General features: G+C 40.4%; 1 protein-coding gene across 7 annotated transcripts; it reads right to left on the bottom strand.

Annotated features, from left to right (window-relative positions):
• Positions 1-78,763: 78,763 nt before the first annotated feature.
• On the bottom strand, positions 78,764-136,424 carry pbx3b (pre-B-cell leukemia homeobox 3b). 7 transcript variants are annotated; one of them, XM_085180225.1, is made up of 11 exons: positions 134,788-136,424; positions 134,113-134,192; positions 90,929-91,170; positions 89,825-90,015; positions 88,684-88,819; positions 87,828-87,857; positions 84,007-84,172; positions 83,341-83,418; positions 82,790-82,902; positions 81,795-81,884; positions 78,764-80,200 (listed from the first exon to the last, which is right to left on the bottom strand). In XM_085180225.1, exons 1-11 carry the CDS (start codon positions 135,033-135,035, stop codon positions 80,108-80,110), a joined length of 1,467 nt encoding a protein of 488 aa, XP_085036351.1. In that variant the 5' UTR covers positions 135,036-136,424; the 3' UTR covers positions 78,764-80,107. The 7 variants fall into 7 exon arrangements, with proteins under 7 accessions (XP_085036351.1, XP_085036352.1, XP_085036353.1 ...); XM_085180226.1 differs by having other exon boundaries at positions 134,113-134,186; positions 134,788-136,416; XM_085180227.1 differs by lacking the exon at positions 87,828-87,857 and having other exon boundaries at positions 134,788-136,422.
• Positions 136,425-144,179: the final 7,755 nt, after the last annotated feature.

Raw genomic sequence — 144,179 nt, 5'->3', positions numbered from 1 at the left:
ATACAGACCAGACTAGTTTTAGGTACTTCCCCGGGTAATTCATTCAAGTAAATTAGTAGATATTCTCGGCTCAGTACAGCAGTGTTATACATCCTAATAGAAGTAAGTAAGCAGCATAAAAACACATCTTTTTTGTCTCTTTTTAAAGGAATTATTAAAAGTTGTATTTTTGCCAGTGATTTGAATTCTTTTTTTAAAAACCCCACATCATCTATTTTATTCTACATTTAAAAATATATATATATGAAAGCAGGTTGAAATATAACCTCCAGCCTGTATAGATTAACCTGTTAATTATCAATCATTCCACGGCCACACAAGAATTCCCCTAACTAACATTTTTGCCTATCCATCTTATCATCCAAAGTAATACTTAAGAGTACGACTCTGGCAGGGACTCATAAATAAAGGTTACCTATTTACATATTCAGTTTATCATGGATATTGCATACTCTGTACATAAAAATTCAAATGCAGTGTTTATGAAATATGATCATGCAGCAAATGTGAGAAGACACAGAGCACAGCCCATTCATACACAGCGAGGATTTAGTGCAAGTGATTAATAAAGAATGAAAGAGACATTAGAACCGAGGAAATTAAGTCTTGCTCAAAAGACCTAGTCACAGAATATATTCAAAGTAAACTTCTGTTGAAAGTATATATATATATATATATATATATATATATATATATATATCTTTAAAAGCTCAGACTAAAATTGTTATTTGACAGCCTTTACATCAGAGCCTCAGAAGGATTTATATGAAGCCGGTGACATATTCTAACTTGTCTGTGTCAGAAGAAAATAAAGCCATTTGTAAAAAAGAACAAAAACAAAAAGACTGTAAATTTGTGCCTGTGTGGTCTCCTTCTCTACAGTAAAATTGAAATCTTCTCTAATAAAATTGATTGGATTTCTATGTAGTTAAACATTCGAGTACAATATGTGTGTATCCAAAATAAAGAGAAAAAATCCTTTAACTGCTGAAGGACTGAATCCATGCACTCAACTACTCAAACTATAAAGCAAAAAGCTGTTTGGTTTGTACTTAAAGCGACTGTGAGAGAGGAGTAATGGCATAAAGGAGCAAATACTGTGCAGCAAGTGTCTCATCTCTTCTCATGAACTAGTTAACCTGAAAGAATACGATCTACAAATGTGTTTCAGCAAAAGCAAATTACCTGGGTTTTGTGGAGGGGAACTAATCTCTCCAAGCATGACACTGGACAGGAAAGGCCTCTTACTGTTATTATGATGTGTCGGCTTGTGTTAGATGGAGGGCCTTGATGGCCGCATCAGGAAGGAGCATCGAAGCCCCTCTACCATGACAGCGCTCTGATGGATGTACGGGTGGTGGAGGGGCAGGGAAGATGGAGGTTAGAATCCTAGAGATGAGCAGGAGAAGGAGGGTGATAGAGGTGCAGTGGGGGTTAGATACAATAGTAAATACCTACAAATGCAGCACATTAGCAGTAGTTGCAGATCCAGAGAGGACATTAGCATGCGCGATGAAGCTTTCTGTGGGACAGGCCATCTCCAAAACAAAATAAAGGTCCCGTGTGGTGAATTTTCAAAGCCTATTTCTTGTGACCTGCGATGATTTGTTCCCTATATGGCGCAGACCGATGATAACAGCCAATTTAAAAGCAATTTAGCAAATCAGAATATCTGTATGTCAAAGTTTGACACATTTTTCAGTACTCTATAAAGTGGATTCTTGGCATTAAAAGATGCAAAAACAAAAATTTTGTATTGAATTGAAATGATTTTGAGAAAAAAAAATGCTCTTACCATGTTAGTTAGCAGCTTAAATTGCTATCCTGTGAGATCCATGCACCTCTAAAACTTTTCGCAAGCTAAAAAAAGCAGCTAATCTTTACTGTAGCTCCCTTATTTGGCTTGAGAAATGAGTGTTTTTTTAACCCATAAAGGAACAAACCTTCATATTATCATGTTTTATTACAACTGAGGCTTCTCCCATAGCAGCATCACAAGACACTACCTGCAAAAACTACAACTGTGCATCATTAATCTGCTTATTTTTTTGCCACAACATTCAGTAGTAGCTTTGTTGTCATATGCTGGTGCAGTAGAAGCACACTAGACAGGTACTTGTTGGTGTATCACAATGTTGTATTCCCCCCCTTCATCTGAGAGTGCTCACAGCTGGGGGTATCTTGCACACAGTATCCATACTAAAATATTAATAGCCAGTTTTCTACCATGTCAGCAGCTTGTAATTTGATTTCTGGTTAAGAAATGCAGTTTTGGGTGGCAGATCTCCCAGTAAACACTGGTCCCTAAGTTCCACCTCGACTTGCTCCTTTTGGGTCCCAGGAGACGGTGGCTTGGGGGAAGACATGGTGCTTCTCCTTGGCCTGGTAAAGACTGGAGGTGCCAAGACACAGCGGGACAGGTGTTCTGAGCTGCACACAGGGGAGTCTCACCAGGCTGCAGTGCCTGGCCTACATCCATCTTTGTACCTGGGGAGATAAATGGAAAAACGTGACCCAAACAGTCCAACATCACAGCCATGGCAGGGACGTGTTCTAACAATTGGGAGTTGGGAGGGTTTCCCATATCATTACTAAAAATGAGGCACACGCTGCAATTAATTCCGTGCCTAAATAAATGTCTGCTGCTCGCAGCATACCTCGCCGTGGCAACAGAAATAGATTAATAGTCCAGAATATAAAGAATAATCTTATTTGGCGCTACGAAATATAAAATGGTCTTCAATGCTTGGCTCATTTCTTGATCAACATTTTTTGTCATCTTGCAAACCCTACTTTTTTTCCAGCCTTTATTGTATAAAATGGTGTGATCTTTCCACTGCCCTTTGTCTTGGAAGAAAAATTAAATCTCATTTGCATTACCACGTCTAAATGTCAGCCACCGATATTTTGTTAGACATTAGTAAAGCTGGCAGCGAGAGGCGCTGGATAATTGCACTCAGCCTAGCAGAGGGATTTACATAATTTCAGATAGCAATTAAAGAATCCTTGGGAATTTTCTTCCTGGCCTCTCTCTCTCTCCAGCTCACTTCTACAACAGTACAAAAGAAGCATTCGTTTACATTAAGCTCCATGCTCCTTGCTGTTCATTTGCATGAAATTAAAGGTTTTCATGATCTTGAACAGCGGGGTAACATTTAAAATGCTGTTTTAAAGCCTTCACCTTGGAATAATGAAACGCTTCTATTTTTTCTCTTTTTTTCTTTTTTTTTTTAGTAGGCAGTGGGAGTTCATTGACTGCCTGTCCACAGCAAAACTTTCTCATTTCCCATTCAGTCATACAATATAGCTCGGTAATGCTTTAATTAATTAAAAATACAACTTTTTGCTCTTTTTCCAAGGTCCCTCTTTCTCTTTAATCTAAACTTGCCATCATCCTGCTCATCTCCCGCAAAGGCCTGTTAATGAGACAAAATTCAGATTCCAAATTTCTTGCTATACACTCAATAACAACTAAACATATACTGCAATCTGGCTTGTGCCTCTTTTTTGCAGAATAAATTGATGCGTGGACTTTTGCCAGTGCTGCAAAGATAAACGTCTCATGTACAGTATCTTTAATTAGGTCCCTATGGGTCCCTGTGTTATCTGCCATGCTGATTAGAATGAACATTAACTTGCTTTAGCCCTGAGTCTGATAACATGCAACTGCGTGTGGTGACAGGAGCGCAAAATCCAATCGGACGTCATTTCGTAGACAGCACATTCGACCACTGTTCTTGAACATATGATATTTTTCTCTATATGTGACTTCCGTGTTAAAAGTCAAAGCCAGATTGCTTTAAATCCTCCACAAATTAATGGCGTAGCCCGGATGACATATTTGATATGATTATAGATCATCAGGACTTGTTAAATTGCACTCTCCCCTCTTGGGAGGTCTGCAGCTCAGCAGTCCAGTGTGCATACTTTTCTTAGCAACACTGAGTTTGCCGGCTCTTACTTTTGTGTTGAATCTAAATATTATCCAATGAAACGGAAACGCATCCATGATAATCTAAAAGAAAGGAAGGGGGAGAAATAAAATCTTGAAGAATAGTAGTGCTTTGTTAAGACAAAAAAGCTTTGTCACAGAGCTTAGAAATAAATACAAAGCCTCATCAGAACAATACCCTTCACACTTCTTCCTTGATTCCCCTTCCATCCTTAAAGGCATCACAGAACATTTTCACACTAGTCGTCCCACCGCTGTGAAATAAATTGTGACAGTAACTCAATATGAAGTGAAATAGCTGAGAAAGCCTTGAGTTCACTTGCGCTGACAGTGCTGTTTAATTCCATCTTGTGCCAGCCTGACATTTCTGCTGCCACTAAATATTAAACATGTGTACCAGTTTCATTTGCATCTGGTAATGAGGTGGGAGACAGCGCCCAACTGGTCAAGCCTCTCTCTCGTGGTAGTGCGTTTCTGCTACCTCCAACACAGCCACACGGGCAAGGGTAAACCAAAAGAAATATTTAGAGGAGAAGGGGGCTGAGGCAGAGTGAAACAGGAAAAAAAACCCCGAAAGAGTGGGTGAGGATGGCGAGATAGTGAAGGATAGAGCACCCTTGTGTGTGTATCTGTGTGTGTGCATGTGTGTGTGCTCTCTAGAATTCAGAAAACCAGTCTGAAATGACCCTAGCTCTCAAGCAGTGTCTGCTTTGGCTGACATTTCTCCCTGAATCTTTTAAGATGCATTCCTTGCTGCAAAATGCATTAGTGGAGAGAGGAGAAACAGAGGCACAAGAGAAGAGGGTTAAATGTGATTGCTCTAAATGTCATCACATCTTCATAATGCAATATATATTCATGATCTGGCAGTCCAGGAGGGAAAACATCACAGTTGTGCTCTGTAATTCAAGTGTTTTACCCCAATTTTGATTCACGATGCAATTCTGGCCAGACGTTTCAAACCAGGACATGCATCAGTTTTTAGGCATTATACATTTGGTTGGACTAGTGTCATCTCAGGTGGATGCTGTGTGATGTCGGTGTTATTGAAAAGGCACTAGAATGCTGACAAAATAAGCAGGCTAGGTCTAACCTTACCCATACAGCAGTTCCTTTATCTTAGACAGCGGGAGGGCTGAAGTTGGAGCAAAAGGAGAAAAGTATCCCAGGTACCCCTGACTTTAATCATTATAAGGAATGTTTCCTTTTCACTATTGTTAAAGGAGCAGCCTTCTCTTAGCACAGAGGCTTAGCATGTTTAGCTAAGTGTTTTGATTCCATCTATCTCGCTGGCTAGCTAGCTCGCTTGCTATCAAGCTATGCTAAAAATAAACCATAATAATTGACTGCAACTTAAATAACAGCACTAATTAAAGTAGTCACATCAGTGTTGGTTTTTGTGGATATTTTTTAATTCATTTGGATACCAGGCCTCTGCTCCAACTGTTCATAAAGTGTCATCTTGTCTCTTTTCTTTATAGATTTCTCTGCTGCTGTATTTGCTTTTCATTGCATCTACTTTGAAACTGTTGCACATGTTTCCTGTACTTTAGTGATAAACTTTGTGAACATACTTTCAGCTTCACAGATTTCTATTGAGTTGGTGTAAAAATAATACACAGTTATTGCCATAAAACCCTGTGAGCTTCATGTGGCTTTAGCATTAAATTAGAATTGTAAATATGGGGACATTGATAAAGAACACGTTTCACTTCCCCTACCTGTGTAACATGTTAGCTTGTTTTAGGCAGGTTGTGTCTATTGTTTACAGTCTTTATTTTATTGTGTCAAATCTTACCATACTTATTAATAGCAACATGTCATATAGAGATATTGCTTTCACGACCATATGTGGCAGTTTAGAATTTTCATTTTTATCACATTGCATTGAAGGAGAAGATAATGCACCACATTTGCCCAAGTCAGATTCACTAGTTACTTTTAATTATTTGTACTGTTACCTTGTTTTTATAAAACAAGTACTAAATATGAAGCAATTCAATGCTACACAAATATATATCCTAAAATAATTTAGAATATCCATCCTTGAAGTTCAACAACAATTGCAGAAGATATCACCTGCCATACAATAAGTACATGCATGGAGTATTTTTTCACTACTTTGTGATAGGTTAAACTCACAGAAAGGAATCTGCTCTTTTACTTTGATAATAAGTAAGCCCAGATAATTGCTCTGGGCTGTGGATAAAATGATGTAAGCATTATGGTTGCTTCACTTTGAGTTCTATTTGAGACTATTTTCAGAGCTTTTATAACAACACCAGTCCTTTAAGTTGACACAGAGTACTGCTGAACCATTTTTGCTTTCAGAGGTGTAAAACCTCAATGCAGAGGTTTCTTCAATTTAGGATTAAAGTAATTTGAAAAACAAAACAAAACACACATGCAGTTTATTGCATGTAATGTAAATGTAAATTTGTCTGTGTTATTGTGTAAATAGTTATGCTATTGTGTACTTCACACACACGGAGAGATGCCAAACTGCCCTTCATTGTTTTTGTAACAATGACAGTAAAGAGCTATTCTATTCTATTCTATTCTTATTTAGCCATGTTCACAGGAAACACACTTACATTTTTAAATGTGCAGAGCATTAGAATTTTGTATTTCAGCTCCATGTAGCAAAAATTAGTATAATAAGTAGAGGTACAAAATAAAATCCAATGAGAAGACAAAATATGCATAAATACTAATAATGCCTGTACACAATTTAAGTAAATTGGTTGCTTTTCACCACAACAAATAACACCAAACTGCAAAATTAGAATTTTTTTTGTCTCTTTTATATTTATTTGGTCTGCTAAATAGATTTATTTTAATTTCCTTTACATGATACAGATTCTGTACTGAGCTGCTCAGTGTTTAGGACAGAAAAGCAAGGTTTTCTGATGCAGTCGAAATGAAAGCGCAGTATTCCCTTTCCTCTGTCAGTGTCACACACTGACACCGACCCGCCACAACCAGTTTGAAAAGAAATCAACACCAGTATGAAGAAACTTTACACACTGTATGATTTCTAATGCATGGTTTTACCTTTTTATTTGTTGCTAGTGTGGGAAAGCGATGTATTCCTGTCATTGCCCTGTTCAGCATACCGCTGTGCAACAGTTAAAGTTTAGATACATTGTACCTCTATGTGTGCTTGTGTTGCTTTCATAGTATGTATCAGATATGTCCCAAGAAATCAAACTTTGATCAAAACCAAAGCTGACTGTCAGTGAGAAACAGGGAAATATCAAAGAGCTTACAGTAGAAAGGTAGAGGCGCTTGACGTTGGATGTGTGTGTATGTGTGTGTGTGGTTATGGGGGCTTCCCACTTCTTGTTAATTTTCTTCCGTTAAGCGCATTCAGCATTCAGTCATGGAGATCTGTGTCCACTCCCAGGCCTCCGGTGGGACTGCGTGTCCTGAGGTTTACTGTTGCTAGCTTGTCATGTCCACGTCAACAGCACTTATCGCCTTCTGTCTGAGCGCTGAGATATTTCCCAGGCATTTAGCTGCCTGTTTGTCTTCTCTTGATTTCCCCTCCAAATCTGTCACATATAGTCTTCACCTGACACCTCACAGAGTGTTCTTCTCTCAAACACTGTCAAAACAGGGAGATCCAACAGAGAGAGATAGCAGCAGGGAACCACAGATTGCCAAATGTTATACACTGATGAGGTACTGCAAATAATGACCTGTGTAGGCAAAACGGTCTGGGATCGTTTACTTCATCAACACACCGACTGCTATCCAAATAAGAAAAAATGAACAGTTTGTGTTCACAGTTTTGGTTTTACAGTTCTTCTGGGCTCTGAAATATCAAGTGCTTCTTTATGCACATTGTCCTCTGCATCAATACCACCGAGCCCAGAGTTTTCACATCACTAAGACTTTCTCTGTCCCTTTATTTCTTGGAGTAAAATCATTGGCATAAAAACAATGCACTTCACAATGAAGGCCTGGCTCGGAATCAAACACTTCTCTTTGGTGCATTTTTCTTTCCTTGCCTTTCTTCCCTGGCGAAAATCCTTCTATTATTTCAATAAGCTCTCGGTTTTTAATACATTATTGATCTTAAGGTTGAACTACAGGCCATTGCATTACCAGGATTGTAAAGCCTATCATGACATGACACTCATGTACTTGTGAAAAATTATACCAATTATGAAATCAACCAACAACTAACCCAAAAAGCAATCAATTGTCACATTTGAAAGCATTTTGTCCCACAATGGTATTGGCTTTGAGGTTACACAAAAAGAGTGGGCGGTGGATGTTTAATGACTTCCAAATAGTGGTTTCTCCTTTTTTTCCAACTCTCATTACTCTCCTCTCTGAGATGCTTTTGCTCCGAAGCAAGCTTATGTTTGATTCTCTATGTTGAGCAACTGTGTGCCAATAAGACAATAGTATTTGCCATTGATTTGCCTTTATGAGCACTAAAGGCTCAACACTAGCATGTGCACTTAAAAGCCTACATTAGGGCGATGAATTATGATTAGTATACTGCATACCAGTGCATTAGGAAAGGATATATTCATTTTAATTCTGCAAATGCCACAAAGCTAGCCGAGAAAAGCCATTTCTAGAGACTCTAAAGTGGTGGGGGCCAGCCGCTGAGTGTTGGTGGGTCAAGTGCGAGCCGTGTCTTTGACAGCGGCTGCCTGCCCGTGTTTCCATATCGCAACATTCAATCATGCGGTACCCTCATGCAGAAACCTTTAACTCAATGCTCATAAATGCAGGGGAGCAAAGCTTCCTGTCTGGCCCTGCGTCAGCAAACTGTGTGCTTATAGGGTATTTGCTGCGGTCAGTGGGTAAATCTTATTACTTTGTTTTTGTGCTTTTATCTTTAAAAGATAGTGTTTTTAACCACTAATAAAAGGCACATAGTAAGAAGAATCTGCTGACCAGCGCTGCTCATTGAGAAGTAGATGGGGGTATGACGAACTACAATTAAAGTCACCTTTATTGTTTCAAATCCAAGTCATCGGGCTGACATCTAAATGACATTTTAATGAAAATTTTAGACAGGTTATTTTGAATAGTTTCCTAAAAGATGCAGAAGGTTGAGCAGTGGAGAATTGCAAGTGTCTTTTGGGGTAGAGGGGGGCGGGGGTGGGTGCTTGGGTGGCTTGACGGCCGTACAAAATCTGAGCCAAATAAATGAAGTGGAGATGGTAATACAGTGTGTTATAGCAGAGAGTGACAAGCCCGTTCCTCCCATGAAGCAGCTGAGCTGGCATTAAACAGACAAGACATCCCGTTCAGTCAGTTATCAGCCCAGGAATAATGAAGGAACAGGCCGGCAGACCAGGACGAGTCACCCCAGTCAGCCAAGTGAAGAATTTAATTTCGTGCAGGTTCCTCTGCAGCCAAGCATTTCCCCATCGGAGGTCCACTGGTGCTTGGGTGAGCACGGACAACTCAGTGCACCCGACTCTGTGTCTCTCCGGAGTTGACAGAGATGTGTGGTGATGGATTTTAGAGTGACTGTGGGAATAGGGTGGACTTAAGTTTGGGTATGGCTGTTAAAGAGAGGAGAGAGCGATGACAAGCTAACTTCAGAGAAAAGTAAGAAAGCGATCACTCGTGTTCCTCATTTTCCAGAGCATGGGTGCATTATTAAATCAAAGACAGTGAAATGTGAAATGGGTCCTGTGTGACCTAAAGATACTTGGTAGGAAATAATATTGTCTGTACTTAATGTTGCTCCTACTTCACTGGCCACAGACACAGCCAGCAGCCACTTTGAACACGAGATTTAAATACTAGGACCATAATTGTGAAAATGTAAACATTAGAGTATTTTTTTTTAGCATTTATGTGGTTTGTACGCTTTTGTGTTCACATGAATCCATGTAGTTTCCAAATGATTTCTTCTCCACCACTGTCAGATTTCCATTTATGTGTTCATATACAAGTCTGTCTCTGCTGAGCTAACAAATCATACTGAAAAAATGCCTACTATGAAAGAGTTTACATAGCTGCATTTGGAGGGTATGATGGCTGTTATGTAGCTACATACAACGGAAGCCCATTTCCGCCACTAAAAAAAAAAGTATCCATAACTCGAAAATTCGAGTTATCTTTCTCGAAATTTCAACTTATTAACTCGAAATTTCGAGTTAGCTCTGCCAGTCTATGTGAATGACAGGATATGGCGCAGAGGAATGTGCACTCAAAACAGGATCGCAACAAATTGGGGCTTTCAAGAGTATGTTTGCTGATAGTAACGTCATGTGATTCAGCTAATAACACAAGGATTTCATCATTTGTGAAGCCACGCTGAAAGTACTCTTCAATTTGTGCATTCATGACTGGCTTGAATACTCGTAGCTTAGCTGTAGCGTTTGTAGCTGAGGGCTTCAGCTTCCGGGTAACAAGGAAATGACGTCATTCACCTAGATTACTGATTGCAGTTACTTTTCTCAAATTTTAGTTAATAAGTCAAAAATTTTAGTTACTTTTCTTGAAATTTCGAGTTAATAAGTCAAAATTTTGAGAAAATAACTCGAAATTTTGAGTTATGGATAATTTTGTTTTTCAGTGGCGGAAACGGGCTTCCATAACATACCAATACAGCAGGGTAGGTTGTTTTAGAAAACTCCTTGTCATACAGTTAATTCTAGCTTAACTCAGTATAAAGAATGGGTAATGGAGTCAACCCAAAACTCCCTGATTTGCACAAGTCCCTTTTGTTTAACTTGCGGCTGTGGTTTTAATGACTTCAGTGTGGCGGAAGTAAAAACAACAAAAAGGAGAATTTCCAAAACAACAACATTTTTGCATTCATTAATTTAATAAAACTGTATTTTAAAATTGGCAAACTATGAGTTGGAATATTTGGTGTATGCTCAGATATTTTCCTTTTTAAGCAGTTGTGAAAACTAAGTGGAAACACATTAGTTACTGAATGCAAACTGCAAACAAATACAAAAACCACCTATCATGAGTGGGGTATACGTTATGTTCTTAAGACATTATTATCTTTTCAAGCTCTAGACGCACATCTAGTCATGAATGCATTGTCCACGGTAGTTGTTACTTCTTTGCAATGTGTTACTTACATGTCTTTAGCACTCACATGATTTGGCAGCAGCGAAATGCCAAGAAAATTGCCAGGACATTTTGACAGAGAAATGTATCAGCTGTTGGATTAGAGCACAAGTTAAAGCATTTTAACCCGAAAAACGTGACAACATAACATGAATGGCTTTTATACAGTCTGATTTATTGTGCATATAATATACAAAAGCTTTCTTACTTGATAATTTCATTCAAAGGCTCCTTTCTTTGATTGAGATGTTGCCGCAATTGTTGTTTTTCTCATATTGAGGAATTGAAACATTTGCACGGGTTTTTATATTTCTCAGTCTAGCAGTCAAAATGAAGAGAATTTAGCACCGAATCCTCCTTTAATGCATTTGCAGTAGTGTATTTTTCCTATGTTTGATCATGTGGGCTTTCCGTCTTTCTGATGTCAGAGAAAATATCTCCGCAGACAACAGCAGAATCTTTCATAAATGATCCCATAATCTGGGATCGTGCTTGGCTTTAGAAGAAGACTATGACTAACATTATCACCTCTTTCATACATTCAATATTTCATCACACTGTGTAGATAAGGGAATTGTTCTGGCAAATATTGATCCTATCAGAGAAAAATATCACAGGATTAAGGAAGTTATTCAGATTTGTTCTATTAGTAGTTATTAGACTTCTTTTTTTATACTTGCAAAGCAGTCACATAACTTCAAAGGGCCTTCTGTGCTGTGAATCTCTCGCTGCCAGGTTCAAGTCACAGCCAAGGATTTGTGCTGTGTTTACACAGTACGTGTATTTTTAAATATTTAGTTAACCCTCTATGGCATGAATTTTAGTTTTTCAGAGAAAGAAATGTTTCACCCTACTTTATGGGGGGTGGGGGCTTCTTCTTTATATATGAATTAATAAATTAGCGCCCCCCCCCCCCCTCCTTACCTCAATGGAACAATGCGCAATAAGGGTACTACAATGTCACAGTTTTTTGTATATACTCATTTTGTAAATTTATGAGAAAAACAACTAATTCATTCAAAATTTTCATTTTTATTTTAACAAACATCAAAGTGATTTTCATGTAAGTGTTTCATGCTGCTACATAACTGGTAAATGCACTTTCTATAGCGCTTTTCTACTTGAGCACTCAAAGTTTTTCCACAACATGTCTCATCCATGCCTCACCCACACACACACATTCATACAAGCACCTTTTCTATATGTAAGTGCTTCTTTTCTGACATTCACACAGGCATTCACACTCTGATGAATGCACTGGGAGCAACTAGGGTTCAGTATCTTGCCCAAGGTTACTTTGGGATACAGCCTGGAGCAGCTAGGGATCGAACCACCAACCTTTCAATCATGATTTATATGAAATGTATTAATTACCTTCTTATATTTGTGACAAATCACAAATAACTAAGTGTTTTATGTGTGTCTGTACCTGTGCTGATGCACGGGTAATGTTTGTATGTGTCTGAATGTGTCTAACTACTCTGTGTGGAACTTTATGACTTTTTGAATACAATTATATCCTGGTACCTTACATCTCTCCTCATAAAGTCTTCTCTCCACAAAGCCCCCCCCCCCCCCCCCCCCCCCACACACACACACACATCATCATCATCATCATCATCATTATCATTTGAATGCGCACAGCGCACATTATTGCTTATCCACACACATCACATATCTACAGCCCTTAACTGAGCCCTGGTCTTCTAACTGTTCCTCAGACCAGATTCTGGGATCCTCTCTTACTTCCTGTCACTCTCATCCAGTTCACTGCCTTTACTACCTTATGACTCTAACTGGCCAATCAAATCCTTTCCTCCCATAAAATGCTAATTTTAGTGAATGATTTGATTGCTTACAATTCCATCACTCAGTGCTCTCAAAAAGTGATCCCAATCCCTGCTCCAGCACACCTGACTCAAATGACCAACTCGGTATTATGTGCTGCAACTGGCTGATAACAGATCGATCATTTGAATCAGGTTTTTTGGAGGGGGAAAGCATCTAAAATCTTAAAACATGCAGTCCTAAGGACCAGAATTTAGAACCACTGCTTGCCACGTAGCACCACGATCTAACTGCACAATGTTGCGCTGAGGCAACAAACCAAGAAGGGCTGTTTTAGTAAACAAATTCATTCTGAATTTTTCTTTAAACAAACAAATTATATAAATAATTCTTCAGATTTTCTTGAACATGCACATTTTTTTTTAAATATTCTTTTTTCAATTTAAATGGGCACAAATATAATATTAGTATTAGCTGTAGCTAGCACTGCATCTTATGCAGATTTGGCACCAGATAGGATTGCACCACCCCCAGGTCAAAGGTCAAACCCTCTGCTGCTCATTATTTAACCGAACACTGAGGTGTTTTGGGTTACAAAATAAGTAAATAAATGAAAAAATCTAATTACGGTACAGTGTAATCACCAAAAATATGGTTTGTCGTAGAGGGTTACATTTCTCAGGCTTATTAGTCTAGTCTTCTGTATGTTTCTTTTGCAGGTGAAAGGCTGACTCCACACCAACAGTGACCACTCATTTGGAAGCAAACCAAGCGCCCGTGGCAGTAAAGACCTGCCCAGGGTTCAGCTTCTTAAAGCGGAAATAATTGCAGAGGTGCACGCTCCATTAAAAGCAACTATTTAATACAATAATCATTCAATTAAAAATCCCTTGTAGCAGCTGCCATAGTTGATTTGGATCAAAGGAACATGTTATTTGTGTTATGAGGCAAACTGGTAGAACAAGGGCCACAAAACAGTTTTTCTTCACTGAGATTTATAAATGTAACCGCACGCCAGCTGAATGACTGTTTGCATTAATCCTTAGGTACAGCTATTTTTTTTTTTTTCCTACGTGAACTGATGATAACTGATCGTCTTATATCTGACGCAAGTAAATGACAGTTTCTGAAATAAAATATCTTGGTGGAGGAGAAGAAGAGTGGGTCTGGAGGCAGAAGATCTTTCAATTATAGAAAACATTTTTTTGGATTTTGTGTTTTTATTACCACACCTTTCATCTGAATGTATTAGCTTTTTGACGGGAGTCAACACACACACTTTTCTCCCATAGTGTGTGTTCAGTCCTCTATCCTTATCCTTGCCTTTTTCTTTTTTCCCCTTCTTTCATAGTTGCTTGTAGCAAATGATCTGACTGTGGCTCTGGAGGTAGAGCTGGTTGGTTTTCCAAGGCTGGGAGAAGGATGCTTCTTTAGTGATTCGGCCCCTGATGCATCCGTTGGTGACGTGTGAATGAGTAAGTGTGTAAATGTTCAACAAAGGGCTTGTGTGAATGTGTTTGGGGTGGATGAAGCCTTTTGAGTGCTCAGTTAGAGTAGTTTGTTTTATAACATGGCCACCCTTCCATGACCCTCTTTCTTCCAGAGGTTTTTTTTTCCTGTTAAAAGGGAGTTTTTCCTTCCCACTCTTGCCCAGTACTTCCTCATAGGATCATCTGATTGTTGTGTCTCTGCCTTCAGTAAATGTTTGGTTAAACACAGTCATCTCTTTAACTCTCCAGGAACATGTCAGCAAATAATTAGCAATGCATGTTACTGTACATTTGCAAGAGCCGGTATTTGTTTTCAGATTTCTGCTCCAGTGTTATCTGCGAATAATGCAGTGTTTTATTTTGGGGTTACAATTTAAATTGTGGCATGGCTATAAATTATTTTGAATGGTTAAACGCGCACACAAAAAAAAAGTTTGAGAAACAAAAGGTCCTATTTTGTGGTTACTAGCCAAATGGCCTTCTAAATTGGAAACATAAGACATTACCCTGCTGGTTTGCATGCAAGCCCATTCTTCATTATGGAGAGATGGCTTTGTGTTTTTATCTTGTTGGGTGCCTTTCGAGCAAAGGAGCACATTACGTTGAGCCTTTGTTTTATTGTGTTCAGCAAATTAATAAATGGGAAGCACAGTGGGAAAAATAGATATGAAAATGTGTACTTTGCATTATTGAAAAGCCCATCCACTAAAGGTTACCAGCAGCTATTGTTGTACAATCTGTGAAATGTAATTAGAGTGTGTGTGTGTGAGAGAGAGCAGCACAGATAAAGCTGCCTCTGCCATTATGGACTCCCTCATAACATTTTGCTTCCCTCTGAAACTTATTCTCTCTGAACTAATTTTGCATGACATGTTGCATTTCTGCTTCAGCTATCATGAGGTTACCTGTGAATTAAACCGGGTGTGTAACACAGCGACTTTTCAGATCACGCAAACACCTTACATTTGCTTTGATTTATTCATTCAAACAAGACAAGAGTCGCACCATTACTTAAATGACTTACCGTTACAGTTGCTGGTGTGCCGTGTGTAATGAAATTAGATGGATAAGCAGTGTTAGAATTGGATTGATTGATTTATTAATAGGATTGATTTTGGAACAATGGATGATTGGAACATTTCAATAGCAGAAACAATTTTAACGTAGATTTCACTTCATAATACAAATCCTAAGAGCGAATTCACTGACACTGCATCTTGTTTCAGGAGGCAGCACGATCGGTATGAAATATATTTAGTAAAGCTCACCTGCAGCATCATCATTAATGCTATTTGCATGTTTCTACTTTGTGCTGAACAGCAGCTGTATTACTATTACAACATCCAGACAACTTCAATATAGGAAGAGAGAAAATACCAATCAACGAAGAAGGGCTGCACGCACTAAACGCTGGGCCACATGAGGTCACGTGCCAATTAGCAGAATATCTATAGACTGACTTCCTATGCTTGTTAGTGTTATTTTAGTTTAGTTTTTCTAGCTATGTTTCATCTTTAAAAAATAATCACTGACAGTACATCCATGTATGTATGTATGGACAGGTTTAAGCAAAAGTCTTTTTCCCTTTTTATCTACCACTCATCAGTATGTATACAGGACTAGCAGACTAGAAACTGAGGGACATTTTTAGCTCTCATGCGTGATGGAAACACTGATTCCTGGAAAATGTAGTTACTGGCAGCGATAGTTTGAACAAACTTCAGTGATTTTATGGTTAGGTTTTGGCACTCCAGAGTAAGCCAGTATGTAATCAAGCTACACATCATATAGTCACACATGTTAAGTAAGGAGATAGAAAAACAAACACATGCAGTTGTTTTAGAAAATCAGTAATGTACAAACATCATTTCTAATCAGGATTTCCCAATGGCAGCTGGACGTGTTGTTTTCCTTGATAATATTGTTGCTTTCAATTATTAAAGTACTTTTTTTCCCCCAAGATCTTTTTTTAAACAGCTGATAAGTACTGCAAAGGAATATTCAGTAAAAACAAACTACTCATGATTTTGGTCTAATTTTTTAATATTTTTGTTGTATTGTGAGAACCATATTTGCAAATCTAAAAACATATTTTTGGTTTGCTGCTTCTCATTTTAAATAATTAACCCAGTCGCTGTTGCATCTTTTAAAATTGCACCTTTACTAAACATTTAAATTAGCTTAGCGTCAAACATTTTGCAATCCTACGTGTTGGTTTTGAAAGGTCACGTGAAATGTCTATCACGTAACGACCCGACAAATTTCTTTTCCGTGCTTCTTGTTCTCAGATAAGCCAGCTCTTCTTTTAATGGCGCCTCTCCACGAAAAGAGTGATAATAGAAGCCAACCAGGCCAAAAGTTGAGCAAAAAAGGAGAAATGATTAAGGAACCTTATTAAAAGCAACCTTGTAGATTCAGACGCGTGATGGAGAGCACATTATGAGGCCTGATCCTTTTCAAATGACACCACGGTTTCCCGAACACGCCGAAAAACCTGATTAGGGTGACAAGCACTGAGTGATACTGCAAACCTGTTAATAACATGAAAATTAGAAGGGGCTCATGCAAAGAAAGGAGATTAATTTAGCTGGAGTCCATCTTGTGCAAATTGCGAAGTTGTGAATATGTTTTCAGATAATGAGCCTTCCTACTTGTCAGCTCACTTGTCATTTTCTGTAATTAATGTTAAGGAAGACTCCTTCCTGATGGTTCATATTACTCATGTACCAGGAAAATTTCTCCCCAGAAATAATTTACATTTATTATCATCAGTCTGTTTGTGTGGTTTATTTCACAGTGGAGTAATTTATTGCAGCACCATTTCGCTTGCCTTGATTAGTCACTCGTCAGACTGAGATGTAATTTTTTTTCTTCATATGTCTGCTTCATGGAAATTGAAAGTGTTTTTAGCTCAGCATGGTACCTTCACAGCTCTACCTTTTACTCCTTAGTCTGTTTTTTTGTCTATGTGTTTATTTCTTCTTTGTAAAGCTTGCTCCTGCTTTTTTTCCCCAATGACATATATGTAAAAAAACACCCACTCTCCATTATACGTAAAATCCCAAATATAAAATGCATAAATAGCTTTCATGTTAAACTCTATTAAACACCGTTGCTGCGATTTGCTGGGTGGAAATTCTTGACAGAGAATCCAGATATGGATCTGAATGCACTGAGAAAACTGACAGAAGTTATATCTGTGTTTACATTTGCAAATATTTAAATTTATCATCCAACATCTGCATACAGTGCTGCGAATAATGAAATTACACATTTGATTTCTTTACACAGTGAAGTTTATTCCCGTGAGTCTCCACAGATACCAGCTGAAGAGATTTACCCCTCTGTGGTGTGACCATAACTCAAAGAAATATTCATTTAAGACAGATATTTAAATCAGCCTTGCTTAGCTGCTAAGCTTTGCTTTTCTTTGTGCCAGTAAATTTATAAGCCCACTTCTTAAATGTATTATTCAACCAAGCATGTAAATAATGCATGCCTGCTTCCACAGTAAATTAACCCTTTACCTTACCGGGGATACAGGAGTCATTGTTTTGAAAGGCAATTATGTCATTTAATTAATGTTGTAATTAATACTGTAATTAGCTTAAACACCCTGCAACTGGGTGCCACTACTAAGCTGTCTTAATTAAATAGATTGAATGGTTTCATATCTTTTTACACTGTCACAGTGCAGGGTGCGGTGAAATATGCCATCGTGTTTGCACGTTTCAACTATTTAAGACAAACAAGGTTCACGTCACATGAATGTGTCTACTGGAAAAGGGAGGCGAGGTTACGAGCTACTTTTGGACAATCATTTTTTTTGTTAAACTACCACTGTAAATCCGTATGGTCACAATTTGATATTCTATCACAGTGGGAGTCACTGTCTACTAAAATTATGAAACAAAATAAATCCAATTCCCATTTCAGCTTTCAAACTAAAGGTAAGGGAGCTGTGCAAGCCTGTGTTTTATTGCTGCGGTACGGCGGCAAGAGCAAGCAGACAGCTAATCCGCTAGTAGAGAGTTTTTATCCTCGCCCAACCTGACAGTGATAGAAAGTGTTTTCCCCAAACTAGAAAAATAGTTTAGAGAGGATGAAATAGCAAAGAGGTCAGTGAATACTGAAGTATTTCCAGTCCATTCGACTCTGCTGGCTGCCGGTCCGCCTTTGTATTCCTGGGCTGTGAGCATCCGTACAGCTCATCTATTGTGCATGTATATGTCAGGATCACTTTTGAAGCCAGACGCCTTAGCACTAGCAGGAAGCAATAAGGAGGAACTCCCTGCTTGTAAAATTAATTCCCCTTAGTATGTCAGCGTGTGGCTCAGGACCCTGGGAGTTAGTGGGGAAATATAAGCTGCTTTAATGTGCAAGATTTCTACTTCTGTGTGGGTCGTTTGCAATATAATCTCTCCACATGTAAATAATGCATTAAAAAAACTCAAAAAGCATAAACAACTGCAAACGTCTCAAGTGAATTTGTTTGCGGCGTCATATGTGCATTAGATGAACGCTCTGGCTTTCTTTTTGTTTGCAAGTGATTTTATCAATGTCATTAGACCACTCATTGAACTAAGTGAGGAATCCATCAAAAGCTGACAGGAAGCTGTAGACTAATGGCTGTTAGGCTGTAATATTCTTTAATATGATTTTTATTTGCCTTAATTTCATCTTCTTTTACACAAGTCCCAAACTGGTAGAGAGCTGCTGAACACCTGAGCACAGAGCTTATTCCTACAGAGCTCTGCTTGCTATACGGACTGGAATGAACAGAAGAAGAAAAAACCCACTCTTGGTAAACTGGAGTAAGAGGCACACTGTGTCACTATTGCATTTCACTGCAGGGACACGTGAAACAAATTAGGACGAGTATATATTATGTCTGTGGTGACATGCGGGACGGCAATTTGTGCACATGCACCCCGGTTTTGTCTGTTCATACTCCCCTGCGTTTGTGGCCACCTTCATCATACACTCCAACACTCCAAATTAAAAATAGCTCAGCGGGTTTCAATTTTGTGCTGACACAAACCTCATTTTACACCTCCTTTCAGTAGTTTCCCCTGTTCTTACACTTCATATCCTCCGAAACAATCAACCGCTGCCCTGAAATTGCCTGAAACATAACAAAACAAATGAAATGGAAATTAATTTTTTGCAACAGGATTATCTACCCGTGTGACTATTATCTTTTTCCCTGCTGTTTATCTGGAGCAAAAGGAGGGAATAATTTTACAATTAATGGCAGAGAATTCAAAACCCTACTGTAATCATTGTGTGACACATCTCCAAGAAATAGCCCTTCATATTGCCTTAACCTGGGCTTCAATAATCTTGACCCCGGGTATTAATGGATGAGTTAATGGCCTGCAGAAATCCTTTAATTTATGCCAGGGTGAATTAAGAACAAGTAATGGATTCTGCTTTTCAAAATGTCCAGACACGGCATTTCCGTTCAGCCTATCTGAGAAATCAAATTATCATATTATCTCTTTGAATGGGTCTTCTGAACCCATATTTCACAATATCTGATGGAAATAGCTTTGACATTCATTACACGACTCTTGCTTTATCGTAGCTGGCTAGTACATGCTATGACAAAAGCGGATAATGATTTTCCAGCTTTCTATGAAGACAACGGACAGTGAGGAAAATAGATCTGAAACGACAAATCAAACTTTCACTGTCTTAGTGTAAATACAAATGTAATTATAGAAGTGTAAATTGGTTTGACTCTCTGGAGAGAGGCCACCACCCTTTACCCCTTTCTTCACAATCAATTCGACGAATGTGTCACACTTCTTAGAAAGAATATCTTAATAACTTGGAGTCTTCAGATCTCTTGCTTCACGTTTGTTTCAAAAAACTGCAAGTCGGGTAAAGATAAAAAATTAAACTCACTCTTCTATGTTTTAGCTTTGATAACAGATGATTACAGACAGCTGCATTCACGCTTTTCTATATGTAAAGAAGAATTAATAAACAGCGTTACAGTCATTTCCAATAATGCCTTACATGTAAATACTACTGTGAATTATCCTGCTACTCTGTTTTTATGCGCCGTGAGTTTGTTCAGTTTCAGCTGCCTTTAGTTTGCCTTTTAGTCCCAAACCAACTACAGAAAAACACCCAACTGCGACGTGGCAACACTGAGTTTGTCAGAAGTTAGATTTACAGTACAACAAAGTGTCATAAACTCAACAACTGTATCCAACACTGAGAGTTCAATAGTTTTAGATGTTAAAAACACATAAATTGCAATGTGAAATAAAGACGCAGCAGAATTGCATTCTTAGAGGAAAAAGAGCTAATTTAGCCAACTTTTATCTATTTGAGTGTTTGCAATGCCTGTCAGTCTTTCTGCATATATAGAATTTACACCTTGTTCATATCCAGTGTTTTTAAAGCCATCCATCCATTCTCTCCCTCTCATTTTTCAGGGTCACGCAGCCTATCGCACGATCTGATATCGCCGTGTTTGTGTTGTTCCCAGATCATCATCCTAAATGTTGTTCCAGGATCAACATTGCAAGTGACCAATCAGAATGTTGTGACGTCATACTTTTGCGACTTCGGGGAAAACCGCTGTAAAACAAAAAACTGTACTTAAGCTGCGAGAAACCGCCTCTGTCCACCGATCAACGGACCCTGACCCTAACCCTTTAATAAACGGTAAGCAGAATTGATATTGTCCTTGCAACATTGGAATTTCATAAATGCAGGAATGGCTTGGAGCGCAAAAGAATAACGTCACAACAATGCGATTGGTCACTTGCAATGTTAAACCTGGAACAACATTTTCATGATGATCTGGGAACAACAACAACACGACGATATCAGATCATCCCAGCCTATCCCAGCTGTCTTAGGGCAAGAGGCCGGGTACACCCTGGACAGGTCTTCAGTCTGTTGCAGGGTTAACACACAGCTTGTTGTGAGTGTGTTTTAAAGAAAATCAAAAAAATCTGTCCTGAATACTGCAAATCTGCAACATTTCAGTTTTACATGTAGACACTCAATGACAATAGAACTCCGTAATCTAATGTGATCATTGCAGCAGTTGGGTTTTTTAAATGCTTTGTTCTCGGTGTAAACATAGATGGACAAAGTTGTGACCTTTCAATGCCGTCTAAAACTACAGAAAAAACACCCAACAAATGCCAAAAGCAAAACATGTCTTTATGCTGCGTCAACCAGAATTAAGCATGGCTATTACCTTTACCTTTGTCACTTTGCAGCGGTGCAGTAGGATTTATTACAGCATTGCTATAATGGATCGCATTAATGAAGTGATAGCTCAGTGTACATTTATATGCTTTAACTTTTACAGGCAGAGAAGTACATCCTCTCACATCTCCTCCATTACAGCCCAGCCTGTTGTGCCCTGTGGATTGAGGATACTCTTGGGGACCGGGACTGCATTTTTATTGGATGATGTCATGCATGTGTCAAAAATTTGACATGAGGCGAAACACTGTCGCTGGGAGTCGTCCTGCAGTGATGAAGTCATCCATACACCGGGGTGAGACACGTATCGCTTGACTCCTCAGGTCGTACGGCAATCCTGCAGGTGAACCCGAGCCTCCTCGACCCCCCAGACCCGCCGCACGTACACACACGTACCAAAATCACACATACTCTCCTGTCAAACGGCAACAAAACACTGGCAGTTATTTGGGGTTTGTTTGTAATCTTTTCGGGCGCTTTGTCAGGCAGGCGCGGTGATATTAGTGTGAGTGCACAAAAGCCCCCAAGTGGTGTCACGCACAATTAATGTCCCCAGGTAGCAACTCCATTAGTCTTATGAACTCAAGTCGCAGTGGGGAATGCTAATGGTGGAGGTGCCGTAGGGCATTAGGGAAGGAGTGCAGCCAAAGCTACCACTTTACCTTCATTTTGACCAGTGTGCACCTCCGTCTCACTTTAGAGCCCTGCAAACAGCACCCCCACCCTCAACAGTTTAGTGAGACACACTGTCAAGTAGCAAGCAGCCTCTGTAGAGTCCACAGGCATGTATGCCACTCACTCACCCAGCTGCTCTTTTTCTGACGATCATTTATATGTCCCAGGCATCTTATCCGAACGCCTCCAATTACATAACAGCGCCCTGCGTTGTGTCACTCCCGTGGACCCTTTGAAAGTCCATATTTTCAGTTTTATGTGAAAACATCCCTACGTGGTTAATCATTGTCAGCTTTCATAAATGTTGACTTCCATCTCAGCAGCCTCAAATCCCACACGGTCACATGACCTCATCCACTACAGATCCCCAGCCTGACCTTGCTGGTGTAGAAGCATGGAGCGGTTCATTTGATCTAACAGGCCTACAGCTGAGCTAAACCCAGCGGTGAGGCCTGCCTGCCTGCTCCCCCTGCTCCATGCCCACTCTAGCATGGATGTATTTAGGAAGCCTGGTAGCTACCTTTACATCACAGCTCAATAGCATCATGTTGCCTGCGAACCTACATGTCAATTCCATGTCACACAGTCCGCGGAGCGAAAAAAGAGGTAGACGTGGTCTGTGATAAAGAGCAAACTGACAGAAAGCAGTGAAATAGAGAGAGAAATGCTAGTAATTTTGGCAGAATGAACCCATGTTGCCAGTCGCTGCAAACAGCGAAACTACACTCTGAGCCTATTTGCAGCCTTTATTACATTATCAATTACAAATTATAAATGTACTCCACACGGTCTGGTTCTCTATGCCTTACTCTATCATGTTGTGCTATCATCACTCAATCTGAGGCCCACACGGGAAGGCCGGGGGGAGCTCTCAGGATCGTAGGTGCCCTCTCGCTGTGGTTCTGGAATGCAGAGCCTGTTTTATTGCTTCTGGCAGTAATTGCACTTACATTTGACGGTCTTTTGTTGAGATAAACCCCACCGCTGGCTCTCTGTTAGCCCCTGCTCCGAGCCAATAGAGTCACAATGCTTTTAAAAATGTGACAACTTACCAACCTTTTACCTTCTTTGTGTATAGTGTGAGGTTAATGGTTTGCTGAAGTGTTTTTTTTTTCTTTAATATATAAGGCAACGGTTAAACGCTTGTATTTTTACTCAATGCAACAGCATCTAACTGTCTGCTGCAGTCGTTTACTGGAAGGATCAGAAAGTGTCCGCAGCTGTTTGAAGTCCGTATCTTTGATTGTATATCCTTCCTAAGAATGAGCCGAGCAAGTGTTCATATTGATTTGCACATTAAATATATTAGTAATAAAACAACATCCTGCTGCAAACCAATTGTAAAATCAATAGTAATTGGAACCAAAATATTATGAGTTCTAGGTCTGCAGTCTTATTGTCTCTGTAACTGACCAGTGAAATCCTGTATGTTTGCACACTAAATGTGATAAATATTGATAACAATGTCAAATGAATGTATGGCTGTAATTCTGAGAGCCTAAATATAAATTGAATAAACTCTGGAATGATTGCATATGATGGAAAAACAGGAGGGTTTCAAAGCAAGGCAGAGCTGAAGTTGAACAGAAGCTGCTATTGATCTGCAAAAAATGAGAACGCTCGAAAGGGACACACTGATTGAAAATCCTATGATATCACACTTTATATGAATCTGTGCCAAACAATGTAAACATCAGTGAGCATTATATTGTACAGTTTTGTTATTGGGTTCCAAGCCTAGCTCTAATTTGACTTATTTTGTATTGGCGAGTGATGATATCTAAAGATAAGTTTTCCAAATATAATAACTTGTTCACATCCCCCCCAGTGAGCAAACAGTGCTAATAAGCAAGTAATAAGCTTCCCTTTAGACAGGCAAAAACTTTTTGAGTATATGAGGCACAACCCAGAAAAAAGTGTAACACTTAACTGGCGTTTCTAATTTTCAGTTTGTATGCAAAACTAAGTTGCTTTATGTCTTCAGCATCTGGTTTCTGTCCAGTGGTCACCTACAATTACAATAATGTAGTTTAATGTATAAACTACAGTTTAATGTAACGAGGCAAACAGCAGCATAGTGCCCCTTAAACAGATTGTTTTGCCCACTTTTTTGTGTGTAATCAGACAAAATAGAACTTTATTTTCTTTAACAGTGCTGATAGTTGGATTTGGGACAAGCTAACTGTTTCTCATTTCTGTGCTATGCTAGCATAGATAGTTGCTGGTAGAAGCTTCATATTAAGTTTTTACATCATTATTTGATGCAGATATTTCCCAAAGATAAAAATATTTGCTTAATTTTAAGATAGAACTTAAATAGAACTTAGCTGTTGATTTAATGATCGATCTGTCATCCTATGGCCATGAGCCATCAAGTAGCATAAATGAGCTTCCTCCAGAGGGCGTCTGGGTTCTCCCTGAGATATGGGTGGGGAGTTCAATGGTTGAGGTAGCTTTAGCATTTAAGATGCCTCCTCTGTGTCTCCTAAGTACGGATGCCAAGAGTACCCATCTTACCTAGGAGTGGGATCTCAACATACCAGGAATTTAGTAGTCTGCACCAATAACAGTAGAGATACATGATGCTGGATAAGCAACTTGACGCCATAGGAGCTAAAAAAAAAAAATCTTACCTTGGAGTAGGATGAGGAGTTCCACCAGCTTAAAAATGCCTCCCAGTGATTCTACTGTAGGTATGAATTCCAACCAAACCAATAGTTACGATGTTTTTTTAAAACCAAAATTCAGAAAACGTATTTATTTTTTTATTTTATTTTTTATTACTACCAAAAAGGCAGTAAGAGATTACTTTGGATTGCTATCCTGAAACACGTTACGTTAGTTGGCATTGCTGTTGTGAAATCAGATATGTTTCATAGGCTAAAATATTTGCAATGGCTAATAATAAATAAATGCTTAAGCTAATGTGCTATAACTAATGTTATACCTCATAGTAAATCTGTAAGATAATCAGCAACCCTTCTAACATCCTGTCAACAGAATATAATGCTAATATTTTAAATAAATGGTCACAAGACAGTAATTTAAAAGACCTTTTTAATAAATAATTTATGTTTAAAGTACATGGGTTCATCTTTTTTTTTTTCTTATTCTGTGGTATCAAATTGGGTATCCAGAATCATGTAATCCTGTTGGTATTGATACTGACTGTTAACGTGTTGGTATCGTGGCATTTGTAAGTAAGATGTTTTGGGTTACTACTGCTGGGTGGAGACCCTGGGAGATACCCAGAATACGCTGGAGAGATTATATTTTTTGGTTGGTTGGGACTGCCTGTTGCACCAGAATAGCTAGGAGGTTCCTGGGAGAGGGAGGTCTGGTATGCTTAGCCTGTGACCCGGACCTGGATAAGCAGCACAAACAGATATACAGATTGATGGACAGATCTTAAAATGAATGTATATTGTGTGCATGATGAGACTGCAGTCCATAGTCCCCACCTTTCTTGGATTTCTGTGAAAAACCGTAACAACTGCAGATCTATTGTAATATTGTTTCTTGTTAGGACCAATCTAAAGATACAGAAAGAAAGAACAAAGAATTAATTTTAAAGTTTTAAGTAACTTTTTTGTCCTTTATTTATTTCATGTGAGTGCATAGAGAAATAGGTTTCTTTACCTTTAAGATGTAAACAGAGGTACACATTTGTGGAAAGGAACTGAGACACTGCTCCTTTTATAGTCTGGCTTTCCTCTGGTGTGGGATCCCATTGAGCAGGAAAACAAAGCATGAGGTGTGTCTTATTCTCCACAGAGTGCCTCGGGGCCAAGGAGTGAGCTTGCTGCCATCCTGGAGGCTTTCAGTGCTTTATAACAGCATACACAAAGGACTAGCTTCCCACAGCCCAGTCATTAACAAGTGGGCAACGGTGAAGGCAAAGCCGGAGAGGGGATTTCCACTGTCCTGCCACCACACCTGCTTCCACATTCACAGAGTCAGGCTGGTCCAGCATGAAGGATGACTTGTAGTCCGGTGAACTCCAGGGAAAGCAAGCCAGCCCTCTTGTCTTGTTTGTTTGATAATTCAAGAGTTTCTGACAACAGTCCATAGCTCAGAACAGCAAAAACGGCTTAATTCTGCAGCTTTGTCGCTATGACTCCCATCAGAAAATTTAAACAAGAAATATTGATGCCTACAAAATAATTAATATGTAGTTTAGATTTAGTGCCATTGCTCATGTTAGTTTTGTCTAAATATCAGATTTTTTTTTTACCTCAGGATTCAATACAAATATTTCAAAGGGGAGTAATCCAACATCCATATACAATATTATACTATAAAAAGATCTAAAAAATAATAATAACAATAACAAAACATTAATTTTAAAGTGATGTGTTGATGTGATGTGTCTGTTATGTGTATTTATTAAAAGATTTAAACCCACATGCTGGTAAGAAGTAAAAGTGAGTTTCAATGAAACCCACCAGAAAATAATCCCATTAAGGAAAATACAATAAGTGAATAAAAAAAAAAAAGAGCATAACCAAAAGTTAGAGAACTGCACAGAAATGAAAGGAGATAAGCAGAGTAAGAGGAAAAACTACAGTCGGGTGAATAGAGGCTGGGAACAAAGATAAACTAACAACTAAAGCAGGAGAGACAAAACTATAAATACACAGAAAACTAGCTGGAAAACAGGACATTGGTGGGAAACCAGCGAGGGACAAGCAAAAAGGGAGGACACAAAGACACACAAGATTAGTAAGTTCAGAATAAAACAGCAAGTAACCAAAAAGAGGAATCGCGGATATAAAACACAAAACAATCGAGAAACAGCGAAGAAGCAAAGTGGACACTGGCAAAAACCTAACACTAAAGAACACAAAGGAGGAAATACACAGGAACCGCAAATACAACCCAGAAAATCAAATATCTGTTACAAAAACAATGCATTACCTTTAATAGACATCCCACTGTAACTAGGATTTCTATGCTTTTCAACAAAGGAATGATGTTGATGAAACTCACACGTCCCCAATTAGTATTCACCTACCAGTAAGTTAAGTCCCAAAACAAAGCAGGTAATATTTACATTCTGTCGCTGACATAACATATATATTTCTTATTTTATATATATTATAAAATATATATATTTTTATATATATTTCTTATTCTTATTAAGCCTCACCATATGTCTTTGTTTGCTAGGAAGAACAATTATGTATTGTCTTATCTGGATGTTACCAGGGAAGGGTTACCAGTTCTGCATTTTTACAACACACTGGGTCAGACGAATAGCCTGATTTTCCAACTGTTATTGTTGCTTTCACACATTCAGCAGGGCTTTGGCTCTGCACTGTATTCTGTCTCCGTCTCTCGCTGCATAGCTAAAATGGATTCAAGAGATCCAGGCGATGACAGATGAGAGAAAACATTTAATTTCGACCACCCTGGATCAAAGACTGAACCTGCTAATTACTAAGTATGAAGTGTCAGTGGTAGCAGGCACACCCTGGACCAAACTAAATTTTGATGGATGTCAGTTGGGACTCGACTTCAAGTGAAAGTGGATATGTGACATTTACTTACAGAGGCTGCTTGGTGACAAGTCACAGTGTTATGTAAATAGCACACCTGTCCTGTCGTTGATGTGCCCGGCTTATGGAAAAATCTGTCCTTTAGGATAGAAATATTGTATAAGCATAGCATTTTGTACCATCTGTGAGAATATTTCACAAGGGGCTGCGTGAAGATGACAGATTGGGAAATGGGCTAAAGCCGATATTTCATTTGAAAAACAAAAATACAAAGACACAGTACTGTAGATAGCATCAGTGTGGTCCTTTAAACCTTATCAATGAGCAGAATTAAAAATTTCTATTAATTGTTGCCACTTAATTTTTGAATAAAAGTGCTTTAATTTCACCGAAATGGGAGGCATGAGTCTTAAAACGCTGTGGCGATAATTAATCTAAGCACTAAATACTTACAACTAATCAAAAAGACACAGCTACACTGGGAAAAGGATAATAAACAACCATCCAAACACAAAAAAATACATTCTGATCCTCAATCTGCTTCTCATCATTTTTCATCTCTTGGTAAGTCAAGTGAATATAAAGGAGTATACTTTTCTTTTTTCCTTTATTTTAACTGTTGTCAAGAAACATATTGCCAGCACTACTCAATCTTCAGCATTCTCTCACTTAATCAGCCACCGCAGTACCACTTGTGATTAACGCATAATGACCTGCGACCTCTGTGGCGGCGCTCAATTTTACCCATGCTCCGTATAGCTGTAATAACATCTACTAGCGATCTGCTAAGGTATTAAAAAAGACAAATGCTGTCATTGTCCATCATTGTCGCCCTTTGAAACTCAAGCGCAATGGCTAACTTTTACAGGTTCATCCTGTCTTTGAGGAATATTGAAATAGGGGGGGAAAAAAGTGGCACGACAAGATAAATCACAAGACCATCAATTTCATCACAGGTCCCTTCACAGGAAGGCCAGTCAGAGACATTTCACTTGGTAATATTGTGCAATACTCTACAGCGCTGACACAGGAGATCAGGAAAAACAAGAATGGGCTTTTTTCCCCCCACTTTTCCAACCAGTGAAGCTGTATTGGCTTTACTCCATAAACAATGAGGTCTCGTTCCTGTAATGGCTGTTAGGTGCCCTGCTTGTGTCTCTCTAATTACTTTGGTTTCATCAGGTCCTACAGAAATCTGGTGCGGTGGAAAATCCATACTCGATAACAATGAAAAATTCATATTGTTGTTCCCCCCCCCCCCCCCCACATCCCTCTCTGTCTCTCTTTCTCTCCCTCCACCCTCCTCTCACTCACTCCTATCCTGCTCTCTCTTATTCTGTGATATATTTAAATGTTAATAACCATTCATTCCTGACACCCTATCTACCAAGCCCCAAGTTTAACAGGAAATCTATTTAATCTGAAGAATCTCATTACATGATCATGGCAGCAGCTAAAGCCCTGACTATTGTCGATAGATGGGAGGTAGGAGGGGGAGAGAGAGAGAGAGAGAGAAAAGAAGGGCTCGCAGCGAAAGAAGATGGTGCAAAGAGAGAGAAAAAATGAATTCAGGAGTGGATATTTAATTTAATCATTGTGCATGAAGCAACATAAAGGAGCCATAAAGGGTCTTGCTTCTTCCTTCATTTGAGAAGATCATGATTAAATGTTTTCTATTGTGCTGTACATCTGAAAGGTTTAATCATTCCCAGAGCCAAAGAGGAAGAGGGGGAGAGAAAAAAGTAAAGAAGTAAAAACATCACACCCCTTGGTGCGTTTGACAGTACTCTAAATATGAACTTCTTTTAAGGCCATTAAAAGATTATCACTGATTTAAACTGCCTGTTCAGAGCATTAGGCACAGAGAGTTCTCCAAAGCCCTTAGAAAACCATTCTCCGAGCTTCTATTATCTCATCCACCCAACACTATTTAATTTCATTTCCATGAATATGCAATGAATTTAATTTTGAACACTATTTTCATCTGCTCCTGTAATCACAAAAAATGCCAGTGTAATTAGTTTCTAATTACTTGGTGTAATTGTTGTAGTAATCATTTTAATTACCCAAATGCACAGACATTAGATGCTAAAAGGAAAATAATCTGCTTGTACCTCCTACTGTGTCTCTCATTCTCCCGAGTTTGATATCTAGATTTTGACATGGGCTGCTTCACAGTCAAAGGCAGAGGCAATAGAGGGGCTGTGGATGTTTTATAGCACTTGATAGGGGGATCGTGTAGCCTACTGTATAGGAGGGATTGTGGAAGAGAGCGAGAGGGAGAGACAGAAGCAGACAGACGGGACCAGACTTACATTGTAGCATCTCTGCAATCTGCTCTGTGGAAATTTGCATGCCCCGAAAAGCCATTAAGTTAAAATATACAGTTATTGTACCTTTCTGGGACCGGCGCCATACAAATGCTTATTGCATGTGCTTATAGCTCAGTCTACCAGATGGTAAATCATGAAATTTTATGAAATTATTGCACCAGTGAGGTGTTTTGAAAAGGAGCAGCTGTGAGGGAGATGGGACATTATAAACACTCACAGGTGTTCTGTCTTTCCCCACCGCCAGCCACAACATAAAAAATTAAATTATAAACAAACCAGCAAATGTTGTAATCTCCTTCACAGATACACTACTTACAAGAGAAATTGCCTAAACTAAGGAAAGAATTTAATTTTAATTTGCATAAAATATTTATTGTGGCTAAGAAATTTCATAACGAGACCTGCTCGTATGCCAAGTTTGGAAATTGCCGAAATGTACATTCCGCTAGCATCTCAGTGCCACGGATGAAGATCCATTAGGGAAGGCTCTAATGGGCACTTCACCCAAGCACATATGGGCAAGTACACCTAATAAGAGGGAGCTGGTCAGTGCCAAACACCACAGCAAGCTTGTGTTTCTCATTAAGATTTTATTCCTTCCTTAGTATTTAATTAGCCAGTCTAGCACAGGGAGCAAGCGAGATAGCTTCACATCCACTATGGTGGCACCTAGTCTCCAAGATGTAAACTGGAGGTCTCCTGCTCCCCAGCTTACAAGAAGTATATTACACGAGTACTTGTTGCTTGGAATGGAGTCAGACTCTCTGCAGAAGCACTGCAGCTCCGAGGTGCAGGCTTGGCTTTGTTCAAGTCAGCTCATCGCTTGCATGCAGAGGCATCATCGCTTAGCGCTCAAGTGGGAGTTGGGTCAATTGCTATGCTGACATACTCATCAAGGCATGACCTTAATAAACCAGAAATTATCACAGCACAAAACTGGCAAGGCTGGCAAAACCTTTATTGTATGACACATTTGAGCAAAGTCATTTTATATTAAAGTTATTGTGATGTTTTTTATTGTATGTTGAAAGAATGGCAAGCTATAGCTTCACATGAGATAACCTGTTGAGTTTTGTAGCTTCATAAATACTATTCCAGCATAAGACCACTATTATTCTTACATATAAACTTTCCACTGAAATGTCAGAGTACTTATTTAATCGTTATTTGGCTAATTATTATTAATGGCAGTCATCCTCAACTGTGCTTAGAGAAGCATCTTGTCATGTGTTGTACTTTTGGGTTATTTCTCCATTGTTTACCCAATAAATATTGTATTTATTGTGTATGACAGGGCCTGTAACACATTTAAATGAGATGCATGCGTATTCTGTCTCTGAAAAGAGGCTGGTGCCTAGACACGGACTTGTGCTGCAAGGGTAGCTGGGATAGTCATGCATATTCAAATCTACTGCTGGACATGGCTGCCCTAAATAGGCGAAGAGCGTGCAACACTCAAGGGTGGTTTGTTTTCCATGTGTTCTTTTTTCTCCCCTTCTTCTTTCAAGCACCTCCAGCACATACTGATCAAGGCCCTTCTAGGCATTTATCTCACATTAGCTGTAGGCACTTCATGTCCCTGGTACCCATCAACATCACAGCTGAATGGAGCAGTGCATGAAAATCAAAGTCATCTATCTTTTATAAACAAATATTAATACATTATTCTTATATGAACCGATACACCCTGAATTGATGGGAACATCACCCAAATATTCAATGTCCTCCTCCCCTCACTGTCACCCACGGAGAATTTATCACAGACATCAGACTACTTGTGCCAAGAGTCAGCTCTCAGTTATTCTCAGTCGTATTGAAACCGAGATCTATCTATCTATCTATCTATCTATCTATCTATCTATCTATCTATCTATCTATCTATCTATCTATCTATCTATCTATCTATCTATCTATCTATCTATCTATCTATCTATCTATCTATCTATCTATCTATCTATCTATCTATCTATCTAAATTAAATCAAGGGACAAAAAAACAAAACGAAGCAGAGATTAAGGTTTAACTGAGTCTAGCATCAAATTATTACTTCAGACAAATCCAAACCAACCAAACCGGAATGACTGCTAATTTAATTGCAGTCACATAATTTTAGACAATAAACAAGGACACAATTATTTTTCTAAATAAACAACTGGGAATGATGTATAGAATAAAAGAGTGTGCAGCTGATCCTTTAGGAGGAGAAAAGCACAATGTGGCATTTTGTTTATGAGGCTTTAAAACAGAGCGGCTTTTCAGCCGACCAAACAAAGCCTCTCACCAGGAGAATCTCATTATGATTCGTAATGACAAATTCACCCTTTGCAATTATTTGCTGCCATTTCAAAGCTCTATCTTGTAGGAAGAGGATTCGGTTTGTGCATGGTTGGCCATAAACCTGGTGAGGTAATGCACAAGGCAGGGTAGTGATATACCTTCTCAGAGCAATACTGCTGACAAATAAAAGGTCTTATGCAGGAAGTCTTTAATGTTTTCTCACTGTACATATTTTGAAGTGCTGCACAGATTATTTAAGCTCCTATGTGCTGCAAGTGTTTAGTAAGATGATACAAAACGTTTTCTTACATCCATGCACGTCCAGACATACACACAAAAATCACCATTACATATAGAACAAGGCAATGGCAATGCAGAGCGTGGTAATCAAATGTGCTTGCAAATTACCTCAAACTCATCAACAAGAGCTTTTAATGAAATAACATCCTTAAATGAACAGAGGGAGAGAATGAAAAGTGAGCAATGGCTTTTCAGGGTAGTTTGAATTTTTAATTGCCTGTCGGGAGAATATTAGATAAAGCTTGATTAGAAATAAATTGAAAATCTCTGCTGAATGCATCTGCGATAGACACACTGAAGGAGACAGGCAAAGAGGGACAGCCATTAAAAAGCCTTGGAAGACTTTGGAAGTTGATTGATTTACTTAGTATTAGTGCCCCCACCCTGCCGTGCCCCTCCCCACAGAAGATTTTAATAACCAGCATGCAAACACACATGCACACAATTACTGTATATTTGTTTTACATGACATTTTACCATTTTACAGTAACGTAAAAATTCAATTCGGGAAAGACGTCAAGTATCAACAGTACATTTTCCATGCATGTAGTTGTAACCTGATCATTTTGACAGAAATCAGATTTTCCCTTATCCTCTGGGGATTTCAATATGTTTCATTTATTTCTCATTTTAGGACTGTAGCAGTTTAATTTGTGCCTAATTTTCTAAGTGGAAGAAAATGAATGGACGGATGGTTGGATGGATATATTTTTGATAATGATAATATTGATTAGTAGTTTCACAGTCAGGCCCAGCATACAACACAAATACAGATATCTACTAATTTGTGGTAAGAAAACGTACTAAAATATTAGTATTTCACTCACCAAAACTGGACGACGGATTGTTTGTATGGGCTGTTAGTACAAGTACCCGTGCTGTGAGTTATTTTATTACCACATTAAAAATGCTTCAAAAGATGAGTTGGCATTTAGCAGATGTGTTGATTGTTAAAAAGGGGTAAATTAGCTAAAGACCAAACCTTTCATTTAATTTTCATTTAGTTATGTTTGTTTCTGCTGACTTTTGGAACCAGCCTTTGGTGGCCACAGTATCCCACAGCAAAATCTGGAGTTTGTTAACAGCTGATATATCAAAGTGCAATGACCAATAAATAAAAACCAAGCTTACATTAAAAATACACACTATCATGAAAATGTGTATTATACTGGTGTATTTGTTCTGACATTATTAAAAACTGGAAAAAAAATATCTAAGCAATTTTTTTTACTGATAAAAATGTCTTATTTCAGACTTTTTTCTAGCTTCTCAACTTAAATAGCATTATAATATATGAATTGTCTAATTTGACTGACAGCCTTTTGCAACTAAGTAAAAATGAAATATAGCTATACCAGCAGCTCCCTGAAACATTTTGTCTTCTTGTAGCATAGAGAAGATAATAACATGGCAATAACAAGTTATTTTCACTTAATTACCAAAGTTAAATCCAAACAAATATTTTTGCATCACCCATCGTTATAGCTAATATTACACTTGAGTTTATGTAACTGTGTAGTAAAGGGTCAGAAATTGTGAGTAACAGAAATATGAGCCAAAACACATTAGTAACAGCAAAGTCATATTTTGGTAAAAATGTGTTTACATGTTAGCAATAAAAATGCTAACATCTGTGCATTTGAATTTCCATGCGTTGACTTGTGGTAGTAACCTCGTAATAATAAAGTAATGCTAGTTGATGTTTTAACATATTATAATTAACTTCTGCCTTATTATAATGCTGGACACACCATTAGTCTTTGTTTGAAGGTAACAGTATAAATATTCTGTCGGGTGGGTGCTTGGTTACAAAATGCAAAACTACTGTTTGCTATGTACTTTCATATTAATAACCTATTAAATCAAAATCCAAGAAGTGTGACGATTACATGGAGACATGTGCGGTAGTTTATGTAAACTTACATTTCTGTACTACATTTCACAGTAATATTTGCTACAATTTAAAACCTACGACTAGAAGGAATGTCTGTATTTCCTAAAATGTTGCAAACATGACTATAATACAGGTTTTATGACTATTTTATGTTGCACCACACTGAAGCTATACAGGATAACTTTAAATCGTAGTTCACAAAAGATTTGATGTGCAATTACAAGATGCTGTGGCTCTGATCACATCATAAGACCTCTGATTAAGACTTGCCACAACACACAATGTCACAAACTTGAAGTCATGTCAAACTGGTTTCTAAAACATTTTAGTTTCATGACGAGTTCGCTGTACTTAAACAGTCACCAGATCTCAGTCCAACAGAGCATCTCAGTCCAATGAGAAACTTGCATCATGGAAGTGCAGCCAATAAATCTGCACCAACTGTGTGAGGGTGTCTTGTCAATATGGATCAAAATGTTTCCAACAACTTGTTGAATCCCTGCTGTGAAGGATTAAGGTGGTTCTTAAGGCAAAATGAGCCGCCCCCGCCCCTAGAGACACAAATCCCCTTTGGGGTTGCACCAGGAAGGGCATTCAGTATAAACCTCTGCCATATCAAACGTGCAGCGCTACCTGTTGGAGCACCTCTTTTGGCAAGGGAGTAGCTGAAAGTAGCTTTGATTAAACAAACGCACTGGCATCCTGATATTGAGGCAGGCAAAAAGCCTGAAATCTAAAATGTTGCACAATCAAATATTTTTAGTTTGTTTGTTTCTTTTTCAATTACTTTGGTAGATGCAAAAATGCATGTTAATATATAGGGTACATCTCAAGTATTAGTTGTAGTATAAAAACCCAGCACACTAAGTTATTAAGAACCTTCTATAGTGATTTTGCACATGAGCTCATTACATTAGTTGAATTTCAAATAGCTGGAAAGTGCTCAGTCTGTTATAGATACGCAAATAAAAGCTAATTTTTTAATGAGTCATTGGCAATGGTTAGGGATTTCAATCTGCGTTGTAGACTATAAAATAAGGGTGTATGGTTAATATAAAACACCAGGTCTTGGGTAAAATATTGCTCTGAGGTTTATTGCTCAAACTCCTTCTAAGGTAATTTTTCTAATGATTATTTTCAATAAAAGACCAGCAGTGCAGGAGACCATCTATATGAAATAACTACTTCCAGATAACAGAGGCCATCACAGTGACAGGCGGGTCAAGAGGTCGGCAGACTGCAGAGCATGTGCAGTGGGCTGTGTGAAATAAAGGACACAAGGGACAGTGAGATCGGCTCATCTGAGCAGCTTCAAAATATAGGCTGTTCTTTACTCGCAGCAGAAGGAACAGAATAAACAAACACAAGGAGGAAAAGGTACCTACACACTGACAACACAGCACTGACACTGAAGCATCGAGAAAATACTTATCATTATATTACTGCGGTGTTCATTTTTTCAAACTTAGCTAAGAACGTGCAGGGGAAGGCACTGGTTTCAGAGCCAATAATCCTGAAGGAAGTCCACTGAAAGTAGGGAAAGGTTTCATGTGTTTGGATCACTCCAGGTACACTGTTTATTGCTTGTTTTCCATCTATATTGAATTCTCCCTGCTTCCAGACAGCCGGGAAAAAAATAAATAATTGCCTACTTATTTAATCCTAAACATCACAGCAGCTGCATGAACAGAGATCATACCAAGCATTGTGGGGTATGTGTGGAGGGGGGTAAAAAAAAAGAGATCTATTGTTGAAATGTGTCTGTGTTGTTTCATATATCATTGATTAGACAAAATAAAAAAGCCATAACATTGGGTCAGGAGAACACAGGGCATGGGTGCTGACTTTCTATCACAGCAGACACATATTGACTGGTGCTCTGAAAGTAGTCACTCACTCATCAGTGTGAGGCAGGCTGATTGAGTTGCCAGCAGCCACTAAATGAGGCCTCCATCCACTGCGGGTCGAAATGAACTGCAATCTTTTCAGACCTTGTTGCAGCCAAGAGACCAAGTGAGTGTGCGAGGAAGAAAGCAAGAAAGAAAGAGAGAGAGAGCTTTAAAACCCAGGAGGATTTCAAATAAGTTTACAGACACAGAAAAACGAGACAGGGGAGAGGAGAACACCGTGAAAACAAACCAAGCAGACTTCCAGATGCTCCGAGTGCATTATTTCAGCCATATTGTGCTCTCTTCGTAATCTGATAAATTACATCATCCTCGCATCAAACCGTACAAGAACTAAAGGCTTCAATAGGTCAATATAAAAGTAGCTAAGCGCACATATTTACATTTCTTCTCCACATCCTCAGCCACATCTTTAACTTGAACTCTCTTGGCACTGCAAAGACGGAAAGCATGCAGTTAATTATGGCTAATGAAAGCTTGTTTGAGCAGAAGAGGAGGGTGTACATTAGGGGAGAGAGAGTCAAGCGGCTTGAACCAGAGGGTTCCACGCACAATTTGTTTGAACCTGGGTCCTCCTCACTCTCTGCATGCTAATTTACCTTGGGGCTGCACCGCCTGTTTTTAAATATCGTTAATTGACTTAAGAGCTCATCAGCGTGCTTCGTCTTCATTAGGTTAATGAAAAGGCCCAGTGTTTATTTTTCGTAACAGATTGTGGCAATGACATAATCTAATCGGTTACTTCCACTTCCTGAAGGATTGAGTCCTTCTGATGTGAGCTGCTGGAGTCGTTCAGATGTTCTGTGTTTGTGGATGTCTGTCTCTGACAAAGTAGAGAGGGGGGAGGAATTAGTACAAACACATTTAGCCCTTGGCATGAATCTATGTTGCCCTTCTCTAATCGACAGTGTGAACTAACAAGAACGTAATGATAGTTTTGATGTGTGGGTTGTCAGCTGTGGCTGGGTGAAAAAGAGGGGACGGCCTCGGAAAATGGGGACGATTTCAGATTTGTCTCTGTAATCCTAATGGGTTGAAATAAATCAGCCATCCTGGAATGTCCATAACCCATGCCATGAAGCAAAGGGTCCTTGTAAGATTCTGAACAAGAAAAGGGAAGTATTTCCTGCACTTGTGGGCCGTGTACTGCATGTATTTTGGGTTTATATCTGTATAGTGTGGTAGAGCTTAGATGATTAGTGAATTAGCTGATCCCTGGAATATTATTTGGCAGTAATTTCCAATAGTTACCCTTGTTTTCAATGGCCAGCACTTCCAGTTGTGTCACTGAAATATACGACAAAGTACTGGGGATTGAGTCTACAGATTTAGCGTATGGTAACAGCTACCACACGTGGTCGGGAAAAGTTAATAGTTATTGCAAACAAAATCATCTCTTGAGAAGAAAGGGAGCTTTAGCTTCCCACATTGAGATCACTCGCACAGTAAACAAATAAAGCAGCACATAACTGCTTTAGTTCTGGAGATTAGACGACCACTAGAGCTTAGTGACAAGGTAGAAAATGTATCAGTTTTAAACATGCAGGTTAAATAAAATTTTATCTTGGATAAATATTAGGACAAAAATTAAAGATCTATAGATTTAGATGCACTGTGGCAATGTAACGTTTGACCTTTGACTCTGGCCAATGTAAACATGCATACAGAAGCCATGAAAGCGCGCAAAAGGCATATAAGTCTCTCTAAGCTGTTGTAACACTTAGGCAAAGTGTGCTGAGCTTCCTCCTGAGGACAGTAACATTTGAGGCCATCTCTCGTAGTGTGGCCAATAAAGACTGACATAGTAGTAAAATAAATCATTCGCCCAGCCCCCCGGACCCTGCTATTCCTTACGCCCCTCCCTTACTGTCTGGGCCATGTGGCCATCAGAGAGCAGCAAAAGCTCATCAGTGAGAACTTGAGAATCCTCCCAGGAGCTGTTCTGGGGTCAGCTCGGCCTCTCCACATCATAAACAGCTCCTGTCGCAGTGAGGTTCATCACTAACTGTTTCCCCCAGACTCTTTTGCTCAAAGTCCATCCTTGTACTCCCTTTCCATAACACCCGATCACAGACGTTTCCAATAAATCATTGGACCCCTCCTCTCGCCTCTTGTCTAGAAACCCCTGTCTGTCCCCGACTTGGCCCGAGATGATGCGTTCTGCTGAAGTCACTTAAATAAAAAGATCGCAGAGGGAGACATAATGTGTTAAAGTAATAAGATGGTCGTGGGTAGGTCACGGCCCCTTTCCCTGCTCCAGTGCTCCTGTGGAGGCTCTTTGAGTTAATGGGCTGTGGTCAGTGCACTGGTGAGCCATAAAGGCTGCCCTCTGAAGCTACAACCCGATTCAGAACAGGGGTTCCTCCAAAAGCCACTAACTGGCCCATCTAGATAACAGCACACCTAGCACTATTTCCACAGTGCATCTGACACTACCAGGACCTGTAAATCTCTCGTATTTATCGTCTCCTCTTGTACCTCTCATTGCTGACTGCCATACTTACACAACTGTCCTTCAGCGTCTGCTATTAGCTGGATTTCACTGTGTGATGATGAAACACGGCTGTCTTTGGCAGCCTCGTTTAAACTTTTTTTTTTTTACTGATTGGACTTGAATCTGATCCATGCAACATATCCTTTCCATTTAAATCTTACACGGTGAATAAAATAGCCATGTTCGATAATTAATAACATTGCAAGTATTAAGACCGGAAAGCTATAACAGATTATCTTATTGCATTTCAGCAGCAGGTTATTTTTGTGATGGCTAGTGTGACTTCAGTCGGGTGTGCAGGCTTGCTGAATGGAGGGAGTGACCGTTAATGAATGTAGCTTAGGGGATTAATGAGAAGAAGCAGGGGATGTGTCATGGAGGAGTGTTCTGGCATCGAGGCGACGACACTGCAGCCCCCGTCCTCGTCTCTACTTACAGTGATTACATGTGAGCTCCTGTCATGTGGTATAAGTGGTTTTATGAAATTGTATTAAATGCCATTGTTTATGCCTCACTTTTCACTTGCTCATTGGTCTTCCTCTGTTTTCTTGTTGCCTGCCTTTAGCACACTTCATTTGAGTCTCACTTTAGGTTTCATCACTAAAGTGTTGCATGCTAAGTCAAATTACCTTTTTTTGTCAGATATGTGGAACCTCACATTTTTTTAAACCACTGAATCGTTTTCCTTTTGACATCTTAGTTTTCCGTGTGTGTGGTTCTCTATCAGTAACAACAACAGGGAATAACGATCTTCTGTAACTAAGTGTAATCTACAACAATTCCTTACTGTATTTTAAAAAAAATAACTATGGGATTATGCAGTTTTATGGTATGTTAGTATCAGGTGTTTGTACTATAGGCAAAATATACTGTACTACAAAGTGAGTGATGATCACAAACATAGAGTGTACTGGCAGCAGAGTGGCTGATTTTACAAAGCAATGTAAAACTATACTATGAGAAAAATATGAAGAGGTTAAACACAATACAGACTGAAAGCAACCCAGCTGCTGCAGACAGAGCAGTGTGTGTGTGTGAGGAAAGCACTTTAGTGTTAAAAGCCTATATGAATATGTGTGCGTTAAAGTTTTTGGTCAGTAACACCAGAAAATAGCTACTATATTAATAAAGTTAGGCTATTTCAGGGAAGTCAAATAAATTTTACATGGTGGGTTACACACAGCAAACTTTAATCTGAGTGGGTCAAACCTGTGAAACTCACCTTCCCATCAGTGTGAAGAAGTTTGACTAAAAGGTCATAAAATAAGAAAAAGACGTCTTTCCAACAGTATTTCTTAGTTTTCTGCATAAAGAACCCCCCCCCCCATGTCTGTTAATTTACAGTTCTTTTCAATTGTTTTAGTAACAAGAATTTTCCTGTTTGTGTGGGGGGGCTCTTTATGACCAGGAGGCGCTGTGAAACTTTTAAAGATTTCTGCCCTCACGGTTTTCCAAAGCTGTCCAATGGACCGGATTGTAGTGTTAGTCAGGCCGATTCTGGCCCCTGGGCCTTATGCTTGTTACCCCTGGCCTATTTGAAGCCAGGAATCAAAGAAAACATGCCAGCTATGTGAGTTGACAAACAGTTAATGCAAATACATCATTAAGATCAGACGGTTTAAAAAAAAAACTTGCTATCAACACACTAATGTTCACAGGATCTTACAGGAATTGTGATGCTATTTTCAAGAGAACCTCCTCTGCACCAGATTAGCTGCACCATAAATTACGAAGGCAGTCAACTCTGGTAAGACATGAACCAACTCTGCAGTATAGAAAACCCAGGGTTAACCTTGCGGTATGATGAAATCTTGCTTCGTACTACAGGCATGTGGTATCTGTGTTTGTGACTTGCACCTCTACAGTTCAAAGATGTTGCTAACCAAGATTGCTAGCCTTGGCTGATAACATGCTTTTCCACATATGGTCTAACATGGTGTTAAAATGCTAACACTGAGGCCTCAAGAGATCTTAAAACCAGTGGGCAACACCACTGTAGCTAGGTCCATGCCTTTCATATACAGTCTATGGTCCTCACCACAAACTCAATTTCTTGTCTCTTTTAAACCATGATACAACATTTCTTTCTTTAAATTTCCCATACTCTATGAACTATAAGCTCTGGGTGATACACCTGTATTCTGCATTTCAACAGCTAGAAAAAAAGCTACCCAGCTTTCATTGATCACTACAGGACATGGTAGTCATTATAGCCTATTTCTAGATAAGCCTTAACAACTTAAATAAACTAAATAAACATTAACTTGGCTAAATAAAAACTGGAAACCATTCTTGCAAGTCGATATTATATTGTACAAATGTACAGAAGGCTTCTGGCATTTTTTTTTACCCTTAAAGTCATCAGTATTTACAATATTCAGCTGAATTAATAAATAACAGTGCATTAATATGCACTATTCTTTCATAGTCTTTCCCTCTCCAGCTAAAATGTTGCTTTTGAGTAAGCAGAAGACAAAATCACAGCAAAGACATCATTAACATTCACCTGATTGCCACAGGCACTATTTAATGCTATTGCTGCTGGAGCCAAGGGCTAACCACACCACATTGGAAGTTATGTGATAATATTTTGACCAAATAAAAATGTTAATGCCCGGCATAAAATTAGTTGTTATGCCTAGTTATAGTGCCAAATATGATTGTGTGAAACAATTTAATAACTGATATTTATGAAATTTTATCTAACAGAGAGCTAACATAGCAAATACCCTGCAAACCCTTGAATTTAATCAAAAATGTTCCTTGTCTACTTAACTTGAACATTTTTCTCTCAGTCGCTCCTCCTGTGTAACACAGAGACACATACAGAGAGACGGTGAGAGCAGCACACTAGATATACTGACTGCCTCCCCCCAGCATGGCTATAATAACCTCCTGGTGCTGGAGCAGACTCTCTGAGAGATATCCTTGAGCCTCACCTCCATCTCTCTAACAGGTCACGCCGAGATCCAGGAGATAGTGAGCTATAGTTAAGGTCCAGATCTGCTATCTAGACTTGAATGATGGAAGAAACCATGTGGCGACATGTTTATTGTCACCCAGATGGTCCACAATGCAGTGGCTTGGAGAGCCACATCCGTCCCTAATATAATTCATGGGGTGGCACCATTGTGGGGTGACTGATAAGGCCTTCACTTTGCCCTGCACTGGTCACTTGTCTCAAGGAGACTCCAAAGAAACTTCACTCTGTACAAATGGTGGCCAAAATATCTAATCCCACCAAGGGTTGCACTTTAGAGCTAAAACTTGTAGTGAGGTTACAGTGCTGAGAAAGGCCATTTATAATAGGGGAATTCTCTCTTTACTGTTTCACTAGTAGAAAATTCTTATTTAGAGGGTAAAAAAAGAAGAAGCAACTTCTTGTGAGAAAACTGCAGAAGATGTTGGATTTAGTGCAGACTTTACAGCAGTTATGGATGTCTACATAATGATATACAGGCATTTTTTTTTTGCCATAGCATAAAAAAACAAATACCTTCAACTTGTGTAATTTTCCTCCTTGGCATTAAGCTGAGAAAATGTTATTCTTATAAATGAGCACATTGGGGTGAGCTTGGTGACATTTTGATAGCTAAGAGCACCATCAGACCTCATTTCGGCAGAGGAGGTTAAATGGAACCAAATGCACAGTTGTCCCAGAAGAGAGCAAACTGGTCACTGATGAGTAAGATCAGAGGAGATCAGTCGGCGCTGTGTTGACTCTCCAAATCTGTTTCCCATCAAACCATTGTGGTTCACATTCTCCAGAGGAATTTTGCCTGACAAGGCAAATTTGTATAACTGCATGAAGATATTTAGAAATCTGTTCACCATTATCATAGCCGGTTATCATCCTCTGACGCTATTCATATGTTATTTCACATTGTTTATCCTCACAGATCTATGTCTCTGCCAAAATGAAAGTCTGCGGTGCTAAATGTTTAGCCCAACTATCAGTGCAATATAGATGTTTGGATTTGGAAAATATAAAACAGGTTTTCCAGCCTTTTACTGGGACAAATATTTGCTGCAGACAGCATAGATAACAATAGTAACAATAATATGTCATATTCACGCTTATCTTTTTTTAACATATAATCATGACTGGCCATTATATAAATAAGGTGAATGTGAATGTGACAGATTTAATATAGATATCCTCCAGTTTAATAGACCCAAGCAAATTTAGATCAAGTAGAGCCTCAGGAATAGCCTCCTTGAATTTGAACCACCTCATTGTCATCACAAATAATTTATCTAATAAATATTTATATCCTACTTGTCTTTTATACCCCTTTAAGCCTCCTCATATCACCTTTTGATTGTTTTCAAGCTATGGCTGCGTTAACAAAGTGCACCGAGCAGGAAATCAGAAACACCTGTATGATGCAACGCCATGCAATGTACTAGTTCTGCAATGAATTTCTCAATATTTTAATTGCTTGCCACGTCTATTGTGCAGTCTCCGGCTACACGTTACAATGAAAGCTGTTTCTGAGAGCATCTCTTCTTCCTTTGAACAGCAGGATGTGGTGCACCTGTGCCTTCTGAGGTCAGCACAGGTCAAGAGTGATCTTAACTCCCTTAACTTTAAAATTTTATTTCATGAAATATATGTGTGTGTGAGTGTGTGCATGCTCTGTTGATTTATACTGTTGTTTTCCATTGGCTGCTATTGAAATTTAACACCGGAAGCTAACAATTTCAATTTTGGGGGTTGTTTGATTTTTAGATATAGCTATAGAATAATCATATGAACAAATAAAATGTTTTCTCCAAAACTCACTGTTCGCAAACAAAAGGAAATGCTGCATTCATTTGCTCTGCAGAGAGCAAAAGACAATATAAATGCATCAAAGCCTGTTTTCATGCACTAAAAATTCAAAAGGCATCCATAAGTGGACTTTCAGTCTACACCAGCAGCCAGGGCTTATTTTTCAGCAAGACCAATAGTTGGAGTTCTGCCTATCGAAGCAGCATCTTTATTCGGATGGAAAATGAATCCTCAAGGAACATGGCCAGGCGCTTTATTGTGTATGCAGTGTGTGGCCAGGTTCAAATTGGCAATCAATTATCCAATTAAGACTGACAGAAATGCACATCAGGAATTCCAGCCCATCAGTCCAAGCTTCTGATTGGAACACGATTAGAGGGACTTAATTAAACCCTAGGTGCTGGGTGTTTAAACATCATTTGTGCAGCGTCAGAGGGCTTGGAAAATAAAAATCTGGACTCTGGATTCTCCACGCCTATTCCAGTCGCAGGCCAGGAAAGACACGAACACCTGTAAGGAATGCTCCTTTGACTCCGTCGTACGTGTGAGTACGCTGGTTATTCAAAGAGGTACAAAGACCATGGAATTGTAAAATTAAAATACATGCCCTTGGGAAGATAGGAAGAAAGAGATAAATATTTGTGAAAATTCCACAGTACAATGCAATAACAATAGCGACCATGATATTGTGCCACATTAGTCTTAAAGCCATTCCCACGGTTTAACAGTTTCTGAATAATTCAAGGACATACCATACCATGGAGAGCTGTATAAGTGTGATGTGTAGAATGAAATGCAGCTTGCTTCTGAGATTCTTCGGGGTATTTTCTTACTTGGCCAACCTCTCCTTCTCCTGTGTGGTTGTTTAGTGCCTGTATTGATTTCTGAGCTGTTTCTTCCTCCTATGTCAGACAGTGTGAAATGGAAGGCACTGCATTTTAATATTGGGTTGTGAATTAATCATTTTTCTTGATAGCAAAACTCAGCTCTGTCCCTGTAGGAGAACACCTTATCACAGCAAATAGGATTCAAAGGGAGAGGAGCAGTATAATCCACAGCTAATTGGATGAAATGGCTGGCTCTTTCCCTCCTTCCAGGGGCTAGCGTCCACGCAGCCCCCTCCACAGGGATCTTGGAGCCACCGAAGAGGTTATTACAGTTTGTCCTAAGGGAGCATTAATACCTTAGCTCTTGTTCAGACATGCAAATAATCTAATTCAAGGTCTAGCTAATTAACAACTTAGCTACAGTAAAGATAAAGAGGCTCAATAATAAGCCTGAGCTTTTTGTGGGAGGGCAATGTACCACCTACCTCAGATGCACCAATCTCACAAAAACACGGGGCCTGCACTTAAATATTACCAAACAACCTTGTATTCGAATGAAAAAGAGGGCTTTAAGCGAAACAGAGAACAATTAATACTAAAGGCCAACGTGAAACTGGCCTCTTTGGGGACTGTATAAAAATTATTAAGGGAAGGTAGGCTACGTTTTGGGGCAGAGGGAGAGGCTCGTTAATGAGTGAATGTTATCCAGAGAAGGCATTATTTGTCACTAACCAGCAGCATTCATCTTCACTTCATCCTACATCTTAACAATTAGCAGTGCCGATGTAAAGCGGCATTTGTCAACAAAGGAAAATATGTCAGTTGACAAGATGAACTGTTTGAATAGTTTTGTTAGAACATATCATATCTTTAGCATATCATAATTTAAATGTGGGAACTTTTAGTTTACTCCTCTAAGATCCAGCAAACAAGAAGAAATTACAGCTACATGAAACCATGCGCGGTCCTACAGAACAAAATTAAAAAAGGGGTAAGGTAAAGTGAAAAGGTCTGCAGCACAAGTTTATTAAAGAAAATATTAACTCTATTTATTGAATAATATTACAGCTGAGCATTAACCCTGGTTGTTAACCCTCGGGAACTGACACGCTTCAAATATATATACGCCAAGTTTTGTGGCAAATCAGCTTGTTGGTGCAAAAATATTATTTCATGTCTGTCAAACTCTGTTATCTTTGGCTCTGTTTGTATATTTAACTCGATTAAAGGGAGCACATTATTTCAATTTAAAATTTGTTCTTTGCTGAGTTGTCTGTTATGTGCGGACACAACAATGACTCATCCCTTGCCTGAGCTACCTTTAAATGCTATGAGTAATGAAAGTTTGATAAGTGCATAACACACAAACAAACTTCCTCTGATGACGGTTGGGTACATTAGTGAAAAAGCAGCCGAGCCGTTTCCTTAAGAATGGCTTTTTGACAGCCGCACTTCTAATGAGACCATTTCTGATGAGGCTTTGGTGAGCAGTATATGGCTCAGCTGAAAGACCAGATGCATCTTTTAGGTCCTGTGCCAGGTCTTTGCTAGATTTATTTTCCCATTTCTTAGGAACATGACTTTCAGATACGGTTCACATCCTCTAGATAGTTTTTTTTCTTTCTTTTTTTCTTTTCGCTTTTTATTTTGTCCTCTACCTCCAGTTTCCTAAAATTCCTTAAGAACACACTTTGCCGATTTTGATCAACCTTGCACAACCATGCTGTACATGTTTCAATAAGTCCCTGTGACTATCTCCCATTTTCCTAATTAAATACAAAGAAATGAGAGGTGTCTCGATACTTTTGCACAACATGGGATGTTTTCAGGAGCAATCAGATGGATATGTCAACATTTCTTTGACACTTAGCATGCTTAAATCTAATAAGAGTTTCTCCTTGAGTGCTCATGCAGCACACCATGGGCACTTATTTCAATAGCCTCTGCAGGCTGTTGTTTCATAATCAGCAACAGAAAAATGGAACATGTTTTAAGGCATCTCTGGCTTTTCCAGGGTAAAATGTTAATCCAGCTTTAGCAAGGTTACATGGTCAAGGTTGCCAAATTACCGACAAGCACTAATCACCCTGCCTTGGAGCGAGTCTGGCTCAGAAGCAAACACTGTGGAACATTGCTCCCAGCCCCCCTGAAATGCCTCACTACACTCACAGCCGCATTCCCTGCTTTTCCTATGTATGAAACTGTGATTTACAACATCAATTTACATCTGCCAATACCAAGTAACTTTTACTTAAATACATAAAGTTTGTGGTTCAAAGGGTTTGTGTTCGCCCTCTGAGGTTATTCAGAACACTATAAGCTTATATATCACACTAAAACAAACATGAAGATCACTGACCTTTGGAAATCGCAACGCTGCCATCAAGAGAGAATCAGCACCAATTAACACAGAAACATTTCAGATCGGGATATATGCACACAGCTGTGTCTTTGTTTAGACTCCTCTTAAATTGACCATGAAATCCCTGGAAATGTGCTCATCCAGAGTAGGAGGACTGTCATTTGTGAAGGAAAAAAACACCTTACCCAGCTTACTGTTTGTTAGAATGGTTTAATAAAAATGTAGCTGATTAGTAAGAAATTTTTACTGAAAAACATACGTTCAAACTTTTGTCATAGGCGTGCACGTGTTTGCACAACTTTAAATATTATCGAAAAGGAGACATTTTCCAATATACAGAGTAAAAGTAAACATGTAAGTTCACCAACATACAGTTTCCAACAATTGTGAAATTGTCACGTATCTGCTTAAATACCTAAAATGCCCAATGGTATTATACATTATCCTATTTAAATGCAGCATCTTATCTTATTTTTTATTCCAATGAATAATATCAATCAATACATCGCTTGGGGAAATGCAGTGTGCTCTGAGTCACCAAAGTCAGTAAAGTGTCAAATGTGCATAAAAAAGCCCCAAAACAAATAAAGAAACAGTCCCTATAGTTCCAAATGTGTCATGTTAACCTGTCTGAGTGATGTTACCTACAAGCTGCAACAGTCATGAAAATTTAAAATAAAAGTTATATTGTGTGTCGTACATATTCTGATCTTTTAGAGTATTCCAAACTGGGTAATGCATGATAGACGTATTCATGCACTGTTGGTTTAACTTGATTTAAGAAAATTCTTGACAGCAAGATCAATTCTGAGCAATCTCACCATAATAATGGACACGTGGTGATAACTTCTTACAACGTCATTAAAGACACGATGGGAATATATGTGCATTTTTTAGAAAAGTAAATATAAAACATCTCAAGGGTCCAACAGTGACCATTTTCCAACCAATCAGGCATCAGTTGTTATCGTGGGTTGACACGTTTAAAGACAATAAACATAATCTGTGCATAATAATCTTGCGCTATGAATTTTAGTTCCTCTTCTAAAACTAAGTATTATTGCAAAGGGTTAATGAAAGTTTAAAATATGGTATACCAAGTGTTACAGTCCAATCACTCTTTTTAATAGCTTTGTAGCGGCCAGAAAATCAAGTATTCATGAAGATTGAGGAAGATGATCCAGTGAACTTCAATTTAATTGGTGCAAATTAAAACAATCCATCTTTTGCAGCTGTCTATCTATCTGCTATCGCCACTTCATTGCTCGTCTTGCACCTTGATTACAATTATCTTTTAATAGCAAAACTTGTCAGCAATTTCTCTCCCTTCTGATTTACATCACAGCCCAACGCAGCATTGTTCCACTCATATAATTCATGTTTTAGCGTAATGCAGAGTAAGCCTCCACTGGGCAGACGCAAGATATATTGACACCATCACCTAATATGTGCTGGCTGCTATGACATACTGTATGGCAAACTGTCTGTATGTAATACAGGCTGCAATCTTTCATCCAGTCACACAAAAAGAGTTTGCATTGCCGCCGTTTGGTCCCAGTAGACTGTCCCCTGAGTAAAGAACATCAATAGACTGCAAAATAAATGCATATGCAGACAGTATTTTTTGCAGTACCAAGTAATGCCTCCAAGCAATTAGACTGAAAGATGACACTCTGATCTTTATTTGGGACACGGCGAGCTCTGTCTCTTTCCACTTTCATCCTCCCTTGCCTCTCCCGCGATATGCTGAGCTAAGATTTTGTCTGGTTCTGTCCTCGAATAGGATCTTGCCATTAGCTTACAATGACGGGAACTAACTTAAGGTTTCACATATGATATCACGTGCAGTAGTGCTCAGGGAATGGGCATGAATAGCCGTTGAGCTAAGCAGAAGGTTAAATATTTGCCAGATCAAGGCAAAACAACATTTAAAATGCTGTGCATGGTTGAGAACAAAAGCTCTTTTGTGAGAAGTAAATGCTGCTCAAGCCAACTGCTTGAACTTCTGGAAATAAAACTTAGAAGTATACCTCTGCACTAGTCTGTAAGATCCAAGTGAGGCCGGTGTGAATGTCAGAACAGCCTTCATAGGAAAAAAAAATAATGTTCTCTGTAACTCATCTTTTCAAAGTATCAGCAGCAGACTCATTGCTGCAGCAGTAAAATATATCCAGGTCAAGAGTTTCAGCAATTGAAATTGCTGGACATTACAGCAAATGAGCCATGCATGGGCAATAATCAACAAAGAGATGGAGAAAGAACATGGCAAATATACAACTTCATATCAAGATACGCGGTCAGTGGGAGAAAAGACATCTGCTGTTTTTTTTATTGCCAATAATTATTCACTTACAGAGGGTAACAGATATATTATGCTTTTGGAATTCCTCATAAACAAGACAATTAAAAAGGTACTTTAGGGAGGTAAAATCAGTGGAAAAGGGGTGGCATGTGGAAAACAAAATCTGTTTATTTTTTCAATCGACAGTAATTTTACTGGTAACTACTGGCGAATGTACCCCTTTGCAATAAAGGGGTACATTCACCCCATTATTACACACACAAAAAAGGGGGAAAAAATCTATCAGTGCTTTAGGGAATTGTTCAGCCATTTCCACTATGCCCCAAATAAACTTGGATGTTCTTCATCCATCAGGTGACTACATGGAGAGCTGACCTGTCATAAATTCACTCTGTGGGGATGATGACAGGGCCGGAGCCAATCTTCATGAAAGAATAAAAAAATGGCACAAGGTTCCCTTCCCCCCACTCCCTGAGCCCCCTTCCAACCCCAACTCACCCTTTACCCTCACTACTGGAGAACCTCGCTCCCTATCTTCCTGCCTATCTCGCTGTCTCTGCGTCTACCTAGCTTTCTCTCTCTCTCTCGCTCTCTCTCGCTCTCTCTCTCTCTCACCCCCTTTTCTCTCCATGGGTAAGCAGGTAATCATGAGCTGTCACAGAAAGGTGACCCATTAATGTGATGGATACGGTGTGAAAAACAAATGGTGTGAAACGTGTGGATTGCTGTCCTTACTGCACCTTGGCCTTTTGTTCTGTCATATCAATATCCACACAGGGCCTCATTACACCGCTGCACTACACAATGAGTGGAGCGCCAGGGTCAAGACTGCGCCACGCTCCCTTTGACTGGCTCGGACTGGGCTTTTCAGCTCAACCTCACCCCAAAGGACTCCCGGGTAAACAGGAAGAGGGGCAACCTCTGGAGCCAGAGACAGCGCACATCATCCTAGACTAAATAAGCAACCGCCCCCACCCCATCAGGGGCCTTGACTCTGTTGCTTATATGTGCTTACAGACAAAACTGGCAGTAGTCAATGAAATCAATGTTGTCATTTATTTGTGAATTGGTCTTTTGTCAGTTTTAGGTTTATTTTTACTTGTAGCTTTGCTTTGGTTAACACTCCGAAGGAGCCTAGGCATTATTTATGTGTATTCATAGAAGTTTCACGTTTTTCCTCAAATTATGTCAGCGAGGTCAAAAATATCTCTACATAAATATGGATGCCATCGAAGATGTTTTCCTGCAAACTTACAAGTTCCTTGGCTATAGATCACATTTTTCCCAGACAATGGCAGGTCACATAGAGATGATTGAAACTCTGCATTGCTAGACTGTGTGTGAACAGCAGCAAAAGAATCAATAAGTGGGACTTATATGAATGTGTATGGACTTCTAAATTGCTTCAGGCATACGGTAAGATGGGCACTTAGACTTTCAAAGAGCCATACCGCCAGTCAAGGTCAGGAGGGGAAGTAGAGAGGAGCTATCAGAGTCCTGCCCTAACCCTGCACTGTCCATTACATTTCCCGGCTGTCTGGTCAAGCACTTATTAAAGACTGGGGCTAATTCTACTGCCAGGACCTGTGATACACCAAGTTTCTGCTAATCACCAAATAAGAAACATTATGGATTACATTCAATTGGTTTTATGTGCAGAAATCAGATGTATGGCCCGTAGAGACTTGTAGAGGAAGCACTAGCGTTACTTTGTGGGTTTTGCATGATAATCCACAGCATTTGTTAAAAATGTTAGACACGATAATATAATTTGCATTTATATTTGCATTTGACTTCTTCACAGTTTTACAGTAGAACTGGAATATACTACGTGTAAGTCAGCAGGGATGTCTCCACACCCTCTGTGTTTCCCCTGAGGTCTACAGTGGTGGTCTCGTGGACACCTCAGATGAAACGCTGGAGACTCTATTAAGGACAGTGGTTACGGGCCACAGACTAATCTAGTATGACAAACTGGAGGTGTCCTGTTATTTCCAGACCTGGTGATGAATCGAGGACTGTAGTCCCCCATGCTGTCATGTCAGAGTGGAGCTGAAACAGATTGAGAGGGAACAGACAGCAGATTGATGTTCCAGGCTTCTTCCATCTCCTCTGAAATCCACAGAATCAGCCCATTAGCCCTCTTCCCATTTGCCTATCATTTTACACAGGCAGCTACCTCCACATTGGAATGTGAAACTCACCTAGGGGCTTAATCAAAGAAATACAAATCACTCTTCATTTGTATATTTTTTTATTTATTACATTTTACAATCTTTTTTTTTATATATATATTCTGTTGTACTGTATTATCAAGCAGCCTTCGACTACAGTAGACAGTGGATCAACCAGTCTAATTAGGAAAAACTGTTATCCACTGCCTGTCGTTAGAATTATTTTGTGCTTTTAAATCAAAAAGGAGAAAAAAATATTATTTGCAGAATTTCTACTAACATAGTTTAATGGCCCATTTTTAGCTCCCTCAAAGGTTATATTACTTTGTGCCAAAATTAGATATGTTGTTCATTATTTTCTATTTTTATTTTTGCATTATCTTTCTTTAGGATTACTTAAGCTAGCTACTAATTCTATTTTCTGGAACAATAAGGAAAAGTCAAGAATCAGCCAAACTACAAACACTGTAGTGTATCTAACCTGGCAGTGATGGACTTGCTCTCATTTTGTCTACTTAGCATCTCTAAGGTGTGTCCTCCTCTGATACTCAGTTTCTGTTGCTTAGCCAAAGTGGAAGTCATTGAAGTCATCCTGTACGTGTTTGTTATTCTATTTTTGTGTTTTTGTGTACAGTTGTGATGCTGTATCTTGTTTAACATTAGCTAAAATTCTAGCCTTAGCATCCCAATAGCTAGCTAGCTTCTAGCTTGAGACTTGAGTACAATGGGCAAGTATTCCTGTAACCCCGCAGATTACAGCAATTATAATCAGCAACTGAAACACACATGTTTTCAAAAACTGCAGTGGTTTTCACTTCCCATCACTGAAAAGTAAAAAAGTAATCAAATTACAATAATGCAATGAAGACTGCTGAACGGCATTACTAGCAATGCTAGGTAGGCTACTGAAGAAATGGTCACAGAAAAAAACAAACCAGAACTCAAACTAAAGAAATATCTTTGGAAATATTTCAGGTTTCATTCATTTCTTTCCTCACAAGAATTAGATTTGGTAATATTTTCATATCTTTACAATCTATGATGCTAGTTAGTTCACAGGGAGTCACTGATCAATCCATAGTTGCCATCCCTGAAACACACACCTCTGCCATACCCCCCTCCCTGCAATGACCGCATCCCCACAGTAATGTACCTGTATGTGTGTGAAGGACATCCCGACCGGCAGGGCTATCACAGACACAATCTCACAGCACTTTAATAACTTTGAGAGCGGTCAGCACCCTGCGCTTTAATAACACTCCCTGTCAGCTCACCCCACACTGCGCAAAATTGTCTCGTTGGAATTCTTTATGGTGGAGGCCAAAGAACTCCTGTGATGGGGATGGAATATAGCCACACTCAAACCGCTTCTACTTCTAAATGGCTTTCCAAGAGTATGTTTTTATCTTTGGCTCAAAACAAACAGGAGAGAAGACAGGCACTTGCTTTATGATGCAGCAATAAGCTTTAAAAATCAGCGCTATCAACTCTGGAAAAAAAAAAAGACGTCTTCTTTGAGTGTGCCTAAAGGTCACTCACTCATATGATAAAAATGTCAAAACTGGCACGACTGTTGAAAGCACACAAACTTTTCCATAAAAAAGCAGCTATCAATAGTACAAATAAAAACTGACTGGATGTAACAAAGAATTGGCTCAATTAAACTGCTGGGAATTATAGCACATATGTGCCACTATATGCACATATCTGCCCACATAAACTGGCAAATATAAACTGAAACCTGTAAATACACAACTGAATGAAATATATACTTTTTTCCACAAATGACAGCTTGAAATTTTTTGTTGTGTCTTTGGTATAATTTGGCATCAAGCGTAGGGGGTAATGTAAGCAGTAACACTGGATGATTTCTAGCTATTGAAGTTTGTTTCAGTTTCCCCGCGCTGCCATTTGAAGCTGCCAACATGCAGCGCTGACTGGTGTATCCACAGTGTTCTTATCATTATGCAAATATTTGATTATCTGTTAAGGGAGATCACAGCTAGTAGCTTCGCGAATGCAGCATGTTTATCTCCAGAATACATATTAAAGGAAAATTCAAGCTGAGCATATGAAGTGTAAATTGCCCAGTGCTGCACACAGTGTGCAGTGGCTGTGTTTCAGAGCTAATGATGGGCTCGGGCTGTGTTTTTGTGATGCATCTTAGATTATAGCTCTCTCTCCTGCAGCAGTGGTGCTGCGTTCCTGGTCATCACTGCCTAGTACTACTGATTAACATAATCAGCCAACATTAGTTATTCATGTGATGTGCAGAAGCGCTCGGGGGTCAAATCTTTGCCCTGTCTAATAACCTATGTTAAATATTAAAGAAGTACATGGGCTGCCTGATTTACATGCCTCTCATCCTGCCTTTAGATGCAAAAGTAGTGAGAAAAATCACTCTAGGCCTGTGGTCCATTAATTGCATGCAGAATAAATATATAGTGTGCTAAAAATGCATTGCTTTGATGATCTGAGGATGTGCAGTTAATGCCACAATGTACAACAGTTGTGCCCAATGCTAGATCACATCCAAGAGCTTATGTTCATGGAAGCTGAATATGTGATCATCTCATATCTCACAAACCAGCCAAAGGTAGCCACCGCTCCCTTCAGAATTTCTCTGCGTATGAATGTGTGTGCGTACAGTATTAGAGACCGCTTTTTTCCACTCGGCTTCATCTGACTGTCTGACAAAGAGGACGCCACTGGGCATGCATGAACTGACTTGCTGCATCTTTATGCCTCACATTTCTTGATTAGGAACAATGAGAGAGGCTAGCCAAGCGTTGAGCTGTCCATGTTGGGTGAGCCATGCGTTGGGTGGAGGTGGTGGGCGTGTGTAAATGTGTGTGTGTGTCTGTGAGTGGGGGTGGTTCTATGGGCTGCAGAGAAAGGGGCAGACTATGAACCCCGAGGAAGTCATTAGGAGACCAGTGACCTCACTGGTGCAGAGCTCAAAAAAAGCAGCCCATTGGCATGATGTCATACTTCACATGTCAACCTTCATCACAGCGGCACAATGAAGAGTCGAAAACTGTGAAAACTACATCACGTACCTGGATGCTTTAGCTCCACTTAGTGCGTCGTTTCAGTGAGTAATAATGCACTGAATCAACATCAGCATAGTGTATTCACGTGGTCCACATGTTCTGCAGCACATAAAAACATGGCGTTTCTCCATGTGCGAACGAGTCTGTCTGGTCCTACTATAAATAACAGCTTTGCTCAAAAATCCAGGTCAGTTTGTTCTTGTGTTTAAAAACTTAATAACGCTAAATCAGTCTGGCTTCAAAATACATTTAGAGGGTATTACATACCCAGTAGTCTTTATTTCAGAAACTCAGTCTTTCTCTCTGGGAGTTATAAAAGTCTCTAGCCCTACAAAATAAATACAAACACAGCTAGAGCAGCAGGTGGATCTCAAAGGTGGCACTATATTCCAATTCCATGTTGGGCCTTTAATGACAACTTGCACCGTGGAAGTGAATGGATGCACAATTTATCACCTATATTCCCTCACCCTGTAGGAATAAAGGGACCAAGCGTGTAGACTAATGAACTGCAAACTCTCCTCTAGGCTTCCTTTTGTAATGATGGAACTACTCAGGAATTTTCTTCCTTCTTTTTTTGTAATTTGTTCCTTAAGAAAAAACAATTCTCCTTAGCTCTGCTCATTACTGCTTGGCTGTGGTGACCATTAGGAAATGAAAATAGCTGCACATATTGTGCAAAGCGAAGCCCTGCAGGCTGAAGGTCTGAGTAAAGAATTTAATCTCTAAATATAATTTAAGTCCTTATAAGCCGCTGTGATTTAACATAAAGAAATGGCATGATAGGCTAGTTTACAAGGCCCCTAAATTGCTAATGGAACCACTGTTTTCTGTAGAATTGCACAGAGTTTGAAATCAAATGTAAAAAAAAACTTCAGTGTGTATTTCCTCGTGAGCTATGTGTAAAAGATTTGCTGTGTTGGAACCTGTGCTGGAAGCATGATTGATATCACCCCCACATCGGTGATATCAATCATATCTTTAGAAACTGAAAGTTTCATAGTCTACATCATCCGATACGAGACAAACAAAACACTTTACTACTGGCTTTTTCCCCATTCTGTCGTCTAAAGTACTCCACTTTTAGAAGAGCTAAAGGGGAAATGACGACACATTCTCAGGCAAGTAGCTATTACTTCGTAAAGTTATTAGTGTAAATGGTCAGCGCATTCATTTTGTAAATCATTATGTACTTAATGTTTCTAATATTCATTATAAACTAACACATAACAAAACAGTTTGGAAATGACCAGTTTGGCAGAATATTTTCCTGACCAACCAATTTCAGTATTCCTGAGAGCTCAATAATGTCAGTCCTTCTGCAACATATGTGTAAACTTAGCTAATGCCTCCATCACACAAGTCTAAAGACCAGTCAGCAACTCCTGGCTGTTGCATTTGTGTTATTGTCAGCAACAGACAGCAACCTCCAATGACCACACTCCAAACACTGCAGGAATGCACAGCAGCCCACTGGCAACCAGAAGTTGCCAGTGGGCTGCAATCTCTAGGGCATTGTGACTGAGGCCTTATCTCAATTTAGATATATGTTGCAGAAGGACTGATATTGTTGAGCTGTCAGAAAAAGAAATAGCCAGAAAAAGACAGGTACTTAGGTAAAAGTGCTACATTGTTAATGACTTTAACTTTATACTCGTAACACAGACAGAGATTGAGTTACTCCTTTGTCACACACCAGGGCTTTTTATTAGCGCTATATAGTTCTGATAGAAAGACTTTAGACAATTCAGCATACTGTTAGAGTGAAGGCTTATATTAAAATATTAAAGTTTCCTTCATTAGAGTTAACACTGTGACAATGAGCAGAATCTGTTCTTGTCAAGATTTGTGCAGAACCTTGTTTTGGGCAGTGTTAAGGAAACATGGCACACAAGCACAAAGTCTCATGGCACTCATACAGCATCAGTTCACTCACTCCAAACACAAATGTGGTGGCAAGCTCGATGTATTTGGCAGAGACCAATGTCCAGTGGTTACTGGATGAATGGCCCACAATATTGCACTGAGTGAGCGCACTCCCACATCGAGGCTGGACTGCTGTTTAAATCAAGCGGGCGGTCACACTCGATGTGTACATCACCACTGAGGCATGGTGAGCAATGAGACGCCTGTACTAGGCCCCTGCCGGCCCATTGCAGGGCTGGACTGCTGAGGCCCCTGGGCTGCCTAATCAAATCTGAAACCATCACATTCACTATGCTCTCAGGCAGAGATGCATGCAAGAAAAAAAGAAAAAAAAAAACATCTACATCACCAATCATCCCCCCTCCCCCACACATCTTAAATACCACCATTAGGAAGGCACTATAAAGGAATATGTAAGTAATGGTATAGCATTTCATTTTTTTCTAGTTTTCCCAGCAAAGGTCAGTTTGAAGTTAGACAGAGGTTTAAGACGTCAGCGCAGCTTGTGCAAAACTCCTTGTGATCCTCACTACAGTGTGTGTATCATCAACCATATGCAGCTGATAACTACAATCTACCCTCAATCTCTAACTTTCCAGACCTATGAAATTGATGTGTTTATTTAGCGTGTCCAAGCCAAGGCAGAGCAGTAATAGCCTTGTCTAGGGGGTGAAGATGGAATCCCGTCGCTTCACCATCAATGTAAGATAATGGTTTCCTTTGATGGAGATTTGGGCCATCTAAACATAATTAGGCAAGCGTGAACAATGATCTCCATGAAGTGCAGAGTACTAATTAAAACAGTTCAGCATTACAGCATTTCAAAACATGACAATAAAAATAACAAGAGGACCCAAATGGATTGCACACTGTGCCAGTAGTTCCAAGGAAGAAAAAAAAGGACTGTCTCAGAAATTCAAAGGGCATTGAATTCACTCTAATGGAAACAGAGCTAAGGAGAAAAAATATAATTGCACAAAATATATGTGTTTTAAATTAATCACTTCTAACTATTTACCCTTTATCTCGGGTTGCCCTCACTAACCGCATGTGTAAAATGAAAACTAATTATAAAATTCACTCACAAAGATCAGCTTTGAGCAAGAATGAGAAAAGTTATTAACATTATTCACTTAAAGCCATGAAGTTATGGGAAAAATGTATCAAATGTTGGATGTAAGAGCTTGTTTACAGTTACTATAAAAGACCTTCTTTATAAAGCACATACATTTTTAGGTTAAAATCCCGCGTCTTACTCACAGTTCTGACCTTGCGTGTTCTCCTAATTAACATGTCTCATGTGTTCAGTGAAGCAGCATTACTACAGTAAAAACTAAGTACCTGCAGTCCATTAATGGTTGCTGTCTAAAACCATTTAAAGCTCAAAAGATCAGAAAAATAACAAAGGTTTTCAAGTGTGTGCAACTGTGTGTGATTCAAATAGCCAGTCTCTTAAGAGGCACATTGATTCCTAAATGAATGCAAGGCTAGAGAAAAATGGATTTTTTTCCTTAAGATGTGACTTTATATCTCTTCTTTAAATCCCTGCAGCACAGTGTGCATTTGATTACACACCGAGAAGGAGGAAATCTTTGCATCTTTATAAAATATTCATTGGAGTGGATGGGTGAGGCAAGGCTCTGTAGATGGTTGCTTGGTGATGGAGGAAAAGAAACTGAATTTGGTGTCTTCTGCGTAAATCAAACAAGTAGGTCAGGGATTTAATGCTAAAACTTCCCCCCCCCCCCCCCCCCCCAAAAAAAAAAGAAATCCATTGTGAGTTTGCGTACTTATCAAAGATATTTTCCAGAGTATTTAATTAAGCGCTCAGTTTTTTAGTCTTTAATAAATGGTGCGCATCTAGTAAATGAGTTGATCAAGTGATTTACTGTTGTGAGATGGCTTTTGTTACAGCATCTTTCATCCGTTTTGTACGGACAAAAGATTGATTTAAGATGTGATCGTGATTCAATTATAGCTGAATCCTTTATTACCCACTTGGCAGTCTCTGCTCTGTGGTTCCACTGCTGGTTGTGGCCTTCTTTGTAATTTTAAATTTCATATCCATGTGTTGATATTCCTGTGAAAACAAATTCCCAATTACATCAGCTATCCATTTAATGTATGTCCTAAAAGTGTGTGTAATTTTTAACTTCCCTAACCTGATTTGCGTAATTGTAATTAATTCCTGTTGAGCCAGCACCAAACAAGTATGTGCAGCATTAAATTGGGCTCAGTGCAGTGTTAATCTTATAATTGTGGCACAAATAGACACACACACACTCACACAAAGATGACTAATGACTTTTTAAAGCCCGGCAAATAGCTTTTGAATTCTCAGGAGTGCGTACAGTTACTGTTTCACTCTTTACTGACACGGATGTGCATTTGTTTAATGTCTCAGATTGAAAGACTGAAAAGTTTACTGCTAAAAATAAGTAGCTGTGGTTCCACTGTCGTGCATGTCAGACTTTCAAAACAAAGGTGTAGTTCCAATTCAGCAGTATGACTGCACTGCCACTTTTATGTTCTTACTTTAAGAAAAAGGCGACTTTTAGTTAACATGTATTTGTGAAATTAACTGACTAGTAATGTTTTCATTGCCGATGGCATTTCCTTATATGAAATTGAAGAATTACATTTACATCAAGACACAAACTACCTATATCAGTGACTTAATGACAATCATTAATTAATTAGAAATGAGAAATATTAGAAGTGCCAATACCAGTGTTACGCTAATGCTGAATTCTTTTTAGGTGAAGCAGGCAGTGACTGAAAATGTGAACCCAGCCATACTTGGCCTTTTCAGAAAGCCAGAAGGTGTCACTGTTCATGCAATACTTCCACACTAAATGGACAGATGAAAGCACATCAGTGGTTTGTAAAAGCTGCTCGTGTTAGATTGGGGCTAAGGTAACAGCAATTAATGTATTATGGACATTCATTTGAATGAATTAATTTAATATTTAGTTAGTTACAGTGGCACAAATTCATATTTTCCAACAACTTAAACATCCTTCAGCACTTACTAATGACATTAGAGTACACTAGTTAGGCTACTGCTGTAATAAAAGATGCACTGTACCTGTCAGCACAGTTAAAAAAAAATTGAGTTGCTTCTTCATTACTTCATGAGATTAGATCTAATTTGACTAAAAAGCAACTCTGATCAACAAAACACGTGAAAGAAAAGAAGCAGGATAATAAGAGCAGACAGAGTAGAAAAAGACAGGTATGGCACAGACACACACACCCACCCACCCATCCACACACACACACTCAGACAGATTGAGTGGAGGGGCTTGTCAAAGAAGTAATACCCCTTGCTTGGTATCTTCAAAACTGACTGGATGACAAACATGTCTGTCAGTGCTGTGCCAATATAGTTTAGGGCCTCTCGTGATGGGGCACACACCCAATGACAGAAGCAGGTCATTTCCGCTCGCTAGCATCATAAATCCACCGTCTGGCCCCTGTCCGGCTGCTGATGCTGCAGAACACCACACACAGTGGACCTGTCGGAGCACCGTGAGCTACTGCGCTGTCCCCATGGCACACAAAAATACACACACATACACAACAAAAACTCGCTAAGAAGCGGTGGCAAACACACTGTCCCATCTACTCTTGTATGGCATCTTAGGTGAGAACAGAAAGAAAAATATAAGTGTATCTTTTTGTTATAGCTTACAGAGCATCATTGAGGATTTTTTTTCTCCCTTGTCAAGGAAGAAAGCAAAGCTGCTACACTGTGGTTCACCTGTCCTTTGTGTGGACCCTGACAGTTCATATTCTTGTCTGCAGTAAAGACTGCACTTAATATACAGAGGCATTGCAAGAATACAGTGCGAGCACGTCAGCTGGGAGATGAGGGATACTGCGCCTAATATATTCATGTTTGCTTAAATCAGGCTCAAGGTTAAAACAACATCTATTTTTCTTGGCGTCACATCTCTTTGGCAGAACACAGAGTTTCGATGTGCCAAACATGACACCTCCACTCACTAATACAAGAGAAATAAAGGATGAATGATAAATAAGTCTGCGTTTTCACAACCTTCCACTATATACCCCACCCTCGTTTTCGTTTCAGCTCCTAGACAGAAATGCAAATAGGTCATCGAGCTTCATCCCCTTTTGCCCTAACGTGCAATGACAGTCCTTAAATTCACATTTGAAGCAGGAAGCTGAAAAAAAAAAGAAAAGAAATATGGGAAACTTTCCTATTTAGCTTGAAGAGGTAGTAATATTTCCCTTTGTAAGGCTGAGGATCAAAATATGTGCTTTAGGGAAATCATGACCGCTTTCAGGAAGCCATGACCGAGGTTGAGTGGAATGCTAAATGCCATACATCCTCAAGGTTATCTCTGAAGACAGAGCCCTTTTGGAATCTGCTTCTGCTTTATTTTCTTGAATGCATGCATCAAGTCAGCTGAAAAGAAAAAGATGAAGGTGACTCCTGGAACGAGTCAAACACTCTCTCTTTGTGCACCCTGCCTGGCGGTTGTAGGGTGTACACCTTGCTGTGTTTGCAATGAATGGTTGCAATTCAGGAAGCCAGCTCCCAGTCGCTCTGTGCATTTCTGTCTGTGAACTGGGATTAGGCAGAGGTACAGTAAGCCAGGGGCTAATACAAAGCATTTAAATGTGAAAAGTGTCATTTCCATCCCCAAGTCCCTGAATATTGAAATTAGGTCATCAGTGCAGTAGAGGCCAATTTTCACCCTCATATATCATGGCTGCCCCTGCACCCAAGGTCTCATTACACCATACATGGTCAATAAGCCATTAACATGCAGCAGACAATGTGTAATGTTCATACAAAGACAATGTATCTACTGTACAGTAAGACTAGTGAATCACTGTTTGTGCCATAAAATAACTGAAGGGAGGGGAAATAAAATACGTTTAAGATACGGAGAGATAGAACTAGCGAGCATCTTTTGAAGTATTTTGGAGGGTTTGGATGCTATTGGTCGTTCGGCATGGGAGAAGCTTTTTGTATGCAGTCCTTTTTTTTTCCCCCCAACATCAGTTTGCCAGAGTGATATTCATTTGTTGGAAGCTGTGCTGCATAAACAAACAACGCCCAAGGCTACCACTGGCTGGTTAAACAACCAGGGGCTGTTTTCTCTTTTCTCTACCATAGCACATTGTAAATTCCTTGTTGGACCACAACACGCTCATCTATGTTTATTTAACAAATAGCCGACATGTACTGACAATTTCACCTCAGAATATTTACGCCTTGCATCTCAAAAACCACCTTGTTTACAGTTTCTGTTCCGGGTTTGAGTAATTAATTAATTAAAGACGGTTAGCACAAAAATAACAGCTCGCCATGACAGCAGAATTGTTTTAGGAATGATCGAACGGTCTGCACCGCACATCCTCCCCAAGTTGCAATGATACAAACATTCTTTCGTTTGTCGGCATCCCTACATTTCTTCTTGCCATTACCCTGCAATAAACCGAGAGCATCAACATTCTTCTAACTAACCAAAGGCAGATTGAAGCTCCTGGCTGCCACTGCTGTAACAAATGGGGCAAATCATTGTCACAACCCATGTTTCTTTCTCCTTTAACGTGGTTACATGACTGTGCTGGGACATTTATGGACTGCCTGATCCAGTGCTGGCAGATTAAAGCAAAATCAACCCAAACCAGTTTAAACCTCTTCCCTGACGAGTCTCGCAGCATATTGTACAGCAAAAAACAAACATTTTATTAACAATAAAACATTGTTTTATTTCATTTTCTCGCACTGATTCAATCTATTTCCCTCAACGTTTTTTTCAGGAGTACCTTCTTCCTGCTTGTGAAAATGGGGTTTGTATTGATGAGCTGGGCCCGATATTGATTTCCCATCATTCCTGGTGTGGACATTTTCTGGTCTATTATACTACAGTCGCAGCATATTCCCCTAGCAGCCGTAAAGTGGATATATGGGCAACCTGACCTTGGCAATATGGAGATAATGAAATATCCTTAATGACCCTTCCTGAAAGATTTTACAGGCTGGACTATAGACTGCCAACCCATGTACAATAATAGTTAGCAGAGGAGGATTTTAGAGGCCCAACTAAATCTAGAGCTCACTACACATATCAGTAGGCGTGTTGACTTGTTTATTTTACTAGGTTAATGTAACCATTAGGAGCACACATTTATATGATAGTAGCTAATATGAATGAAAGGTTTATATTCGAGGGCATTGTCAGCCATTACTCTATGACTCCCAGCATCATGGAGGGAAAAAAATGAAAACAGTATGTGTATAAATGATACAGATCTCTCTCTATATATATATATATATAAATATAAATATTTGGACAGTGACACTTTTTGATCATTCTGATTTTAAGCCACCAAACAATAGAGATGACTGAATTTAACTCTAGGGGTTTAACAATAATGAATCACACCGCTATTTATTATTATATCATAATAAGAAGAAAATACTTCAACCTTGAGCATATTTCTTTACTCGTACCCTAGTGATAATTGGAAAAAGAGTATGAAGGAAACGATTTAATTCTTTAGTGCTCACAAGAGCAAAGTGGGAGGGTGTGCTAAAACAATGTGCTCCTGTAATTTCCTCGAATTGTGTGAAACTGTAGCCAAAGACAGAAAGAAGAAAGGAAATGAATGCCTGAACTCAAGTAGTACTGTAGGTATTTAGGTGTCAGAGTTGGTTTGGCATCAGCAGGTAAAAAAGGGAGATCATTATTCACATGTCATGCTGACAGTTGTTTCAGAGATTCGTGCCGATAGCAGCTGATAATCATCCCCAGAGCGAAGCAACAATGAACTTGCCCTACCACTCCACTGTCTTCTGAACACTTCAAACATGCTCCACTTCAAACACAAAAGCAGCCATCTCCTTTGATGTCATTGTCAAAAAATGAGTTTTGTTCCATCGCATTTAAACTCCACCCCCTCCGCTGAAACCTTGACGGAGACGTGCGAGAAACAGATTTTGAACATGAAAAGAGCAGCTGTGTTGACTGATACAGCCCTCTATCCTCGGGCTGCCATACTTCTCCCTTTGCCTCACCAGAATAGGAAATAGTAAGAGCTGGGGAGTACATAACCTTTAAGGTTTTAGACGCCGCTGCTCGCGTTAATGTGATGTTTACAGAATATATGGCGCAGAATGTGTAATTATTTATAATTTCCTCTCCAGTTAAGTGACGACTACAACAATCCACGGAAGGCCAAGTAGTAGCTGAAATATCTAGTATTACATCTGAAGTTAGCTCTTTGTACAGCTCCTTTACTAAACGGGACCTGGTTGCAGAGGCAGCTGGCAGAGTATGTCTGCTCCTGATGAAATCGCACTACAGACACGGCTGCTTCATAATGACTATAATCACAGCAGATAAGCAACTAGTGCATGGGAAGGGTGGAGATCAGAGGGTGAAAGAAATAGAAGGAGAGAAAAAGTAATTGAATCTTTTGGAGGCACATTCAGATGAAAGCCATTGGCTGTGTGGGAGATGCTTTTCAGTGAATGACATTTAGATTACAGAGGTGCCCTGTTCACCATCACGGTCAATACCTCCTTCTTCACAATAGCACTCCTAAGTCTCAGCAACACTGCTCTCAGAATAAAGAACACATTTCAGCAGTGATGTGGATTTTGGGGATGCAGAGTTTTCTGTATGGATATTCTCCAGATTTAGGAGGCAAACACTGACGCTGCATTAAAGCATAAGAGACAGCATATTATCTGTATAGACTGCAGTGTTCAAACATCGTTATCATCCCTGCTAGATAAATAAATTATAAGATTGAGATTTAATAACCTGATACATGGGCTGATATTTTTTTTCTTTCTGATGTCAAAAAACAGATTTCCCTGTCATCTGTATAGTTACTCATGAATTTATACAAAGATACGACAGTCCGTGTTAAAAAATAACTTCCTTTACTTGTTTATTCAGTTCTGTTCTATTCGGTTTTATTTATGTAGCACCAAATCACAACAACAGTCACCTCAAGGCGCTTTTTATTTGAAACTAAAGACTCTACAGCAATAGAGAGTAAACCTCGACAATTAGATTACCTTCTATGAGGAATCACTTGACGACAGTGGGAAGAAAAAACTCCCTTTTAAGAAGAAGAAACCTCCAGCAGCTGTGAGCGACTGGGGTTGAGAGGACAGAGACGGGTCACTTAGTCTCTCCCAAACTCTGTTGGTTGTTGTGTTGTTGTTGGTTGTTGTGTTTCAAACAGGGATGTTTCACTGTGCAATGTAACATGTTCAGGAGTATTTTTCCATCTTTTTTGCCTTTAAATGAAAATTATTTGCAGACACTAATTTGTCAACAAATAGCTAAACGGCTGGGCCGTAATACTGGCCAGTTAGCTATATGCTGATAATATCGTCCAGCCAGTATATCAGTCAGGCTCTAATAACTTCCACAACCAGAATAAGTGTTACATTCAAATATAAGGGTATTCAGTTTCTGCTGTGTATGGTCATTTTAAATATTCATTGAACCACCTTATCAAAATGTAACCGCTGGGGAAGTTTCTCCCCCAGCACCTCCACCTGCTTTTATCCCTTCTATCTCCAGTATTGACACGGACCAGCATATTCCTAATATTAGAGGAATGCCATATTCCCCCGGTGACACACTTCAAATGTATCTCAGATTAATGATATATCACGGTAAGGGATCTACAAAAACCATTAGTAAGCCTGACACTTTGACGTCAGATTTTAAAAAATTTCCAAGTAATCTTTTTGATTTATGAAAGTGTGTCCAGGTTCATCGGGAGTGATTCCAGATTTATCACATCCTGGTTAGAATTATTAATGATTTTCAATTTGTAAATCTGATGCTGCCATGTTCGCAGGAGCTTCGCAGAATCACCAACGGCTGATATCAGAGTCCGAGGTTTGCTCCTGAAGCATGATTACTTTATCAAAATATTGCTACCTATGACTTACATTTCACTTATTTTCCACTCTCGCAGTTCCTTTCCCATCGCCTTCATTTCTCTCTCCTCACGTACGAGTGCCACACACATTTTTCAAAAACGCCTTCTAAACACCAGAGCAGCCACAGCTTATGTCATTGCTTGGCTAATCTTCTGAAGTTAGACATTGCACTATTAGTTCCGAGTTCCTGACACATGCACTTTTAAGGACCCGCTGTGTCAACATGTCAAATGGGATGTAGCGTGCTGACGGCTGTACATTGCAATCTGCATCTGTTGATGAGAAGTACAGAGAAGATCATCATCACTTTCCAAAGATAGCCAGCTATGTGTAATGTTGAGGTTTGCTTTGATGTCATGTCAATGCATCAGTACAACTACTTTACCTCTACTTAGTCTGTATGCTCACAATGACTTGAATCCATTCTCTGTGAGGTGTCCTTTGTGTGGCATATGCCCACTCCGAGATGAATAAGAATGTCACTTTGCAAGTAAGCACTATGGAGACATAACAAGATGCACGGGTGTGACACCTTTTGCTGAAATGTGCTTTTCAATTGAAGCCAGAACAAACACAATAATGATTTTAAAAAAGTTTAACATCCTCTCAGTCGGTCTTGTTTTCTAAGAGCACCTCAGTAATTATTTGAAATGCTTTATTCCAGAAATAATTAGGCCACAGGCAGCTGATATTGCCAACATTTCTTGCTATCGCTGTTCCCGTTCTTACACCTATATGGTGCATCTCACTTCAGAGGGAATCGGTGGATGTGTGAAACTGTTGATAACCCTCCCCGGTCCCTGTCCTGTTCTCAGATAAATACAGTCCTTCACCACATCCATGAGTCATTGCTGATAGTGCCAGCAGGAACACTGCCTCTTTATCTATTCAAAACTCTGCTGCATTGACTCCTGTTTTGAATATCACCAATATCGTGGGAAATTGATACTTACAAGTCAACTTCAGTTAAGTTGTAACGTGTAAAAAAAAATCTTTGGTGAAGCATAGGAAAATTCCAGATCAAATATAACATTAGAGGAATATTATTGGAAAACTGTCATGTCTGCAAGGCAGCTAAATATAAATCCATACCCAGTAACTCATTACGACAAAGACTGGAACAGGAAACAGGCTGGCTCTGTCTAAAAATATGAAGAAATATGCCCACTTCAGCACCTTCCTCAAACTCATTTCGAGGTTCTTGGAGTTTCATAATCAACGTGAGGTCGGCAGGTCAAAAAGAGAAACTTCCTCAAGGCCAAGACCCTTCTTCCTTAACTTCACTTGACCTACAGTGTTCTTGTGCTTGGGCACCACCTTTGTCTGCTCTCCTACTTCTGATATGGATAATATCCCAGTAAGCATGATGCTGGCAGCTGGGCAACAAATGATAATAGTGCTTTTTAGCATCATCTTCTATCTCACTTTAATGCAGTTGTTGGTCCACCGATGTATGCCCCGATAGGCAACAATCTTCCACTCTGTCCTCCAGCAAACAACTAAGATGCTCTATTGATTAACTCAGTGGCTGAGGTAAAGGCCGGCGGGAAGACGGGACAAGTGGATGTGATTCCTACTTCCAGATGTTGCCAGAATGCAGGTTTGTACAAGCCTGTTCTGGCACAGGAGAAAGTTGCTCTTCTTCTGGTTTTGTTCAGCTTGTGCACTGAATTTTGTCAGGATAATCTTTTATTGGGACACATAACAAAATAAAGTTATAACTAAAAATGTTCTTCAGGAAAACACAGACAAATATTTTAAGTGAATTTAACAATTGAAATTGCACAATGGAGCTTAAAATGTCCTTCACCATGTGAACTAGTAAACAAAAAGCTTTAAATTTAGATGCCATAAGTATACAGTGTTTTCCCTGTGAGTACAACTAGACCTCTGGTAATATTTAGTGTAAATCTGCCATTTACCTGCTGCCATCGTTCAGCCTACTGTCTTGTCATTTCACAACAAGTCTTCTCAAACAGTTTTGTGAAATAAAGAAATTACCAAACGATGCGCTATTTATCAAATAATGTAAAACATTAACGTCACCACTGAACCAAGTTACTACATGTAACACTGAATTTATTGCTCCACAAATTATTTTACCCAAAGTAATAAATGTTTTTGTAAGATTTTGTAGATTGGAAGTGCCAAAATGTGTAGTGCTCTGTAAAAAATGAATCTCATTTCTCATTCTCTATTGTCTCTGCACTCAATTACCTAAATCTAATAAAAGCAACCACAAAGAAACTGTATAAACTTGAAAAAAGAAACCAAAAAAGGAGAAAAAAACAGAGGTTGAGAGGTTGAAGTCTTTACAGAAATCCTGATTAATTGTCCTCTACACAATTTAGATTTGGTTTCATGCTTTAAGTAAGAAGCTTCAGATTACAAAGCTCTTGTGCAAAGAGAACACAGACATTGTAAGAAAAGAGAGCACTGTTATATACTGTTACACCGCTGCGTTTTGTAACTAATGAATTAAAAAATTCAAGCGTTACGCTTGCCATGAAGAAATACTTAAAACTCCACGGGAAATCTGCTTATTTGCTTTCTTGAGATTAAAGGTTAGATGACACCACTGATACTGTTAATATGCCACATGCAAGGCAGCTACGCTCACCATAAAGAGAGGAAACAGAGAAAAACATCAAGCCTGGTTTTGTTCAAAGTGGGAATTCATTTCTTCTACTGGTAGATATTTAATAAACATGCTCTAACGTTGTAATAAGAATACATTACTTGTTATAAATGACATCAACCAGTCAGGCGCAACAGATGAAAATCAGCTTTAATCTGGCATATTAACATGATGGATTTCAGTTAATGAATTTTAATTAACGTGCATGAAGTTTAAAAACATTACAAAACTGAAAAACTTCTGTAATGCTGGAAGATTTCACAGCTGATTGGGTCAATTGTAAATTAGTAAATGTAAATGGGTATAAAAAGAGCGTCCCAGAGAAGCTCAGGGAGTGTTTGCTGCTCCCTAAAAGACTGCAGCAAAGAGTTCAGCAATTGAAGAATAATGCATCTCACTGTAAAATTGTTAAAATATTGAGGATTTCATCCTGTATGGTATATGATATAATTAAAACATTTTGCAGTCTGCGGAAATCGCCACTTACAAGAGACAGGGCTGGAATCCAATATTAAGAGGCTGCGATCTGCAGGGCCTCGGGTGGCACTGCTTTAAAAACAGATGTGATTCTGTGGTGGATGTCACTGCACAGCCTCGGAAACATTTACAAAAACCATTGTCAGTGAACATAGTTTGCTTCTGCATCCACCAAGTTTAAATTCAACCTTGCAAAGAAGAAACCTTTATAAAACAGAACCAGAAACACTGCTCCATTCTGCACTGAGCACGCCTCCTCGACTCTCCTCTGTTTCACTCCACACTACCGCATGTCATTAACTTTGTATCTTCCCTCTGCTGTGTTTTGTACTTTCGCCTCTCTCTCCCTGTACCTTACTGCAAATGCCTCCGCCTTCAGAGCCATATGTTCCTGATGCTCAGGTACCAACACCACCAACCTGCTGAGCATTTGATGTGATGTTGTTTGCTGTGTCTCTGTGCTGCTGCTGCTGTTTCTCTCTTTGCTCTCCTCTCTCTTCAACCAGTCAAGATAGATAACTGCACCTCTGTCACCAAGAATCTTAAGGTTCTCATATTTAGAATAGTTTACCATACATTGTTAAATGGCAATGTTTTCAGCTGATGTTGTGTTGATAAAAGCAAAATAAGTGGGACATAATCCACTTACTTCATCCACTAATGGAGTGAGGCTGAAGAGAAAACAGTAAGCCTGTTTGCTTAGCTGGCCTGCCTGCAGTCCAGACCTATCACACATTGAACACATTTGAGGCAATATGAAATTTTTTAAAAAGTCCTTATTTGTTGAGGAGCTGATGATGCAACATCTTAATAAACATGCTGATGTCCTAACTTTATTGACCATTTTGGTGCTGAAAGATTAAGAGTATTTCTTTTTCATCAAAAAGAAAATAAAAACAGTTTGTAAACTTTAACAGATTTGCAACAATTTTCACATGTTCCTTTTTTTGGGTTAGGTTTGTTTTTGGAAATGCGGTAGTGTCCGACTTCTCGTGAAAATGGGAAGGAAAATTGACTGAAACTGAACATTTATTTAACTCAAGGTTGAAAGTTATCAGAAAATAAAAACAAAAAAAATAAAAAATGTAACCAATAATGGCAAATGGATTTTCTGTTGAACTGGTTACTTTTATACTCGTTTCTTTTGCAATTGTTTACCAGTGGTGAGTCGGGGTGAAACGATGTTTATTGCTTTTTGGTTAAGAGCCCAGGGGAATTTATGCATTGCTGTGGAAGTAATTAACAGAGATGGAGGGGTACAGCAAAGGAATTCCAAATGAAATGACAGCTCACTCCTCACTATCATACATTTACATTTTTCTTCTCTGTTGCTCATTTTTGTGGCTCCTGCTGAATGTTGTCCTGGGGAGACGAGTATTTTATGGTCAATGCAACTCTTTTATTTCTATTACCTACAGCACCGACTGACACTTTCCCTAAAGGCTTGCCAAAAGAAAAGCCATCGTCTGTGCTACCGTATGCTAATCTAAACATTCTTGAGACTTCTTAGGACTTTATATGTGCTCATTATTGCCCTGGGAAAGTCAGACTCATAAGTCACTCTCAAACCAGTGTCTTTCTGTGACTAATATGTCCGGAGCCATGTCCCGTTTTGTAGTCTGCTTGTAGTCGAGTCCTACTAATTAATGGCTTTTGATCGCATGGCAATTAACAGTCCCTATGGAAACTTTAAAAATAATGCTGGCATTTGCCGAAATCTATCCTATGACTGTTAGCTATCGTCACTTTAGCTTTAAAATTTATTTGCGTTCATAAATAAAAGTGCAAATTGAAATTTTCACCCAGATACCTGCTGGCTACACCGATAGCACCAAATAAAAGGTCCGTTTCCCTCAGAGGCTGAGTCAACAGAGTAGCTGAATTACTAATCACAATTCTTATACTGTAGTATCATTTTACGTCTGCAGCCCTTATTCAATTTTACTTGGCAGCGTCAAAATGAAATTTAATTTGAACTAAGATGCGTTGTAAAAGCCAGATGCTCTGAGATGAAACAGAGACACGTTGTTTCCTCCTGGGAACGAGAGAAGGAAAAATTAAATGTCTTTTCACCACCGGTACATTTGTGTTTTTAATTTTTTTTTCTAAACAGAAACAGCATCATCCTGCAGTCTGGTATAGCATTTTATCTCTTGTTGTATAATATATAGTATGATGTCAGCCCCTGTAAAAAGGCAGTCAGACAATCAGCACTCGAGAGGACCATAACTTACTTTCTAGTTCAAAAGCAAACATCGTTTTTGTTTTTTGTTTTTTAAAGACATTCTAGGTAGGATCAGAGTCTGGAAATTGCCATGCTTTCTCCTTGCCAGTCTGTGCAGTCCTGACAGGCTTTGACAAAGGGAGCTGCAAGTTAACAGACTTGACAACAAGAGCCTGTGACAACCATACAAATTAAGGATGACTTATGATGAAGTATTGTGGTCTGAGAGGCAAGACAGAAAGTACCAGGACTTAATTTGTGTCAGACTAGCAATGATTGTAATGAATTCCTGTGGTTGGCTTGGACTCAGTGCCAAGGTCTTGAAAATTCATGCAGCGAAGATCTTGCATGTAGATTCCAAATATGCGGTGCAATCATTTATTGTCGAACCGCATCTTAAATGTATTCCTGTTGTTCTTTTAATGTGAATCATTTCTTCGATTATGTGTCCTTGTCAATTTGGTGGATAACTTGCTATTTTTGGTCATAGCTCTGACCACAATTTTCAAGTTCATTTTATGCTATAGGGCTCTCAGACAAGGCAGGCTGATCATTTTATCCATACAGTAAATGACCTTTTATTGAGGATGTCAATAGGAGGATCTGGTTACCTATGTTGAGGGAGAGGGAGGAACTTAATTGCTCCCAGTGAGTGCAGTCTGAGGACTTGATTAGACCTTGAACCCCTTCTCATGTTTTTCATTTGTGTGGTGACGACCTTCCTCCTGCCTGAAATCAGCCCGGGCTCATTGCATGTCCACCGCTCTCTGGAGATTCATGCCCCAGTGGCTCCAACTGACTGCTGGCTTCATTCTAGTAACTCTGAAAGAAAATCTGTTAACTATTTTTTTTAAAAGCATAGAGCTCATTATATTAATCCAGAAAACTGTCCTTCACAATTTATCTTGTGACAATAATCTAAATGTAGCAACATAGGCCGGTGAAAAAGGAGGGATTATTTGCTTCTTCTTTTTTAAAATCAATTATATTGTATATAAAACACCAGTTATAGTGTATCACTTCCTTGACAATGGAAAGTAAATCTACTATTCTATACTATAAAATAACTACTGCGACCAAATCAGATGAAAGCGGGGAGAAAAAACAGAAATCACAATTACGGCGCTCAACTGACCCACCTGCCATTAGCAAGATGAATTAGCTGGGTCCATGCTAGTGACAACAGCTACAGAGGGAAAATGATCCTGGTGCCTCATAGACCTGGGCTCTCAGACACTACCAGGAAGCAGACAGGGGCCACTTTGAGCCCGGAGACCCAGAGAGAGAGAGAGAGAGTGGGGGATAAACAAGATAAACACATTCACTAAAGCAGCAGTGGTGTAAAAGACTGATGGGGGTTTACATGTCCAGTAAAATGCTACACCATGCTACAACCATTGTGAGTAAAATCAGTAACTTTGTTTCCTATTAGAAATTGGAAACATGGCCAGAATGGAGTGGACAATATTTGTATGGCTGACATCACTTTTTTAAGGGGTAAAAAAAAATCTGTGATTCACGAGTAACAGTTCTTCAAGACAATCTTCCATGTCTATTGCTTCAGATTTGACTGCCAGGGGTAACGGGATGACTGATTGCATGTTAAATATGACATCATGCCAATGGGCAACTTTTTCTGTGCGTTGCACCAGTGAGGTCACTGGTCTCCTAATGATTTCCTCTGGGTTCAAAACCAGCCTACTCGGCTACAGCCGCTCCTCTCGTGCTTTTTAATCAATAGTCGAAGATAGTTGCAGAATGTAAAGTATGTTGCAATTCAGAGTCAAAAGAACTGGAAAGTGCCCTTAGATGTGATCACATTATGAAGCAACCAGATAACAAACACATTATTTAATTCAGTCAAATGATTGCATGGCAGGCTGGGAATTTTAAAGAGAATTAAAATGATCAGCTATGAATATTTTTTCATGTTAACCTGTAACGAAGGTGGTGTAAAGGTTTCTAAAATCCCACTGAAGTGTCTGTGAGAGAAAACTGTGCGATGGTGTTTGCCACGGTTTCTGGACAAATATGTCCTCGGTATAACCGCCTCACATCTGTATTTGTTCTGCTCTGAATCATAGGTGGCCCAAAGCTGTCTTGATAAATAGCTACTCCAGGCAAGTATGGTGTATGCTCTCTGACACTATAGGTCACATAACCTTGTTGTCGGGACTAAGACTAATGCAATGTGAAGTGTCAAGTTATTATACTTAAACTAGACTGTGGAGCAGAACCTGAGCCACTGTGGTGATAGCAAGTAGGTGAAACAAGGCAAGGTGAATGTAAAAAGGTCATAAAAGGAGAAGATACTGAGCAAATGAGAGGGGATGGAAGGGAAAAATATTCGACACTGAGCGGGTCTTGTCGGAGGTGAAAAGGGGCACCGAGGTTCTCGCTACTCAACGTACATCATAATTGGCTGCTCAGAGCTGGAGCGATGCAAAACACAATGCTGACTCGCAAGTCGCGCACGATCCCAGGAAGGGAATCTGTTTGTTTATTTCAGGAGAACTAAATAATGCAGTAATAATCCTCCTCACCATGTCTCCCGAGCAAATGCCTCAGCACCTGTCAAGAATTTGCAGTATGTTGTCTGTTGAGAGAGTTGCAAGAAGAAAACATGCTATTATTACAAAGCCAAGTAAACTAAAGTAATTGTCTGCAGATGGCAAAAACAAGCCACAGCTGTTAATACAGTGTGAAACATAAGATATGAAATATAAATGTAGCAACGAGGGACTGAGAACAAACTGCATCAGACCAAAAGCTAATGACTTCCCATTACACAATGTAGCCTATAGCCACACTGCAATACATAGCGAATGGAGGATGGAAAATGTGCTGTAAAGACTAGCTGTTATTCCAAGTAATTACCAGAATCAAAGTCGCTAGCTGGAGGATTTTAGGTTTGAATCGATTTCACTAAAATGAACATTTTGCCAGTTTATTATAAAATGCAATATGGTGTATGTAGTTTTTTTTTATAGAGTAGCGGCGCATTCTCTAAATGATTATAATTAACACAAATACATCTCATTAAAGCGTTGACACACAAAGTAGAATAATAAAGTCAGCAGACAGCTTAGCATAGCTTAGCATAAAGACTGAAAATTGAGGCAACTTCAGCACATGAGCATTAAACCACAACTTTATGTTTCAGAAATAGCCAGGATAGCTGTTTCTCTCTCTGTATCTAATCCTTATGCCAAGTTTAACTAACTAACTAGTAGTCATTGGTGTGAAAAACCTTGCAAAGAAAAAAAATAAAAGATTTTCCAAAATGCATCTATTATAAAACATGGCTTCACAAAGCATCTCCAAGTGAACCAGCAGGTGGTTCACAAAAAGAACACAGGAAGCAATCACATGCATCTTATGAAGCAGTTTTTTTAATATGTGCAGGTGAGAAGAAGTCCAAAAAGTCTTTGTAGATAAACATGTTGCCGGTGAGGGGGGGTTAACGCCTGTTTTTGCAGGAACAAAGGGTGAACACAATAAGGTTCATCCAGCTTGGAAACCTCACACGTAACCCTGACTGCAGAGCTTCTTTAGCAGCGTGACGGGATTCTGAATATTTGAAGAAGCTTTTGATAATCTTTCTCAGAATGGTGCCTTCCTTCTTTTAAATCGTCTCACCTCCACCACATGAAAACGTAGCGAACGATATTTAACAGACCATTTAATGTATTAGGAGAAAAACATCAAAGGAATCTATCACAAACACCTTGTCACTTTAGGTAGACTTGTCACTTCTTACCTTTTTTAAAGCTTGCAAATGAATTTAGTCTGTTGTCTGGTATATTTATTCAGTGACCCACTTTCCTAATCTTAAATTAAAAAAATAGTAATAAAAAGAAATTGGTTCAGTTGTGTTATCTTTTTTTCAGAAGTTGACAACAGGCTTGTTTGTTTTTGCATGTCAGGGTATATGTTGAAGCAAAGAAGGCAAAGAGAGACGAGAAAGGAGACAAAGCCTCGAAATATGGGATATTTACATGCTGTAACTCTGAGCCCCTTGATGCTCAAAAATTATGAAGTTACTAGATACAATTAAAATATGTCTTTAATATATATACTATTTTATGCTGTAAGGGTTATGAAGACAGAAAAAAACTCTTCGAGAATCAAAGAGAATAAAGCTGAATTCCACATAAAAAAAATTTTTGTTTCCAAGTCTTCAAGTGTCCCATGATCTAAGTCAAGCTGACAGCAGACATGGAGTGACACCCAGTGGGGTCTTCTGCTGCCTAAAAGTTCGATCCGTGCATTCAGAGATGCTCTTCTGCATACTTTGGTTGAGGTTATTTGAGTTAGTTTTGCTGTCCTATCAGGTCAAAGCACTCTCCTCTGCCATCAACAAGATATTTTTGCTTAGAGATCTGTGGCAAATTCGATTTTCTTCGTAAACCCTGCACGTGGCTGTGTGGGAAATTCCTAGTAAATCATCAGTTTCTGAAATACACATATCAAATCAGCATTTCTTTCCCCCATGCATTGAGTTTCTGGCCTGTGATTGGCTGATTAGATATTTGCATTAAGGAAGGCGTGAACAGGTGCACCTACAGTAACAAAGTAGCCACTGAGCCTTTATACAGATGGAAACATCTGTACCGCTCTGACAGAACATAAAATTGAAACATGAGCAGACTACTGTAGGATGTTTTCAAGCAGCATTGTTTTTTATATAATATAATATAATATTTATACCTCTAAAACATTATTCGTGCTTTTAATACAATATATTTATTTCTTACTTGTAAGTATGAGGGAGTCAAAAAAAATTAAAATAAAATAAAAATGAATATGAATCTCTTTTGTTTGCTTTTTTCTTGTTTGTATGATTGTTTGGGGTTTTTTGTGACATGGTGTGAGTGTATTTGAGCAGCACGGAGGCAGCACTTTGTTGCTCACACGCGTCTGCTAAGAGGCAGGGCAAACATCTGTCTCCTGTCTTAGCCTTCACATATATGCTTTTGTCCAAGCAGCTATGATAAGCCACCTTCAGTTCAGAGGAGAGAATACGTGCCATCTTAAAGTAATCTTTCAGCACCAAAATGGCTGAATGGGTTGAAATGAAATTGAAAATGAACTTCTAAAGATGTAAAGAGAAGCCAGATCAAATGTTAATTAACTCCACTGTTTTAAGCTCAAAGGCCACTCAGGACTCATCTCTTAATAGAAGTCACTGCGGCTGAAGAGATCAGTGCAGGGAGGCTATGGTCCATTATACATCTGCTCAGTGAATCAAACTCCTGCACACTACTCTCAGGCTACACTGCTCTCTTTATGAGCATCTTCCAAAGCAAAGTCTATCAAAATTATTGTCCAAGGGTGGCAATTAGCGAGTTAGCCAGACCCTTCTCATCCAAACATTCTGTGCTAAATAAGAGCTACGGCACTATGTCTTCAGTGTTTACATGTAGGTTACTGGATCTTGTGTGCTTTTAAAAGAAAGAAAGAAAGAATTTTAAAAAAGAGTTTAAAAAAGAGAAAAGAGTTTAATTACATATTTAAATATCCTATTAAAATAACTAAAACATGATTTCTTAATTATGGCTCTATGTATAGAATAACAAATACATTTTTTTCCATGAAAAACAGATGTTCAAAGAGACACACGACTACTCTAATTTGCATTCTTCAGTCACTGTTTGGCTAAAGAGAATTGTTACGCTCACATAGAAGTGTACACTTCTCAATATGATGACTTAGTAAAACACGGCTTTAATAGTCAAAAGAGAGATTTTATAATTGTGGATAAATGCAAAAAATGGAAATGTCCTTATGATTACATCACTATGATAGTGTCATAAAGCACTGATTAAAACTAAAACAGCTAAAACAACAGAATATAAGTAAGATTCTCACAAGAAGTAAAACAAGAACTGAAGCCAGTCTTTCAGAGGACTTTTTTTGTCTTTGTTTTTGCCACACTGCTGAACCTATTAAACAATATAATGGCTGTAAGCTTCTTCCTCTTAAAATCTCTTCATTGGGTATTGGTATCATTTGCACTTGACACCACAGATGCTTTTAGATTTGAATGCTTTTGGAGTTTAACTGTTGATTATATTTTTTAATAGGATTTCCAATTTTTTTTTAAAATGCATAGACTATTGTTTATTAACTCATATTATCTTACACAGTGCTGTTCAAATCTTCAAATACAAATTCAGAAGATTTACATATACTTTCTGTTTTTTATCATATTGCTGCAACCTTTGATCGGCGATCAAAGCACCAACGTACACTTGTAATTATTCTCTGAAATCATTGATTCCAACATTATAGTGTTAATTGTTGATTTGACTAAAGGTTAACAACATAATGCTGTTTATGTTTTAGGGCATTTGTGTGTACATTTGAATATCAAGTCATATTGAAGAGAGGAACAATACGTTTGGCAGCTCATAAATTTCAGTTTGAACTTCCTACCAATTAAATTGAGCAAAAGTGTGATGCAATTACATTTTTATTTTTTTTTACATTTTAATATTAACAATCACTCTGTTGAAACACAGTATAACATGGGTCCATGAACCAAGCATTGCAAGGCATAAATCATAACGTGACAAAATTACATTTTATATTTAATCTAATACGAACTCTACCTTAATAATACAAATGATATCTTTCTCTAATTTAATTGGCCCTAGCTTGGTGCATATTGCTAATATAATTCAGGATTTCCATATTTAATGATGCATGCCTTTCATGGTGAGTTTTACTTAGAAAATGTCGTCTTTAATGAACCTTAGAAAAACCTCTAATAGGCATAATCTTAGAAAATGTAACTTCTTTATTTAAAAGGTTCTGAGAGCAATTTTGCTGAGTGCAGTACTTAAAATGTAATAGTTGAAGAACTGAGGAAGCAAATGCATTTGTAAAGCTAGAATAAGCAAATAGATTGCACTCTGAATGGCTGAGAAACACTGAACTGACCTCTACATGCTTTCATGGATCCTTAGAGTGGATCAGAAAAGGATCATATGTAAAAAAGGGCAAAACTGTGATTTTAATTTCATCTTCTAAGAAAATATGTGTGCATGTGCACAGAAATCTGTGACATGGGTGTGTAGTATTAGGACAAATGCAGAGAAAGGTGTTCAGTGTTTTTGCCTGGATGAGTGGACAAATATGTTCTCCTAGAAATTGCCTGTGCATTGCACTTGAATCACACTTATGCTGTTACTTCTTTTTTTAACTGTGTGTATCAAAGAAAAAAAAACAAACTTGTACATGTTCTTTGAACTTGCTGCTTGCTGGGGATGCTGGGAGTATTTGTTGCAGCACTTTGTTGAAAATCTAGAGGGATCCATTTCTGAAAGGGACAAACTCTGGACACGAGCTTAGTAGAAAGACAAGAATGAAGAACTATGCTAAGAAAATGAGAATAAATGGATGTCAATTTCCATGTGGAATTGGTAACCAATGATCCATTAAGCCAGCCTTTCCACAAAAGACAGACAAAACAGCCTGAATAAGAAGTGCCTGACATTTCAGTTAATTGCACTTTGTCAGTTCTACAGTAGTTACAACCCAGGTCAAGTCCTCAGCGTCTACCCACAATATGTAAAGCAGGCAAATCCATACGTGATGAATAAATAACATGATTTTATCTTTAATTTGTATTTAATCTATCTAAAAACTAAACAGGAAATGTGTTTAAAAATGAGAAGAAATGGCTTTTAATGACTCTGAAGTAAATTGCATCCCTTGTTGAGAGTTCACAGAGATGGAGAAGAGAGCCGAGGTTCTACTTACCAGACAAGCGTTAAGGGAAAAACTAGAGACAACAAACACACCCCCTTGCTGTCATGAAAGCAAAAGGTTTATTCATGTTTGAAATTACACAACTACCACAAGGAAGACTTTTCAGTCCAGGGTGTAGTCTGGTTAGAAAGTAACACTAAACATCTTTAATACATTAGAATCACTGCCACAAATCATTTGTCATGACTTTTCAGTTTCAGAATCACATACAATAGAAAAAAGAGAAAAGAAGTCTTGAACCCTGTTGAACAGAGCTGGAAATGTACAGTTCTGAATACTGAAACCTCTATGCATTACAGTTTTTATAGTGATTTTTTTGTCTTTTTTCTCCGCATGATTTAGTAACAAGATGAGCAACATTCAAAATGTTCTTTTTTTCCCCCTCCCTTCATTATTTACAACAGTTTTAACTGTTTGGTGTTAATTTAACAACAATATTCGCCACACGCCCCCACCCCTCCCCGCGCGCCCACACCCCCCAGCCGTATAAGCCACAGAGCAACAACATCTTCAGCCACCCAACCCCACCCCCTCCCATCCTCTCCCCGTCTATTTTCCATGGTATTAATATTGTTATTTCATTGTTTTGTTTTGTTTTTATTTGTTATTTTAAGTTGCACAGCTGCAACATCATTTTATTAAAAGATTAAAATATACATTAGATTACATAGAGAATGAAGAGTTTACAGTGTTACAAGATGTGATCAAAATAACTACATAAAAACATTAAATAAGGGCCAAAGAAACTGTGGTGGTGATATGGTTTAGAGGTAGTAGGTGAGCGCTCTAAGCTACAGAAATGTTGGAAATGATTGGTTTCTATGAATGAGGTAATAAAGCTGGGTATTGATTGGTGGGGTGTATAATTACTCTTAAGCTATATTATGTACAACTTTTCCTGTGTAATGGGGGCCTGCTCCTGTGTGCCATGTTGTAATGATCTACTGTCCGTGTGTGTGTGTGTGCTGTCGAGGGGGGCTTCCATAAGCAGTACAAAAAAAAAAAGGTTTACATATGTACATACTAAACATCAAATTATAAAATATGCAGTGGTGTCATGTTATAGTCAAGCAATCAATTATGCTTCTTTATGTTCCAGAGTTTGAATAGTCATTTCCTTGTACTAATGTATACAGCTGTAAGGCAAAAATAAATCTTGAAAGTAACTACAAAGCTGCCATTGAGCTGTCAACAACAGCATTGTTGAGTTGCCGGACAAGACTGCGAGCACATTACAGTCAAAGAAACAGCTGCTTTAATCTCTATGTTGTAAGGACTCAATTATCAAAATGGAGAGCGGCAATTAAATCAAGAATCGAACAAATGGGCCTTTAAGGTGTCATAAAATGTCACGGAAAACACACGAGTGTCATCCCGTACTTTTGAGTGGAGATAATTATCCTGAAAGCTTACTGTTATTTTTGTTTGGAAATGTGCATGTGTTTACCTCTACAGTGAACCAACAAATTAAAAAGAAGAAGAAAAGCATGGTGTGTACACTTGATTGATTTATGAAGAAAGAACAAAACAGCTACCGGGAAACACTTGGTGTTCATAATGGAGGATGGAGTTTCAATGCGTGCAACACGGTCGTGATACATTTTAAGATACGTGAAAACCAATCTGCTGTGAAAGTTTATTTTTCAATATCCTCTTCAGGTGGTCAGCCAGTTAAAAAGTCCTGCTAGAGGCGAAGATGCATTAATAGCGGATCAATTCGAGGTATCGGAGTGCACACTTCCAGGTCCTTCTGTTGGAGATATTACAGAAGATGGAGTCGTTGCATCTTGCCATCCCCCATTAGCCTTGGACACAAAAAGGTTGAGATTACAATCAAACACTCGATGCAATATGAACCTGGTAAATTCTAGACACTCCAAAAACAGAATATGTAGATATATAGACTGATTGCCCTAATGTGTCAGTTGATATTAAAATGTTGCAGACGCAGTTAGTCTAGTCTCCGTGTTACAGTAGCATCAGCAAAGAGACTCTCAAAAACAAATTTGTCCTGTGTCCCGACCAATGGGAGCGATCCCTGAAATCAGTGTCTAAGCAGATTTCAGAAGCGACCGACAGCTTGTCGCTACATATTCTCCTGTCAGTCAAGAAGAGGGAGGGCTTGGGCTGCGTGAGGTAGGGAGAGCTGAGGGAATGTGACAGGGCAGGGCCTCTCCAAGAGAGCCAGTCTTAGCCAGCCTGACTTTGCTTTGCTCCAGGCGTGACCTAGCCTTTACTGGATCCCTCTACGTCACCACCAACACAGCTAAAGGTCTATGCGAATATATCAATAGTGCATTTTCTGGGCTATGGCTAAAAACGGCTGCTTTTCCACAGCTTTCTGTTCAGAATATGTTTTTTACTTTATTACTCTTTGTGCTCCGATCCTCTCTTTTCATGTGTTAAGGTTATTCGACTATTAATATTTTAGTAGGGATCACACTGAGCTCTGCTGAGCCAGTAGGCACAGGTCTACACTGCACATGGAAGTGAGAAACCTTGTGAGAAAGAAAGAAACACTTGATCCTACAAGGAGTTGACATGTCTAAAGAGCTTATAGCAATAAGGCTACAGCAAAGCCAAAATGACACCAACAGCACAGAATTGCTGGCAACAGCCGCCACCGTTTGTTTATATTAAAAAAAAAAAAAGAAATAGATTTTTTAAAAACGAATTTAATACCTTATTTTCATGCTTAACTCTTACATACTATTAAGACTGTGAATATCTGTGCATTTCACCCAACAGGCATGCTAACACAAAGAGAGCAAATGTTGCAGTGTTGATACAGTGCCGAGAGAACGAGCTGTCTCCTCCTATTTCTCTCTCTTTCTCTCCTTCACTCTCCATCCTCCCTCATCAACGAAATTAATCTTTACTCTGATAGCTTCAGATTATGCGCTGCTTTACAAAAAGGCGCCGTATCAAACCTCATCAGGGAAGAAGAAATTCATGTCTGGAAAAAGGCTGCGGGCAATCACGTGATCATATTTTATCATGAAGATAAGTCTACGGAAAATGCTGTGAAGCATTTCAAAGCAGCTGAAATGCAACAGATAGGGTGTGTTTTTTTCCCCCCTCCAAATCTCATTCTTGGTTTGAGTCAAACAAAGTATTAAAAGCCGTTTATTAAAGTAAATCTGACTTTATTCACCTGCTGTGTAGCATATTCTTTATTAAAAGCAGCTTTTATTTAGATCAGGTGACACAGTGATGTGACACACTGGCTAATATTTTATTGTGCAGGTTGTAAAGCAATGTAATGCACTGTAATTTCATTAAATAAAATTAAAGGATAACCATGCAGCACTTTTATTGAAAAAAAAAAAGTATCAATGAATTTCACACTCCCTTTGCCTCAACAAGCTCCACGTATAAGCCAATAAAACCTTCACTTACATTTAGGCCATGTGGACTATACATCGTGTTTCCCCCCAGAGCATCATTGTATCCTGCCGTCTGACTGATAACATGGCGCAGGGTATCCACCTGAAGGGACAGACAAGGTGGACAAGATGGTCAGCCGAGTGTCTCGCAGACGTCCAACACTAACTGTAAACATGCTTAGTAAAGCAAAAGATATTAACTGAAGTGAAATTAACAAAAAGGGACTTCTGAGACAGCAAATGTACTAACCAGAAAAAAACACGGCAAAAAGATTTTCAAAATAAAATTAAAAACAAAGGATAGTGATGTTACGAGCATGCTCAGGTATACTACTTCATCTAAAGCAGTTGTGGATTGATACCAAATAAATAAATGCATAAGTAAAAGTAATGGAACACATAGACTTTAAAAAAAATCTTAAATTAGCTTTGATTTTTCTTTACCTTTATTATGAATGAGCATATATTTTTTTCTGGTGTGGTAGTGAGTGTGTGCAGTGTGTCGGCTGTGTAGCTGCGTTAAACTCACAAAATGGAAAACATCAACAACAAACAATAACAAGATGAGACAGAAAGATAGCGATACAGAAGTACAGAAAAAAGGGGATAACATCGTACCAAAAAACCCAAATACCAACCCAAGAGCTCAAGTCAAAGCCAAATGCATTCAGACAATGTTTTGAATAGTAACCAGGAAACTGCTTTGCGGCATGATTGCAGTGGGGTGGGATCATATTTTGGCGGCCAAAGCATTCCATCCAAAGCGAAATAGTCAGTAAACACTTCAGTCAATGGGCTGTTATTGGAGGCCTCGCTTGGTAATTTGAACTGCCCGTGGATGGGCAGCATGTTTTTCTTATTCATGTTTTTTGGATTTTTTTTTTTTTTTTTGCTTTTTTCAGTTTGTTGTGCTTCTTAGACTGCACTGTGGATGGCTCAGTACACAGGCAAGACAAGGACAGCTCTCTGCACTAGTCGTCAGGAACTGTCCCTGATTGTTGCTCCTACCTGTGACTGTACATTGGCTCCGACTTGTGCCCCTTGGTAAGAATCCCCATTCAGACTCTGCATGCTCAAGAACATGTCCCCAGAGTTTGGGAGGTTAAAAGAACCTGAAGAACCTGGAAAGGGAAGATGTAAGTAGCTGAATACATGAGAGGGCTATAAAGGGAAAGCACAGGCACACACACAGACACGCACGCACGCACGCACACGCACACACATTTATCTGTAAAAAACACACCCAGCTCAAGCAGACAAACACACAGAAGAAAGACTCCCATAAAGCAGGCAACTACAGGGGTGACGGAAGAAAAGGCAAGGAACCAAAACAGAGGAGGAGGAGGATGATGTGCAGAAGAACTGAAGATCTTTTTTTTACGAATGCAGTGAGCACAAATTAAATGAAAATCACATGACAACAAGGGGACCGGTTCTATATGTGGTTGGTCGCTTAAGCTCCCAATTGTTCCACATCACCTACTTCCAGTCTAAATTAGCAGGGAGGTATCACATGGTAAATGACAAGGACAATAAGAAGCTTATGAAAAGACCAGTACCAGTAAACATGTTGCTTAAAAGAGTGTTTTTGCTCTCTGCAGAATCCAGCTGAAACTCTTCATCTTTCATCTGGAATCCTGGGTGCAAGAAAAAGGGACCACTTCATAAGCTTACCACATCCCGACGAAGCTCAAGCTAGTCCAAACTCAGCATTACATTACTCATCAAACTTGACTAAATATGCCCTTTCAGGCTCTTTGCTTTTATCTCTATTTTTATTCAGCATCAACTGCACACAATACCATTTTGATACTACTACTGCAGGTAAAATGCTCCCAGCAATTATGTTTCACTTTTTTGCAAAATGCCTTTACCATTCAGTGGGAATACATACCATTACATTAGAAATGACAAGAAGTTGACAGAAAGTCAAGGGAAAACAAATCCCACGGCATTATTTTTGAATTTTTTTTTCTTATTTTGCCAAAAATACATGTGTTCTCGGTTCACAAGTCAGGAACGCTCTCTTTATGCATGAGTTTGCTTGGCATCAACTGTCTTATAGACAGGAGACACTGTGATCCCCAAGCTGGGAGCAGAGCCTGTCACTCTAGCCTGTGTGAATGGTGCATGAGAGAGTGAGGCAGGCAGGCAGCAGGTTAAGGACTGAGGTAGAAGGTAGATCTTTTCGTTTGTTTTATTTGTCTATATTCAGGAATGCCTACCGGAGTTAGGTGTGGTAGGGGAGTTGGCCTGGCTGTTCTGCACTGCAGCGGCTGCAGCGTGTGCCGCATTTACAGCAGTCTTGGCGGCATACAGGTTGGCTTCTTCCTGAAACTTGCCGATATTTTTCTTGTACCGGATCCTTTTGTTGCCAAACCAGTTGGATACCTGCGTGGGAGAGCAGAAGGAGGAGGAGCAGAGGAGTCAGATGTCAAGCAGGCACAGCACCATGCACTGAGCAGTGCAATTGTTTCAAGATGTCATGTTTGGGTCCATCAAGTACCCAATTCCCAGCCCCTGTGCTAATGTCCGCCGGGTACACAAGCTAATTAAGCCGTAATCAGGAGCCACTTGTGTCTTCTCATGGATGGGAGCATGACATGCTCTCAGATCTGTCTCCTGACAAAACTAAAACACAAGGGGCTCCTATTGCACAGACGCTGAAGTCGGTACATATTTCTCATATGAGGACTGGTTGTTAAGGATACAAATTTTGACATTTCCCTCAGTGAAACATATGAATGTTCATATTTTATCCTCCACAGAATTCTCGCTGGTTCCAGACGAGTGGGTCCAGGTGATTGACATTTTATAGAAATACAGTTGCTTAACGTATTGTAATAATTCATCATATGAAGAGTACGTCCAATTTAGCATAACCACTGGAAAACATTACACAGTTTTTTGGGATTACTGAGTCTGGGTTGCTTTACTTTGGAAGATCATAAAACACTAAGGCAATGAAACATTTGTGCACGCTCAGTGATTTAGAGCGCCGTAGACATGAGAAGCAGTACAGAGATTATTGGGGCAGGCCTAGAGCTCTTAAGGCTCGAGAAAGACTCGAGATCAAACATGCACTAGAAACTGGGTACGTTCAGATTTAGAGCAGTCGGATATGTTAATTTTGTTGGACCGAAACGATGCCATTCAACATCAGACACTGAAAAGTTGTATGGTGTGAACCTTATGTGTGAATGCTGGCTCTGCAATAACAGTGGAATAATAATGAGATGATGCTTGTTTTTAATGGTCCTATAAATTAGAGTGTCTTGTCGCTGTGCTGCAGCCCCCCTCTCAGGCCCTGCAGCCCACGGCTGGACCAGCCAAAGAGCAGCTGCCCCTAATGACGCTTTATTTAATTTCCACCCATGTGCTTAAATTTTAATATCCCCAGCAGCCCGCCGATGCTGTGGCGTAAAAACTGACTGGATTTGCAGGACATCAGATCATTTCTATCCTACACGTCTCTGTGCTCTAAATCTTTAATATCTAGGCAATTAAAATTAATGACCATTCAGGCGAGGCCCACTGTTGGCAGGGTTTCCTTGACATCAATTGTTTGATGGGTTTACCTAGAGGTTAAACTAACAAGCAAGGCTTAATTGGAAGCAATGAAAGCCCTGGCCATCATCCTTTTTACTTAACCTGCTTAGAGTGGATTGTAGAGCCTAAGACGATGCAATATTGTTGCTCTTTTGGACAGCTCGCAATGTGCCCACAAACCCCTGAAAAATCATATAAAATGTTTTGTAAAGCTCATCAGTCTGTTTAATTTAACAAAATGTTCATAAAAACAGTGCATTAAACAGATCTGCATTTATTAAAATGTCAGTTGTGGCCAGTTGTGGTGTTTGCACGTTCAGACCTATTTTTATCATTAAATTTGACTTAATGGATACAGACTATACACTAGTTTACTTTCATCGCATATTACTTTCATCAGAAAGGAGGCAAATCCTGCAATAAAATATGACTGATTACTTCATAAAATTAATAGATTTTTTTTTTGAGTGTGTTATGATTGTAGTGCACACATTTATTGTGTTACAAGCCTCAGCAGTCTGGACAGACTCAGCCGCGGTGGCGTCACATCTTGTGGATGTTATACCACCCTTCTTTATTCTGCACACACATTTCTCTCCTGCCCGATGAACTCTGGCTTTAGTGATTCTCGGGTTCAGCTAAAATATTGAATAGATGCACAGCACAGCGCCGTAGCAGACCATGCATTCAATTGACTCCTATGTTTGGTAAGAATTACCTGACACCACCCGCACTCAAAGGCAGCGATTGTGTCATGACAATGCAGACTTCCTGTGCAAAGCTATAATACAACTGGCTTCATTGTTGCACACTGTAGTTGAGAGTTTGGACTATTTCATCGTGTCTCAGATAAATACTGCTTTCTGATCAATATATGACCAATGCATGAGCCAAAAGTGAGCTTGCAATGCCCTACTGTAAGATCAAATACAAAAAATAAAGCATTCGCTGCTTTGAAATTATTATTATTTTTAAATAGCTGAAATATTGGAAAGGGTGTCATACATTTTGCATTATAACAGAACATATTAACCCTGTGGTGGAATCAGGTTTAACAGTTAACCAGTGTTATATTGACACATATTACATCAAAGGTGGCCTCTGAAGCATCCACACACCTCAACACAAACTACATCCATCATATCCCATGCCCTTAGCCCTTTCTGCAATGCACATGCAAATTAAATAATAATAATAATAATAATAATAATAATAATAATAATAATAATAATAATAATAATAATAATAATAAAATGAATAAAAAAGGAAATAAGACCTGGTCTCGCACTAGGTAATATTACCACCTTAAATACATCATTGTGCATCAGTTCTGTGCTCAAGCAGTAATCGGACATGAAACAGACATCTGCAATTTTGTTAATTCAAGGGTATTTTAAGGGCATTAAAAGTAATAATAGAAAGGAAATGTGGCGTTTGGACTGCTGGAATCTGAGTGTGCGCTTTACTTGAAGATGACTTCATTTTCAGTTATCCCTGTTAAAATGATGCAGGGTGTTTCATCAGCAAAGATGTATTGAGCAAAGCTGCAAAGCGATATTGGCATACCATTCACAACTGATGGTGTTTAGTTAATGAACTACTTGTGCAATTAAGAAAGCACCAAAAAAAAAAGGGGGGGGGGGGGTATTAGTCCAGCCTGCAGCGTGACCACAGTAAGCCATATATGAATCTGAAAGGCTGGGCCACAGTGAGGGATAACATACTTATAGTGAACCCAGCATTATGTCAAGCCTCTCACTCTGTTACCCTCCTAAAATAAGCCAAAGCACTAAGAATAAGTCAATAATGATGTCTGCCATGGCCTCCGCTTATCGAGGAGTACACCACTAATGGGGCCCGGGATGAGTTCAGGTGAATTTTTAAAAGCCCTCTAATTTCTGCAAAGACTTATTTGTTCTCATGGGAACTGGTTCAGCGGACTGCTTTAGGAGACACTCAGACAACAATGCCCATTTCTTTAACTGCTGTAAATCACACAGTGATCATGAGGTGGGAGGGATATAAATAAACTCTAAGTGCAATTTTTTGGAGGGGGGGGGGGGGGGGGGGGCGTTCAAGATTTAAAAAGATCACACAATTATTCAACCTTCTACGAGAAAACAAAACAACAAGAAAAGAAAAGAAAAAGAAAACAAATAAATCATGTCATAAACCATAGCCAGAAAGTAAAAATTACATGTGACACATTTGTACACACATAGTATGGTGATAATATGGGTGTAGTGTAAAGATGTCAAACATTAAAAATAGGCTGCAATCTCTTGTTAAAAGTGGGATGTAAATGCTGATATAGCTTAGCCACGCTTTTTTTAAAATGTAAATTCAAACTTTAAATTTGATATTATAGCATTAGCATGGATCCAATAGTGTAAGAGAGGGAGGGTCTGTGCAGTGGACAACTGTGAGGCCATTACATACATGAACAAAGGAGGTACAAAAAAATGAAAACAGTGGATCAGGAGAAGTTATGACATACCTGTGATACTGTGATGGTGCTTCCCACCCCCTGAAGGCAAAAAAGAATGGGCTTTTACAGTATCTGACTCTTCATGACTACACTCAATATACCCCTCATCACCCCCTCCCCACACAGACAAAACACTGCAGATTATTGTATAGATTCATGTTTCTCTGATATTGTGTCTCAAGAGGACAACCATAGAACAATGGAGAATAAAAAAAATCTAGATAGTAGTCACAATCATAGCAAAGGGGGGAGGAAAAAAAAGAGAAGACAGGGTAATAATACTTTGGATGTGGGGGTTAGGTGTGAGAGATATTGCCTTCAGGTTTACCCAATGAGGAGGCTATGATAGATATCAAATTGGAAAGTTGACTTTTTAAGTGTGAAATATAACAGAATTAGCAGACTCCTGCAAGGTCACTTGAAGAGCAAACATATGAGTAAATACCCAGGATCATCCAGTGTTTTTGAAGCACCGGAGTGACCGCTTTTCTTAAAGTAATGGATGATGCCTTTTTTTTTTTTCTTTCCATATGACCTGAGCGACTGACCAGGCAAGAGAGAGAGAGCGCACATGGTGGATGGGAATGAGGGGGAAAAATGGCAGGGGACCCAGCGCTGGGGCGACTAAGGAAGGACAGCATAGTGCTTTGATTGAGGCTAAGATGATACAGGCCTCCCTTCCCTGTGGCCCTGCTCTGACTGACTGGGACCAGCCTTGACTGAAGGATCATTAGGAAGTCACAATGTCAAGGTTAGCAAAGGACATTGCGCCTTGGTGGTGCGACCTACGGTAACTATCCCTCGAGGCTCTTAGCCTTTCCCAACCTGATTACCCACCAGCTACTGTTAGACGAGCACTACCCACCTGGGAAACTGTGATGCTGCACTTCTTGGCCAGCTCCTCTTTTGCCTCCTCGCTCGGATACGGGTTGCTGAGGTGCGAGTAGAAATATTCGTTCAAAATTTCTGTTGCCTGCTTGCTGAAGTTTCTCCTTTTCCGCCTGAGTGGGGAGCAAAACGAGAGAAACACCGAGCAAGCCTATTAGTGAGACCAGCATTAACTCATCCATTTGGATTGCACAAATTGCACAATCAATCTCACACATAAATGGTGAAAATAATGAGGAATGGGCTCTAAGGGCCCTCAGGAGCAGGATATCGTGTCCTGCTCCAAGAGCCTCATCAACACACAAAAGACTACAACCAATAAACTGACAAGCACACAGACAGACACACACACACATACCGTTGCAAAATACATACAATGTTTAATTTGGTGTGTTGGTCTCCAATCTCTAGTCCAAGCGTGTAATGTGTAGAGTTTAGTGCAGCGGATGGGTGGGCTTCATGATGGAGCGCAAAGCCCAGTCGGAGTGCATCTCGGTACATTATAGAAATCATGGCATGCACAGTTGAGCATTGTTCCTGAAGTGCCACAGCCCCAGGGATCTCCAGTAGAAACAAGCAAACTCTAACTAGATCTGGGTCCCCTTCCCTCCCAGGGCACTACTTATCATGTTGTTGAGCATTTGCTTATTTTGCCTTGTTTACTGCGCTTCACACAGGCAGTGGGCAGCAAATGTGCTTCCACTTGGCTTGTTTGGCCCAAACTTGTGCTTCTCTCCGCAGAGCCTCTACAATGCACCATACTGTTAGTGATTAGAGTAATCCACAACACCTGCTGATGACCTCCCCTCCATCCATTACACATGACTCGGCCCCCATTTCATTTGGGTCCTAACTGCTCTCAGGTGTGAGTGCATGATTGTCTTGGAAATGGATAACGCATGGAACATGGGCATAATTAAAATCATGCATCTCTGCAGTGCTCACACTGTGTGCTGTGCCAGAAAAGTGAAAAGAAACTTCAGACCTGCGCACCGTCTAAAAATGACCTCGCCCACTGGATTTACTTATGTGGGTCACGCAGAAGCAATAAAAAAGTCGAAACTTTATACCTACACGCACGCGCGCACATTCGCACTAAGCACACACGATCAACTGACCTGGCATCAAGGAATCTGGAGCGCAGGATCATGACAGCCTCACAGGTGCTCTGCTTCAGTTGCATCTGGATGGAACTGAACTTACGGTGGATGATTCCCACCATGCGCTCAATCTCTTTGGGAGAAATGGGCCGCGTACGAGACTGTTCCCTCAGCAGGTTCATCACGTGGGTAGTGAATTCGTTACATGCCTGCCAAGAGAAAGAGTGACAAAAGCAACCAACGTGAGGTGGGTTTTTTTTGTTGTTTGTTTGTTTTAGAACTTTAAAAAGCTCTTGACTAATATTTTAAAGTTACATGAGTTAATATGCACGCTGTTCTTGATAAAAGCCTCCACGGAGTGCGGTGTTTGCATATAACTGTGACATAATAGGTGAAGTCATCTCAGAATAAATGCAGATCTGCAATTTGGCCTGGCCTTAATGCACTGAAGTTAAGCAGCTTTTCGTTAACACGGTAGTTCATACATGATTAATTAGAATAACTCATTTACGTAGTGCACACTTTAGCTCATTACTCTGAGTAAAATTTGTTAAGTATTTACATTTAGATAATTAAAACCTGGAAACACCCTTAAGAAAGATGCATTTACTCCAGGCGAAGTGTTGTGTGCCCCCGCATACCCACCTCCTCTCTTGGAGAGAGCACAAAGTAAATTACTCTAATTTACCTCACTGGCTTGCTGAGGCATCACAGTTTCACCTTCTATTTTCACCCATAATGCCCGTGTTTAATGGCAGGCTCAAAGTGCTGGGTGAAAGAGCTGATCATACTTTCATTTAACACAGATGACTGGGGCACTCCTTTGGATCTCTATAATCAACTACAACACAGTGAATAATACGGCAATTTTGCTTTTTCCCGAGCTGCTTTTTTTCCCACATCCTCCTCTATCGTACATATTCGCCACAGTTTGCAGTTGTGAAAGTACAACTCAGTGGCTTTAAAACATTTAAACACAAAGTCAAAATTTGAAAGCTGGTAGTCACATGGAATAATGCATAAAGAACATTTTGGAGGGTGTGTGCTATTTCCAATAAAAACTCATTCGGGAGGCATTTCTTGGGAGGATCTTAACCTTGGGGTTGTAAAGCTCCAACTTACCTGTTCATATTTCTCCAGCTCTGTGTGGTAAATCTGTCTGATCTGGGTGAGTTTGGCTCTGTAGTCGGAATGTTCGATTGAGTTGTCGGCTGCCCCGCCCGAGGCAGCGGCGGCGGCGGCTGCGGCGGCAGATCCGCCACCTTTCTCTGGTCCCGCTACTCCCTCTGCCAACAGCATATTGTCTAAACGCATGAGCTGAGGGTCTGGGGGGTCCTCCTCCTGAGCGCCACGGATGCTGAGACCTGCAGAGACACAGAAACAGGGACAGGTTTCAGCAAATGCATTCAAGAGATGAATTAAGATGGGAAAATTAACATTATTAATAAGAGAATAAGTCAAAACAGCTGAAATCAGAAGCGTTGACTCTATATCGTTTGATACTGTGATGTTTCCCCGTCAGGTAGGAACTGAGCGCCTCCTGTGTATATGCTGTGTTCCTGTCGCCCATGTGTACGCCTGTTCTCTTTTATTTACACACTGCGCTGCACACTGTGTGTACGGGAAGGCTGACATGACAGCAACATCCATAAACTGACAAATGCTCAATGGTGAAGTGGCACTTCTACTCTGTGAAAGGATGCTAAACAGAAAACTATACCTCTAGTAAGTGTCTGTCTTTCACACAGTGAATGCTGGGAAATCCACAAAAGTAACTACTGTTTTACTCGCGTCTATTTCCTTGTGAGTTTTGAATCTTCAGTTAATTCAATTTAAGAGGAATCTAGGACATTATAAGACTGTGAAATATTAATAAGGAAAAAAGTGTGCAGTGAATTGCATGCAAAGCGCAAAGCCTGATTTCTGTGTTTGTTTTCAGATGGTGCTGTTTATTTCCTCTGGTCTTCTGTCTCGCCAGCCTGTCAGCAGGTCGTAATCACACAGCAGATAGCGCGGGCTACGTGCACACCTGGATGCGCTGGCAGTGAAACCACAATGTCAGGCTTTTCAGAAAACAAACACAGAAAAAAGCTCTCGCAGGTCAAAATTACACCAAAAACACGCTCGAGCAATCAGGTCTAGTAAGTGGATAAAAATGTGGCTCAGTGGGCAGTAAATACTGAGTGGCTACTCAAACGTTATGATTACCAGAGTTGTTTCAATTCAATAATCCCTCCCGCAATTCAGGGATTTTCAAGAGCTCATTACAGCTTCATTAAGATATGGCTAGCCTTTGGATTCTAAATAAGAAGATTAGCGGCTCTATTGTGTCAGCCAGTAGGCATGCAATCAGAGAAGCCCTTTTTACCGTGCTTTGACCGACTGACCCTGCGAGTCGTCCACAAGAGTAAATACTAGAGAGAAAACACTCCTTTCTTCTTAATATCTTTCTTATAAACACAATCGTAGGTTAAAAAAAGCCCACAGTGTAACCTCTTTTCTGATGTTTTCATCCCCGTTGGTGGTTTGTTCAACTGCAATGCCACTGAAAGACAAATTTTCCTCTATTTATAGGTCGGCTGGCTTTGAGTCTTTTAGGTGTAATGGTGTGAAAGGAGTGGATGAATGTGGCTATTTGTGCTGGAGACATTGAGATGCTGGACAAGGCTCCATCAGGCTTTGCAGAGCCAAGCCATCCATGTGGACAATATGCCGCTGCTCCACTAACCCTCATCCACATCACGCTGCATCTGCACAACTCCACCCAAAGCCATCATTCTGGACAGACTCGACTGTTTCCATTCCAGTTTGTGCTGCGTGAAACAAAACGGCACATGATTCAAATGTGACTGACCAGATGCCCGGCTCGGGATCTCAACATGCTCTAATAGCTGGTGGTTTGTCTGCCACAACGGTTCATATTTTCCCTAATTCAGTGTTTACACCCACTCTCTGAATCAACGCAAACTCAGCAGGCTGCACTTTTCTTTGTGCTGCGGGTGGTGGTAAGTAGGTAGCCACGTTTTTCATGTCAGGTATATTAAATATAACTCTGGGACGCGGCGTACATTTCCACACCAAACCTAGTTGTCACTTTCACTCCACTCACTCCATATCCAGGGGAAATGCAGCTGAGGGAATTTACAGGGCTTTTCAGCTAAATGGGCATAAATCACTGGTTTCATTCAAACTAAATAATCACAGGCCATAAAGAGCTACTTGTCTCTTACCATATATTACCACAAAGTTCCTGTGTGCAATACCGTGGCCATTCACGGCAAAGGAAAACAGAGCGAGGCATTAGAAAGTGACACGTAATCCTGTTAGTCCGCTGACATGTGGAGTGGCCGTGACATTTTTATCATACGTGTCCATTTCTATTTAGGAAATCAGCAGGATAAAAATGATTACTGCGCTGCTCCGAGAAGGAGACGGCCCTGCAGGAGTCCACCAGGGTGTATTTGTGCCACGCCAGCTCTGGCTGGTCATTCATAACACATGTTATGGGAGGGATAGTGAGTTCATCTCAACCACATAAATACTGAAAATTAAAGAAAGAATAAGAGCGAAACGCATATCTCTGCCTCGCCGTCTCTTTTCCGCGCACCTTTGTTGGAGGAGCTAAGCTCGGCGTCATCACACAACTTCCACAATATAAGCTCAAGCGAGATAATATCTTTAATTTGCTGTGTGGTTGACAAATCTGTATGGTAACTCGCAATTCCACAGTAACATTTTGCAATGCTGCTTTTCCTGCTCAAATCTTTATCCTGTTTTTGTCTGATGATATGGGTATTAAAACAAGTTTGGGCACCCGAGTTTAGCTTTAATCCACCTCCACAGTCAAAGTGGGATTAATCTCGGTGCGAGGGGAAAGTGCGGGAGTCATGTCACCTTGGTAAAGCCTCTAAGCAAAAGAAAAAGGAAAAAAGAAAAGAAGAAAAGGAATTTAAGAAAGAAAAATCCATATCTTCCAGTTATTACACATGGGCTTGATGATGATGCTCGCTCACTTAATTACCAGGGCGCATTTCATGATATAAAAGGGGAAAAAAATGAGAAATTGTAATAATAATGTCACATGTCCTTAATCGGCCCCATTTGTCATTCAACAATACAGGTGGGGTAGCCGGGTAGGAAAAAAAAAAGCACTTGCATATATGATTGTTCCTCATTTCTCTTCTGTGGCTGAGACAAAAGGATACGCTGTGATTAATCCTTCCCTATCAGTTAGGGGTGGCTCTTCTTTTCACTTTTTACAGGTTTCACTGTCATTATCTGATTCGTGGATGTAACAAATTTGACAGATAAAGGCAATGCAGGCCTTTTCTCTCATACACTCTCCCCTGTTCACTGTTTATAATCATTTCCGGTTCGGGGCCGTTGTCTCGTACATCATTCCCTGCTTGAAGCCCTGACAGCGATCTGAGCACTGCCTGGGGCTGCTCTCCTTTCCTCCCACCTCTTTTTCCCCCTTGTGCCCTCTTTTATTCTGTGGGCTTAGCTGACCTTTGCCCCGCTGCTTGTTTACTCTCATCACTGAAGTGTGAGCAGGAGAGCCATAAAGGAAGAGCCCCGCTGGGTTAATGTGGCCTGCTGAAGAGTGCAGGGGTGGCTCTGGGCTTCTCCACCTCATTCTGCCTCGCTCAGTGCACTGTCAGACACGAGATGATACACTGGAAGAGTGGCGCTTCTTGCAGATGAAGCCAGAGATTTTAATTTTTTTGCGATACTTTTCTCTCGATACCTAAAGGACATTTCGAGATTAAAAGTTCTGTGAAGCAGTAAAGTAACCTATGTTTAGATGATACGCGCTGTGACTCGGTTACTTCCACCACTGTTTCCAAAACATCCTGTTCATTACAAGTAACCCTGACCTCCTGCAGTCCTCTCCTACCCACTGCCTCTAGTGAACAGCTCCGGCCACATATCGACAGTCTGTTCATCTAATTGCATCGATCTGCAAAGGTCTCCCAAAGCCAACTAATCGAAACAGAATTTATTTTCTGTCAATATTTGCAAAGGTCATCTCTCTTAAAGCCGTGGAGTTGATGGTGTGAGGAGAGAATCGTCTGGAAGGAAGAGCAGGACCGTGGCTTCTAGCCTGTTACTGAAGCTCGTCCAAGGTGAGCTTTAACTTAAGCTTGGCACTCGGGATCCGGGGCTTCTAATCCACCGTGTTATTAAAACCCGCTGCCAAAGCAAAACACTAGAGACTACAGAGGGCTTAGAGTATCCATTTCACAAAGAGGCCAGTGTCACTACAGCCGCGTTCCACGTCTCCTTTGACTTCATATCATCTCCTTTGTCGTGGCGCCTGGATCGGTAACCTTCAGCTCGAGAGGCGGGGAGCTGGATCAAATTACCATTGAAAATCTTTTGTTCTGTCAAATGAAACATAAGAATCCTCTTTCATCGACGTTCTTAAAGGCTTTTTTTTTTCGAAGATTGGCCTACATCCACATGGCACAAAGAATCTGAGAGAATGCCTGTGGGCTCTCTCTCTCTAACATGTACAGTAATTAACATGCCATTAACACATTAATACACATTAACTATTCCCAATGTTAATGGCAGGGTAATTATCATACCTGATACCACTCTGTGGGGAAGCCAAAGCACATTTGCCACTTTGTGTTTCACTTTCTTTGTTGAGTGAGCTGAAAAGAATAATTTGGGAAGATGGCTCGGTCTGCTTTCCTCCACATGAACAATATCTGCGTCAGTGCAAATGGATATATTGTCTGTCTCCAGCTCAAACGCTAAGAAGGGCGTCCGTGTGAATAATGCAGCTGTTCTGATTTTACTATAAAAACACCGGAAAGGAAGAAAGCGCCCATTGTGAGGCGCTAAGGACTGGGTTTTTTTAGAGGTGAGGCTGAAACACTGGAAGGGACAAAGAGTGTGGTGATTAAATGCCGAGCAGTAGAAGACAGGGAATGGGCCCTAAACTGGGGAATCCCTGTCTGGAATGATGATGTATTTCCTCCCAGTGCAGTGAGTGATAAGCTAATCAGCCGCGCTGACAGTGAAGTGTTACAGCCCCCCAGTGCTGGGTCAAGACTTCTCCCATCATACACCACCAGCACACACTAAACAGACAGCGCATGGAGATGGTGGCGCTGGGGAGTGACAAAAAGTGGCTCTGGTCAGAAAAAGAAGATCTCTGTCAGTTCAGGTAGCCTTTGTCCTTTGGTGATGATGAGGCACTCCTCCCCTCCCAAAAAGCTGTGACAGCATTGGGGTGGGGGGGTTGGGGTGGAGGGGGGCATGCCACTCTCGACCCACAACTCCAAGACATGCGAGGAGCGGGGGTGGGCAAAGGGGGTGGGAAAAGACAACCCAAACAGACATCTTGAAGACATTTTGCCAGGCACACCAAAATTAATCACTGTCCCACGGTGGCACTGACATTTGTGGGAAGTGACACACAACATGACAGACTAGAGGGAGAGGATGAAAGGAGAGCGAGGGAGGGTGGGAGGGCTGAGTAAACAAGAGCCACTGTCACTCGCTCTGATCATGTGTGTGCGCGCACCCCTGTGTGTGTGTGTGTGTGTGTGTGTGTATGTGCATTTGTGTGTTTATATGTGGATATGTGAGTGCCCACTTTGTTTCCTGCCCTCTAAGACTCAAATGTGGGCAAACAGCCAAGTGGTTCAGTGATGGCTGACCAGGCCTGGTGGTGGCGGACACACGCGGCGGTCGGGGGAGACTGGCCAAATGAGCGGACAGGACCTCCGCTACAGATCAGCACACTGACTGACCCTACAGGACACGTACAGCATGGGGCTCCAACATAGGGCTCACGTGGTTCACATGGTCCGCTAGTCACAGAATGAGCAACAAACACAGAGACATCCGTGTGGTACTCAGGCAGCCGTACCAAAACCTAGGACAAACATAACATACGCTCGATAAACAGAACGGAACAAATGACAGGAAAATCTTCCACAGCAGCTTCAGTGTGCCTTGGTTTTGGTTTTATAAATCTTTTGGATTCTGCTGGAGGATTGAGCACCATTCCTCCAGCTGATCTTCATTTATTTGTTATTTGAAACAAATAAAGTGGTCAAAAAACACTGTCATCTTGGGAGAGACCACTCCCATCAAGACAGGAATGTTAAAGATCTGCAGTGACACTTCCCTCTACAGGGGACAAGTGGACACAAACCACATGAGAAACCCCTCCACCCCCACATACTCGAACTGCCTCACTAGGCTCTCAGTAGGTGACATGCATTCAGACCTATACCCTCTGTTGGTGTTGGTAAGGGATGAATCATCCGACAATGTCCCCCTTTTTTTCCTGCATCTCTAAACCAGTGATAGTTTTTAAACTTCTGAACCTTCAAATTTGCATCTATCTTTGTAGGGATCAGTTTAAGGACTCCAATACTGCTGTAATGTCCCTCTCTATGTAACTGTCAACAGTCTACTGTTGCCGACACTGATCACATGCTGCATTGGCATTCTCAAGTCAGCTAGGGAAGAGTTGCTCTTTTGTTTTTCCCTGAATGTTGCTCTAGTGCACAAGCATCACGGGCCAATAGCAGTTTCTGACCATCTTTCCCACAGATCTCAATGCAGACGTCACTTAAGTCACTGTTCTTACTGAAGCACTAGCGGAGCAGTCTTTGTGACCGAAGCCCCTACCATCTGTGTCCCAACTATGAAACCACTCTTTCACCAGTGAAGAGAAATATGGGGGGGGGGGGGGGGGGGGGGGGGGGAGTTTTACTGTCCAAGAATCAGACCCACTGCTTCACAAGATGTCTTTGCATGATCGAATGCCAGCTGCTTAACTCCTGCGTACCTGTAGTCACTGTAATTTTCCACTCATTTATTTATGCCTTCCCTTTAATTTGTCCCCCACCCTTATTAGTCAAATAATATCTGTAAGCCTCATCTAGACTAGCACGTGGAGCGTAGATCACTTTGAGACCGTTATTGCATCTCATGTTTCAATATTTCATTTTATTGCCCCCTATATTGTGTTAGCATGTTTTGCTTATTTCTTTTCTTCAGTTTCATTTTATATTTCATGTATTGATGGTCTTTAGCTGCTAGCCTCAATTTGCTGGAAAGGTAGGCTGATTTGTTATTCAGACCCCAAGCAAATAATGCAAATGTGGCACTGAAAGCCACTTATGAAATACCCAACGGCAACTAATCACTCCTCCTCTCGTTCCAGCCTTTCTACAGCCTCCTAATTAGAAGATGGAGATTGCATGAAACCAGGTCACACAGCAGGTCTTGTACACACCGATAACCAGGCAAATACGCAGGCAAAACTTTGCCCAGACACTAAGCCAAGCATGCATTATTTTAAAGGCTAGAGGTGAAAAATAATGCTATTCAGGTTATTAATCCCATATATTTCACTGTATGCTTCCAAAGAAAGGATTTGGGCTGGAAGCATTTTGTCTGTGTGTGTTTATGTGTGTGTATCTGTGCATGTGCATACGTCCATGTCTGCATGTGTGCGTGCAAAGGCTAGATGCTCACATAAACAAAGAAAAGGCATTGGTAGCATACAGCCAACCATGATCCACTGCCAGAGAGATTATTCTTTGCAGTGCCATTTCTGCAAGAGAGTTGACAGTCCATCATTTAGATTTTGCAGTGTATCCACGAAAAGGCTGCATTGCCTGAAGCAGAAGGAGCTGCTCTTTCCTTCAGTGTCTTTTATAGAAGAGAATTCAGCTCCAAATTGTAAAGCCAGAATGTTTTGCTAGCCGTGCTAGCGTGTAAGGACTCTGCTACGAGGCAAGCGGGGTTATGACATCGGAATAAGACTGCACTTGACGTGCTGATTCTCGGTGGGGACTGATAAAGCTCACAAAAACAAATCCACCTCCAGTATCTGAGGCTGAATGCACCCAGGACGACAGCGCTTTTTCTGGAAGCATCCTGAGTCTGAGCCATGTTGCAGGTTACTGCTAGGTCTGCAGAGTGCAGTGCAAGGAGTGGCTGGGCAGATCAGGTCCAGGCCAAACAACAGCTTGTGACAGAAGCAGGCCAAAGAGGACGCAGAGATTTAACAGGCAGCCGGCCTGCCATCCACTCTTTTTCAGCTCTCCTTATACTCAGCCCATCACTTCCGATCCATCGCAAGCGACTCTCAAAGAACACAGCAAGAATATAGTTTTGCATTGCTATGAGAAAGGGACAAAATAATAGTTGCACGTTTGTGAAAAATGAGTTAAATATCATTACTCTCATTTTATTTTGATTGTATTACACACCTGCCGAGGATACTCCACTTTTTTTAATGACACCCTGAAAGCAAGGTAGCAAAAAAAAAGAGGTTATTTGGTGCTAATTATTCCCAGCATGTACTTTACACAACATTTAATGAGTTAGACTGGAGGTGTGGCCATTGGCTGTGACTTGCTCGCCCAGTTACCGAAGATGAACCATGCAATCTCCCTCACGTCACCCCTGTCATGTGTACCACGTCCCCCTCCGCATCCAATTCCCCGCTAAGGCTTCAGTGGAGCAGAGACGAGGCGCCACTGAAGCAACACAACAGCTCCCGTAGCGTCTCCACACACCGGCTAGGGAGGGGTTGAAGGGGGGTAGAGCTGGGAGCTCGCTCCCATAATTACAATAATTAACAGTTGCAGATTTAATTGGAAGGGAAGGCATTAACAGGAGGAACATTGTGGTGGCGCATGCAGAGGGAACCTTTGCTGCGAGAAGCTTTTGTCTTCTTTGTACCTAATGGTGCCTTGGCTGTGGTTGGCGAGTGCTGACACAACACAACACAACCGAGCTGAGGGTTCAGACGGTAGAGCTTGTCAGGACTCAGACTGGAGGCAGATAATTAGGTGCCAGGTTAATGAGAGCACAGGCTCTTGATGGCATTTGGTTACTGTATGTGGGCAATTAATGACTTTGTTTTTGTGTTTTTATTGCCCACTTGAGTGGAAAACATAATACATTATTCACCTCAGGCCCGGCGTGTGGTGTTTGATGGAGTAGCAGTGACTCTGGACTAAAGAATCAGTTTCATTCACCGTGGCGAATTCAAAACAATACATAGTATACTGAGTTGTGAAATGCAATCTCGGCTCACTCACGGCTACTGCGCCGTCTGACCTTTTCAGAGCGCATTACCTCGTGTCGTCAGCAATGATGTTAAAAACTCCAAATATGTCAAGCGAACGCTGAAGTCACTGGTCAGGCGGAGGACAACGTAGCCCACAAAACACACCAGAACAAAGAAAGCAAACCCGAGCGTTGGCTTAATTCTCCGCGTCGCGTTTCATAATGCATTTACGAAATTCCACACCCCGTGGAAAAGCCCCGCTTTCATTCCAGAGGATTTATTGGCAATGAATCCACTGAGAGGTCTTTAGACATCCTCTTCTTTAGCCCAACCGCTCGACGCCTCCTATTTTGGAGTTAGTTGTTCTCTAGCCTGTGGTGGCCAATTAGAGTGCTATAAGATAAATGGGCACCCGCAACTTTGATGTCCATCTTTTTAATAAGCTTTGGTTAAGATGACATCTGTGTGAAAGAGTTCAATATCTTCACAGTGGGAGAGAAAAGAGGTTTATTCTAAAATGAAATATCATGTAAATACTGCTGGAGGTTTAGGCTGGGTGGGGTGGGGTGTTGGGGGATCACAGTGTCTGCTGTGACTCTGGTGTTGGCATTCATTATCTTCCACTGCAGTCGCGCAGATTAGTCAGCGAAAGATGATTTTTAGAGCCTTGTGAAATCTAGGCTTTTATATACGCCGAATACTGAATCAGCTTTAGCAGGATTCAAATAAGGAGAACGTATCACATCTGAAAAACAGTGTCTATTTTATATATGTATATATACAGAAAAGTCAAAAAGAACATAGTAGAGCAGTAATAGGATAAAAGGTGCAGTGTAACAATATCTAAAATGGTGGGGTAATAAAATGGTGCATGAGTCTGTATGAATGTGGGAGAGAAGGAGAGGTGGAAAAAGCATATATCTAACCTAGCCTGCGGACTTGCTCCTTTATATGTGCGTGTAACTCAGTCAGGAATAATGTAAATGTCTGGAGAGTCTTAAGACTGAGCAGGCCCGTATAAAAGCACCCTGTTTCGGGCTAGTAAAACAAGTCAATAAATACAGCGGAGAAGTCAGTGCTGTCTGCTGCACTCTCGTGAATGAAAACAGAGGTGAACTGCTTATTTTCAGTCTGGCACCAGAGGTTGACAGCGGCATTATGGGCGCTCATACATTCTGACTATCACTCGTCACAAGCTATATCTGTCAACATTACACTCAAGTGCATTTTAGATGTAAAACAAGCCTTCGCCTTGCTGGTGGGGTGGGGGGCAGTATTTATGACTCGGCGTGGTCAGCTGCTAAATGAACTAAACAGCGGTGGCTGACCGCGGTTGTGACGTCCTCGAACTACTTTTCCGTCTCGCCCACTTGGCCTGTTTGTCTTGTTTGCAGATTCTCACGGGCAGAATAAACACAGAAGAGCTACATGCGAAGCCTCTGCAGGCTGGCACTTACTGTGGGAGAAAGCGCGTCTAAATGGGAAGCCAATGGCACAGACTCGCACAAGATGGAAACACCATTAGGTAGGCAAACACTTTACCGAGATAACTGCTACCTGATTACAAGAGGGAAGCGTAGCCATGGTTCTCCTTTTTTTTCATACTGTATCAACACTTTGGGAAAGCAAATATTTCAGTGACTACCCTCGCCGCGCTTTAATCCATATGGCGCATTCCGCGTGTCACCACGGATGTTACACTCCCCGGATGGGTTTTCAGAATAGGAAGAACTGCTCTCTATAAGCAGTGCTCACCTGCTCCGTGCTACACAATGAATATACAGAGGTCACACACCATATCACACCAGGGCCAGCATCAATCCTTTATTAAATTACCCAGCTATCTTATTTTCTGTCACCACACTGATATGAGGGTTATCTTTTTCATTTATGTAGCGGATTTTCAGGGGATTATGCATTAAAGATTAGGGGTGTGTATACCTCAGCACAACAAAATGCAATACCTCAGACAGCGCATGGCTGATGTGTGTTAAGGAAAAGGAGGTGCTATAAAACAAATCTTCAGCAGCCAGAACCGGACAGGGTTTATTCTCCTCAGACAATACAAGCTGTGACTATACAGAATGCTTCAACCCTAAAATACTGTGGTAAGCAATACAAATCCCTTGGACAAAATGAAATGTATTAAACATGTGGATTTCATAAATCTCCCCTTCCTCGGTCTGGGTCAGAGGTATATTCACTGTAGAGCTCAGCAGGCATTTTTTTTTCTTTCCCCAGCATTGTTACACCGAGTCGCAAGTGCTCCGAGTGGTTTCAAAATGAATGTCAGCAAAAGCTGCATGTGTACGGCAAACAGCAGATCCTCACACTAAAATGGTTCAAATCACTTACCCCTGCTACTTTATAAGAGTACAACACTGGTGAAGGGATTTAGGGGTCTGCTAGAGGAACGCTGTAGCTGAAATAGTGAAGCGGGATCTACATTGTAAATGTGAAATCGTCTAAGATGAACAGTTCCGGATACTTCTCTAAGCTCACACTCTACAGTACAGACAGTTTAAAAAAAAAATGCCATTCAGATCCGAGCACAACACTGTTAAACACCCAACTGGGATCCCTTTAACCTTGAGTAGCATACCAAAGGTAGAAGCAGCCTGGGGCTATGGGGGTGACTGGCTAGCACAACTCCCAGTACCATGCTGGTCCACAGTGGGGGCCCGACATGGCCAGATTGCCAGAGCGGCCAGGAGAGGTGGTACTACAGAGTTAGCAGGGACTGATCATTCATCTGCCACAGCATTCATTTAAGTTGCTTCATTATCTGTTTGTTTTGTTTTCCAAACGATTCTGTGCTGGTAACCTCGCTGAGGAGAAATAGCACCAATGTTCACCTTGTGACTGATAAAGCATCTGTTGGCGGTTCGTTTGTGAGACGTTCCTGCTAATTATTTAGCTAGCTTGATGGATAATATGTGATCATTAAAGATCAGCGCTAAGAAAAGGGAGTAATTAGCACTGCTTTGTGGTTCTTGCTAGGACTTGAAGTAGCACAGATACACAATTAAATATTTGCACTTTTTGGACATACCAACAGGCTATACAATTTGGATTTCAAACTAAAAGCGTATTAATGATCTATGGATGTTATATATAGTCGTGCTTCGTGCGTCTGTGTGTGTGAGGGTGGGGGGTGTCGGGAGGGTGCAGGAGATGAATAAAGATGGAAGATAAATTAGTGTGTGTGAAAGAGGATTTTCTTTCCCTCAAGCTCACGTTACAGCTGAAGCAAAAACAAATAATGAAGCCTACAACCTACGAGTCACTTCAGTCCCATTGTACGATTCAATCATTTTTGTGACAGCTGACGATTACTTCATCATCACATAGAGATTAAAAAGTTGTCAAATTAAATATTAAAGAGGGACTGCAGGCAGTGGTGAATTTTTAAAGGAATAACACAGATTGCAGATGAAACGAGGCACCTATATGCATATTTTATGCCATAGGGAACAAATGCATATTTCTTTCCTCTAGGCCACCTACTTTGTAATAAAGAATAGCGAGCGTATAGATGTGGCAATGCAAGTACAGCAGAAATGATATGAAAGAGAAATTGGTTCTACATAATGATGTCAAAAGGAATACGGCTCTGCATGGTCATGCAGAATAAAGATAAGATTCTCTTTCTCCGTCAGTGAATATTTTGCTAATGGTTTCTTCATTTCCTTAAAGAATAAAGAAGTCAGCTTTGTATGAACCTTGAATGAGGTTTCTATTGAATGAAGTTAACATTTATCTTTCAATGGCAGAAGAGATCTGTTGAAAATACCCATGTGTGGAGCAGAATGCTGAATATAAAAGCTTTGTCATCTGTTGAAATAAAGATAAAGTGACAAGTGACAGTAAATGCTATCACATTTTCAGCAGAAGAGAGGTTTGAAGAGGAGAACAAAGCCACGAAATGCAATGCAGAGAGGGTTAAATCCCTGCAAAGAACAGAGAAGAGGCTGCATTTCACTAAGTCAGCATCGATTGGAGTAAACAATGACTGATCAATACGCATATAAAGGGCTCCTCCTAACAAAGACTTACATGCAGATTTCATATATTATATCTCTCAGAGAACGTTTTCTCAAGCCTGTTGAATTAGCAGCGTCGCACCTTTTTTTTTTTTCTCCTCTGAGCAGTTTTCTATTCGGTGCTGCTACATAGACGCACTCTTGTGTCCATACACACTTACTCATGCAATAAGCATCACTGTCACAGAGGCTTCCTTTCCAAATGGTTCAGCCTCCACCATCTGCAGGCGTTCCCAGACACACCGCTTTGAGTCTGCCATAATGATGCATGACTAAGTACAGTTAAAGTGTTGCAGTCTGTTGGCAAAAAGCAGTCAAGCACTTTGCTATAGTGTCACTCCGGATAAACCATACAGCTGAAGGTTGACGATGGATAAGAGGCGGTGACAGGCCTAGTGATGTGACTCTGTGTGCATGTGTGTGTGTGTGTGTGTGTGTGTGTGTGGATTCACACGTGTATGAGAGGTTAGAAACCATGGCACAGCAGATTTGTAAGTGTACTTAACTAGGATGTGAAATAGGGTTGGACACAGTGAAATAAAATGCTGCGCTGGAGTCTGTTGAAACTGGGACACGGTTTAAAAGTTATTCCCTCTGCCAATAAACACGCGGCCTCCCTCTAGAACTAAGGGGTTCACAAGAAACGCAGACTCATGGGTTTGGAAATATGTTTCGTTACACACATTTCTGAAAGACTGTTGTTGGCATAACATTGTCAAATTGCAATTCCGGAATGTTATTTTAACCGCTGACCTTGATTCACTTGGACCGTCTTTAAAAAATTGTTTTGCATTTGAATTATTTTGTGTAGAAATGATCATTACTTGCGGTCCACGTTTTTTGCCAGGCTTATTTGGTCCTGTGCAGCCTAGTGGTTCACTGAATTTAGCAATAAGGGCAGCAATAAGCCTTCCTCTCAGCTCCAGTCCAGTCATTCTCCTCTTTTTTACTGTCTCCTACAGTACGCTTCCGAGTAGATATTCAGCGTACAGTGAATACAGAGAAGACAAAGAACTCTCCATTATACTGTACTCTGTTTGCCAAAGTCTTTAGTGTCAAAATGCTCCGCAGACTTTGTTGCTGCTTTGTCGAGTTCACCGCTGCAGCCGCTTTCATGTAAATGATCCTGAATGTTATTTTCTAAAGAATGCATTTTAAAGAGAAATTCTCATTTCTGCCTCTGCGTCTTGTCACGAACCCTTTTCTCTTCTATCTCCTCCCCCCCCCCCCCTCTCTCTCCCCCCCTACTCGTCTCCCTCCTGCCGCAGCCGTAGACTGCATAATTGATGCAAATACTGTCACTTGTGTCAGGAGTGGAGGCTCTTCTAGTTTACTTCTGTGCTACACTTTATCGGAGAACATTAAGTGGAGAAAGCGGTCTCATGCCAGGGGTGGAAAATCAGCTTGTCAGTGGTCTCATTCACAAAGCCATTTCTTTGGGATTGTTTCATCAAGGTGATTGAGAACAAAAAGAACGGCAGCAAATTCCAGCTTATGTTTCGGAGCCCTGCCACATACATTATTTATATTTGTTGCCCACCCCGGTCTCCCTAGCCATCTGAATACATCATTGCCTAATTCTCAAATATTTCTTCAAATTTGCTCTTATTTGTGCAATATCCTTTCCACATCAGCCACGCCAAACCATTAGGCTTGTAAAGCATGCCTTTTGTGTGTGACACTGACATGAAATTATAGATAGCTACTTTAAAGGAGTGCTAGGGCATGATGGGAAAGCTGTAATGGCTGTTGAGTGACTGGAGTGCAGTCACAGACAGAAACAGGATTTCATTTGCAACAACGATACAGGAGGAATTATGTAAAATGGTAACATTCCATGCCATTTAATGAGCCATATTCACTAATGTCGAAGTCTATGGTCTAGCAGTAATAAAACGCACTGCCTGCCAGAGCTCTGCCGCTACACTGTTTCTGTCTATTTCCAGCTACGTATGAAACAATGGTGCATAGCAGAACAGCCAGACATTTGCAGTTCTTTACCCCGCGTGCTGAATGCTTTGCCTTCAGAGTGAGGCGCTTGTCTGCTACCCTTTCCCCTCCTCCTCATCCTTCTCCTCCCTCCCCCCCCCCTTCCATGCTCTCCCTGTCCTCGTTTTTCTGGCCCTAGTCTGTGCCACAGATTAAGTGACTTGATCCTGCAAACATCTGAAGAATTCAGCTCCACAAAGAGGTCAGACAAAGGCCAGGGGATAGCCTTACAGGTCCTCCTCTATTAGCAGATCCACAGAGGTGTCATCAAGAGGAGCAACAAAGTCGACTCAAAATGAGCAGACGGCCAACAGATGTTTATCGCGGCGCTCGTTATTAAAACTTTCACAGGCCGCGTTTGCTTGGACGCATGCCGTCGGAAATTAACGGGATAAATCGATTAGCCTCGGGCTGCGTGGATGTTGTGTGATGAGCTGCGTCAGAAAAGAATATATTTTTGGACTTGTAAATGGAATCTTTGCTCTTTGTCGTATCTTTACAGTTTTTATTTTTATTTCTTCACAAAACAACTTTTTCCTTTTTTTGCACAAGCAAGTTCTCACTTGTGCACTGAAATACTCACACCAAGTGAGCCGCAAGTGCTGACTGTCTCTTTGTTTACATGCCACTTGATATAGATAAACAAAAAAATACCCCCATATTTTCCCGGCAATAGCGTTCACAAAGAATATCTGGGGCTCCTAGAAAAACATTTCAACTGTAATAAGCTTTCTCCATGAGAGTCTGAAACATTTCAGAGCGCCTCTTTGAAGCACTCACTGTGTTGACTGTTCATACAGACAGTGCTTGGAAAGTCTGAGCGCCATATCGCTGTAACCTCTCACTGCTTCTGCATTAATAATTAATAGCCAATGTGAGTAAACACCACTGTAGATACAAGAATGTCCTTAACAACGCAATCTCTGCTCTGCTCCCACTTAAAGCTGTATGCTCAACAAATTTAGTCGAGCTTGCAGATGCATGCTAATGCATGTGTGTAGCGCCAATTCCAGCGGTGCCTTCTGTGTATATATTCGTGTGCAACTGAGCGCCGTTTGGCATATTTACCTAAACTGATTTGCTCAGTTGTGCAAAACCTTCACACTGGAGACGGATTCAAGCAGGTGGCTTTATCTTTCATGCCACAGACTCCCATGTGCGGTGAGACCTGCTCAGGAGGAGATTTGGAGGTGCTGCTCCTGCGCAGTTACCCTTTTGCTTACAGGCAACACGCTGTGAGTTTACGGCTAACACGGCCTCATTTATATTACTTATAGTGAGCAATGTATGTGCAGGGCCTGTAGAACATGCTGACCTTGTCACTGTTAGCGGCATCTCTCCGTGCTAGTGAAGAGCCTGTTCAGGTATTGTTATCCAACCACTGTCTGGCTTCCTGCTCGTGTTAAAGGAGAAGTTAATGGGAGTAGTACAGTTGCTTATTGAATGGCTGAACAACATAACATGCCCACTGAGCTCTGATTAAAAGATTTTATTACACATACAGCACAAGCTCATATCACAGCACTGCATAATATCTGGTTTTGAAAACCCCAGCTTGCTTCTGAGTATAAGAGAAATGAGATGCTTTATAATATATAATATAATGCATACACTAATCATATTACAATGGCTGTGCAAGCATCACCAGTGAGCCTTATTTAGCTTTTGGTGGCGGAATATGAGCAGCTATTCAAAATTCAGGAGTTAGGAGAGCGTCTTTTATCTAACTATATATCCTCATTATTTCTAATAGCACTTCTGAAGGCTAAAGAGTAGAGCAGAGCATGTTCTCTTTATTCTTCAGTCACTGACAGACATTGCCAAGCACTATGGGTTAATGTAATATCACAGTTGGATGCCTCCTCAACTCACTTACATTCCCTGTTAGCTTAAAAGTCTGTCCATGAAAAAAAGAGGGGGGGATGCAATGCATGAAAGGATGTGACGATTGTGGGAGCTCGTAATGGCAGAGGGCCCACAAATTACACCATAAAAACAATCTTTCAAGGACCCCTTAAGAAAATAAGTTTAGTGGGATAAAAGCATATTATTATTTTTTAATTCTAAATAAAGAAATGCATCATTATAATGTTTTCGCATAAAATCAAAGGGAAACAAAAGATCAAAAAAATTCACATGTGTGATAGCTACGGTCCTGCTTTGTCGTGGGGAATTGCCGGTCTAAGAATAGAAAAACTGACTGTAAAAAGTCCATGGTTCATCTACTGAGACTGGCATATCAATTAGGATTCTGAATAAGAGTGTAATTGAAAGCAACAGGAGCAGAAAGAAGCGGAAATTCATCAAGGCAAGCATGGAAAAGCACAAATGAGTTCCGAGCGAGACACAGAGAGCCTTGTCCCTATTCTCCTGCTCTGTCTTTGCCCAGAACAGATCCACCTAATCTCTCCCGCCATTACCAAACAATGAAATTAGCAACCAAACAACTCCGCCCGCTGTAGTTTCCTTTAATAATTCCAAGCGGCCTAATTGTTTTACTAGAGGTACAAATAAATATTTCTCAGAGTGTCTCCCTTTCCAGCCACAGTAGATTCATAAACTTTGCGTTAACGGCGCACTGGGCGCTCAAGTCTGCAGGCTAAGGGGCCCCAATAAGTGGTAAATCTAGTTTTATAAAAGCAAGCGAAAAAAAGGAGCTCACTGTGTAGCATTAACCAATTACTGTTAGCTCATCAGTCACAACCTGTTGCAGTGGTTCATCGCCTTCACGCAATTTTGAGCAAACTAAGAAATAAAAGTGCTGCCGGGGTCAAAGGTCACCTTGCTGGGAGTTTTATAGGTAGGTTTTATTGGGTGCGCCGGAGCTCTGAGCTTGTGATTGCTTTGCGTGGTCTGGTTTGCCGGACGGTTGCGTCTGGGTGTTCCTACAGCCCTCATCTCTGCTGGTAAGCGTGCAAGCTGGTGCAGGACTGCCACACAATCATTGTACCATGGCTCCACTGTCACTAAATGGCACGTTCTCTGAGCCCCAGTCCTCCCTTTCCTAGGCACGGGCTTCTCCAGCTGCAGCCTAATTTCCTGTGACTTGCCTAATTACTGTAATTAAGGATTAATTGCCATTAATTATTCACACATAAGCTCATCGCAAATCATGGGGTAAATGTCTTGTGAAAGCTGCCATACAAGCCATGTATAAACACACTAGGATGCTACAGGCTGCTGAATCGATCACTCAGCCCTCTAGCAAATACTCCACGCCACACTTAGGAAAACAGCGATAACTCTCCCCAAAATCAACAGCCTATCCAGGTGATGGAGGGATCAATTCACATGCTTTATTCATCTCAGCTAAATTCTGTTGCTTCCAAACACCGCTTCCAGGATTTCCAAGGCATCAAACAGAGGGAGCTGTCTGAGAAATATTCCATAAACACTAACTTTTGATTTAAAAAAAAGGAAAAAAAGCACCTCAAAAGGGAAGAAAGTGTACGTGAAATAGATAAGTTGAGGCTAATTCTGCTCTAATCTGCTTCTGTCATCTTCCGCTTGATGTCAGCAGCATAAGAATCAGTCCATTAAATCTGCTATCTCAGCAAAGAGGTGAGGAACGCGAAGCTCTAGCAGAAACTGTCAATGATTGAGGTCAACCCTAAGGAAATTTATTCATGTGCTACTTTACTTTTCATTGTCTCTCTAAATTTTATGCTCAGTTGTTTGGGGGGGGTTTTCGGGGGGGGGGGGTGTTCCAGGACACGGTATGATGTTTTTGCGACTGCGATGTTGCGGGACCTTCTGGGAGAAAGTCGGACAAAATTCGGACAATTCCCAAGCAGCTTTTTTTTGGGAAATGCTTTTTTTTTTTTTTTTTTTTTTTTACATTAAGCATCATAAAACCTTAATAGCCTATAATGTAAATCTGCTGAGCAGGAAATGTCTTCCAGGGACCTGCATGCAAACAGTATTTAAAGTGAGACATTTTTACAAGGCTTTAAATCAGCAGCGGAGCCATGTGTTGATAGAGAGAGAGAGAGAGAGGAAAAAAAAGGAGAAGTAAACTGTGTGGTGCGTCACACCGATCCCACCACATATCAGCTCCTCTGTGCTTTTTTTCCCCCCTTTTGGATAAACACTGGCCACTGAGTGGGAGGTGGATGGAATGAGAAGGGACTAATTGCTGGACCAAAGGCAGATGTGGCAGATTAATGCAGGAAACAGCTTCATTTTGGGTGCATAAGTTTGTGTGTTTGATTTAAACATTTATGTTAATGGGCCTTCTGGCAGCTCTTTAATGCTCTACACTCTCTTGCAAACAGCCACTTTGCAAATCCATCATTGGACCATCTTGAAAAAAAAAAGAAGAAGAAAAAATCAAGCAGCACAAGGAGAGGGGAAAAGATAACACTGATCCAGATCAAGACAAGGGGATAACAAGGCTTGGGACGTACAGAGGCAGCTTGAGCCAATGCCGGCAAAATTTCTCCAGATCAGCATTATCGCAGCCAGAGTTTAATTTATAGAACTGAGCCGGTCCTGTTTTATGCGTTTGTTAGATTAATGTGCCGAGCCATAGTTTTTTACTGCTATAGCCTTTGATCAAGTTCAATTTACTGGGCTTAACCTGAGGTTCAAGCGTAGTCTAAGATCCATTTCGAGTCATTATGTGAAGCCTCTACTTTCTTCATCCGCGACTGGGCTTCAAGTCCCCGTAATTAAACACAAGTTCAGAATATCAAATCTGTCCCCCGGTGTTGATGCTTCTTCCATGACCCTTTGCCGTAGCGTATTCGTTTCCTTTTATTTCGAGCCAACTTTTATACCTTTGTCGCCTGCCCCTCAAATTAGCATGTGTTAATTGTTACTTTATGAGGAGTGCAGTGCTGTGATAAATACCACTTTTCACTGAGACACAAGAGACAAGTGCGCACTTGCAGCTCGGTGTTAATATAGAGATATGTTGTACAATCAACGTGTCACCGCTCTGTGCGACTGCACGTGAGTTACAAGATCCCACAACCTGTGCTTTCTGCGGACCCTGCTGCCCCCACACATTTCACACTTCTACCCCCCGTCCCCCGCGTGACACCTCCCAGCACACGCATGCATCATCGCGTCATTGATGCCTAATTGATACTTCCCTATTTATTGTCACCTACCCTCTCTGTCAGCTGACTTGGCTCTCCGTGTCGCTTTGCATTTATGGACTCCCAGTTCGCTTGATCTCAGTAATTAGAGTTTATGTGCTAATTGGTGTAAATACAAAGATGGGAGTTGCAGGCGAACACTTCACACCGTGGCTATAAATTGTGGCTCTGATAAGTGTGGGTTGTAGTGCTGAAGGGATAGCAGGAGTGTCTCTAGGAAACTGATATTTCAATCACCAACCCCCGTCTTTTTTTTACACAATCAAAGTGCTGCAAAGCGTGAATAATATTTAGATAGCTTAAGACATCTTCGCATCTTCAGCCTTTGAAAGTCTCATTCACCTTTTGATGTCAGGTGTCACAATTCTACTGTCCGGACCAGGCTGTCGACTTAATTGCGAAGACACGACAGTGTTTTATAGATATGGAGAGATGGTTAACCATTTCTAACAGAGCCGCAGCTTCTCCATTCTAGGGAGAGTAATGTTCAATCAAAGGCAGTATAACATATATACAGTGTTGGGGAGTAACGGAATACATGTACCGCCGTTACGTATTTAAAATACAAAATATGAGTAACTGTATTCCGTTACAGTTACCGTTTAAAAAGGTGGTATTTAGAATACAGTTACTTTGTTGAAATAAATGGATTACACGGCGGTACTTCCCTGTTTCATATTGTGGCGGGTCAGGACTGTTTGGGTTTTGTTTGACAGCTACGTTCTGTTGTTCCAGGGGGCAGCGTTACGGTTGCCATGGTTACAGGGTGGCGCTCTCTCTCTCTCTCTGTGTTTCCTGGGTGAGAGAGCGCTTTTTGTTGTTGTTGTGCTAAGCTAATAGGCAGAATGCTACCGGTATAGCTCTAAAGAATGTAGCATCATAGGCAGTGTAGTCCGTGCTGCAGGGAGAATGGACTGCCATACCCGTTATGTGTCTGTGAGCGAGGGAGGGAGAAAAAGGAAAAGTACGAGCTGTCATTGAGCAAAAACGGGAGCTGGAAGCATGTAAATATAATAATAACCACTGCAGCCAAGAAGAGAGCCTGACGAGCCCAGTTGTAAGTAAGCTATTAAGACTCGACTGTACACCGTTTCCTCCGAAACAATAAGTTCCGTTGGAGCAGCCTTTCAACGCCTCTCTCTGTCTCTTCTAGCAAAGTTGACCCAGACAACAAAGTAAAGCTAGTTTTCGGCTATTAGCCGACACAGAACCCACCGTATTAGCCAGATGTCCTTTACTACGGTTCGGAGCCGCGGACCTTCAGTAACAGTAATAAATCACACAGCAATAGTACATTCATGGAGTTGTAAACAGCATGATAATATATTAAGTAATCCAAAGTATTCAGAATACGTTACTCTCATTGAGTAACGTAACGGAATACGTTACAGAATACATTTTGGGGCATGTATTCTGTATTCTGTAATGGAATACATTTTAAAAGTAACCTTCCCAACACTGCGTATATAGTACCCACACTTTTTGATTTCTGGTGCCTTCAGGAGAAAGAGGGTGATGGTTTGGCTCTTTACACTACTGTACGGTTACAGCAAACTCCACTCCACTCAGAATATTCATTTTTAAACTGACTGTGGTGTTGCTGTGGGGGAAGGCTGAAAAATAACAACTGGTTTGCAGGTCCACGGCAGAAAACATGTTAGTTTCACTGGAGAGGTGCTGCAGTTTCTTTACACTTTTTTTTTCTCTTTGCCTGTCCCCATGTTTCTTTCTGTGAAAATAGCACAATACAGTGACTTATTTTGCACTAAGAGTCCAATGAATGTCTGCCTTTTTTTTGTTGTTTTTCTTCCACATAAATAATTTGACAGTCACACGATGATGAGGTAAGCCCAGAAAGGTTAAAAAACCATAACTGACATAGTACAATCTTTAGATGGTGTCGTGAAAAAACTTACACATTTTGATGTTATAAAATCTAACAGGGTATTAAAGATGAAGAGAAAAAAATAGCTTTGGGGGCGATAAATTAGATTTTTTATCGTCATACAATAAGTTTTAAGTGTAAACAGAAGATGAAGTTAATCCTCATTAATCATCCTAAAAGTATAATAACCCTGACATCAGTGCAACAGAGGGCTTTACTTCAGAGGGCCGTAAACAGAGATAGGAGTGGATCACTGTTATAGCTGCTATGGAAAGAACTATCAATGAGATGCGATTTTAATCTGTAAAACTCAAACCAACCTGTTTTTAGTGTGTGCCGATGAGATCATTTATAACGTCTGCTCAAAGCTACAACATATATTTCCTTTTTTGAGCCAGGCGCTTCCAAAAATGCTCAAATCTGAAATTATACGACAGTTGTGCAGATATCAAATAGCAAACTTTCACGCTTGTTAAAATCGTGGTTTAACCACATGCTTTTCACATGCAAACACGCAGATGCATGTTCCTTTATCCCCGTTTCATTTTCAACTCGGTTCCTTTTAAACTCTGTGTTGTCAGCAGATGTCCTTCTAACGGAGACAAAGAAAATGAGAGGGGGCTGGATATCATCAGCATAGAAATGAGCCTCCTCCGTGGCCCTTCTAAGGCACAGCCACAGTGCCGCTCCAGCCACTACACTACCTTTTCAACTTGCAAATGACAGTGTCACCAAATGCTATCCTTCCATCAATCAAGTCAGGGGGGTCATGAATATACAAAAGGCAAAGCGGAGACTGGCTGCCTCCCGCAGCTCTACTTGGCCCAATTATACAGGCTCAGCTTTCTCCTGTGAGCTTCCACTTTTTGTTTCAGTCTAAAGGGTACAGTCCAAGGCAGCCCCGGGCTTAATCAAGGTAGGTCACGCATACTGGACCTCTCAAGTGGACTGCAAATGCAAGTTAAATGTGGACACCAATCATCTTTCTTTTACATCATTACAGCTAGGGGGCAAAGACAGCAGGGGTCAGCTGCGCACCCCTTTTTCTGTGCACACTCCCATGAACTGAAGTCGTCCTCTTTACCCAAAGACAAGACCCTACCACTAAGCCGTTGCAGCTCCCTCCTCTGCTTCTCTCTGCCGCAGCCTGCTTGCCCCTTTCTTTACCCCAGCTGTCAGATCATAGTAGTGAATTAGCATTCTAACAGATTCGCCTCAACCCAGGGATGAATTAGCACACAGGAGTAACTAATGACCTCCCTGCTGAAAGTGGACCTTATAGTCGATGGCACAGCTGATCAATACCACAGCTTCAGCTCAGTTTACCTGCTCTTCTCTCTTTTTAGTGCTTTTGCAGCCACAGAAAAAGCTTTCAAAGACACTTTAATTCAAAACATTACTTGGGGAATTGCAAAAGCTATTTGCATTCATGTCTGTCTGAAGAAGAAAATGGCACAAAATTCATCGATGCAGCTGAATGGCGACTGCTCTGCGCAAAGTCCGCTGGTCAATAATGTCTCATTGTTACGTATTCATTATGATACCAAATGTAAACGAGATAAATCCACGCAGTAGTGTAAGTAATGGTAATGTGACCAGATAGCATCAATCACTGAATGCAGCGTTTGTGTTCTTGCTCTGTGTTGACAAAGTGTTGCGAGAGCTGACCAATCAATCATCTCATTAAAAGCCATGATTCTAATTGTTTTTGATGAGTGTAACACTGACGCAAAGGTTAGACCATTTTGTTTCAGTGAAAGGCGTCTGACTGAACGAACGCGTTATAAATTTGTCAAGAGTGACACTGATGAAGCAGGAGTGGACTTTCTTACCAAAACACTTAACGATGATTTCGTTCTGAAGAAAGTATCTCTCCGCGTAATCACATGTTTTCTACCTAAGCGAGACGAGCCACTGACATACCGTGCACAAACATGAAAGGATGTAGCCTGTCAATGTTGTTAATCGGAGCTCCAAGCCCTTTGAAAAACACATTCGACAATAAAGAGTGTCAAAAAGAAATCCGAAAACAAGGAGCCCGAAATGAGCTTTGATCAGCTGTTTTGATGTGCCGGTGGAAGAGAAGCGGTCGGCCTACGATGACAAGTCTCAGAGGACTACGAGAAAGCAAAGGGTTAATGTGGCTGGTAAAATAAATTACTCTAAATATGTAAGTGGACGTTGGAAGGGGCCCCTGCAAGAGCAGAATGGGTTTGGGTAAACCAACAGTCTGTCTGCAATAATTTATAGACAGCTATGATAAATACTATTTGTCCATGACAGTCACATGAAATAATAAACCATGGCTGGCTATAAACATTACTAAATCCTGACACTATTGATTTATAATGTCTAACAGTGACATCAAACCAAACAACTGACAGAAACAATGCCAGGGCTTTAGGAGCAGTTTGTCAACTATTAATTCTGTCAAAGGGGGTTTTGCTCTAAGCCGAGGGAGCTTGTCTTGCAGTTGTCAATCCCTTTGCTGGAAATGACTGCAGCACGTCTGCGGGTAAGGGCCCTAGGCGCTGCTCCGTTAGCCCTAATTACCCCCATCCCTGCCTTGGCAACGACAAGACCAGCCTCTATTTAAAATGCATGTTAATTATGCAAATTATTAATTGGGCTGGTGCTTGAGGATTTGTGTTTATGCCCGGATTAGAGTTAATAACTGTATCAAGCTACGTTTTAAGCCTGACCTATGACAAGTTATGCTGAGGTGCTGAAAGGGATATTTTCCAATACATTACCCTCTCTTCTCTTCCAAGTCCGTTCCCCATTACGGGAGGTTGAATAAACGGCACACAAATTCTTTTACCTCGCAGCAACACCCAGTTTGGATCTACACAGTGTGCTATCATTGAAACTGTTGCACCATAGGGCGCTTATACAAGATCTTTTCAGGGTACAGCAATCTGTATTTGCTGGTAACCACTATGATGCACATGTAAGCATGTTTTTAAAAAAAGAAAAATCACACGAGCACAGTCACATAAAGAGTAGAGGGTCTTATTTCATGGTGATCCAGGAGTAGCTGTCAGGCTAATTGCACACACCTGTGATGGGGGACCACACATGCTCTGCCACCACCTGCCATGGGCAACAGTCAACGAAAGCCTTAACTCTGCTCACCCAGTTCTCAAGTTCAAGCAAAGATCATGAGGCAAACCTAAAATGTCTCGTAGTTTGTTCCAGTCGTACGTGGAGGTTTCATTATTTTGACTTTAGAATAAATAATTCTAGTTATCTCATTTTATGTATGTCACCATTGAATGGCATACATCAGGCTGGCATATAAGAGACATTTAGGAAAATCTCTAGCACTTTAAAGTTAAACAGTAAACAGACTACATGGGGTGTCAGCCAGTCAGCAGTCTTTCTACTTCCTGCCATGACTGAAATGGTTAAGGGCGCATTAAGCTGTTTTGCTCAATGGCCCTTGACCAATATAAAGAAGTACTGAGATAGCATGTTCTGATTTATGCCCTGTGAAGACATTATCAATGCATCCAAGCACATGCATAAAGAACAACACACAGGGTGCAGGAAAAAAATCAGTAGATAGATAGATAGATAGATAGATAGATAGATAGATAGATAGATAGATAGATAGATAGATAGATAGATAGATAGATAGATAGATAGATAGATAGTCAGTCATCTGTAGACAGATTAAATAAAAAAAAAACTACTACAGCACAATCTGCACAACAACAAAAGACTAAATAAGCCCAATAAAAGAGAAAAACCTATAAAATTGCAAATAGACTTTCCATTTATTTTCTAGGGAACCTTTTGTTTGTTGGATCTAAATTATAGCTTGATTAAAGTCTAACAGAGGGCTACAGTAAATCCTGTGTGAATGTTTGCTGCAGTTCCTCTAAAATGGGAAATATTGATCAGTATGATTTCCCTGGGTACTAGAGAGCTGTAGAGGAAGAGTGAGAGACATTATTTAAGGGACATGGAGCCTAAGTTGGGGGGTTGAAGGAAAAAAAGTGACATTATTGTATATGCCTTGAAACATGACTTAGTCTGAGTGGCCTTTGATGGTAAGGCAAAAGGGTAGTTCATCATCGTCTGCACGGGAACCAGGGGGGTGGTTGTCTTGTGTTGATTTTACATTATTAATTTGAAGCGCACAAGGTCATCTGGGCCCGTATAGCCATGAGAACCGGTTGTTATCTTAACACAGCTGTCGAGCTGCATCTGCATTGACTGATTATGCCATTGATTGGTAACAGTGTGAGAAGGAAGCCTTTAGGATGTTGCTGTAAAATCGGGGTATTTTCAGTACCACGACAGCTTCCTCGCTACCAAAAGCCTCGACTCCAAACAGGCCTTGTTATTTGTATGTACTGAATTTTCCAGCACTGTAGCTCCAGGAGCATTGTAAAAACCATGCCTCAGACACCTTCAATCTGCTGTAAGCAAATCAAATGTAAATGTCAAATTATTGTAAACATATGCTAATGCAGAAAAAAAATCCATGGGGGGGAAGGTAGTAGTGGGGGAGGGGGGCTAAATAGAAAATAAACATTACAAAAACTGTGAAATCTTAAACAAAAGGGGGTTGAATCCTGAGCAGCTGGCAGGGAATGAACTCTTCTGGAGAGGGAATGCCAGTTTCAGAGCGCCCCGAGCATCGATTTGGAGCCAAGGCAGTAAACAGCTTTTATCAGCAATAATGATGGCATAATCCCAGCTAAAGAGGAAAGTAGCATATGGTGCAAAGCTTACAACTGCAATCCCAACAAAGTAGGGGGGATTTTCATCACTTTGTCCACTTGAAAGACACTCTGCCAATTCATTTTTTTTTTTCAAGGATGATAATCCAAACAGTAAAACTAAAAGGGATTTGTTTCCTCTCATCTGTTGACTGTAGACCAGTGTTATTTATACATCTCCACCATGCAAAGTTATACTGAAAAGGCTATAAGCACACCTATGTGCTTTAAATTACAGCCACACATCAAATTATGGATATGGATAAAAATCTCTAAAATGAATGGCAAACAACGCATTAGCTTCGACCTACACAAAAGTCAGAAAATCTTTGCTCCAGCGTCCTTATTTCAGCTGTCATCTTTATCGTATCCTCCATCATTAAAACGATCAAGTTCTCCTTTTGATCAGACAACCAGGGCCAGAAGACAGCTCTTTCCCAGGAACAGTGTAACGCTGCCAAGTAGCACTCTAGACTGGCTTCAACCTCTGTCATTGATTTTCCTCCAAGCTGTGACCATTCATTGTTTGTGACATTCTCCTGTCGGCTCTTTAACACCCGTCAACCAAATCAATTTCATATTTTTGTCAATGCCTTGCAACTGGATGAGCCAGATGGGAAGGGATGTCACATGATTTAAGATGTCGATTCCTGGCAACAGTTTTATCTGCAGTTTTTGCAAGACTTGGAAAGCTGGCACAATGTTTTTTTTTTAAAGATGTATAAGAACAAGAGAACATAAAAAAAGCTAGCATGCATCGCTGATCACTAATTAGTCATTAATTGATTACCTGATGAGTGTGGCCTTACTGTAGCTTCTAACATTCATTCATTCATTTTATTTTGATTTTATAGTTCAGCCTATTTGCAGATTTTGGATGTAAAACAAAAACAGACTTTTGCAGCACAACGTTATCTTCTGAGAACTCCGGCTCCAAAGAAATATAATCAACAGAATGTAAGTTAACATAAGTTAATATAAAGTTCATGTAATCTGATGTTAAGTTAAGCGGTAGGAGTCATCAAAAGGAAACCAAACAACAAACCCCTTTGCTCAACTCACAACAAGTCACTAAATGTATTCTTTGTCTCTTTGTAAGCCTAGCAGACCATATGGCATTGCCCTCCATTATAGTCTCAATATCACGCACTAACAATGACAACAATAATAGAAGGGGTGACCTTGACTTCCCGTCTGGACTCTAAGAATAATATTTGATAGCAATATTAAGTGTAACAATAATGAGATGAATATTCCCCATTTAGTGCAGACAGCTTTAGGACAAATTCTGAAGGGAGAGCTGCCTGCTGCAGCTACATGCTGGTCACTCTTAGTTGTCAAGGCTGATTTATTGCCTCCTAGCTGTTCAATTTCACATTTTGTCCTCGTCATATCCCCGACTCATGATCATTCTGCACTGACCCTTGTAGGGCAGGCAGGGAATATTGATAAAACAATTATCTGCTTGCCGTTCATTTGATTTTCCATTTCAATTACGGATTGGAGGAGGCAAAAAGAAAAGATTGCAGCATCGATTTTTTTTTCCTACCTTACAATAGGAAGGAGGCGAGCTTTGATGGGATGCTTTAGTGACATGGAATACAGGAAAGAGAAGTGCCTACCAGCTTTGGGAGTTCTACTTCTCTTTGGATGATGTCATGGCTTTAAGCACTACAGACTGAATTTGGCATATTCGACACAGCCAATTAATAGTTGTTTCAAAGCTAAAATAACGCCCAGATTCTGTATTTTTTAATTTTTAACAACATATTTCGGAACTATGCATCCAGTTGACTAAAGATTATCTGACCAATTATTGGTGTTGATGATTCTGTTGATGAGCGCAATAGGCTTTTTCTCCATGGGGGAGCAACATGTTCATGCTGCTGCTGACCTGCAGTAAACACTGTATGTGCCTTGCACTCTGGAGGCCAAAGGACCCCAAAGGTCATAGCAGTTTGTCAGCGATACCATTCCACTCTCTTCCCCTTTCTGATGGTCTGCCACTGTCTATTTGTCAATCTAAAATGACAACACAGTTGCATCATCCTTGTTTTTCCTGCAGCACTGACACAATGCTCCACCACCTCTGCATTGTGCAATATTGCACTGTGACGGAGAGCATACTGTGGGAGTGATTTGGGGCATATTCAGAGACAGTGACAGATAAAAATCAAACCAAATATACAAAATACAGTAAATGATTCATTCGGGGATATATGCATGTTAAAAGAAGAGTTTCATTAAGAATAGGCATGTCAAATGAATTCATTACGACATAAAATAAATAGATTCTTCTGTAAATGATTTGGAACATTGGTAATGGGTAAAGATCTAATGGGAATCCTGGTAAAATAGCCTTCAGGGAGCCTGGGAAAATCTGCCTCAGTGAAGTGGCCGGCTCTTGGCCAAAACCCTGTGTAGATGGGGAAAGGGGAGGGGGGAGGAGGGGAGGGAAGGGGATACACAGACTTCACAGAGATGACAGAGAGCGAGGGGGAGAAAAAGACAGACAGAGAAGGATAAGAGTGCGAGCGAGAACGCACTCTCAAGGAATCTCCAGCCGTGGATGGTTTTAAGTTCCACTGTTGAGCATAATCGTGTAAAAATGCTGAAGACTTGAAAGGGCTGATGATAATGCTATTGCTGTCCAGTGATCCAGCACGGTCACCGGCAGCAGCAGCAAGCCACAGCGCTGTACTACTTCCTATATCGCAGTCCGCTTCGGCGCACACAGCAGCTCCCAGGAGATTTCACATGGCTGACCTTAAATAAGTTTGGCTTTGATCAAAGTTTAGCTTTAGCATGATCAGTCTGCTTACTGCAGATCAGGGGATCAGGGAGATGAGACCCGGGGTAGGAAGCCCTGGCAAAGACTCCTTCCCAAAGCTCCAATGCACCCTTCCAACACCGGATTATGTTGAGCAATTAAGGTAATGAACTGGCTAACGTAACAGCACATAATGATCCTTTTTATCCTTGTTCTCTAAGGTGCCTCTTGTATTTTATCTGACACATCTTTCTCTGTATTGCACAAAAAAAAATCAATTTTGTACCCTGATGGTTGATGCTCCCAATGCAGGAATTGATATCACAAGTAATATAAGGCAAAAGAAAACCTCCACTGGGCATGCCTGTGGGTAATACAGGCAGTGTTCAGAAACAGAGTGCTAACAGAGGGCCTCTTGTTCGCAGTTTGGGCAGAAAGTAGAGGCCAAAAGGAGAAAGAGTGCAAAAGTACCTGTGCAGACATGTGCACTTGCCTGCACTGGTGTACATCGGAGTGAACGGTCAGGCCTAATGTCTCTCTGTGTGGCAGTGAAAGCCTGCATTCCAGTTCCCCCAATCAACCTCCCACCCCATCAGTGCACGACTTGTCTGCCTGCTCCCTTTTCATTTGAACACATTTTCTAGCCAAAAATTTCACTTCAATCTCACCTCATCTCTCCATACTACATTAACCCCTGGCAATTGCCTTCCAAATGACCCCATTAAGCTGTAATTGCCTCAGCAGGCCTGCTCCCTCGCTTGTAATTCTGTGCAGCGAACCCACCAGACGTTCCCCCGGCATTGTTTCATGTTCTGGCTCCCATCAGCCAGTTCAGATGCTGACCCCCACCCCCACCTTACCCACCCACCAACCGCTACTCCCCACCTCTTCTCTGTCGTGGCCGGTGCGCTGTTGGTGCTCACTGCTAGCAATGCCACTCTCAGGCTCTCCTCATCTCCGCAGTGGGCTCACAGAGGGGGTAGCATGCCCTCACTACTTCCTCCTTAACAGCCAAACTCGTCGTCACTTACACAAGTACGTTTACTAGAAGAGCCGCCAAATAAAATAAGCTCCACCTGGCTTTTTATCATGTCTTTCCCTCCATTTGATGACAATATCCATTGTAACTTGGGAAAAGTATCAAGAAGAAAACAACGTGTTTAGCTTTGCCGTACACAATCTCTCTTCACGTGCCCATCACACAATTAATATGGCATAACAGTTACATGTTAAAGCATCATTTCTCTCTTCAGTAGTCATTACGGTGCTGTTGGGTGCAGCGAGTACAGCCAGCGATGACACCCGCCGCGGCACCTCCCAGCACAACTTCACCTTTTCAGTTCCCACAAGGGAGCCGATGTCAGGACTGCTCAACTTTTTGACGAAGGCCTCCGCGGATAACTAACGTGCAAATGCGGATGGGTGGAGAAAGTGATCCTGACAGTGATGTATTGCAACTAGTTGCAGGTGTCAAAAAAGAAGATGCTCTGCCAGCCACTGGCGTGCGTGCAATATATACAGCGTGTGCATGCATGAACACATCTGGGGCCCCTGTGCGTTTTTCCTCAACATGTGTCCCTCTGCGCGTCACGTACGCGTTTATATTTGTGTGCGCACTCACAGACGTTTGATGTGCGCGCACGTGACTGTTGATGGCTCTGAGCCTCTATGGGTGATCTCGCGTGAGGCGACTCGGACTAATAATCTATTCAGCGTTTAATAAAGGGCATTTCTTCTTCTTACTCCCACTCTAGATTGGTTAGTTAATATAGGCTTTCTTTCACACGCTGCTACACAAACAATCAACTTAACACCATCTTAAACACCCTCCACCTACTATATATTTCATTTGTTTAAAAAACTTTAATTTTTTTTAAGACTGCTGAACGACATTACCAAAACACTTCAGCTACACTGATTTCCATTTTGTACACTGCAGCGCTTTACTGTGATTTGAAAAGTGGCTGCTAAATTAATTCTAAGCCAGAGATACACGAGCTTTCTCTGAGCACAGAAACCTTCAGAAATGCTTTAGATCATTTCATTCTCTCGTTGCCCGTTTATTTAAATTCATTCTTTTTCCTAAGCAAATGTTCCCAGGAATATCAAGGTGTTTTTGTTGCAAAGCTCTAACTGATCCAGGGGGATTTGCTTCCAACAGCCTGTCTCTCCCTCGCCTTTCAACACAAAACTCTGCGCTCCAATCAAAATGAACCACCAGGGACCCCCGCCGCACACACCCCCCCCCCCCACCCCACCCACCCCACCCGCGCCCCCCCTGAGCTACGCCTGCATCGAGTGCTGTGATAGCAGCCTCTCTGCCATTGATCGCGGAGTTTAGCACGGAGCATGTACGCCACTGTTAGCAGAAAACAAAGACCTCTCTCCCTTTAATAGCGGCGCGCACGGCTAATGCGCCGTCCTCCGCTTCCCCATGCCCCGAAGAATGAATGAAAGAAAGCAGATAACAATTAAAAGGGTTAACAAGGGTCCACGTCTAGTCACAAGTCATCTTTTTCACACAAATCTTTTTACCTCATAAACAGATTGATATCTTTTGGGAGCGCACATTCCCTTGCCACCAGAGATAAAAACATGCATTCATGTCTTACTTCTAATTGTGTTCCACGTCGCAAATCTAATTGTAGACACTGAATTCAAAAAGGAAACACAGCTTTATTGATCCACCTAACACAGACCAGGAGGATCTCATGAATTAGGAATGAGATAAATCACCATTAACCCCAGAGAACCCAGCTTGTGGTCGACCACTGACACACTGCGCTGATCTTTTTTTTTTTTTTTAATATTTGGGATAATTCTGCCTCGCGACGTATAAATATAACTCTTCAGTGAATACAGCATGTGTCTGTTTATTAAATCAGGGGCTGATTTAATTGTGACAGAGAATAAATTCTTCTATTTTCTGCCTCTATAAAATTGCCATCATTTTTAATTAATTCTTAATTAAAATATATTACACCACAGCTTCTACCCATCTCTCTTGATATTCTAACATAATCAATTCAGAACCATTTACGTATCATTAATTAAAAGCTTTCCTCTCTCATCCTTAAAATCATAATGAGGGCCGATTCCTCATTAGTAACCTATAAGGGAGAAAATAACAATACAGTAGAGAATGGATGGCACATTGCACAGTGAGTCCTTTGTCTCGGAGATTCGAAAAAAGCACATTTTTAATGCTTCTCAATTGGATTTAAGAATTACTGAGTCAATTTTGGAGACTCAATGAGAATAAGTGAAGCAACGCAGACTCTCTTAGTATTAATTTGTGCCTCCATGCTGCGTGCAGCGGTGAAACTAAGTCAATCAGGATCATCAGTCAGGTTGATTTTTGCACTAAATTCTATTTAAGCTGCAAAGAACTAAAAAGCAGAATTACTCAAGAGCGTTAAACATTATAAAAGCCTAATGTAAATATTTAAGAACGTGTGTGTGTGTGTGTGTGTGTATGTGTGTGTTGTGCATTTGATTGCATCTGTGAATGCTGATGCTAGACCGGTAAATTTAATTTTTCCAACACTAGCACTTTTTATATTGAACCTTCAGACAAAACAAAAATACGACCATTTTCTCAGAGTAATAAACAATTCTGCATGAATGTAAAAGCCATTTTAATACTTGTTGAAAAGCCATCAGCCTTCATAATTCCACTTAACCATAAATTCTTCTTTGGGGGTGGGCGTCTAAATAAACAGCGGCCAAAGATCATTTATTATCCAGACTTTAAAAGAAGCCAACGCGTTGAGACTATCTTTCCATCTTGAGCTCTCTCTTAAAGAAGAGTAATAATATCAAGTAATGATAGGTATTGTTATGCCGAGGATCAGGCGTATCCTGATTTTTATCGCTCGTCTCTCACAGGTGCTCCGGCGTTACTTGTCAGGACTGCATGTCTGGGTCTTCCACATGTCAGATAAAAATCGCTGCACTTGGTGTTTCGGCAGCCTGACAGCAATTTATTTGAATGTTTTGTCACACTGGTGTTGGTGCATTTTGTGTGGGCTGCTCACTGGAATGGCAACAGCTCGTAGCTTCCTGACACTCTCCAGCACTCACACACACACACACACACATGTTGTAGAGCATAAAATCACAGATGTGTATGTCTACTCTGGGTAATTAAACCCGCTGTATGTTAAAAAAAAAACAATATATATATATATATATATATATATATATATATATATATATATATATATATATATATATATATATATATATATATATACAAATAGCTGCTGATGAACTTCATATCTAACAACCCATGAAGTAAGTGACACTACATGATGAGCACTATCCTTTTCAAAACTGTACTTTTTTTGCTCGCTGTGACCACACACACACACACTCAGACACACGTGCGTACACACGCACGCACAAAACCCACTATGAAACCCAAATAAAATGTCAAACCAGCTGAGGTCAACTACAGCCAGGGAGATATGGAGTCTATATTTACATGCAAACCCACTGCTATTTGCTCCTCCTATTAATTAAATAGCATCTAGGTAAGTAACCCACTTGATTCAGAGGATGTTAAACACAAACCTCACTGCAATCTTGTGATCCTCCAAGCTGACATGGAATATTGAGTAAGTTAATGAATTCCTCTCAAAGACAGGAACTCTATTTTTACACCACGATAATTAAAGTAGGGTACAGTTATAATTTACAGCTCTCACTTAATTGCATAGGAAAAGTAAAATGGGAAGCCTACAGTATGAGATTAAATGTGTGTCTCTGTGTTTCTGTGTGTGTGTGTGTGTGTGTGCCTCTTCACTCAAGAAGAGCGAATATAAAAAGAGCTTCCTGTGCAGCTACACAACAGGACTGTATCTTTTAGCATCGTGGAACGTATCAAAGATTAAGTAATGAAATATACACTCTTCTATTTTTCTGCTACCAGGCCCTTTGACAAATCGAGTACAATCCAAAATCTCCATAAATCACTATTAAAGACAAGTATATCATCACCGGCGCATATATCTTCCCCAGCCTGACCTGTAGACTAATGAGAAAAGGCCCAGACTATCTTGTCTGATTAATTAATTCAAAATGTCGGCTGTTATTCAAATGTGAGGCTGGTGTTATTTGAATAACACTTGACAGCGACGCCTGAAGAAATAATTTCTGGTTTGTGAGGCTGCAGCGGCATTACTGATGATGGCTCGTGGAAATGTTAGAAGCCGCCGAGTGTTTTCCCCCCTCTTTGCTAGCCCTCCCTCACCTTCTCAGTTATGATAGCTCCAAGAAGTATTTCATTACTTCAGCCGCCCCTTCCTCACAATTATGGCTCTTGCCATTTTTTTTTTCCAACTGTCCCTCTCTCCGTGTTTGTATTCCCTCCCACAGCCAGCCCAGATCTACAGGGCAGTGCTTTGGCTCTGCAAGAGACATGCTGGCAAAGAGGAAGGTCATGGTTTTTACAACTGCAGCTCCCCAATGCTGACAGCCCGTGCTGCCAAAGTGACACGCTCTGTTTGGCTTTCCCACGTTCATGGAGCTCCACAGCACTTCGTCTTTATCACGGAGCACGCCACACGCACACACACACACACACACACATGAACACGCACATTTAATCAGGCTCAGAGCTGCATTTCCTGCCAGTGTGCAACAAAACGATCACATGTACGGACATAATCACGAAATATCGCGACGGACACAAGCGGTTATTATCCTACTTGGTGGTGCACTTTTCCTTTTTATGTCTTTCTTTTTTTTATTGCAAAACCCAGTGGATTGGGAGGGGGGTGGGGAAAATAGGCACTAGAGAAAGAAAACCGTGAATGTACGTGCTAGGGCCTAGGGGCAGCGCACTCCCCTCTATCGCTTCCCTCATCAAGCATGGATTCTAATCAGGGCTGGGGAGATATAAGACGCTCAGTCATTAAATAAATTAACTCTGCCACTCCATGCTCTCCTTCAGCACCCGTGCGAGGCCCGCCGTGCTCTGCATACTTACAGAGGCTCACCTTCACGCCATAACCTAGCATGCCTGCCAACACACACACACTCACACACACACACACACACACAGATGCACGTTAAGAACTAAACTTGAATATTTAGAGAAGGAGAGGAACCACACCTCCTGTCCCTCATCAACTGATGTTCCCTTTCCCATTGAAAGCTTTTACATTATTGGATTTAATTAAAAAAATAAATAAATAAAAAAAAGTCCTGTGGACATTTTAGGTATGTCCCACAGTTTAGCATTATAAAATAAAAAGAAGGGAAAAATAATCCAAGTGTACACATAAGAGATAAAAAATCTCTGAGATCCAACGTTGATTCAGAGGGCTGGTGAGACAGCACAGACACAAGTTGTTTTTTTTTTGAGGATCTGTGCAGTGCGCTGCCATTCATCAACAGGAAGCAAGTGCAGTGACGAACAGTAAAAGAGCTCAGTGTCGGCTCGGATCACTGACACAAACAATCAAAGCTGACACAGTCTTCGTATAGCACCTGCCACTCCGCCAACACAAATAGATCAATATGAGGGGGAACTCATTCGCTGTTTAAAACTTATATGCGCGCACCCACATTATCTCCCAAAGCGGCGTGATGTAAAAAGCGCACGCTTAATACATATCAATCACTTTGACAGAGGAAATGCTTATTTGAGGAGCCAACGTGAAGCAAATACACGGTGTCAGCAGAATGTCCGTTGTCAAAACTTGCCATTTGAATTTTCAGCCGCATTGTGCTGAGACAAATGTCCTTAGAAATCCCTTACATTGCAATTTAGATCATTTTAATGCACGCTTTAATTCTCCATTACTTAGAGAGGAAGTACCTGGGAGGGTGGAAACGCATTAGAGAAAGTAAGAAATGAACAGAAGGGTCTGGGGAATCTCTCGAGCAGACACAATTAAATATTCATGCGTCTCCTCCTAGGACACAACAGATACAGATCATTATCATGGCAACAGCACACCACCATTTTGTTCACACCTTTGGCTTGGAATCAATGGGCGTGCGTAAAATTCTATACGAAAAGAAGCCATCGTCAGGTCATCTCTTATTAACTCTTATTAAAATTGCATTTGCTAATTTTTTTAACGATTACAAATAATATTAGATATCAGATTCTTAACTAGAGTCAAAATTACGACCAATGGGTGAGCAGCTTTGCAAAAGGATCCATGTATTTGTGAGGATTTTGCAAGGGGACAATATAGTAGGTCACAATGTTACTGAATGGTTCCAAAATTCATTACCAGTGTTCGGTATTTTCCTGCCTCTTGCTTGAGGATAAAGTAAGAAAAAAAAAAAAGAATAGCAGTGTGTAATGTACTTCCTCTACTTTCTAAAGAGAGGAGAAACCAGCCTTTTTTTCCCTCCTTCTTTTTGGTTTTCAATCCCCCATCAAAGAGGAGCAAAAGGAGGGACAGCATCTCCCCGCTCGCCGTCATTAATCATAGCTTTCTGGGAGCAAGTGCATATTAATTTCTGTCATCCCAAACATCATTTGGTATTGTTATGCCACGGCTTAGTCCTCATTCACCAGCAGACGTCGGCCGTTCCTCCTGGTTTGAGGGAAGACAGGGCCTGTGTGGCTGTGTTTCAGAGCAAGAGGCCTTTATCCCTGGGGCTCTGACACCAATTAAGCCATTTCACCGAGAGACGAAAACAGGTCCCACCGTTTCTCTGTAACATGAGCCAGCACCTAGCTGCTGGCCCCTCGCCATCTCTCCATTACTTCAGACGCAAAAATGAACTTCAAGGACTAAAGAAAATAAAAAGACAGTTAGCCCGGCAAATGGTTGCACTTAACTGACTGCTGACAAAATTACAAAGAAAGCTACTTAAGTCTTTGTCCACTGATCACCAGGAGTGCCAGCCCAGTTTCTCCATCATTAGCTCCAGTGACACATTTAGTTAAAAATGATTTTAAACAGATATTTGAATTCGCGGACGATATCAAAACAGTGTGATATTTATGCCAAAACTGATAAGAAAAATGCTGGGTGTGCACTTCCTTTAACACCCCCTCCACTCCTCCATCGTTGCCTTTTAGCAGGCAGCAGAGTGGAGCTTGTCTTAGGGCAAGAGCAGAATAATGCAAGGTTTGTTATGAATTAAATATTAGAAATCTTAACACAGCAGCCAATAAGAATTATTTGCCTTATTAAAGCAGCAGAAGACGCTGATTAAAATTTCATTGCATTGCAGTCTTTTTCCCATTTCTGCCTTCAATATATCATTCTAATGTATGAAACGTGGAACAATGGCATCTGGAACAATGGGGAGAGGGGCTACATTTTCAAGCTCGCAAATGTAGCAGAGACAGCAAAGAGCCCCTTTTTTTCCTTCCCCCGTTTTTGGAAAAAAATCGTGTGTAAAGAGAAGAAAGGTGACGATTGTGTATCACGTCGCTTTTGTCACACAACAAGCCGCAGACCGCCACGGTGTCGAGATATTACAAATGTGTGCATTTAGTGACTGGTGGCTTTAACTCCTTCATCATTTTAGCAAGAGAACCGCATCACCTGTAACACCTTCACACACACACACACACCCTCCAAAAAAAGTCCATCTATTAAAAAAAGATTAATCACGCACACAAAAAAAGCTAAATTAGGAGGAAATTCAAGAGCGCTGTCCATGTTCTTGCACTCACAGATGATGGGTCACTTAGTTGTCCACATGTAATGTGTACAAGAGTAAATGAACATCATGGTGTCTATTGTCCCATGAGGAAGACTCTTCCCTGAAACACTAGGGCTAATGAAATAGGGACCTATAAATAGCAGAGTCATTACTGAGAGAGGACTTGCTTTGCGCCAGTCTTTCACTGTAACGCTTTTTACACTAATAACCAGCTCTATGGCATTACATACACTTGGCCATCGGGTGACACAGTAATGAACATCATGACACAAGAGACTTGGAGAGTAATTTTAAAATAAAGTCTCTTTGTGACTTTATTTACTTACTTGTAAATAAACTCCAGCTATAGCTTGAAATCATATAGAATCACTACGAGTGTAAGGGAAGAAAAACGCATAATGAAATGTGTTTTCATAATCAGAAACGCATTAAAAGTGGGTTTTAGATTTTGCAACAATTTTTTTTCGTCAATACATTTTAGTCTATAAATAAATAAATACAGATGGATATTTTATTTTGTTTTTCCCTGCTACATTTAACTTTAACATTAAAAAAAAATGTAAAAATAAAAAGTGGAATAAATAAGTTATAAAATTGTTTACAGTCCAGCTGTAGTGACATGAAAAAATAAAAATTAAAAACAACAGCAGGACGAGTATTTCTTCAAAAAGCCAAAAAAAAAAAAAAAAAAGTGCAATATTTCTACAGGTGTCAAAAATGTGACCCACCTTCTTCACGTTTGCGTCTGCCTCGTGCTTTTTGCATTCAGCAACAAACAGATGCCACAAAAAGCAAGAGGGGCACGCAAAGAGTCTCCAGCAGGCACGCTCCTACTGCTGTAAACTAATTTCAATCAATCCTTCCTTTTTGCATCCAAAGCAGCCTCTGCTGGCTGCCACCGCCTGAAGATAACTATTTCACCACCTCTGTCATGCCTAATTAACAACTCAGATGTACAATTCAGAAATTTCGCAATTAACCTACTAAAATATTGTTGGAGGATGCTAATTGTTATGCCAGTTGCCATAAAGGCTCATTTGCATAACGTATGTGCAAAAAACAATTATGAGCTGTTGATCGCGCAGGAGCCCGCAGAAAACGCTTGAAGCGATTCGAGGGGGAGAGAGGGAGACGTGTGCAAGAAGATGGGAGCGTGCGTGTGCAGATGGAAGGACAGCACTAGATCATCCCCCCCCCCAAAAAAAATAAATAAATAAATAAATAAATGAAGATTTGAGGTTCTGCACGTGCAGATACCAGCCACTACAGCTGCAGAGACATCTATCGCCACAACACAAAAGCATTTACCCTTCCAAATGAAACCAATATGTATACTCTGTTTTTTTCCTCTTTGTCTGGCTCTCCTTCTTTTCATCTTTGATGATGGGGAAATGGAGGGTATTTGGGAGCTACTTAGATAATAGCCACATCTTCCTCGGTCCCCCTTGTGCTTTAGAAGGGGAAGCACTAGTGGCCCTGACACTGAGCCAGTCAAGAACCCAGCTGTGCGCAAGCCATTCGGCACAACACTATCTAGTCAGTGCAGCCGCATCACTGGGGCTCTCTGAGACAAAAAGCAGCCAAAGTCAATTGTGTCTGCTGCTGAATAGCTTTCTGTTCCCTGTCATGCATTTACTGGAGCCTTTTCAGGATGAAGAAAAACCCATGAGGTAGAACCAAAAAAAAAAGAAAAGAAAAGAATTGACTAAAATAACATATATTTTTGTTCCCTAGCTCCCTAATTTTGAGAAAAAAAAGTGTAATAAAAATATAATCATAATAATAATAATACAATTAGAACTAGTTTCCTCATTAACTTTGGCAGCACTAAAATTCATGCTCCCTACAGAATTCCGAAATGCTTACCCACTCAGTCCTAACTCTATTTACTTCAGGTAACACTTTTAGTCCGGCTTGCATGTGGTTAATTACAGGCTCATCCTGAACTGTATTTAGTGAGCACAGTCTTTCTCAGTCGAGCACCGAACACAGCATGGACAGACCCAAATGCACACATGAAAGCACGTTCAGCTCTTTCAGAAGCCATATCAAAAACGTGCACACAAAAAAAAAACACCAAAAGGCGACACCGCCTCGACCTGTGAGTGCAGTACCCTCCCTAATCCACTGCCTCTGACACAGGATCGCAGCATTCATCAGCCTGAATCTCTGCCACATTCCCTCCCTCCTTCCCCTACCTCTCCAGACCCCCCATTTCTGAACCTGATGAGTCAAAGGTCACGAAAACAACAAGTCAATACGCAGCCAAAGAAGCGCCACGCAGCTGAGAGAGCTGTGGAGAGGGCTAAGCCTCTCTGTAGTACTCCATGATTTAGCCTGTAATAGTTTTCTGTAATCTCTTTCTATTGATTAAACCTCACATCAAAGAGGAGTCTTGCTACAGAACCTCTCTTTTCCTGGTCAGAAATACCATATGGAGGTAATCTTTCACCTTTGTTATTCTTGCCGCTCCCGCTGCTCCTGCTGCTGTGAGCCTCTCTTCCAAGCAAGAGAGCAAGACAAGGGAGTAGCCAGCAGGATAAAACAAACCCAGCACAGAGGAATAACTGCAAAACTCATCTGAATCGCAGGCAATTTTCACTCAATGCATTCATTGTCTCCTCATGAAGCCTAAGGGGGGGAAAAGGTACAGCGTGAATGTATCCTTTGTCCTAAAACAGTTAGAGACATGAACGATTTTGATTTGTTTGTCTTTTTTATGTATGAACCTAAAGGGGAAAAAAAAGATCACACACATGAAAGCACAAAGAACAACACTTGCCAACCAAATCTCACATTCAGCTTATCTAAATGCAAAACCAAGAAATTTTGGAGGAAAAAGCCTTCCTGCTAAAACACTCAATTTAGTGACAGGCAAATGACTTCATGCTGCCACTTAATCTCATTTCTTGCATAATGCTCTCTAATTAGCATATCAAAGTGAATTAATACTTCGAGGGCATTAGCAATGCAGAAATGTGCCCGTAGCTCTACAATAACAGTTAAAAGAGTGCCATAAACTTCCAAACACCTTGGAAAAAAACGCTTTGAAGTGTCTTGCTATTACTAGAAAATGCATTTTCTTAACCTTTCCGTTCCAAAACGCAATCATTTCAAAATGCAACTGAGTCTCGCCATCTTCGTCACAAAATAATACGAAAGCCAGACCTTAGTCTTACTAATCACCTGCACACCATGCAATAAGCCCTGATAACATGATACATGTGTGCAGTAATTACACTGATGATTCTTGGACCACTTTCAAATTTATTATTAAAAGCCATTTTCAGGCAGCGGTGGGCTCCATGGCTAAAAGACAGCGGCCCCATGTGCCATCTCAACAGACATGAAAGGGCCAAGGAAGCCTTGTGAATGATGCTGTAGGAGCCAGTGAAAGGCTTACTGTGAGCTGGAAAAGCAGACCGGTCAACAAGGCCACCAGACCAGCTGAGCTCTGTCAATGGCTAAGAGGGGGAGGCTGTGACTCTAAACCACAGGTTAACCATGCGCACATACACACACACACATGCACGCACGCAGGCTTGTGCTCACCCTCCTCCTCTGTCTCGTCTCTTTTTCACACTCGCTTCTTACCAGGATCTCGATCAAACGTGCGCGTGCACACACCAAATGATGTTGCTTTAAATAATTTTCATGCTAACTTGAATGACTCGAGTTCACACAGCTTAAACATTCAAACAGGAGCCATTATAACTTCAAACAAACAAACAAGTAAAACTGATGTGGGAAAGTGGTTTGGGTCTGAAACTAAAATTCACTTCTAATACTTGTTTTTTTTCAGTGAGCTCCACATTCTACAATCGCAGGAACACTTCCGCCTCAAAGCTGGCATCGTGTTTGATCTACATCTACTCTTTTTTTTTATTATTGCTCCGTCTCTTTCATTGCCTGAAATCAACAGGCTCACAAACATAGCACAGCAGCTCGGCTAGACTGTGGACCCTCGGCCTGCCCCTGTGGACGCCACCTGTGTTGAGGAAGTTCATAAACTTTTATGACCTCCTTCAAGCTAATTTCCTCATAAACCGCACAAAGGTCACAAATCTGACATAACACCAGGTTTACTCTTTTTTTTTTCTAGTAGAGTCAAATTCATTTATCATTTTAAAATACATATTACTAGAAAAATAAATAGCTAACATATAGGAGGGTAGATATTTTAAGCACCTGTTCAATAAGCATGGTCTGCAAAAAAATTGTCATCAAAAAGCCAGCGTCCTTATTTAAGAAAATAGACCATAAGGTGTAAAACCAATAATCTTATGGGATACAGGTTTGGACTTGAAATAAAAAAAATACACAAGGTTTAAGCTATAAAAAATGAACGCTTGTAATTACAACTCTCAATAATATATGAATGAAGTGTGTGTGCATGCTAAAGGTTTTCAATCCTAGTCCTAAAAAACAGAAATAGCAGTTTATGCTCATATAAATATATAAAAAGAGGATTTTTTTTATTATTATTTCACAATCCTTTTCTCTAACTAAGCTTCCAGGAGAGGTGTTGTTTGCATTTTTCAAGATTAACCATCCACCTTTGCAGGAAGGCTTTCATACAACTGCAGTCGAATTATTAATTCTGCGAGCCCATCGTATGATTTGACTAATAAAAAAATCTCTTATAAGTTGATGGCAAAACGTTGTCAGGTTTTCCAGCATGGATTCTGTGTGATCTAGGATATGTAGAGCATATGCTACGGGACTTCCCCAGCCTCTTCACTGGCAGGGTGGTGAGTGTGAAATCTGGAGCACACTTTATGTTCAAATCCAAGCAAACCAGTGCTTTAAAGCACACTTGCAGAAGAAAAAAAAAGAGCCTCTTCAGTGGAAGAAGACTCTGCCTATTGTTCCGTGACAACGGGAGTTTCTGCGTGGTACGGTGACATATTTTTAAAAAGTGACTGATTCATTCGGTCAGAGGTCACCTATAACCTGGATGCAGGCTGTCATCAGCTCACTGAGAGGTAAAAAAAATGCCTGTGTGCTTTTATTGATTCTCCAGTTGCATGTATCACTGTAACGGTGGAGTTTATAGTTTGATATTACAGTATTTTAGACAAAGATCTTACCTGTCTTTTCTTTGATTTCACAGAGAACGCTGAAGAGTGCTGGTTTCATTCTGTGACAGTTCAGTCCGTGTTTCCTGTTTCAGTATAAGAGAAAATAAAATACTGAAATAAGTTCACTGATAGTTCACATGTCTGACACAAACAGTTAATAGGGTTGGACACGCTTTTAAGTTTAGTTGACACTTTAATAATGCCTTCCAATGTTCCAAGCCTCTTCTTCAGAAAGTTAGCATTTTCTTCTCAAATGTATACTGTGTCATAGTATTTTTATTTTTATTTTTTTTAAAAAGCATTTCCCAAATAACACCAAGCCCTAATGTAAATATTAGTCTCAGTGGCAATTCCCTGCATAACATGAGCCCACTGGCATTAATTGTGTTTCAACACCACGTAGACTTTTATAGATGAATGAACATTTATAAAACACGTGCTCACTAGGACAGTTTAACTAAAATGCTGTGCTTCCCTCAGTGGCAACTTTCACTGTGTTAAAGCTTTGCGAGGCAATAAATACACCTCAGAGTGAGATTATCATTAAAGCCACTCCAGCCTATTGTTGTGCATTGGGGAGTTAAGTTAAACGGGCCACATCTCAATAATGATGCGTTCGGCGTTTTGTTTTTTCTTTTCTTTTTTTGGTGTGGCGAAGTTAATAAAACATAGAAATCAACCAACTTTGCTTGCGCCTCGTCCAGACTTTGATCAGTTATGGTCATTATTTGATGCAGAATGTCACCAATGTCTTGTTTTCTTCCGTCTCCGTCTGTCCCATCGTGTCCATGTGGAGGCGGCAGTGCCATGCCTCCTTGTACCGAGTGGCCAGCCAGACTGACACCGCCGATCGACTGCATGATCCGGGCTTGATCGTCCATAGTAGCCGCTAAAGAGTCTGTGCACTGAGCCACACAAATTGAAAAACTCATATACGAAATCGGCTACAACATATGCCGCAGACTGGAAGGATGTACGGTTGTGTGATTCTTCGGGGTTAGGCAGCACACACGCGTCTTTTGTTAAAAAATATGCAGCAGTTTTTATTAATACTATTTTTAGCGTAAATCTTGTGTCCAAGTTGTCGTCGCTTTACGCGCGGTCCAAAGTGCCAAAACGCTGATTTCGGCTGTGTTTGTAGAAAATCGCATGAATATTTTTTTTCTCTTCTTCTTTAAAACTTGTTTGTCAAAATTGTCGGTCCATCACATCCCGCACGGATCCTCATAGCAATCAGTCTTTTCTCTGGGTTTTGACGGGCGGTAGAGACAGAAACGGTCCTTGGTGGTCTCTCATTTATTAACGCTCTTCGTGGGATTCCGGCGCATTTCCTTTCGAAAATGTCCAAATCCTCCTCGTAAAGCACCGGCAACAAAATAAAAAAAAAAAGAAAAGGAAAAAGATATCCGCTGTGAAAACGTGTAAACAAATTAAAAAAAAAAAAAAAAACAATCTTAGGCTCGCAGGTGCCAGCTATAAATGTGCAGAAATTATCCCCGCGACAACTGACAGTATTTAAAAAAAAATACACAATCTGCAGCAAGGTTTCCAAATGTGACTACAAAAAATATGAAATGTACAAAAAGTTGGGAGATTTCTGCTTAGAAAAAAAAGCAACGGCGAGAGGAAATTAATTAGGAGACAACGCTGTATAAAGGCGATGCGCAAAAAAATATCTTGCCCTTCTGAAATTTATGGGCTCCAGCCTCTGCCTGTGTGTGTTTTATGTTGTTTGATGGCAGCAGTAGTGAGCGATTGACAGTGTGCCAATGCCACTCACTCAGTGCAGACGTGTCAGAGCAGGGAAGAGGGCAGGAAAAAAAATAATCACAAAAAAAAAAATACAAAATACGAAATGAAAATGCACGCTCCGCCCTGCAGAGGAGGGGTCTATATTCTTGTCACTTCTCGCCTGAACACCGAAAAACAAAATGTTAAGCGCTAGTACTTAGGATGGTGATTATAATGATGAAAGCACGGCTGAGTCCCCTCTCTTTCTTGCAACAGCGGCAGCAGGGTATCCTCGTTTCCTCACGCGTGCACGAGCAGCTATGTGCATATTCTCTTGCAATAACAAAGATTTAGCTCTGTAGCAATACAAGCAAACACATAATGAGAGTTTTTATACAGTTTGATGTAGAACTGCACAGTCCCTTGTAAGCCTCGGTTCAAGCCAGGCAAGCAGTAGACATGTTTATATTATTGGAAAGTAAAGCTCCTCGACCAATCCCGGGCGAGAATGACGAAGACTGACGAGCTCCGCGTCCTATGCTGGCAGATGCATGATGCCGAAAGCCCACCCACTTCATCCCTCCATCTTCACCACAGCTCTTGCAAAAGGATGGGAACTTCTGATTGGTCGTTGCTACGAGTGACATCCACTGCACAAGCAGGCGGCGCTGCTCCGTGCTCCTTCGCAGTTGCTATGGCAGCAGACAAGTTGTTGAGCCGGAGGAATGGCAGCAAATATACAGTGCACCTCTACTATAAGCATCGAGATCAGAAAAAAAAGAAAATAGGGGCTTTCCCTTCAGTTAAAATGAATTCAGCGATAACGTGTAGGAATAAAGGATGTGGTTTTATACGAAGAAACCACAAAAGAGGGCTTGTGTTGTGCAAAGACGTTATTGGTGAACTTTTGATAGATAGGCTTTGCTTGGTTCTGATTACCCTGCAATGAAGTGACAAAGTCACATAAATAATATTTAAGCACGGCCGTGTTGCTAAATATATGGACTTGTTTGCTCAAGTGAGTTGTTAAGTTCTCCACCAGCCACTTTTCTTCCACCCTGACATCACTGAATAAATGACGTGTAAGTAGTTTAAAGCGGCCCATCCAGTGTATCACCGGACCTCTGAAAAAACAGAAAAGCTGCCTAAAATGCTATTTATTACTTCTGAAGTAAAGCGCTATATCCAGTTGGTAACTGTGTGCAAAGGTGAATGTGCAGCCATCAATAATAGAAGTGGGAGTTTCAGCAGGCAGCATGGTGGTTCAGCGGTTAGCACGTCTGATTCACAGCCAGACTCCTTGGTTCAAACTTGGGCAGACCCCCTCTGTAAGCACGCTCTTCCAGTTCCTTTACGTTATGCGTGATTTCTCATAATAAAATAATAATAATAAAAACTAGTAGTTGGAGACCAACCAGCCTGCTGATTTGTACCGTGGACGCAAAGTACTTTACAGTATACCAGGATGTAGCATGATTTTCTTTATAAGCACCAGAGTGAACATGTGCATTTAAAATATCAATTTATTTAATTATTTTTGCACAGTTAATTTAATCAAAATACAAACAGGATGTTCTATACAGTCAACATCTGCCTGTAATTTTGACTATGTTGCATGTGTAGATATTTATCAGATTTGGAATTAGCTTAATTCATGAAACCTGAAATGTAGAGAAAAATACTGTAACATTTTTGCCCAAAAAAAACCATATTTCATTTGTTTTTGTCATATATGTGTATGGTTTTGTTTATTTTAAAGGTTTATGTTGACCTTCCCTGCGTCTACAGATGTAGACTAGCAGTTTCTCTAGAATGTGACATCTTTGCATTTTAAACATGTCATGTATATTTGACAAATATACATGTTTTGTGTATTGATGTTCATTAAACTGTGTTGACCCTTTTAAATAAAGAAAAAGAGTTTTTTTTGTTTTTTTGTTTTTTTTAAAGAGCTCATTCATTTTATGGAAAATGTAAGTCTGAATTTGATGAACACCAGAAGTTACTCTGACATGGAAAGTTGGCATTGTGTTCAACTTGTGAGTCTGTCAGTGCGTCATCATGAAAAACCGTTTTCCTGGAGACAACTACTATAGCGGAAACTACCACAAAAGCACTTCTGAGTGTTTTGGCAGGTGTTTGTATGTCTGTCTGTGGACAGACTTCGTCAACACAGCAGTGTCGCAATCGTACAGTATAAAGCTTTAAAGATTTACAGATGTGATGCTGAGCTCAAAACGAAGGCAGGAATTAAAGATGTGTGTTGTTTGACCAATAGAGGGACTGCCGGGGGCTATGGCAGCTTCACAAAATACCACCACCTTCTTAAGCTTGAATATGTTTGTAGCTCCCTGATTAGTGTCTTTTATATGAAAGTTTGATATCTACTAGTAACAGCTGATGTTGTTTTAACCTTGCTCTATCTGTCTTTGTGTGTACGTCTACGTGTGTGTGTGTGTGTGTGTGTGTGTCACTGTGACAAAATGTGGTTGTCAAGACAATGTTGCAGAAAGGCATTTTTTAGTGCTTTGCCAGGTGTTCGTCTGTGTGTCTGTTGACAGATTTTGTCAAAATGATAGTCACAACTCTGCAATATGCAGTTGCAAAATTTTATAGGTGTGTAACTGACACTGGAATAAAGTAAGAGATTGACTATGGGTTTGAGACTGTGGACTGTGGACTGTGGAAATCTCGCTGGTGTGATCCAGTGTGCGGTCTTTACTTTCTCTATGGCAAATATTTAAAAACAGCGTGCTATAACAGTGATGTCACACATAGCTAACACATTTTAAGCTCTGATGACACCTGTGAAAGTCACCTGTCTCATATAGATGGTAAAGATGGATATGATGTGGCATGACCATATTTTACATCACTGCATTATCTGTTCAGCATTATTAGAATCATCTTATTACTTCAGGAAGTGCTCCTTCTTGAATATCTCCCTGGCAGCTGTCAGGGGTCCACGTAATACTGTATTAAAATAGTGAACAGTTTTAGCGAATGATTCATCTTCATGAGTCAGAACTCAGTGAGTGGATCAATCTTGTGAAAAGGAAGCAACTTTTACCAAAAGAAATTTGTTTGAAGTCCTGATACGGTGAGTCATTACTTAAAATAACCTTTCAGCTTCTGATTTCCTTACTAGAATAGGTAAGAAAATCTTACCTATAAATGAATATATAATTGTTTCACAATGAAATCGACTGACGTGGTCAATTTAAAGGAGATCACTGATGCTGAAAGTTTGCATTAGTGTATCTACCAAATTCCAAAGTTTGAAATGTTCACATCACAATCAATTTCAACACGTGAAGAAGAAAAAAACCCGAATTTGTCTTTAGTGGTCTGTGTGGTTTTGCTCATTCATTTGACCTTGAAGTATGGGAGCAATGCACTCTTGAGTTTAGTGAATGGGAGTCCCAGGACTACTGCATTTATCATTGAAATACTGAGCTGTCAAGTCACACTGCATACCTGTCAAGAGGGGCTCAAAGGTACGGCTCCGACTCCTCTCCTCTGTTGCAGTGCATGATTCTTCATTGCATTGCATAGCAGGCCTATTCGCCGTTGTTTTCAGCCATATGTCAACATAATTCATTTCCGTATGTGACAGCTCCTTACAGTAAGACACTGTGGGTCTACTAGTTGACAAAACCATCTTTACATAACCGAGGGGTTGTGCTAACCACTGCTGCTGGTGTGAAAACAGCGCAGGTCAGTTTATCTGAGGAGAAATAATTTAGACGTAATTTGACATGTTGTTTCCACAAGTACTACAGATTAGGTTAAATAAAATGACAATATTTTTACAAATGTGCTTAGCGAGGCATAGGAATAAGCACCTATGAGTGCAGAGACAACACTTTGTCATCATGCTTCTCATTGTGACATCTGAAAAGACCCACAGGTGCTGTGGAAAGTGACTGTGTTGTCATATTTCATTTAGGCATCCTTCTGCAAAGCTGTAATTGCCTAATTAGCTTGTTAATTAGGAGATTAGCATTTACTGATAGAGTGGCTTGCTCTGTTGTGATGAGAGTAATACAGATTAAGTGAGAAGTTATGGGTGCATGAGTTCACAGTTTCGCTGTCCACAAAAAGGGTCAGAAATCATTAAAAGATTTGTGAAATCACCGGGTGTAGTGCAAGTGAAGATGTCTTTTCTCCCGGCTTCCTTGTATTTGAACTGGTGTTGAAGAAGGTGAGAGAATGCAAGAAGTCAGCCTGTCACGGAGTGGCGAGACACTTCCTGTTCTGAGTGTCGCCTGTATGATCCCCTGTTGCTCAGGGAGATTGAAGGAAATGACCGAGCAGACGGTGCCAGGGATATTACTAACCCAATTATAAACAGCCTTTCATCTGGTTTGGATATATTATTTATTTATTGATATTTGTAGCTGCTGTGCATGCAATTCGTCTTCATTGTGCTTGTAAATGTTAGAGTGGATAGAAGTAGCATGAATATTGGTTTAATCTGCAGGAAGCGGTGCCATGAAAAATTTTGACGTTTATGCCTCAGATGCAGGTGCAAGTCGGGTAGAGTCGGGTTACTTTTATTCATATAACACATGCTTCGACAATACACACGAATATCCAGGATGGGTAATACACGAAAGCCAGACACAACATGATACCTCATAAACACAATGAAAAACTAAAGTAGAATCAAAAAGTATTTATGGAGAAAGTATTCACATCCTTAATTAAATTAAAAATCCTGCTTTCCAAAGCATTGTCAGCAAAATGTACTTATAGCACCAACATTAAAAGTACTCATTATGCAGGACTGTGGCTCTCGTTAATTGCATTTTCATGAAGCACTTTTATGTTGAAGCTCATTGAGGAGGAGTTGATTTTTAATTGCTTTATGTACTGTTGAGTGTAAAAATAAAGCTTCTTACGTGTTTTGGACATAAAGTCTTCTTCTGCAAAGAAACCAGTAGAGGCTTTCAAGTGAACTTGAAAAATACAAATGCAAAAAGAAAAAAATAGAAAGCAAACTGAACACAGTCTCAAAAAGAAAATACAGATACAAAAGTACTAGTAAATAGTAAATATGGGTTGACAGTTTACAGGAAATACTGTATGTGAGGTTAAACTAATAAAATGTGATACCATGTTTCTGGCACATGACAGAATTTTGCTACTAATAATAAGATCATTTCTTTGAGGTTTAAAAATCTGGGTGATAAATAAACAGATGAAGACTAACAAAGTATGCTTCATTCTAACACAGCACCTACTACAGCAGCTACTCAGTGCCTCACTCTGTCCACCTCATTCATGTGCATAACTGAAACCAAAAAGTAAACCAGTCAATAAAGTTTTAATCCCAAGAGTTTTAAGTCTGAGGAATTTGTTTCTTGAGAAAGTCAAGACAGATGTGAGAGATCAGGAGCAGGCACTAATCTGGGAGGGGGGGGGGGGGGTGGTGGTAAGAAATACACAGCTATACTGCTCAGCGCGATCAATCATAGTACACTTGTCCTCCCTCGACTCTCTCGCTGTTACTGTCTCCACTGAATGCTCTTCTCTCTTTGCTTAAAATTATTACACAGACCATAAACCCAGAGAGGTGAGTGTCCTGTTAATGTGGGTACATGTAGTGGATGCAGTAACCTTTAAGACTGGCCAGCGAGCAGTGGTGGCTTGGACACAGGCCATATATTCTGGTCAATACCAAAGGCATGGACCGAGTTCAGCAGGCATTTTAAGGCCTTACATTTTAATTGTCGTTCAGGCTACAGCCCAAATTGATTCTCAGGAGAGGAACAACATCAGACCTTTGTTACAATGCTTTTATTGCAAAAATTCAGATAAATTTGTAGGATTTCTCTAATTTTGGGGGTGGAAAAAAAAGCTGGGGTTAAAGTCAGAGAGCAAGGGATCTTCATCCAGCTGCCACTGTAACATTTGTTTGGCTCAGTAGCCAGAAACTTGATGATGGACTGATGTAAAATTCCATCATATGACTCATAAAAATTGGTTAATGTTCACGTTAATCACTTTTTAGCCCAGGTTTTCTTGATATTGTAGAGTCAATTTTTAATTTAAGCTAGGCTGTGTTTCTCTTCATAAAACAGCAGAAGCCCTCTACACGACCAACTTCGGACTTCATTTCATCTACTTTATCTCCATCCTATGTCTAATTATAAAGATTAAAACATAAAATTTTATATTTTTCACTGCTTTCATCATCAATTTATCTGGTAATGAAGAGGAAATCTCAGAAGAGGTCAGAGTGTAGCATGTCTAAATCACTGCGGCCAGACTGCCCTCAACTCAGCTTGAGTATTGACATTATGCCAGCTATGACACCATAACTCAGCCCACTGCGATGGTCATTTGATAAATGGTATCATAAATTGTTGACAAAACAATTTGTGATGTATTATGTTACCGATGGGTTGTACTGCTTATCAAATCAAGTAATCTGGCAGGGCTCTCCATTCATCAGCATAATGCAAGCTCTAGCTGTAGATAGTGATGGCTTTGTTGCTTTGTCAACATAAAGTTCAAATGTAGTGTTGCTAGAAACAGGGAGACCGGCGAGTTTCATTATTTTTATGAGGCTCTTATGGGGTTGCAGTGTTACTGTCTTTCTGTTTTTTTCTCTCACTTGAAAGAACGAGAGCGAGACGAGTATATTGTGTAATTTTCAGCTCGTCATTATGAAATAGTCATTATATTGAAATTCGCCGGTGCATGAAAGAATAGTAGTGTGCAAACAAACATCACAGATGTTTTATCATTAATGAAAAGTAATGAAGCATCAGGAAAATGAGTCAAAATGCACAACTGCATGCATGTTAAAGCAGTCCAAAGTTTAAATGAGAGATTTTGGCAAAATATTTGCTTAGTTCTGAATAGGCAGCCTTTTTCCTTATGCTGAGCTAACATGACCGATGACCCATTTAAATAAACAGCGAGAGATTCGTTTTTTTTAAATGGTCATCGTTATATAAAAAACATGGTAAAGTACAATCTCTGTGAAGTCTTAGAGTTAACATATCAAGACATATTTAAAAGAAATGAACTAGTGCTTACTAGTTAAGCACTAGCTAATTTCCTGGGGCGATCGTGGCTCAAAGAGTTGGCAGTTCGTCTTGTAACCGGAAGGTTGCCGGTTCGAGCCCCGGCTCGGACAGTCTCGGTCGTTGTGTCCTTGGGCAAGACACTTCACCTGACACCTACTGGTGATGGCCAGAGGGCCCGATGGCGCGATATGGCAGCCTCGCTTCTGTCAGTCTGCCCCAGGGCAGCTGTGGCTACAACTATAGCTTGCCTCCACCAGTGTATGAATGTGAGAGTGAATGAATAGTGGTATTGTAAAGCGCTTTGAGGGCCCCGAAAAGCCCTATATAAATGCAATCCATTATTATTAATTATTATTACTAGGTCTTAAAATCAGGTGAGTGGAACCCAGATGAACAAGAATACATGACATATAACACTTTGTGATTATTTATTTAACCAAATTTAAGAGTACCCTCCATGATTCAGTAGCTTGTAGAATGACCTTTAGCAGAAATAGCTTAAAAAAACATTATTGTGATGGAATTTTGGCTCACACTTCGTTGCAGAGTTGTTTAATTTCATTGAGGTTTGTTGGCATTTGTTTATGGCTCTGCCATAATATATCATTTGGGTTGAGGTTTAGACATGGGATCACTGTCCTGTTGAATGAGCCAATTTAAACCAAACTGGACAAAGAGCTTCCCATTAGACCCTGGGCCACAGACTGGTACCGGCCCGTGAGTCATATGGTGCCGGGCTGCAAGAGTTGAGGCTCTGATGTGAAATTTATGGTTTTCAGACTTTTTATTGTTATCTCGGTTTCCCTGGGTCTTTTCCCAGTTGTGTTTCTTATTTTGAAAGAACTATTTACACGTTACCTTAACGACCAGAGTGCATTAAGGGACAGAGAGGAGGATGTTACTCTCAATGTTGTTGGCACATTTCAGGAAGACGCTGCTAATAAAGTTACACAATTAGACAGTGAATTTGCGTTTTTTATTATATTTACAAAATACCACAAGTTTTGTCTTGATCGTACTATTTTCTTTTGTTGTATTTATCTGCGACACCTTAAAGGCTGGTCCATGAAAATAAAGTCTGACATTAAACCGGTCCATGACGCAAAAAAAGTTGGGGACCGCTGCTCTAGAATACTTTGGTTTACAGGGAAGTTCACGGTCACCTCTATGACTACAAGGTCCTGCCCAGGTTCTGTGGCTGCAAAACAAGCTGAAATAATTACCCCTCTCTACAACCGTGCTTTACATTTGGTACGAGGTGTTTGTGCTGATATGCTGTGTCTAGTTTTCACCAAACACGGTGCT

Source organism: Neolamprologus multifasciatus, chromosome 12, assembly GCF_963576455.1.
Source record: "Neolamprologus multifasciatus chromosome 12, fNeoMul1.2, whole genome shotgun sequence".
Classification (NCBI taxonomy): domain Eukaryota; kingdom Metazoa; phylum Chordata; class Actinopteri; order Cichliformes; family Cichlidae; genus Neolamprologus; species Neolamprologus multifasciatus.
Note: the sequence above shows the minus strand (reverse complement) of the source record. Positions and strands in the feature narration are given on the sequence as shown.

Excerpts from the sequence above, each read along its gene's own strand:
- pbx3b (XM_085180225.1), bottom strand. The coding sequence starts at position 135,035 with ATGAGTTTTTCAATTTGTGTGGCTCAGTGCACAGACTCTTTAGCGGCT. Across the intron at positions 88,820-89,824 it reads TCCAGATTCCTTGATGCCAG|GCGGAAAAGGAGAAACTTCA; the intron begins GTCAGTTGATCG and ends CTCCCCACTCAG. Across the intron at positions 84,173-87,827 it reads GCACCATCACAGTATCACAG|GTATCCAACTGGTTTGGCAA; the intron begins GTATGTCATAAC and ends TCTCCCACGCAG.